This window comes from Carassius auratus, unplaced genomic scaffold (assembly GCF_003368295.1).
Source record: "Carassius auratus strain Wakin unplaced genomic scaffold, ASM336829v1 scaf_tig00007487, whole genome shotgun sequence".
Classification (NCBI taxonomy): domain Eukaryota; kingdom Metazoa; phylum Chordata; class Actinopteri; order Cypriniformes; family Cyprinidae; genus Carassius; species Carassius auratus.
Genome location: NW_020523854.1, coordinates 728848 through 836847, shown reverse-complemented (window position 1 = coordinate 836847; position 108000 = coordinate 728848). Strand labels below are relative to the sequence as shown.

At 36.5% G+C, this 108000-nt stretch overlaps 4 protein-coding genes, 2 long non-coding RNA genes and 1 other non-coding gene across 10 annotated transcripts; 3 read left to right on the top strand and 4 right to left on the bottom strand.

Moving 5' to 3' along the window:
* Positions 1-16241: 16241 nt before the first annotated feature.
* LOC113071533 (axin-1-like) lies at positions 16242-35826 on the bottom strand. 4 transcript variants are annotated; one of them, XM_026244888.1, is made up of 3 exons: positions 35650-35826; positions 28948-29919; positions 16242-17434 (listed from the first exon to the last, which is right to left on the bottom strand). In XM_026244888.1, the coding sequence occupies exons 2-3, from the start codon at positions 29823-29825 to the stop codon at positions 17068-17070; spliced, it is 1245 nt and encodes a 414-aa protein (XP_026100673.1). In that variant the 5' UTR covers positions 29826-29919; positions 35650-35826; the 3' UTR covers positions 16242-17067. The 4 variants fall into 4 exon arrangements, with proteins under 4 accessions (XP_026100673.1, XP_026100671.1, XP_026100670.1 ...); XM_026244886.1 differs by lacking the exon at positions 35650-35826 and adding an exon at positions 31863-32582; XM_026244885.1 differs by lacking the exon at positions 35650-35826 and adding an exon at positions 31849-32581.
* An 11378-nt stretch (positions 35827-47204) lies between these two features.
* On the bottom strand, positions 47205-49025 carry LOC113071534 (uncharacterized). Its single transcript, XR_003280115.1, has 3 exons — positions 48831-49025; positions 48490-48533; positions 47205-47524 (listed from the first exon to the last, which is right to left on the bottom strand). It is a non-coding gene; the product is annotated as an uncharacterized LOC113071534 (long non-coding RNA).
* Positions 49026-54034: 5009 nt separating this feature from the next.
* Positions 54035-54106, top strand: trnat-cgu (transfer RNA threonine (anticodon CGU)). The gene has a single exon. It is a non-coding gene; the product is annotated as a tRNA-Thr (tRNA).
* Positions 54107-70301: 16195 nt separating this feature from the next.
* Positions 70302-72424, top strand: LOC113071532 (uncharacterized). The gene is made up of 5 exons (XR_003280114.1): positions 70302-70713; positions 71461-71493; positions 71576-71645; positions 71784-71882; positions 72304-72424. It is a non-coding gene; the product is annotated as an uncharacterized LOC113071532 (long non-coding RNA).
* A 6240-nt stretch (positions 72425-78664) lies between these two features.
* On the bottom strand, positions 78665-82659 carry pla2g10 (phospholipase A2 group X). The gene is made up of 4 exons (XM_026244884.1): positions 81349-82659; positions 80228-80396; positions 79592-79698; positions 78665-79163 (listed from the first exon to the last, which is right to left on the bottom strand). Exons 1-4 carry the CDS (start codon positions 81383-81385, stop codon positions 79015-79017), a joined length of 462 nt encoding a protein of 153 aa, XP_026100669.1. The 5' UTR covers positions 81386-82659; the 3' UTR covers positions 78665-79014.
* Positions 82660-85292: 2633 nt separating this feature from the next.
* Positions 85293-100608, top strand: LOC113071530 (zinc finger CCCH domain-containing protein 7A-like). Its single transcript, XM_026244882.1, has 23 exons — positions 85293-85492; positions 85974-86079; positions 86390-86429; positions 86516-86713; positions 87238-87396; positions 87474-87554; positions 87713-87766; positions 87847-87886; positions 89705-90012; positions 90095-90338; positions 93267-93298; positions 93385-93556; positions 93672-93830; positions 93912-94117; positions 94416-94516; positions 94988-95169; positions 95255-95325; positions 95408-95544; positions 95746-95851; positions 95964-96072; positions 98540-98676; positions 99679-99842; positions 99917-100608. Exons 2-23 carry the CDS (start codon positions 86012-86014, stop codon positions 100104-100106), a joined length of 2958 nt encoding a protein of 985 aa, XP_026100667.1. The 5' UTR covers positions 85293-85492; positions 85974-86011; the 3' UTR covers positions 100107-100608.
* A 2035-nt stretch (positions 100609-102643) lies between these two features.
* snn (stannin) lies at positions 102644-106102 on the bottom strand. The gene is made up of 2 exons (XM_026244881.1): positions 105758-106102; positions 102644-104482 (listed from the first exon to the last, which is right to left on the bottom strand). The coding sequence occupies exon 2, from the start codon at positions 104410-104412 to the stop codon at positions 104149-104151; it is 264 nt and encodes an 87-aa protein (XP_026100666.1). The 5' UTR covers positions 104413-104482; positions 105758-106102; the 3' UTR covers positions 102644-104148.
* Between the last annotated feature and the right edge of the window lie 1898 nt (positions 106103-108000).

The following is a 108000-nucleotide window of genomic DNA, read 5'->3' as shown; positions in this document are numbered from 1 at the left end:
CAACGCCATATCAGATATCAATACCCACAACAGATTTACATCGGCCGTGTTTGTCATATTCTGATGAAGTTTTAAGTAAATCGAGTAAAAATAAGATGCTGAATTCAAAACATTTTGAAAATACTCACTTCCTGCTGCCAGTTGGTGCGCTATAACGTTGACTCTTAATAGTCACATATATACGATCGGTATCATAACAACGAACAAACCAATGAAGTTTTGATAAAATTCAGGAAATGTATTGGATGTTATTAGACATTTCCTGTTTCTCATTTCTCGCCATAATTCCACGCCTCGCTACGGGCAACCGTTCAAGATATCAAAATCCCCTCGCAATTTTTCATCCCCAATGTCTTGAGATCATGTTCACCGAGTTTCGTGGCGAACGGTTGAAAACCTCAGAGGAGTATTTCAAATTCCAGAGCATGCTTTTTTTAAAACAGCCCTGAATAGCTGACTTCCTGTTGGGCGGAGCCTATGACATAAAGTGTGAAAGTTGTTCGGCTCAATGAGATCTATAAGTGTACCGAGTTTCATATAAATACATGCAAGTGTGTGTGAGCTATGGTTCAAGATTTCTGGTGTTCCAGGGGGCGCTGTAGAGCCCCTGTGCCACGCCCGGGTCCCAGCCTCTGCGGCGTCCTGATGGCCGCAGATTCCAATGTGTGTGCCAATTTTCAAGAGTTTTTGAGCATGTTAAGGCCCCCAAAACACCCCGGAAGGTTTAATAAAAAATAAAAAATAATTAAAGCTGCAAGCAGCGATGATCGGGCCCTCGCACCCGGGCTCACCGCCAGCAAGCGGCTTTAGTAAAAAAAGCGAACGGCGAGAAATATGCATTTAAAGTCGTAAATATAAGTGGAATATGTCAAAGTCATTTATATGTGCCAATCTTCTTTTTGCCAGCAGGTGGCGCTATCATTATAATGGAATATTTTCCTTCAGATGTGTTCAGGCCAAGACTCTTATCAAACATTTGAAGTTTGGGGAAGATCGAATATTTTATGCCTGAGTTACAACAACTTCTCTTCCTATGGCGAGACATCAATTTTGTCATGGCGCCATGGACACGACCTTTAACAAAAACTCAAGATAGACTGACCACGAAAAAAGACATTAATGTCAAAAAATTTCTAGGAGTAGTTTGTCGCAGTGTAAAATATGACACTTCCTGTTGCCAATAGGGGGCACTATATATCTTTGTTGTTCTGTCCTTTCATCTGCTCACTGCATTTGTTAACTGTGTCTTACAAGTGGTTTTTAAAAGTAAAAATTACTTCAATTTCAGTCTCTTTCAATATAAGTGTTTATATAAATGTTAATTAAAGCTTAATTAAAATATTTTAATACATTATTAATAATATTTTTTTATTACATTTTTATTTTAAAATTAGTTTATGTACTGTGAAAAACATAAATAATAATATTTTTAATGATAGGAATAACTAACATAAAAAAGATTAATAAATTACCTGAAAAATAGATTGTTCATTGTTAGTTCATGTTAGTTAATGCATTAACTAATGTAAACCAAAGAGAGCTTATTCGCACTTTTCATGATCTATAACCATTTTTAAAAATACTTTTATTGATCTATAAACATTTCTGAAATTATTATATAAAACTATATTACCAGTAAAATTCATTAGCTTTTTAAAATACATATTGTTTTACTTTGAAAGATTTTTATAAATGATTTAAATGCTTTATAGACGTTTCTAAAACAATTATTTAAAAGTAATCCTATAGCTCCATCTGGTGGTGGCCATGATAGGTATTACACACTGCACGTTTGGTGTTGCTATCTGAACCAGTCCGAATGAAGCGTTCCTAAATGGAGCAGGAGAACAGGACAGACTGTGCATATGCCTATGCAAGGCCAGGTTCACAAGCTCTATCTGTAATGCATATTTTTTTCAGAGCCCATGTTAATGGATCAGAGCATTCACACTGCACATGGTAAAAGATGTGAACAGAAAAGGTTAGAAGTAGAAAGGTGTGAAAAGAATGAATATCTAGCGCATGAGCATAGAGAGAGTTGTGAGTGCACAGGACACAGTTTGAGCAGAGGAAACGAGTTTTAAGTGCGCGCACGCTCTCCGAGCAAAAGCAGCATGTATCAGAGCGTTTTTTGTCAAAGTAAAGGAAATGTGCACGCAAGCGGAGAGATTCATGCTCGCACATTATTTTAATGTGTTTTTGCGTAACAATAACATGCTCTCGCTACTGCGTCTGCACCACATACACATACTGTATACACTCTGCAAACAGTGAACCTGTATAATCTATAACAAATCTATTTCAACACCTGAAGCATCGCTACAATGAGCTCAATGACCAATGCATGACAAGAAGACATGCCTAAAAATTCAGCACTCCTGAATATGAGTATTTCACTTCCAGCCATCGAGGACAATTATATATATCACTCATAAATCATGAAATACCAGATCTATAGTATTTATTAAGATTGATGTGATTTGAAATTGGTAAAATGTACTTGGAAAAAAATGTCATCAGAATATCAACGTGCCTTATTATTATGTACTTTGTGAAAAAGCATTTTTAACAATTTTATTGATCTATAAGCATTTGTAAAATATGTTTGCCTGCATTACAGCTTAGTCTTTATCTGTGAGCTGAACTGTTTTACTGTTAAATCAGCAAGATTGTGTAAATTCAGGTCATGTCATGTCATGTCACAGAATGGCTGTCATATGTCAGTATCAAATAAGTTTAAAATTATTATCAGAATAAAAAAATATATACAAGTCATCGTGTATGTATTTTTAAAATCTTTTTTTATTTTTCAATTTACATAATTCTTAACCTAATTATATAAAATCATTTTGTCTGAGCCCTACAAATTGTACTAGGTTTTTTTCGTCCCTAAAAATGATAGAAAATGATAGAGAGATTTCTTAAGCTGTAATGATGAAAAAAATCAACAACACACAATTACAGTTTTTTTTCTGGTGATTAAAGAGATGTTAACTCTCTCTCTCTCTCCCTATCTCTCTCTCTCTCTGTCAGGCAGGTCCTCAAGCACCCCCCCCCCCCCTTTCCCTCACACAGAGACAATGCCAGAGAGTGAGATCAGATGTCTGACAGTTTTATAATTTTATTTTAATCTTACAGTGTTGTAAAGTCGTGAAACTATGCATATTTCCTCAGAATCGCATGTTCTCTAAATGAAAAATGGTTTTGAAATGTTTGGAAGCTGCAATTTAAAAATACCAGACAATTAATGTTTCCCTTTTTACTGTTATTTCAAAAAATCACCACGGCAAAACCGTTCAAGCTATCCAAAATCCATTCGCAATTTAAGTTCCTCAATGTTTTTTCAACATGTAGACAAAGTTTGGTGTGTATAGTGCACTTCCCCTGTGAGGAGTATGCATTAATTCGCAGCCGAATTTGCCAAAAATACATATTCAAATCAAAATAGCTGACTTCCTGTTGGTCGTAGCTTATGACTGTGAATTAGAAAATTGTCCGTCTTGATAAGAACAATTTATGTACCAAGTTTGGTGTCTGTAGCTAAAACTAACCCCCCCACTTTTGACAAAAGGTGGCGCTATAGAGTGCCTCCATCACATCCTTTTAAAAGCTTATGCCATTGTCTAGATATCATTAATACGGATATGTGTTCTGAGTTTAATGTAAATCTGAGCTTGTTGTCTGCTTCAAAATCACCATAACAGAATATTCAAGTTTGACACGTTGCCATGGCAACACTATATTAGATATCAGTATACCCACAACAGATTTACATCAGCTGTATTTTGTCATTATTCTGATGAAGTTTGAAGCAAATCGAGTAAAAATAAGACGCTGAATTAAAAGAATTTTGAAAATGACACACTTCCTGCTGCCAGTTGGTGGCGCTGTAACTTTGACACCTTATAGTTACATATATGCGAGTAACATATTACAATGAACAAACCGATGAAGTTTGATGAAACTCAGGAAATGTATGCGGATGTTATTAGGCACTTCCTGTTTCAAATTTTGTGCCCTAATTTCAACGCCTCACCACGGGCGAACCGTTCAAGATATCAAAAATCCCCTCGCAATTTTTCATCCTCAATGTCTTGAGATCATGTTCACCAAGTTTTGTGGCAAACGGGTGGAAAACCTCAGAGGAGTATTTCAAATTCCAGAGCATGCTTTTTTTAAACAGCCCTGAATAGCTGACTTCCTGTTGGGCGGAGCCTATGACATAGAGCGTGAAAGTTGTTCGGCTCAATGAGATCTATAAGTGTACTGAGTTTCATATAAATACATGCAAGTATGTGTGAGCTATGGTTCAGGATTTTCTGACGGTGTTCCAGGGGGCGCTGTAGAGCTCCTATGCCACGCCCGGGTTCCAGTCTCTGCGGCGACCTGATGGCCGCAGGTTCCAATGTGTATGCCAATTTTCAAGAGTTTTTGAGTATGTTAAGGCCCCCAAAAACCCCCGGAAGGTTAAAAAAAAAATAAAAATAATAAGAATAATCCTTAGGGGAACAATAGGGCCCTGCGCCCATTGGCTCGGGCCCTAATAATAATAACAAGAATAATCCTTAGAAGAACAATAGGGCTCTTCGCCCCTTCGGGCTTGAGCCCTAAATATAGCTGCAAGCAGCGATGGCGGGCTCAAGCCACCAATGCCATCGCCACCCCCGGTGGCATCAGGTAAACTGTGCCCAGCGGGCACATGCATTCACAATATCCCTCTGGCAGTGAGGTTTTAAAGGATATGACAGTTAAAGGGTTAATCCGAATCATCTAGACTTTAAAATCACATTCACAGAACAATATATATATATATATATATATATATATATATATTTTTAGTAACACTTTACAATAAGATTTCATTTATAAACATTATGTTAACATGAACAATATTTATATAGCATTCATTCATGTCAGTTAATATTCCAAACTTAAACATTAAAACATTGTTTTGTGATTTTTTTCCAAGCACATTTTACCAATTCCAAACCATATCAATCTTAATAACTACCATTATTTTTATTTAATCATTTATGAGTGTTATACAATAGTCCAGGAAAGCTGGAAGAGAAAAACTCCTTATTTTCATGTGCAGAATTATTAGGCATGTTTTCTTTTACAGATGAAATGCACTAAAAAAGAGATTTAACTCAAACTATTTTAACTCAAAGTCGAAAATTATGAAATACCCATGAGAAATATCAAACACAAATGCAATACAGAAATGGATAAGTTAAGACTTGACCATTGTACAAAAATGCTGACTGGGTCATGAGGTCAGAAAAGAAGAAGAAAAAAAAACAGGTCAAGAAGAACTGACAAAAAGAATTGCAAAATAATTAGGAATTAATGTGAAGATTAATTTTTAGTCAATTCTGCAAGACAGACTTTCAGGAAAGGAGGTGGAATAAAAATGAGCTCCTAAATCTTAATCCCGGATTCTGGAAGATATATTCCTCAAACCATCGGACAAGAGGAGGTGGTGCTGGTCCTTCACGAGTCACTCTAATCTGTTCATAAAGCATATATATAAAGTCTTAATATATAGTATTTCACAATACTTCATGGTATTCTAATTAAATATTTTTTGGAATCTTAGATCTCTCAGAACCTGACACATTGTAATTCTGAGACTCCAGGAAAGTGGCAGTTCTGTAAAATGTTGGCGCTGGAGACTAAATGCTCCCTGATAGTTTCACACCTAATTCACTTAACACACACACACACACACACATTACCCACAGTGACAGAGGGACAGAGTGACATCAGATGTATGATAGTTTTTTTAATTTTCTATCATCCATATAATGTTGTATAGTCATGAAACTATGCATATTTCCTCAGAATGACTTGTCTTCTATGTGTACAATTTTTTTAAGTGTTTAGAAGCTGCACTTTAAAACAATAAAACACATTTACTGGTTACTTTTTTACTGTTATTTCAAAAAATCACCACGACAAAACCATTCAAGCCATTCAAAATTCATCCGCACCTGTACTGTAAGATACATTCTTTAAACAGTGGTAAAAGAGGATGTGGTGCTGATCCTTCAAGAGTCACTCAAAACATATCTGTCCCTAAGCCTATAAAGAATTATTCTTAATATACAGTTCACAATACTTCAGCTTGTTATTCTAATTAAGTGAGGGTCATTTTATCAGTAAAATACATAAAATTCATATTATTTTTCTTTGAAAGATTTCTATAAATGATTTAAATCATACTTGTTTCTACAATAATTATTTAAAAGTAATCCTATAGCTCCATCTGGTGGCCATTATTGGTACTAAGAATTGCAAGCTTGATTTATATGTTATGATAGTTTTAATTTTATGCTGGCTCTTGAAAATGATAAAGCTATGAAACTTACTGTGCTTCCTTCAAATGATGACTTCTACGTATATAAAAAATTATGAAGAGTTGGAATTAAAAATGTTAAAGATATAGTAAAATAACTATTGTATTTTTTTATGTTACTTTAATAAATCGCTATGGCCACACCATTTAAGGTATCCTAAACCCTTTCGAAATTTAACATCTTCAGTATATGGCTTCATGTTAAAACAGTTTGGTGTGAACTACTTATGTCTTCTTAGAGGAGAATGAATTCATTTACAGGCTGATTTTATCATAAATCCACAGTAACATTTCTGAGTTCTGTATCAATCTGTGTTGTTGTTTGTTTATTTTTATTTTTCATAGGAAGATAACTGACCCTTTACTCTCCTTTTTAATAAATGTGCTTATAAACCAAGAACAAGCTATTTATAGCTGTATTTATAAACTGCTTACTACTGACTATTAATATTGGGACAAGGCTTTATGAAGCATGAACTGACTATTTACTAATGAGTGCAGTTATTATAAAGTGTTATCAATGCATTTGCTAATGTTAACAAAATTAGACATTATTTTACAGTGTTATTAAATCCTTTCAATGATTTGTAAGTGTTTTGTAATGATTTTATTGACCTACAAGTATTTGTGAAAGTTCTGCTTGCATTACAGCTTAGTCTTGATCTGTGAGCTGAACAGATTTACTGTTACATCCATGAGATTATGTAAATTCAAATAAATATCATGTCACAGGATGTCAGAGGTCAGTATCAAATTAGTTTGAAATTATTATTTGCAGCACAAATAAGGTTTTTTAGGATTTTTAAAAATCCCTAAAACTGTCAGAAAAGGATAAGGCCTAAGATTTCTATGTGAGTGGCTAAATTTATTTGTTTTTATAACTATAATGCATAAACTATGAAATTATACAAAATGTATAAAAATGTACAACAGTTATTCTTTTCCAATGTTTTTTATTTATTTTTATTTATTTTTTTATTTACATTTAAAAAAATTAGCCTACGCAATCATTCTAAACAGCTTGAATAAAACCTGTTAATATTTATTATAGACCACTATAACTGTGTATAATCTAACAAACAAGTTTATTATGAAAATATAAGTGTGTACACCAGATAAATTGGACGATAAAGAAATTGCTAACAATAATATAATAGAGCATGTTTTAGGTTTTTAGGCGTTTAGATGCAGAAATGGACAAATCAAATGTAAAATAAAATGTAATTGATTTAATTAAATATAGATTAAGTCTTGTTAGAGCAAAATAATAAATAAATACCTACACACATTAAAAAAGCAGCCAAGATTAATGAGTTTAATTTTTTATATAGATTAAAATTGAAGACAGAAGCAGCTGGTATATGCGGTCACTTAATATTAAAATCCAGTAGATCCACTTCAGATTTATTTCTCAACAGTTTATGTTCACGTGGCTGTTTTCGTTTATATTAGCCAAGCTATTATGTATTTTGAAATAATCTTGTCCGTGATGTGTTCGTTCTTACGACGAAAGGCAGAATCCTGCAGCTCGAGAGATATATGTTATTCTGCCAGTCGCGCTTTCAAATAGTCTTGCACACTTAAACGGGTCACAAACACCTGCATTTAGCTCGTGTTGTGTTATAATGGATGTATTGTGTGCATTTATGGCAATAAGTTATTTAAAAAAGCTCTTAAACAAGAATAAATTCGTTAGTTTTGAACTTGTGACACTGTGCGCGCTGATCGGAGGCAGTGATTTCAGACAGGCAGCCGCGAATATTTCATTTTCACACAAACAGTTCAAAAACATCTGAATTTAGCTCTTGGTGTGTTCTAATTGGTGAATTGTGTGATATCGCTGCAATACTTTATTTTTAATAGCTATAAAACAAGAATAAACTCGTTTTTTCTGAGCTCATCATTCCACACGCTCCTGCTCAGAGCGTGATTCATCTCTGGTGTTTCTCACGTATCACTGACCACACATCAATTATTAAGCCCTGACCTAATAATAATCATATATGTTGGTTTAGCTTGTCAGTGTGAATTAAATCCAAGTATTTATTTGTATTTTAACCGATTTAAAAGTGAAACCAAAAGACAGTCTCCTCCCTTTTTAAGTCCGGTAACTGCACCTGTAGGGGCGCTATTTCTCTCAGACAATGGAAGTCTAAGCACACACACTCAAACAGATGGACAGAGTGATATGAGATGTCTGACAGTTTTTTAATTTTCTGTTATCCATACAGTGTTGTAAAGTCATGAAACTATGCATATTTACTCAGAATAACTTTTTTTTCTGTATGAAAAAAGGTTTTGAAGTGTTTGGAATTTAAAAATGCAGGAAAATTAATAATTCCATCTTTACTGTCATTTAAAAAAATCACCACGACAAAACCATCCAAGCTATCCAAAATCCATTCACAATTTAAGTTCCTCAATGTTTTTTCAACATGTAGACAAAGTTTGGTGTGTATAGTGTTACTCTCCTCTGAGCAGTATGCATTAATTCACAGCTAAATGTAAAAAACAATCCACATTCAAATCAAAATAGCCGACTTCCTGTTGGTCGTAGCTGATGACTGTGAATTAGAAAGTTGTCCGTCTTGATAAGAACAATTTTTGTACTGAGTTTGGTGTCTGTAGCTAAAACTAACCCCCCCACTTTTGACAAAAGGTGGCGCTATAGAGTGCCTCTTCCACGCCCTCTTATGAACTTTTGCCAGTGTCTAGTTATCATAAATACTGATATGTGTTCTGAGTTTGATGAAATTCTAAGCATGTTATTTGCCTCAAAATCACCTGAGAAGTATTCCAGTTTGACATGTTGCCACGGCAACAATATTTTTAGATATCCAATTTCCCCCAGCAGATTCATATCGGCTGTGTTTTAACATTATTCTGATGAAGTTTGAAGCAAATCGAATAAAAATAAGATGCTGAATTCAAAGCATTTTGAAAATGACACACTTCCTGCTGCCAGTTGGTGGCGCTATAACTCTGACTCCTAATAGTCACATATATGTGATCGACATCATACAATGAATAATCTGATGAAGTTTGATTGAAATCAGGAAATGTATGTGGATGGTATTAGACACTTCCTGTTTCTCAATTCTCGCCATAATTTCAACGCCTCGCCACGAGCAAACCGTTCGAGATATCAAAAATCCCCTGGCAATTTTTCATCCCCAATGTCTTGAGATCATGTTGACCGAGTTTGGTGGTAAACGAGTAAAAAACCTATGACAAGTATATCAAATTCCAGAGCATGCGCTTTTTACATAACTCTAAATAGCTGACTTCCTGTTGGGCGGAGCCTATGACATGCAATACGAAAATTGTTCGGCACAATGAGATCTATATGTGTACTGAGTTTCATATGAATATGTGCAAGTATGTGTGAGCTATACATCAACATTTATGACTGTGTTCCAGGGGGCGCCGTAGAGCCCCTGTGCCACGCCCGGGTCCCAGCCTCTGCAGGCTCCTAAAGGGCACAGATTCCAAAGTGTGTGCAAATTTTCAAGAGTTTTTGAGTATGTTAGGGACCCCAAAAGCCCCCACAACTTTGACCAAAAATATGAATAATAAACCCTAAATAGCCAACTTCCTGTTGGGCGGAGCCTATGACATGCAGTACGAAAGTTGTTTGGTTTAATGAGATCTACATGTGTACCGAGTTTCATGTGTCTACGTGCAAGTATGTATGATATATGGCCCTCAGTATTCCAGGGGGCGCTGTAGAGCCCCTGTGCCACGCCCGTGTATCAGTCTCTGCCCGACCCTAATGGCCGCAGGTTCCAATCTGTGTGCCAATTTTCAAGAGTTTTCGAGCATGTTAAGGACCCCAAAAGCCCCCGTAACGTTAGAAAAAAAATAATAATAATAATAATAAATATAGCTGCAAGCAGCGATGGCGGGCTCAAGCCACCAATGCCATCGCCACCCCGGTGGCATCAGGTAAACTGTGCCCAGCGGGCACATGCATTCACAATATCCCTCTGGCAGTGAGGTTTTAAAGGGTATGGCGGTTAAAGGGTTAATCCGAATCATCTAGACTTTAAAATCACATTCACAGAACAATATATATATATATATATATATATATATATATATATATATATATATATATATATATATATTTAGTAACACTTTACAATAAGATTTCATTTATAAACATTATGTTAACATGAACAATATTTATATAGCATTCATTCATGTCATTTAATATTCCAAACTTAAACATTAAAACATTGTTTTATTGTGATTTTTTTTCCAAGCACATTTTACCAATTCCAAGCCATATCAATCTTAATAACTACCATTATTTTTTATTTAATCATTTATGAGTGCTATACAATATTCCAGGAAAGCTGGAAGAGAAAAACTCCTTATATTCATGTGCAGAATCATTAGGCATGTTTTCTTTTACAGATGAAATGCGCTAAAAAAGAGTTTTAACTCAAACGTTTTTAACTCAAAGTCGAAAATTATGAAATACCCATGAGAAATATCAAACACAAATGCAATACAGAAATGGATAAGTTAAGATTTGACCATTGTACAAAAATGCTGACTGGGTCATGAGGTCAGAAAAGAAGAAGAAAAAAAAAAAACAGGTCAAGAAGAACTGACAAAAATAATTGCAAAATAATTAGGAATTAATGTGAAGATTAATTTTTAGTAAATTCTGCAAGACAGACTTTCAGGAAAGGAGGTGGAATAAAAATGAGCTCCTAAATCTTAACCCCGGATTCAGGAAAATATATTCCTCAAACCATCGGACAAGAGGAGGTGGTGCTGGTCCTTCACGAGTCACTCTAATCTGTTCATAAAGCCTATATATAAAGTCTTAATATGTAGTATTTCACAATACTTCATGGTATTCTAATTAAATCATTTTTTGGAATCTTTGATTTCTCAGAACCTGACACATTGTAATTCTGAGACTCCAGGAAAGTGGCAGTTCTGTAAAATGTTGGCACTGGAGACTAAATGCTCCCTGATAGTTTCACAACTAATTCACTTAACACACACACACACACACACACACACACACACACACACACATTACCCACAGTGACAGAGGGACAGAGTGACATCAGATGTATGATAGTTTTTTAATTTTCTATCATCCATATAGTGTTGTATAGTCATGAAACTATGCATATTTCCTCAGAATGACTTGTCTTCTATGTGTAAATTTTTTTTAAGTGTTTAGAAGCTGCACTTAAAAAAATAAAAGACATTTACTGGTTACTTTTTTACTAATATTTTAAAAAATCACCACGACAAAACCATTCAAGCCATTCAAAATTCATCCGCACCTGTACTGTAAGATACATTCTTTAAACTGGTAAAAGAGGATGTGGTGCTGATCCTTCAAGTCACTCAAAACGTATCTGTCCATAAAGCCTATAAAGAATTATTCTTAATATACAGTTCACAATACTTCAGCTTGTTATTCTAATTAAGTGAATGTCATTTTATCAGTAAAATACATAAAATTCATATTATTTTTCTTTGAAAGATTTCTATAAATGATTTAAATCATACTTGTTTCTACAATAATTATTTAAAAGTAATCCTATAGCTCCATCTGGTGGCCATTATTGGTACTAAGAATTGCAAGCTTGATTTATATGTTATGATAGTTTTAAATTTATGCTGGCTCTTGAAAATGATAAAGCTATGAAACTTACTGTGCTTCCTTCAAATGATGACTTCTACGTATATAAAAAATTATGAAGAGTTGGAATTAAAAATTTTAAAGATATAGTAAAATTACTATTGTATTTTTTTTATGTTACTTTAATAAATCGCTATGGCCACACCATTTAAGGTATCCTAAACCCATTCGCAATTTAACATCTTCAGTATATGGCTTCATGTTAAAACAGTTTGGTGTGAACTACTTGTGTCTTCTTGGAGGAGAATGAATTCATTTACAGGCTGAGTTTATCATAAATCCACAATAACATTTATGAGTTCTGTATCAATCAGTGTTGTTGTTTGTTTATTTTTTATTTATTTTTTTCATAGGAAGATAACTGACCCTTTACTCTCCTTTTTAATAAATGTGCTTATAAACCAAGAACAAGCTATTTATAGCTGTATTTATAAACTGCTTACTACTGACTATTAATATTGGGACAAGGCTTTATGAAGCATGAACTGACTATTTACTAATGAGTGCAGTTATTATAAAGTGTTATCAATGCATTTGCTAATCTTAACAAATTAGACATTATTTTACAGTGTTATCAAATCCCTTAAATGATTTGTAAGTGTTTTGTAATGATTTTATTGACCTAAAAGCATTTGTGAAAGTTCTGCTTGCATTAGAGCTTAGTCTTGATCTGTGAGCTGAACAGATTTACTGTTACATCCATGAGATTATGTAAATTCAAATAAATATCATGTCACAGGATGTCAGAGGTCAGTATCAAATTAGTTTGAAATTATTATTTGCAGCACAAATAAGGTTTTTTAGGATTTTTAAAAATCCCTAAAACTGTCAGAAAAGGATAAGGCCTAAGATTTCTATGTGAGTGGCTAAATTTGTTTGTTTTTATAACTATAATGCATAAACTATGAAACTATACAAAATGTATAAAAAAGTACAAGTTATTCTTTTCCAATGTTTTTAATTTATTTAATTTTTTTTTTTTTTTTTTTTTTTTTTTTTTTTTTGGATTTACATTTTAAAAAATTAGCCTACGGCGATCATTCTAAACATCTTGAATAAAACCTGTCAATATTTATTATAGACCACTATAACTGTGTATAATCTAACAAACGAGTTTATTATGAAAATAAAAGGTGTACACCAGATAAATTGGACGATAAAGAAATTGCTAACAATAGTATAATAGAGCATGTTTTAGGTTTTTAGGCGTTTAGATGCAGAAATGGACAAATCAAATGTAAAATAAAATGTAATTGATTTAATTAAATATAGATTAAGTCTTGTTAGAGCAAAATAATAAATAAATACGTACACACATTAAAAAAGCAGCCAAGATGAATGAGTTTAATTTTTTTATATAGATTAAAATTGAAGACAGAAGCAGCTGGTATATGCGGTCACTTAATATTAAAATCCAGTAGATCCACTTCAGATTTAATTCTCAACAGTTTATGTTCACGTGGCTGTTTTCGTTTATATTAGCCAAGCTATTATGTATTTTGAAATAATCTTGTCCGTGATGTGTTCGTTCTTACGACGAAAGGCCAGAATCCTGCAGCTCGAGAGATATATGTTATTCTGCCAGTCGCGCTTTCAAATAGTCTTGCACACTTAAACGGGTCACAAACACCTGCATTTAGCTCGTGTTGTGTTATAATGGATGTATTGTGTGCATTTATGGCAATAATTTATTTTAAAAAGCTCTTAAACAAGAATAAATTCGTTTGTTTTGAGCTCTGAGACACTGTGCGCGCTGATCGGAGGCAGTGATTTCAGATAGGCAGCCGCAAATATTTCATTTTCACACAAACAGTTCAAAAACATCTTAATTTAGCTCTTGGTGTGCTCTAATTGGTGAATTGTGTGATATCGCTGCAATACTTTATTTTTAATAGCTATAAAACAAGAATAAACTCGTTTTTTCTGAGCTCATCATTCCACACGCTCCTGCTCAGAGCGGTGATTCATCTCTCGTGTTTCTCACGTATCACTGACCACACATCAATTATTAATGAGCCCTGACCTGATAATAATCATATATGTTGGTTTAGCTTGTCACTGTGAATTAAATCCAAGTATTTATTTGTATTTTAACCGATTTAAAATCGAAACCAAAAGACAGTCTCCTCCCTTTTTTAGTCCGGTAACTGAACCTGTAGGGGCGCTATTTCTCTCAGACAATGGAAGTCTAAGCACACACACTCAAACAGATGGACAGAGTGAGATGAGATGTCTGACAGTTTTTTAATTTTCTGTTATCCATACAGTGTTGTAAAGTCATGAAACTATGCATATTTACTCAGAATAACTTTTTTTTCTGTATGAAAAAAGGTTTTGAAGTGTTTGGAATTTAAAAATGCAGGAAAATTAATAATTCCATCTTTATTGTCATTTAAAAAAATCACCATGACAAAACCATCCAAGCTATCCAAAACCCATTCACAATTTAAGTTCCTCAATGTTTTTTCAACATGTAGACCAAGTTTGGTGTGTATAGTGTTACTCTCCTCTGAGCAGTATGCATTAATTCACGGCTAAATGTAAAAAATAATCCACATTCAAATCAAAATAGCCGACTTCCTGTTGGTCGTAGCTGATGACTGTGAATTAGAAAGTTGTCCGTCTTGATAAGAACAATTTTTGTACTGAGTTTGGTGTCTGTAGCTAAAACTAACCCCCCCACTTTTGACAAAAGGTGGCGCTATAGAGTGCCTATTCCACGCCCTCTTATGAACTTTTGCCAGTGTCTAGCTGTCACTAATACTGATATGTGTTCTGAGGTTGATGAAATTCTAAGCATGTTATATGCCTCAAAATCACCTGAGAAGTATTCCAGTTTGACATGTTGCCACGGCAACAATTTTTTAGATATCAATATCCCCCTTGCAGATTTATATCAGCTGTGTTTTAACATTATTCTGATGAAGTTTGAAGCAAATCGAGTAATAATAAGATGCTGAATTCAAATCATTTTGAAAATGACACACTTCCTTCTGCCAGTTGGTGGCGCTATAACTTTGACTCCTAATAGTCACATATATGCGATCGACATCATACAACGAATAATCTGATGAAGTTTGATTAAAATCAGGAAATGTATGTGGATGGTATTAGACACTTCCTGTTTCTAATTTCTCGCCATAATTTCAACGCCTCGCCACGAGCAAACCGTTCGAGATATCAAAAATCCCCTGGCAATTTTTCATCCCCAGTGTCTTGAGATCATGTTGACCGAGTTTGGCGGCAATCGAGAAAAAAACCTATGACAAGTATTTCAAATTCCAGAGCATGCGCTTTTTACATAACTCTAAATAGCTGACTTCCTGTTGGGTGGAGCCTATGACATGCAATACGAAAGTTGTTCGGCACGATGAGATCTATATGTGTACTGAGTTTCATATGAATATGTGCAAGTATGTGTGAGCTATACATCAACATTTCTGACTGTGTTCCAGGGGGCGCCGTAGAGCCCCTGTGCCACGCCCGGGTCCCAGCCTCTGCAGGCTCCTAAAGGCCACAGATTCCAAAGTGTGCGCAAATTTTCAAGAGTTTTTGAGTATGTTAAGGACCCCCAAAGCCCCCACAACTTTGACGAAAAATTTGAATACTAAACCCTAAATAGCCAACTTCCTGTTGGGCGGAGCCTATGATATGCAATACAAAAGTTGTTTGGATTGATGAGATTTATATGTGTACCGAGTTTCATACGTCTACGAGCAAGAATGTATGATATATGGCCCTCCATATTCCAGGGGGCGCTGTAGAGCCCCTGTGCCACGCCCGTGTATCAGTCTCTGCCCGGCCCTAATGGCCGCAGGTTCCAATCTGTGTGCCAATTTTCAAGACTTTTTAAGCACGTTAAGGGCCCCAAAAGCCCCCGAGACGTTGGAAAAAAATAATAATAATAATAATAATAATAAAAAATAATCCTAAGGAAAACAATAGGCCTCTCGCCCTTTGGGCTTGAGCCCTAATAAAAAATAATCCTAAGGAAAACAATAGGGCTCTCGCCCTCCAGGCTTGAGCCCTAATAATAATAAACGGAGCAATTCCAAGAGGGTCCTCACACCATCGGTGCTCGGGCCCTAATAAAAAATCTAAAAAAGGAAACTTAGTTGTTCATTTTAAGAGACCCAGGAGTCTCATTTTCTCTTGCATAATTAATATTGCACTTTAATTAAGCAAAAACAAATTTTATCCGATTACTCGATTAATTGATGGAATTTTTGGTAGAATACTCGATTACTAAAATATTCGATGGCTACAGCCCTACTCCCAATACATATTTTGCAACAAGTTCAAGTGGGTTACACACATTCGCAGAACTGGCCAATGGAAATCTGCTTGGTTTGACAGTGACTTGTGTGAGCTGTGCTTCATTCACCAATACACTATTGACAAAGGACCTTTTTTTGCCCATGAAATTTCACTAATGTGACCGCACCTTGACTGAGCGCTGACTGCATTAGCGGTTTTAAAAATACCCATTTTTAAAAGCTTTAAATTTAAAACCACTTCCACATAAATGGATGGAAAATCATTTTAATATCACAATGCATTATCCAGCCGACCAAGTCCTCGTGTCAACCATTTAAAATAACTGCATGAGGCCGAAATATTTTGGAAGCCATGAAATGAGTGGACAAATCTGATTACACCCAAGGCCAAAACACTATTTATTCTCTGTTTGTTTTCTATATTCCATTTCCTGTTTTCTGTAACCTGCTTGTGTACATTACCAACGTGAAGGCCATTTCCTTTGTTTTCAGGGAAAGTTAATTTGAAGGGAAACAAGTCAATGCCTTCAAATTACAGCCTGCAGCGCCTCATACCTCCCAATTTGAAGCTCTATAATTAGCATAAGTAATGACATTTAGAAGCTTTCATTGGTGTGGATAATGAGCAGATGGTCCTCCTCAGAGGAGAGCAGATTTGTTTCTGTTCCCAGAGCAGAGCTGGGCGAAAATGGCACTAATTCTGTGTGCACGAGACACTGCTCTGAGACCAGCCTCCGCTAACTGCTGCCAGCCTCAGCTTAAGACACGCCAATGACAAGTAATATCGAGCTTTGTCTGCGCATCTTCCGGTTGATTCCTGAAATATCTGGGCTTCTGCAGAACTGGCTGCAAGTTTCTTGGAGGAGGAAAATCCTGCCAAATTGACTCAGGACGCTGTGGTGAAATTGAATCGCTCTAAGCTCTCGGATGGAATGTTCCGCCAGCTTGTGGTGTGTGTTTGTGTGTCTGTCGATGTGTACGTACACACTGCTGTCGGTCAGGGAGAGAGTGTCTGCGTCGCTGGACATGCTCTGCTGCTCGCTGTCGTTGGCACTGGTGGCGGGCGCCAGCGCGTAGCCAGTGTTCACGTAGTATGGGTTGATGGGCTCCCTCCATGACGCGTGTCTGTTGATGAGAAATGGGACAGAGGAGATTCCTGTTAGACACGTGATTAGGAAGACAATACAGGTCCTCTCAGTGAAACGATGCATTATATTCACACATTTCTAAGTAATAATGAGAGATGCTCAGCTGATTGCAATCAGTGAATAAACACTTTCTATTACTCGAATGTCCGTCAACTTTTCTAGATCACATATGTGATCCTGGGCAAAAAACCAGTCACAAGTAGCACAGGTATATTTGTACCAATAGCCAACATTACACTGTATGTGTAAAATAATCGATTTTTCTTTTATGCCAAAAACAATTGGGAAATGAAGTAAAGATCATGTTCCATGAAGATATTTTGTAAATTTCCCAACATAAATAGAGCAAAACTTAATATTTCATTAGAATTATGCATTGCTAAGAACTTAATTTAAACAAATTTAAAGATGATTTTCCTCAATATTAAAATTGTTGTATCTCAGCCAAATATTGTCCTAACAAGCCATTCATCAATGCAAAGCTTATTTATGTATAAATCTCTTATTACTGGTTTTGTGGTCCAGGGTCACATTTCAGTAATGCAATAGACACCAGTTTGCTTTCAGACTTCAGCATCACTTTAAAAATGTAGAGAAACAAACAACAGAGAACTAATATTACTAACATCAATAAAACAAAAAGGCATGTAATTATACATAATTCAAACACTATTTAGAAATCAGATAAAAATTGTTAAATATTTCAATAAAAGGAAAGAACGATTAAAAAAAGAATGTGGAATACACAACTGTCAATCATGAAGAGATTAATAAATGACTGAATAAAAACATGAATATAGAAAGCTCTCATATTAAGTTTCATTACACCAATGAGTTAAATGCTTTTAAAACTGAAACAATCAGCACATTTTTTCACTTGTTCTTAAAATCCCAAATACATTGTAACATGTAATACTTTTATAATTGACTAAATAGTTATTTATAAAAAAAATGTATATTTCCAGTGAAATTCAGTAACTAAGTTAATTCTATAAAATTAGTTATACTTCTAATATACTTCAATATTACAATATAATGCTATAATAGCACATTATTGATGATATTGATCTCAAGCTTGACTTTGCAAATTTAAAATCGCAAATCAAATCACAATAAATCAACAAAAAAATACAAATAAATCGCAATTAGATATTTTCCCCATATCGCATAGCCCTACTGTGAGAGATTACAAATAACCAGTTATGTCAAAGATCCTGATTAAAACAAAAGAATTGGCATCTGACTATTGAGATAACAAGACAAAAATGTATCACTGTTAAAAATCAGATCATCACTAAATAATATAATTATAATTACACACAAAAATGTAACAAGTCAAAGATAATGCTACGCCCTATCTGCCTTATTGAAGATAAAAACATTATCGAAAAGGACTTGCCTTCTATTAATGACAGCACATAACTAATCAAGAGCTTCATCACATAATTAACCTTAAACATTTTCAAAATGGTCTTTCGGCTGGGTGGAGGCAACGCAGACAAATCGAAATCTCAGAAAAACAAATTATCTTGCAATTAATTAATGCCTACAAAGAACAAAAACATACCACACACACTTGAGGACAACATCCTGTCATGCAAAATCTAAAACAAGAATAAGTGTTTCACTGCTTAAGTGCTCTTAAAATATAATTGGGTTAATGCCTGTTCTCCGAGCTACCATTCCACTGGAAACAAGGACTATAGAAATACAAAGATGATTTAAATAACTGAAATGTAATAAATAAATAAATTTAATAAATAAATGAAACTACTGCTGAATCTTTCAGAAATGAAGCAAGCATCTTACTTCATGAACTGATGGAAATCCATCTTAGATTCTGAGCCAAATTACAGGGGGTTAAAAATGACTCCAGAAATATGTCAGCATCATTGTTACTTTTACACAGAGTTTGGTAGGTCTATTAGTTAAAAAACAAAATAAATAAAATAAAAAAACCTTGAAAAGTGCTCTTTTCTCATTTTTGAATGGTCACCATTGGAACAATGCAACAGATTGCTAAAATCAACAGATTTTACTAACTTTTGACTCCACTCTAAAAAAAAAATAGAGGTTTACTCCATAAATATTCATCCATGACATTTAACATTTTGGCTTTCACTATACATCTTTCTTCAGAAAACATCTCAGCAAATTAAAACATTTGAGCCGGGGACGGGAATGACACGGATGACCCAGTATTTTGTCTTGTCCTGCTGCTCACGTGCAGTGCAAACACAGTGAAATCCATGCAGATGCATGTGAACTCTAAATTCAGATTACTTCCACATCTAATAATGACGCATACATGCAAAAATTATGTCAAAATGCAGATCTCTGTAAGTATCCTTGTAAACACAGCTGCTCATGGTTACAGATATGCCACTATCAATTTTTCATGTTGCAATTAATTGCTAAAGCTTTTATCACGCTATACAGTATTATCACGATTTTTTCATAATACAGTACAGGTTTAACTTTTTTCTTTTAATAAAAATAACTGAACATTTAAATACGATTAAGCAAAATACACAAAACAGATTTTACACAGATTAAATTGCTAAAAAATTATTACAATGACCAATAGGAATCACTTTTTAATAAGATCTCTTTAGTTAACCTTAGATAATGCATCAACATTCACATGAGCAATAGCTACATTTGCTACAGAGGTTATTGATCTTTGTTAAAAAATCTGTTCATGTAAACTCATTAAATAACAGTCGCAACTTTTGATTTTAACAATGTGTTAACAAATATAGAAATTACCTACGATTAATGACTGTTCAGAAGAATTTTTTATTGGCAGTTTATGTTACCTAAAAAATTTGTTAATGAAGCCTTATTGCAAAGTGTGACCAAACAAAGAATCAGAACACTTTCAAACAATATCTAGGTCATGTAGAACAGATTCAATTGTAAAAATAAATAAATAAATGGCCTATTAAGTCTAAATATTTACATATTTGGCAATGTGAGGAACACCATAGTGAATACACAAATCTGAATGGCTGTTTAAATCATTTAAACGTTTTTAGAAACAGAAAGAAGTGCAGCTGCTTTGCTTATGGGATTTTCACTTTAACGACTACATTTCTGCTGTTCAGCGCCATCTGCTGTCAGAGAGTGCATGTGGTTTCATCCAGAGCAGTGATGCGTGGGTTGATCCAAAATGAGCGGGTGCCTGCGGTCAAGAGTCATCAAAAAACATTTTTTTATGATATTCCGGTCAGGTCGTTTGAAATAAAGATGCCAATTAAACCTTTGTAATGTATATAGTACTAGACAATTTTGAAATAAATAGGCCTACACTTTATTGGCTGAATAACTGGGGCGAAGATGACGAATGAGCTCAGTCTGCAGGTATAAAAGGAGGCATCAAAAGAAAAGGTGAAGACTGGGGAGCAACGGCACTCTTTTTGGTAAAACATGATTTTGACAACTTTAAGTTTTGTTTTATAGAAAACTATTTTTGAAAGATTTTTGTTTTGTATAAATTGTATCTTAATTTTGATAAATGTTTTATCAGTCAATTGCCTGTATTTAATAAATAAGCACATATATAGCAGATTTTCTATCAAAGAAGCCTGAAAAAAAAATCTACTCATCTGTTTTCAACATAATAATAATGTTTTTTGAACAGCAAATCAGAATATTAGAATAATTTCTGAAGATAATGTGACACTGAAGACTGGAGTAATGATGCAGAAAATTCAACTTTGCATCACAGAAATAAATTACTAATTTAAAATACATTCAAGTAGGGCTGGGCGATATATTAAAAAAAAACATGATATCTCGATATTGTCAACATTTTTATGATATTCGATATATATCTCGATGTTTATGATTTTCTTTTGCCCATAAAACAAAAAAAATATTTAGATTAAACGGTTTAAGCAGTTAAAAAAAAACTAGACCAAGAGATCACTTACTGCTTTTTATTAAATGAATACATGTAGGCCTATATGTAACTGAAGCAGTGCAAATTAAGTACAGAAAGTGCATTCTGTCAATTTTTTAGTGAATGCAATTCACAATTTATACTATGCAACTGGGATAAGTATTTTATTTAATTTTTTTTAACAAGTTTTTAAGCTAAGAACACAAGTCTGTCAACTGTCTGCGGTTTTAAGAGAAGCTCTGTGGGATGAAACTATGTTCCTACTAACATTAAAAACCCTCTTAGATGGGGAGCTAGTTGCTGAAGCACATAGCTATTTCTTATATATAAATATATATAAATGAATACCAAAGACTTTTGCATTCTCTCTGTCTATAGTATGGAAACTGGTAAACATATCAGTGAAATTCCCCAATAGTAATTCAAATTGGCCCTAGCCTATGTTTCTCTATTCAAACATCACCGGTCGAGTAAGTGCATTTATTTGGCGATCACAAATGCAAACAATACAGTTGAGATCTCAAGACAGAACACAGACCGGCTGAACGACGCTTTCATTAGATCGCTCAATTCCAGTTTGTTAGTGTTTTCAGACTGTCAGCGGCGGCTCTTCCGCAATGAGGAGTGAGCACATGCGCATGGTTGCCAGATTGCTTCAAATAAGCAAACGCCGGGCAGAAAATGTATCCTTGTAACAGTGGAGCTCTGATTAGTAGTAGAGGGGCGTAGAGCAGTCAGCAGTTACAGGTTCCTTTTTTGGATATTCGGCGCGTTCTTTTGGGAAAGTATGCTTGAATTTGAAATATTCGATATTCCCGATATATTCAAATTTTACATCGTCGTCAAAATTATTCTGATACTTTCGCTAATATTCGATATATCGCCCAGCCCTACATTCAAGTAAAAAGCAGTTATTTTAAACTGTAAAAATTTTAAGAGACTTTAAAAAACATTACACATCTTATGGTTCAAAAACTTTTGACTGGTAGTGTATATTATATATTTAAAACCCCAGTTTTTTTATATTAGAATGAAGAAGTTGTTTAAATCACTGATTCAATGACTCCCTCATAAACCTACTAAACTTGTTTCATTACTGAATGAATCAGTGTTTTTGAACTATTCTCTTGAATGAAAAATTCATTCATTGACAAATACATTTTTAAGTCACTTGTCGCCACCTAGTAGTGAAACAATGCAATCGACACAAACGTTACTTGATGCACAGTACTTTCAAAAGGGGATTTGCTCTATTTTGATCACTGCCATATAGACATCAATGTTTATATCTGAACTATAAACTATTCCAGTATTTCTGTGATAATATAAATGACTGTAATACTGTGTAGTTGAAAAGACTGTTTGTGAAGATGTTTCTTCACCAAACATGCTAACCGCTCTCTCTGTGTTAGCGGCAGTGTGAACATGGATTTCAATGATAAAGGTTTAATAGACTCGGGGGAATCGTTGTCATTTAGAAATGAGATCGAGAGGTTGTCTGAATCAAGATCGCGATCTTTTAATGATTAATCGTGCAGCTCTAAACTTTAATGTTTTATTACTGATCTTTTATGAATATTTACTCTAACAATATTTACGTAATTGAGAAATACTTACAATTTCACATGACACTGTTTCAGTTTCATTTGTTATTATCTATATTATCAGTTTTTTGGCTTTTTCAAAGAAGTGTCCAAAAGCACAGTACTTTTTCAGAACCACAGCAAAATGACATTAAGAATACGAATTTCTACGTCCCCTACCCTTATTTTAATATAAATGTAAGCATTCGCTGCTTCCCTCAGACTGAATTTACCCAGCTAATACACATCATGCCAACTGAGGCATGTAACTGAATCCAGGATGGCTAATATGAGCATGACACACAGATGATGAAAACAAGAGTAACACACACACAAAAAAATAAAAATCTGTCAACCTTGCGATGCGGATTCCTTCCTGGAAGAACAGGTATGACACAAATTGAAATTCATTACTGCACGCGTGTAATTTTTGAGCGACTACAAAAAGGAGCAGGAAGTGTTTTGAAATATGGTATTTTCTCTTGGTTTATACAAGGCTTGTTTATTGTGTGCCACTTGGGAACAGCTAGGCTCTGCTTGAACCTCTCACAAACCGAGACAGAAACATCTCTTTATGACCAGCCTAAGCAGAGGGACAGAAAGAAACAGACAGCGGCAGATAGAACAAGAAAAATAGAGAATATGATAGAGGAGGGGGGAGGAAAGAGAGAGAGTGTGAGAGAGAGAGACCCAGGATCTCTGCAGTCTCCAGTGATTATTCCTCGCTCTCAACCCATCCACGGTCTTCTAATGATACAAGCAGCAGCCATGTCAATATTCACCGTATAAGAGAATACCCAGAAACCTTCAGAGACGATCCTGAGCCTTCAGCAGCTCTCTCCACAGGCCCAGCATTCACCATTCCATTTGATTCTTCACAAAACAAAGGCTCTAAAACAGGCAGGGGGCAACTGGAATCTCTGAATCATTACTGCGATTCAAAACGAATCGATCTGCTGCTCTTCCCCCCAATAACATACACATGCCAACATCCAACTGAGCTAACACATTAATTACTGTGACATCTCCTGTGAAAAAAACAAAAGCAAGCCCTCGCTAGAGTAAGAAATAAAAAGCACAGGCACGTTAGGATTTAACTGGCAGCCCATTACCACTTAAAAATCCTTGCATCCAAAGTAACTCCACTGGGACAAAAGCACGATGCACATTTGAAAGGAGCCATTACCTAGATACAGGTAACATTGGTGTGCCCGAGATTTGTGCACCTCCCCACATTCAGAATAATTATGAGCTCTCTGTCATCCAATTTTACATGTGATCACAGCTGACTCCAGACTCCTACAGATTAAACCCTCAAAGGCAGCTCTGCGCTCCAGAGCACAGGGAAAAGAGATTCACATTACACTCTACCTCAAAGAGAAAATCACTGACTGGCTACTGAACGACTATTATATCATGCCTTATTATTTACTACGGTCTTAAAATATAATAAGTTGCTATTTCTCTCTCAACATACAAAGAAATCCATACTTCATGCTCACATATGACATCAACAGATTTTGTCCTTACACTTTACCATTCTAGACCGAGTAAAATCATCCTCAACACATAAATGAACAAGAACTTTAGCCATGACGGCCCTATTAATCCTAGTAATTTAGACAGTTAGATTTACCATTAGGAGTGCACCAATACTACATTTTTGAACAACATGAACAAGCCAGTAATCATTTTCTTATGCAGTTCAAAAGATTTGAGTTGACAAAAAAAAAAAAAATCTCTAAGAAATTAATACTTTTATTCAGCAAGAATGTGTTAAATTTATCAAAAGTGACAGTCAAGACAAGATGTTATAAAAGACTTGTATTTAAAATAAATGCTGTTCTTTTGACCTTTCTATTCATTACGGAATCCTGAAAATTCCAGTTTCTGCTAGAATGTTACGGTGTTTTTAACATTACAAGTAGGGATGCACGATAATATCGGCACAACATCGGTATCAGCCGATAAAAGCCTAAAATGACCATCATCGGTATCGGCCGATATGAATATTTCTGCCGATGAGCCAAACCGATATTCTCCAAGTGAAATAATTGACCTTTTTTTCAGATGTGAATGTCTGTCTACATTTGTAAAATAATACATTTATGGTAGAATCAGTACAGAAGAGATACATGGATTTCTCTTCAGTAAAATTAAAGTTTAAATATATCAGTATATATTTGTATATATATCGATATCGGCCAAAATTATTTTGAAAATATCGGCATATCGAATATCGGCCAAAATCCAATATCGTGCATTCCCTAATTACAAGAACTTTTTCTTGTGCACTATATGAGCATATTAAAAAGATTTTTGAAGGATCATGACAATGAAGACTGTAGTAGGCCTAGTAGGACTCCAGTAGTAACTTATTTCTTATTCATTCTTAAAATAAAGCTTTGCCATTACAGTAATAAATTGTTACAATATATTAACAGAAAACAGTTGTAATAATTTGAAAATATTATTTTTACTGTATTACTGTATTATTAAAAAAAATGTAATCCTTTATGAGCATAAGAAAAAAAAAACATCTTACTGACCCCAAGCTATCGAATTAGAGTAAGACTGTAAGCAAAAGATAGGGGACATTACAATTCTACATTAGTTTGAAAAGCTCCAGGTGATTTAACATTATACAGTATAAACAACTTCGATCTGAGCATTGGATTTCCTTATGAGTATTAGAGTTTAACTGTTTTTGTTAAATATAACAGTCAACGCAAAGATAATCTACATGTAAAACCAGGAAATTAACAAGTATCCTACAATTAAATACTAACTAAATGCCAATATATATTTCAGGTTAATATCACCAAAACTTGCACAGAAAATTGTAATATCAGCCAATAACGAACAAGGCACACTAATATATATGTAATATATGCATTCCTACTTCAGTGTAAGAGATCAAAACATTTGCACAGAGGGGTAAAAAACTATTCACATCCTTATTCCTGCTGGAATAAATTTCTCTTCTAGCATTAGATTTATATTTTGACCACCACTCTTGGTAAAGCCTAGGATTTATTTTTAGACTTAACAATACACATTATAGGCAGTCACTGTGGCTTTATTACCAAACTAACTTTCAGTACATTCCCACACGGAGAAACTTCTGAATTCCCTCACTTCCTTCTTTTCTGCAAGCAAATCAAAGACATATGACTCCTGCAAAATTTACATGCATGAAACCCCAAAGCATTTACCTGCAAGGCTATTTAAAAAATAAACGTGATGTCTTTCAGTAATTCCAGCCAAAGACTTCATGTAGGCCTAATGAAAAAATAATTTGAAAACAAATGCCTCACAATGGCATTGCTCCCGCTAATTAAAAACACATCAGGTCCAGAGGCAATGGAACATACATTGAGCTGGGTGGAGAGTTTAGGGTGTTTCTGCGGTTTAACAATATCAATCTGTCATCGAGTCTCTCCTTTTGTCATGTTAAAGCTTGTTAAAAGAGGTACCTTTTAACAACGTTCAAAAATTAAAATGCTACGCAAAGCCCTCCGCACGCTAAACATAAACTGTCGGGAGAAGACGCGAGTCAAAGGAGGAGAGGAAGAAGATGCAGCAAAACAATCTCAAAGAGAGGCGCATTTCCTTTCAGAGCCCTCCTGGGGATGTTTCTCATCTTTATACCTCACCTGAACATCTAAAGCGCTGAGGTTTTGGACAGAACAGGGTTACTGCACCATCAACAGATGTCAAGGTTTGTCTCAGACAGTTGAGAGAAAACTGGGTCAACTTCTAGGGGTAGATTTCCGCAATTTTCAATCTCTTTGCGGGAGGAGTGCCAGCAGTGAGCACAGTGCAGTTGAGCACATCAGAGCACAATGTATGCTTGAGCATTTTACAGAGGCTAAATCAGGCTGTGTAAATCCTCCTCCCGCTCCTCCATGCCCGCTTCGAATTTAAGCTTTAGCACCGAGAGAGGAAAAACATGCACTAATTCAGAAATTCACGTTAAGAAAATGATACTTCAGATTCTGACTGGACGACCTGCATTAAAAGTTGCTGTTAAGATGCCTTTTGAAATTAATATACACCACAGTTGTGAATGGTCAACGGACTAATTGTTTATTCCGATTCGTGATTATTGACAAACTAGTGATATTGCCATTTGACTATCTTTTAGCCAAAGTTTTATAAAAGTTCAAAGTAAATACATTTGCGCCAGTGCTTCTGGTGGCCTCAACAAATATCTTAGAGGGGCTGCAGATTACTTACAATTTAAAATAGCAAATAAACAACCATTAACTAACCAAAACATCTCAAAATCAATATTTCTTATTTAATTCACTTTGAGATTATAATAAGGAACAAAATGGTCCTAAAAAAAGGTGATTTTTGAACATTGGAAAGTAATGTTAACAAAAATCTTAATGGATCTTTTTTAGGAAATGTATGTGCAATTTCATAGTAATGCCAAGCTCTAAAATATTTGTAGCTGGTAGAAATGTAGAAAAAAAAGTAGTAATTCTTAGTAAATTAGAAATAACTGGGGGGGGGGGGGAATTATCAAATCACAGGACCTTTGAATATTGTTGTGAATGATGAGGGCCCTGAAGACAAAAAGGTTGAGGGCCACAAATTTAAAAAGTAAAAGTTCTCACTAAAAATCACACCAATCCAGTTTTTCTAAGGCACGGTTCAGTCATTATTTACTCACCCTGACATCATTTCAAAACCTGCGTCACTTCTACAGATCACAAAAGATTTTTGTTTAACTCAAAATATCTTCTTTTGAGTTCCCCAGAAGAAAGTAATGATAAGAGGGTGATTAAATGATTTAGAGGTTAGACTAACAAAGACAGAACATTTGACAGATGTGGCAACATGCATTTAACCCTACACATATTCGATTATACACACCACGTAATGCATATATGTGAGACAAATAAAGCTTGCAGCTTTAATGCACAAAAAGCTGCTGTCACTTGAATATAACGGTGCATGTAAAAGTAAAACGTGACCTTACTACAGTAATAGCTTATGAACGCCTCATACCTGGAGTGGCTTATTGCTTTTGATATGTCATTGTGAAAGCACCTGTCGATATTTGCTTTTAAATCTAGGATGAAAAGCTTTGTAATCTTCAGCAGAGTCTGTTCAAAGGCCCACATGCACCGCTTTCTATTCCAGCAGGACAAGGATTAAAGTATTTAGCAGTCACATCTCTAAATCCCATTTTGCTCATATGGAGGGACTCGAGGCTCTGATGCATCAAGTGATTTGCTGTAATTTTCACAGCATGGCTTAAAAGCCATGTCTCACCAAATGAAATGATGTCAGTGCGATGCACAATACGAATGAGAAAGGACACGTGTGCTAAAAGAGCACAACAGGCCATCACAACCGGTGGCGAGGAATGCCTCGGGAATGTCGGAGCACAAAAAAATTCATTACAAAACACAATACCTGAAGCATACATTCCAGTGCGCTCGCTCGGCGAGCAAACCATGGGTGGCACGAAAGATAGAGATCTGAAAACATTCAGATACAAACCAAATCTATACACAGCTGTGGGCTTCAAAGTGCATTAGATCAGATACACAAAACGTCCCTGAACGCATCAGCTCAATCTATGCCACAAAACTTTGTTGGAGCGTGCGCATTCTTTCTTTCTCACAAAATATTCAATGCCGTTTCCTCCTTTGTGCACATTCTAAAGAGAATCCATGTTGTGGTTCTCGTGAAGAAACCTTTATTCTGCTGCAAAGCCTGCCATTCAAGAGACACCTGCATGGAGAACACAAAGAGGACCCACTTGCACCAACTCGCAGTAGGCAAAGACAACGCTGCGACCCACTATCTGTCTTGCTAACTCAGTCGCAGCTACTTAGAGGTTTCTGCCTATACTGCATTCCTCTCATCTCCAGTGGAAGGCTGTGCTTAACTCCGATTCCCTTTTTATCTTTTTCTTCTGCACCGCGAGGGGGGAAGGGGGATGGAAGAAGAGAGAGAGAAGCATTTCAAAGCTGCAGGATTTACCTGTACTCACGGTTGTCCTGATATCTCTTACTGCTGGCCACCCGCTGAGGCACAGTTTCCATGAGCAGCTTCTGGGTCAGCCTGTTGCTGGGAGTGGGGTCGCTTTCGTGGTTCTGCCCCTGTTCCTGGTCGCACCGCCATTCCTCGTCTTCGTTCAGAGTTGGCAGGTAGCCCGGCAGGGCTTTGCCGTTGCCTGACACCGAGCTCTGGTCGCTGAACAGTTTGGGACTCTCTCCGCCCGTCCTGGTGTATTCCAAGTATATGTCGGACTTTAAAAACAAAGGGTAGGTATTTTCTTCCATCATAGTCTGAATTTCGGTTTGCGCCTGGTCGAACATGGCGGCATCGATGTGAAGCTTCATCACACAGTCCTTGATGAAGCTCTTGGTGGCCGGCTTGATCTGCCGGGACACGATGCCGTTGTTATCCAAGATGTACTTTTTGTAAATGGCTTTGGCGAGCTTCAGCATCTTCTCGTTGCCTTCGTTGGCCTCCTGCTTGCGGAAGCCGCTGCAGGCGAACCAGAAGTCCAGCAAGTCGGCGCACTCCTCCTGTTTGAGGAAAGTCCTGAACAAGTGGATGCCATCTTGGTCGTCTAAGAGCGAGTGCAAGGACTCCGCCCACTTCAGGTAGGGTGGCGTTGGGGAAGCACTACCCTCGGGCTCGTAGCCCAGGTCCAGGTCGGGTCTTCTGGGCGTAGCTATGGAGGTCTCGTTCTTGAGGCTCTCACTCTTAGAGGAGTAAAAGCTGTGGCCGTATTGCCGTCCATCGCTGGACACCAGATCGCCCTCCTCCCCGGGGACCGGGGGTCTGGGGGCATCCTCAGTGAAGCTGCTGCCCACATCTGGCGGATAACAGGCCATTTCGTTTACACTCATGCTGACAGTGTCCCTGCACCCTGTCCCAGTACAGCCCACAAGGCAGAAAGTTTATATCCAGACTTCTATCAATGCCACTGCGAAAGAATTCCTCCTATAAGAGAAGAGAGAGAGAAAGAGGCATGGGAAAAAGCATTCAAAAATACTCAACACAATCTGCTTAAAAACAATGTGTAAAATAGTGCTGCTGATATGTTCACGAACCAAATAACTGATGCAGACTTCTACCTTAATGTGGGTCTAACATTTCATACAACAACAAAAAAAAATCCATAAGACAATAGCATTTTAAAGAGGACAACAGAGTGTGACCAGTAACTCAAACTGATTTTAAATCATATTTCACATTGACATACTATAGCAGATGTATCAAGCAAAACAATCATTTTTGTACCAACACTTGTAACAAGAAGCAAAATAAGCATATTCCCAACTTAAAACCTGTGCACTGCATAAAGCATATAAAAATTGGATAAGGAGGTTATTTTATTTGGTTACACTTTATTTGAGGTGTCCTTGTTACAGTGAAGGCTAATTATACATTAGTAATATTCATGAACTGCATTTACTTATATGGTTAGGGCTTGGCTTGGGGTTACTTGCATGTAATTATGCATAGCTAATTGTTATTATAATAGTAAGCAAATGTAACGTAACAAAAGAAACTTAAAACGAAGTGTTACCTTTTATTTGAAGGTGTTCTTGTTACAACAGACAAATATTAATAAACAACGTATTCATTAAGTTAGATGCTTGCAACTTTGCATAATTTACTGTTGGTAAATGTAAAGTGTGACAAGGACACTGTTAAATAAGTAACGTTACTAAACATTTTCAATTAATGTTACATCCCAATAATGGCTCAGTAAACCTTTTGGGCCATCTGTACAATCCAGGTTTAAATTAAACACTGCAGTGCTCTACAATCCCATCAATCTTCCAGTGGCCTCAGGCATCTATCTTAAAGAGAGCAAAAAAAGGGCAGCCATCATGGCACAAACACTCTTGAACTCACCTGTGACACGGTTTACGACACCAACCATAAACCCAACACTTTCAAGTTCCGACCTTAGAACCTGTGACTGACCGCCTGCCAACTAGACTTCGTCTGATGTTCTTGATAAGCGAGCTAAGGCAGAAAGAAACCTTGAGCTCTCCCAGTCAATAACTTGAACTTCAATGGCGATGAGCTAGCAGGCTAATCCAGCACAAGACGCCAATTCACAAATATTTCACGCGCACTGACGCTGTTACTTAAAAACAAAACACCACAGGGGGGTTAACCCGAGGAGGCTACTAACTAGCTACAAAACAAAACGCCGCGATAAGTTAGAAACATAAATAGAGCGAACATCAACCGCATCAAAGAACGCGACGCGCGAGGAGAGGAAGTACGTGCGGCGCGAGACCTTCCCAAACAAGTGAGCACAGACGGCCAGAAACACTTTCACCATCTTTGAGTGCCCTAGCCGATGTTTGCACCGAGCTTGTCCTGCGGATCCGAGTCAACTAGTGTGAGAACACGTTGTCACAGCCATCTTTAACCACTACAAACGCCAATATATCAAATCATCCCACTTACGCACGGGAAAAAGAAAAAAAGCGGCCATCTAAAAACGGCTCGCGCTCGCTGCGTTTTTCCTTCGCTGACGACATTACAACACCCCTTTCGCTGCCCTCGCGCTTTCTGCTTTGAAGTGAGCCCCACATTCATCGCATTCATGTCTCGGCCTCAGCAGCAGCAGCAGGAGCGGATGGGGGAGGGGGAAGTAAGAAACAAACTCCATACACACACAGCCAGGCCCTTCCGCAGCCCAGGGACTAGTGTGCAACTTTGCAACACTGATTTTCGCACTCCACCACGCCGATAACACGCTTCACAAACGCGCACTCGACCTCGCAGAGGATTGGGACGCGAGCGGCGAGAAAGCGACGGTGCATTTCATCTCTCCGCTACCGCAAACCCCCATTACACCCGAAGCCAGGAGGAGGAAAAGAAAAGTGTACCGTACTGTAACGTTACCTGTGAGAACCTACTTTCCGTTTCCGAGCGCATCGGGAAGAGCGTTGTATGCGGAGGGATACGAATCGTGTCATCGATGCGGAGCTCGGAGTTTAAAAATAACAAAGAAAACAGTCGCTTCTCCACCTCTCCATTGCTGTCTCTCACACTCCTGAGCCCGTGTGCGAGTGAGAGTGTGTGTGTGTGTGTGTGAGAGAGAGAGAGAGATGTGCAGCGCCGCGCATGGACAGAAATCACACTGCCGCCTGGAGAAGAAGAAAAAGATGAAGGCGAGGAAACCCTGGAGTGTGAGGAGCGCCTTCGCGAAGTCATTCACACTCACTACGCGGTGAAGGTGCGCTCAGAAACACGTTTAGACCATTAAGAGGCGATCACCGCATCGAGGAGAATGATTAAAATGACATATTCATGAGGAGATCAGCAAAAAGTCTTCTGGAAAATGATGTTTTACTTTACATTGAGCAGGTCGCCCCCTCATGGACGCCGCCATGTTGACGTCACATGACCAGGCGTGTCAAACAGCTCACCTGCTACTAGTTCTGCTTATAATATTGTTTTAATTTCACTTTATGATCTAAACCTAACAAGCAGACTCTAAATAATATAAAAACAAACCGTTAGAAGATTCACTGGCTCTGTCAGGGGTGTTTTTTAGCCTTTTATCAGTGAAATTAAAAGTGTGGCCATATTTTGATGCTCTTTTTTTTAAATAGTGTTTTGGGTATAAATGGATATTAATCACTTTTCCCCAGCTCTTCACAAGTTGTAGTTGTAATAAAGAACTGCTTTGTTGTTGACAAATGATAGAAGACGTTTTCAAGTTTTGTTTCCTATCGACCTCATCCAGTGCTCTATCTGTTTTATTTTTCTCCTGTAAAACATCCCGTTATTTCTTGCGATGTTAGAAACCGCTGCAAGCGATTCAGTGAATGAGTAAACTGTCCTAATGAATCAAACTGAATCGCAAACCATTTTTAGAGCCTGTTTGACCTATTAGATCAAAACAGTGATTCATTCACTCGTTCTGACTCTAAACTTCCTTGGGAAAACACTGACTGCTGAAATATTATCAGGAAAAAAAAAGGAATCACATGTCGGTGTATGGTAATTATTATATAAGCATTTATCAATAATGTTTTTGGGGCACAGTGGTATTTTAAAAAGGCCAGGACAATTTTCCAGACATTTTATTTAATCCTAAAGCAAAACACAATGTGTAATTCAAAATACGGTTAAAACTCCTGCATACTTCATATTTACACAGCAAACAGACCTTTAAGAATTACACTGAAGCTGTGAGGCATAGAATTACACTGGATTGGACTGTTATTAGCAACATTTCTTTTTTTACTTGTGAGTTTTAAATGCACCCCCTTTTTATCCAGATAAAATTCAATATGGCATCTATAAGTTAGGTCCTATTTTTAATTTTTTTCTTAAAAGTCTCAATATTAGAATGAAGCCTGAGTCAACAGCGTAGTCTTAAGTGATCAGCATGTGTGAAATCCACTAATTATATATATATATATATATATATATATATATATATATATATATATATATTAAAAAAAAAATCCAAACAAGCAATCATTCCCTGCTATAGTGATGAAACATAAGCAATGACCTCCAGCTTCAGTATATACAGACCAAGGATAAACAGCAGGACATCAAGCACAGAGTGCAAATTCACAACAGTCACAGCTGCCACACTGCAAAACGCCTCCAGAACCACCAACAACATGCAAAAAAAATCTTAAGACTGAATGCAAGAATGTGCACAGTGCAAGACAAAAAAACACAGATGAAACAGAACAAAACAAAAAAGAACTAAACAGCAATGTGAAGAGGCTTATCTAAACCGATAGGTCAAACCAAAACCACACTAAATGGTAACAAAACATACTGAGTGCACCTCTATTCATTTTTTAAGCGTTCTGCAGACGTGTCAGTCTGTTTGATTTAGCCTCAGTAGTGTGCACACAGTCACTGTGGACTATAACCTTGAGGAAATTATCTCAGTTTTCCATCTGCAGTGTCATTGACACACATTTCATGGCTCTGCCGTGACAGCTTGGACATGCTATCTGTTTTTAATTCCTTCCAGCTATCAAGGTGCTGTAATCTAACCAAGTTTTTGAGAAGTTTTCCAAGTGTAAGTTAATCCCTTCCTTGTATGGTAGGTTCCTTTTGTGTGCAATGCACAAATATTATTTGCACATAAAGTTTTTGTTTAAATTTCAATGTAACATACCGAAAAATATCTTAAATAAACCAAATCCTCAGCCTGAGCTTAGAACAGTAAAACATGAGGAACCTGAGACCGAAAAAAGCCTCTGCATCTCTCACAGAGAGAAAAGAGATTAGAATCAAGGTACATTTCCGAATGTATATCTCTCCATCTGACAAAAGATGAAAGCAACGTGGTAAAAGAAAGAATGCATGAGATTTAAACACTGTTCTTTTCTTTCAGTCATGCAGCAGGAGGTATGTCTCTTTATAATCCTGCTCAAGAATGGTTTTAAAGTCTTATAAACCGTACAGACATTACTGGAAATACAAATAACCTCTGTCCCATTTTTAACCTATTGAAGGCTTAAAGCAGGAAATGTGTCATCAGACTGGACACAGACAGTTGAACATTGCACATCAGAGAGTCAAAACCTCTATGCAGAATGATATGCAGAAGATAATTCTGGATTTATGAGTTACTTCAGTGAAGGAATTCATGTCTTATGACTTAAAGCACCTGCCGTTGGAAAAATGAGCAGGCCTTAAAGATGAATTTTACTTTGTATGCGCTGAACCTCTGAAGTTATGACTCAACACCTGGATATAATCTGGCATGTAATCTCACGGGTTCATTGCAAAAAGATCAAAGGCCCTTGGAAGGTGAAGTCCTGTTCCTCCTTTTTATGACTTTATTTCATTAGCTCATCTGAAAATGAAAGAGTGGGTTATGAAGAACCATGACTTTAATGACATATTACAAATTGCTCGTGGGAAATCAGGACTGGGTGTAGTTAGGCATTCGTCTCGGAATTTGACACACCTTAACTTTCACAAAAGAACATTAAACTAATGTTTGTCATGGTCTGCCAAGCCAAGGTCACCAAACATTTGCTAAGAAGTTTTCATGACCATGCCAGATGAAACCTTAATTTGCTTTTTGAGTTGTGTACAATATTCAGTATAGTTAGATTTGTTTCATGCTCACTAAGTCTGCATTTATAGTTAAAACCATAATATGGAACCGTAATAATAAATGTAATTTATTCTTGATGTCGTATGATTCTTCAGAAATCATTCTGATATGCTTATTTACTGTTCACGAAACATTTCTCTGTCATTAACAATGTTTAAAACAGTGTGCTGCTTAATATTTTTGTGGAAACTGTGATACATTCTTTTCAGAATATATATATATATTTTTATAAAGTTTTGTAGCTCTTTAAATGCCACTATTTGATTTATAAAGTTTTATAACTTTAGAAATATCATTTCTGTCACTTTTAACAAATTTAACATGTCCTTGCTGAAAAAAAAAACTATTACAAAATATAAATTTTATATATATATATCTTCATATGTATATGTGTGTGTGTGTATATACATATATATATATATATATATATATATATATATATATATATATATATATATATATATACATACATATGTATGTATATATATATATATACATATGTATGTATGTGTACATATAGCCATTCATAACTATATATCTGCACTTAGTAAGTTTTGTTCCCATATGTCAGTTAGTTATTATGAATGAAAATGCATTACCTGAGGAAACCGTACGTTTCTGTCTTGTGTTTTCTGTCTTCCCCCAGCTCTCCCTCCACTGACAGAAGATTCCATTTCAGTACCATTGAATGTATCAAGTTCCAGTAAAAACGGCATCCTCCTCTTTTTCAGAGAAACCAAGGTGATTGTCCACAAAAAATCGGTCCATTCCAGGTTATCAACTGTGTCCATTCGAATCTGAAACACAGGTATGAAAAAAACTTTAATATCAAATCTTTTTCAACAGAAATTTCTAACAATGTACTTCTTTAATTTTCTATTTTGGTTTATTCAGACACACACACACACACACACACACACACACACACACACACACACACACACACACACAGTATATAAACATTCCCCCTCTAACACTCTATAACACTAGCATTTTCTATCATTTTTCTACTCTATCTACTTGTTTTGTATATATATATATATATATATATATATATATATATATATATATATATGTAATGTGGAGGATTTCTATGTTTTCCAGTCAACATAATATGCATGGACTAGTGAATACTGGGCCAGTGCTCAAATCAGATGGCATCAGCAGCTGCAAACTCAGATCTATCCTTGCCCTTCCTGAGGCCTGGCTTTGATTACTGGGCCCCCCACCACGAGCCAACACATGGCCATGAGCGCATACCAACTCAGTGCACAACCTCTGAGCAACCACTTGGAAACAATCAAGAGGTAAATAGCATGAAATAGAGGTGTTTGGAAACGGTTTGGAGAGATCGTGCAGATTAGGAGAGTATTTAGTAATTGTTCAAAGCCAGATTATTCTTGCCTTTGGAACTTTCACAAAGGGCGTTACAGTCGGAGGCGAGCAGGAATCGTTGCCACAGAAAGTCATTTGGGAAACTGTAACCAGAGGTCGGAGTCACTTGGGTGAATGTCAGATTTGTTTTATCGTCGTTCTTCTACATATAGTGAAAGTCACAGTCCTGGAGGAAACTGTTGGAATCAGTTGACAGCTGTGTTTGGGAGCTTCTTGCATGAGTTTTGATGGAGGTTGTGACTTCTGCTACTCTGCTACCTGTTGAGTGGCCCTGGACTCAAAGACAAATGACATGACAGGTGCACTTCCAGCTTAAGTACCTGCTCCACTACAAAGCAGCTGCGGTGATTGCTGGTAGGTTGCACAAGACAAAGAAAACAACAGCAAGTCTGCTCTGAATTACACTATGTTTACTCATATTTTCCAGTTCTGCTCTCACCAGTGCAAAGCACAGTTTGTCCGAGGCTATCAAATAAACCCATTATCTTTTGAAGAACACTCAAATAAACACACACTCAGGAAACTGTTACAGCTGCAAGGTCAGAATGAAGCACTTAAGGCATACATTTGGGATGTTTCTCAAGATGGATTGAGATGAATTAGATGCAGGCATGTGAAGAAAAAGAAACAGGCATAAATAGAATCATAAATCAGTGCAACACCAATTTGTTAATTCACAATGCACTCTTTGTAACCTTATCAGTAAATTTATGTTTTAACTATTTAGGTTTTTGTTAATATTTTCAATTCCACTTTAATTTTATATTTTAGATTATTTTAGATTAGATTTTACTACTTAGATTATATCTATAGTTTATTAACGTTATTAACACACACGCAGACACATATTTATATATAAACACACACATATATTAAAATTTTGCCTTTGGCAGCTGGCTTAAATAGAAGTAGTGTACACTTAAAGCAAAATCAGTTAATGCTTTTATTTTACATATTTATGAATTTAGTTTTAGTTTACATTTTAGTTAACAATAATAATCCGGATGCAAATATAATTAATTTTCCACTATCTACCATCATAATGCATAGTTAACTAAGGTGAATAAAATTGTGAAGTGAATTTAAATGCCTTAATTTAGTATAAAATTATTTGTATCTCTTCCTTAATAGTTAGATATGTTTTTTTCTATTTTTTTTTTTTACTTGATTTGGTAACAAAATTATAATAAAATAAGTATTGCAATACTAAGGCTAGCATGTGGGTTCAGTCAATGTTAGGCAGAAATTGGCACGTAACCTTGTGTAACCCTGAAAAAAATAAAAAATAAAAATATATACACAAGTTGTGTGTCTTATGTATGATCAAAATAGGTATTTTCCACATGGCTGCCCCAATTTTATAATATGACTATGAATTTAAAATTAACCTATGACTGATAAGACATGACTGAGATATTTAAGGCAACATTTGGGCAAAAGCTAAAAAGTGCTATCTTTTTCCCCCTTTTTTCACTATCGTTGAAATCAGTATTCACTATCACTATCAGTATTATTAAACATTACATTGCATTTTTTGAAAGTAAGTTTGTTTAATTTGCAAAAACCAACTGGCATTACAAAAAGTAGTTTGATGGGCCTCCAGTTGAACACTGTAGATTCCAAAGGTTTTCAGGTCTGACTTTGTCTCTTGTCTATATCAGCAAGAGTAATTCTCAGCTTCAAGGACGCCCCGCACCATAAACGCAACTCGGAAACTTTGTGGTACGTGACACACAGCATGATAGCAGGCCCATAAAAGTAATTACCTATGATTTCTAGCATTGCCAATGACATCACAAACATTCTTCAAATGTCCCTTACATCAACATGTGACTTCCTCTAATCTCATGAATCTCATTTCTCTCTGCAGGAAGTAATATTCAGTAAATAAATACATAAAGCAGGTTTATGCTTACATCTTTGTTGTTTAACATCTGAGAGGTTGTATAGTAAATTGGTTCAGCGTTGTCCAGAAATATACAATAAATAAAAATCAGCTATAGTGCTGGGTAGATTACTTACAAACTGTAGTCCTTTACTGATTACAGATCGCATGATGAAAACTGCAGTTATCAGTAGCACTTTATTTTACAGTCCTGTTCCTCATGTACATACTATGTACTTATTATAGTAATTACAATAACTATGTAATAACTAGGTACTAACCCTGAACCTACCCCTAAACCTAACCTTACCCCATGTAGTTACCTTGTGTTACCAGAACTTTCTTAGATAAATACACTGTAAGTAAACTATAACTACATGTTAGTACACGTACTGTAAAATAAAGTGCAACCATAACATCATCTAAATTACTCAGTTTAGGTAATGTATTTGCACTATTTTATTATTATTTTTTAATTACTTTTTACCCTAACTTGTTTAAACCTACCGTTACTTTTCCCACAAAAAAATGTAAAATTAAAAATAATCATAAGCATGGAACACAAAATAATTTTCATTGGCATTCTGTATTCTGAATATTGTCACAGCTAAATGTAATGGCCCACAGCAGTATTTTTGGAAAGGAAAAAGAAGAAGAATTAGAGAGAATCAATAAATTATGAATAATTTACTGCTTTTAAAAGAATACGTAATCATGTAATCCATAAAAAGTAACTGTAACCTGATTATGAGCATTTTAAAATATAATATAATCCAGATATGAGTACTCGTAATCTTTTTGATTATGTAATCCAGATTACAAGCAATCAATTACTACCCAGCATGGGCTTTACCATACCATAAAATCATATGTGTACACCGAGGGCTAAATATGATATAGATATGTGAGATAAAATATTACTGCATTGTGTTCATTCTAAGAGTTGCACAAGTTGCTAAAACCTTTTTTTTTTCTTTGCATGTTTTAACAGAAAACATATGACCACGCAGAGCTTTCCAACAACATTTGGAAATGGTCAACGACACAAGGTAAAACCTCTCCTTTGACTGTCTATAAACAAAGATTAGATTGCAAAAGCACAACACTTCCAGAACAGCATAAAATATACATACATTTACAGTCTTGTTAAAATCCTCATTATGTGAGCAGGTATACCGAATAGGAAAATGAAGCATGACAGTAAATGTGGCAGGAAACAGATAAGTTCTTGGCCTGCGGTCATTCATGTTCATTTTTAAATCACCTCCGACTAAAACATGTGGTGGCTCCCATCCCATTGCGGCATCTTACATCTGGTGGGCTAAGCAGGATAAGCCAAGTCAAGCCCACGGCGCTCTTCCATGAACCTATTGTTTGTGACCGTCCCATCTGCTCAGATTCGGCAGTATCAAGCGCAGCAGCAGATGAGTGGGCATCCGCAGGGACCCCCGCTGTAAACATCACAGAAGGAACTCTTCATTTGAACCAAAAATGAATTGCACCTCAGAAAATGGAGATTTAATTTGCTCTTGATAAGAAAAAAAAAAGTGCTTGCCAAATGACTTCTTCTTTCTTCTATCTATTGAGAAACCCGTATTTAAAGTAAAATTTACAGTCAGATGCTTGATGTATGATGGGAATCCCCGTACATACTGCAGAACCAATTGTTTTTAAGCTACTAAAACATTTTTAGAGTCAGTAAACTTGTTTAAATAGATTCGTATCATTTCCCATTAGTATTTACCTTTAAAAAAAAAAAAAAGAAAAGAAGTGAATACAGTATTCATTTGCATAGATTTTATGGCATCTGATCTTCATGGCCGGTGACACTGATGACTGTAACACAATAACTATTAGCCTATAAACTACACAATAGACATTCCAGTCTCTCAGCTGCATGTCACCAGGCCTCGGCGTAACCATTTCAGTGGCTGTGACGGACTAATATGTGGCTCAAGCCTTCAATAAAAAGGCGATGACAGCCATGTTAGGTGTATGAGGATTTGAAGAAAAAAGGAGTTCAGCAGGTGTTCCTTCAGCTATGAATCAATTTGAGACTCTATCTTGAGTTACTATTTCTGATTCTAGCAAACTGTTCACAAAAAATGACTGTGCCTTTTCTGTTTAGTGCACTGTAAAAAACATTTTTTGCAAGTTTCTGAAGTAGGTTTTGAAGAAGATACTATTTCAGTCTTTCTCCCTTGTATGTGTTGTTTGTCTCTCTCTCTCTCTTTATTATTTGTGAAATTTACTAGTAATTTCTTAATGAAAACTGTTTCAAAGTAAATCCTTTTTAGTTGAGTTTTTAGTTTTAACGTGATGAAAGAATTTACCCAATGAAATCAAAGGTAAAACCAGTAAGTCTAACCACAGTAGGAACTTTTAATGACTCAGAAGCAAGTGAAATGTCATTAGTCAGAACTAATAGATACGACAAAGTGTTCCCTTTTTAGAAACCAGACAGATGTTCGATTTGTGTAAATTACAACTTTTAAGTGGGTAATTTGCAGTGAAAACATGGTGAAACAAAGAAGAAACATTATGATTGAAAAATGAATGATCATTCTGTTGTCATGAAACAAGTCCTCTTGACAGGAGAAAGAAACCCAGCATTCCTCTGTGTTGGTTTTTGTTACAGCTGCCAGTGCAAATTTACCCCTCCTCGTAGGCTGTGCTTGAAATAGGCTTATCTTTTGAGGGGCCTGATCAGTTGACAATAGCCCATTTAGATGTTAAAGCTGAGTGCTGCTCTTCTCATTTCTACAAAAGATAATTATTCCTTCAAATAAGTTACTTCAAGGCTCCTTTTAGCACTTCTGTAAAAAGTGGAATAATAAGGCTTTGAATTATGGGGGGAAAAACTGAGATTTTAGAGATACAACTGACAATAGACAAAGAAGCACATGCCTGAAATGGTTGGGCTGGGAGCACTACGAAACAAAGACGGCGAGGGTCCGGTCGAGAAAAGCTGATTTATATTTGAATGATTGGGACATCAAAAAGGGAAAATGTCTTTGGTGTATTGATAAGCTGCTCTTTTTAGCGCTCCCAAGTCTTGGGAGAAAGGTGGTATCTAAAGACTGTCAGAATGCACTCTGGAGTCCTGCTGATATCTTTTGTCATAGCTGAATAAATCGTGACTAACAAGGCCAAGGGTGGATTAGCCACAGAGGATTAAACAGGTTGTTGCTTGCGGTTTGTCTAACACCAAACTACTGATTACTGTTTCCATACGAAAACATGCACGAAATACTACATTTGGGTGCTTTAGCCTGTTTCACCAGCAAACAATGTGCCGCTGATGACGCGCATCAAATGGGCGAAAGATTCAGATCGCTAACAAATGCACAGTCAGAGAAGCTTAAAAGCTTGTTACTATCGCAAATGCTACGAGCTAGATATGCACAGCAAGCGGTCGCAACAATTGAAGTGTAGTCTTTGAAAGCGAGAGGGCCATGAGAGACGCAAGCCTACGAGACGTAAATAATAAAGACAATGACAATAACCGCTATGTGGAGGAAGAAGAAACCGTCGCTATTATCAACGGCACAACATCGATGCACATGCCATCTTCACGATTACCTCAGTGTGCGCAATAATTTTTTTTTAGCCATTCTTCAGCGTAGACTTTCCTCAACGGATCGGGTCTCGCACTACGCAGTCTGCGGCATCGCCGGCCGCCATCTTTAAGCACAACTGGGTTTAGTTGGCGATGGTTCTCCCCTCCATCTTTCTTTATCTTCTAGCTTTCCACCCAGCCCCCTCTTGGTTTGTTATGAGGGCTCTTCTTTTGACAACAGATCGTGGTATCGACAGGTTCACGGACAGCTCGGTCGGGAATCAGCGAGAACATGGAGCCCTTGCTGCTGCGCTTCACCCAATGTGGATTATCTGACCAAGCTTGATTATCTTTAAACATATCCGCCGAGGACAAATATTCATCCCAGAACTGAGGCCTTTGATCTGATGAAGGCCCGATTTGAAAGCCCCCTCCAAAGAGCCCTTTAGAGACAGCGTTCTCTCAGATGTTCCAAGTAATGAGATTTAGAGTGCTATGATTAATCTAGGCCAATTTCATACACACACAGACACACACAGACGAAAACAAAAAACAAAGACATGGACATATGCATACTCGGACTGATCGAATGAAGTTTGCGCGACGATTCCTCCCATCTGCAAAATATGTACGAAAAGCGAACAACAGCCCAGCTGGAGATCTTTAATCGCGCTTTGGGAAAAAAATGTATTTGAAGAGGCTTCAACAATCATATTGAAAACTACGGCCGCGTCGTTTCTTCTCGCTTTCATTTGGCCAACGTTTACCGTCCAGACTATTATTCCAGGACGAGGAGCGTTTATTTGTGCTGGTAATGCTAATCTCGTTGACTACCATCTCTGACACATTTCACGGAGTCTACTCCAAGAACAATAATGTGAGTTAAGTCTCAAAATGGTTGATGCTCTCACCTGCCTCTCCTGCTGGGTGTCTCCTCCGCTGTGATTTCTGCGGTCCGCCATGACTGGGCGCAGTCGCCTACTTGCCACCACGGAGTACTTTCTTATACTCATGAATCTCTTTCTGTTTTTTACTACTGTGTTGCTGAAAGATGTGCATCTTTACTTTATGTTGCAGCTTCAGCTCTGCAAGCTGATTGGTGGACGCATGGACCAGATGATAGACCTCGGAACCCTATTGTAACTATGGCAACAGACCCCACAGGCATGAGTGATTTGCTCCTAATTGCAAAGTAAACATTAGAAACGCAACTGGATATTATCGCAAAGTGTGACAAACCTTGGGGTGGCGATTACAGAAATGCAATAAGCTTTGAAAGGAAAACAAAGCGGAGTGCTGTCCGATATGCTGCCCATTCTGAGCAGGATGAAAAGGGAAGCACAAAGACCACAGAGTAGCGGTTCTTTTCAAACAGCTATGCACAGTTTTCAGCGCTTCACGCCAATGCTATTTGATGTTTGGGAGCGTTTCATTCATCGTCAGACAACAACAACAACAGACCGGCAATGGGAAAAATGCACAAATATTCATAGCAAGGCGAGATGAACAAAATCGGTGTAGGCAGATGAGAGTGCTGGAAAGGAAAACGTGGAGAGCACGAAAGATGATATTGCCTTTGTTGGGTAATGTTATCAGCTGCTTACCTTTCATATGGATTTCACACTTGCTTGTCTAGTAGCGGCCAGGGTCAGACCCAGCAAACCCTTCCCACAATGACCGATTTTCCATTCAAACCATCCTGGCGAGGATCCTTGGTATTGCCTGCCACTTGCATTTGCATTGGCGCCGCCACTCTTAAACAAATTTACCACACACACTTTGTCTTGTTTTCAGGACTTCACATCATGCTGTCTTTGGGCTCGCATCAGCTAGCGGTGGACTCTTATTGAAAAGACAGTTTTGATTCTGCACGCCACACGTTCAAGAACAGCGAGGTGACTAGTGAGAAAAGAAAGTCACCACAAAATAGCAGCTGGCCATTAGTCTCAGTGGCCCCTTAGCACCCTGCACAGGCTCATATGTTTGTGTGTGTGTGTGGGGGGGGACTCAGGTGGGGGTTTTCTTGACTGAGGGAGACCGCAGATATATTTAATGAGTCATTCTCATTGTTTATAATTTAAAAAAAAAACTACTGGAGAAACTATTCATTTAAAAACTTACTTTAACTTATTATTTTACATATTTAAAGGAAAGAGAACAAATATAGATAATTAGAAAAGGTATTGAAATAATAAATGCATTTAATCAACTTTGGATAAATAAATCAATAAATATAGTATCCTTCAAAAGTTAGGGGTCAGTAAGATGTTTTTGAAAGAAATTAATACTTTTATTCAGCAAGGATTCATTAAACTGATTTTATATTTTATAAAATTAATAATGAAGCAAAATATTTTAATTTTAAATAAACATTCTTTTTAATGTTTTTGTTCATCACAAAGTCCTGAATTTTTTTTATCTTTGTTTCCACAAAAAAATTAAGCAGTAACTGTTTTTAACATGGATAATATTAATATATCAGCATAATAGAATATGCTAGAATAGAATAAAATATGAAGGATCATGTGACACTGAAGACTAAAGACATTGCTGTTGAAAATTCAGCTTTGCCATCACAGAAATAAATAACATTTTAAAATATTTTAAAATATAAACCAGCTCTTTTAAGTGTTAATAATATTTAAAAATATTACTGTCTTAGTGTATCTTTGATAATAATAAATGTAGCTTATCCCAAACTTTTGAATGCCTGTACTTTTGAATTCACCTTTTGATTTTTGACCACACTTTTCAGCAGGCTTCTAAAAAGAAAACTGCAACATGTTATTATAATACTGCTATAAAAATTACAATTACTTTGATAATATCAGGTATACAACACACCAAAAAAAAAACAGATAACATCTGTTTTGTCAGCATTATCAATGTCTTCAAAGAATGTCTATAGTTATTTTAATCTAGTAAATTTAGCCCAGCAGCAACAGCGTTGCTAGAATAGCTTGTTTTTCATTTTACAACATAAGTTAAATTGATTTCCAAAATAAATAACAGAAAAAAAGTAAAACTAATAAGTAAATAACAAACCAACCAACCAGGGAAAATATAAGTGGAAGTATTAAGTAAATAGATGAGATATTCTAATCAAAGTACTGGCTGCTGCTGCAGAGGGACGTATCTTTTGCTGATGAAAGACAGTCAATTCGCTTTTCCCCTTCAGCAGTGAAAGGGCACATAATAAACAAATACTGCACACCACATACTGAGCATAACAACAAAATAGTTTTGTTTGGCTCATAACAAACAATATAGCCATATTATAGCTGAGGTGGATGTATAGGTCATTATAGATTAGATTAATGCATTATTCAGAAGAGAATTCTCTTCTGAATAATACAAGAGATTCAACCCTTTTTACCGCCATTATAGTTGACACAAAAATGATTGTGATAAACAAAATGTTAAATGTAGACGAACTGTTGTTGTGAGTGCACATTTTAGCCCAAAATGACTGATTAAACAGATAAGACGACAGAAAAGTGTCAAATAATAGTAAGGTATCCATTTCAAGGACTGAAACAGACTGGAAATGTCAGGAGGAGTGGCTTAGAAGTGTCAGCAAAAACAGAGTGAAATAACCTGAGGCTTTGAAGGTGTGTCAAAAGCGTATCCAGTTTCTTGCTGGTAAAATAAGGGCAGCTAACAGTTCATATCGCTTTAATGTTACACCCCTCAAATAGAGCTAACATTAGCATAGCCACTGGCACTACATTTTAAAATCAAACGTACACTGACTGAACTGCTCCAGCGAAGAAAAAAAGGATATTAAATTCCAATAAAATATGATAACAGCCAAAGATAAATCAACAGAATCATCGGTTCTAGATCTCTGTTATCCTCCTGGAGGACTGCACGTCACATGCTGAAATCTATTTTCTTTGTAAGGCAGACAGTCTGTCATTTTATCCTCGGGATCCTCTATCAGAATTGTCTTGCAAGAGCTAGCGAGAAAGGCTTTTCTCACCTCAAACAGTGAACTGCTTCACCTAACATAATTCACAGCTGGAAGACATTCTCAGAATTCCCTGTTCTCACCAAGACGGTATGAACAGATTTTTTTAGTCGACTGCAGCATGAATAAAAAAAAGCCTCATTAAGGGATATTGAGACTCAGGGATGGTTATACGATTGCAGTGCTGCATTGATTTGAAGATCAATGGAGAGCAAAGGTGTTCAGAGGACTGAATCAATTCTGCATAACAATAAAATCCAACACCTCAAAGATCGCTCCATCCCCCAGTGGCACACACTCACTGCTGGTGTAAGATAAGATGAGACATAGCGTGCTGATTTTGATATTTGATTAACACAAATCAAATCCCACCTCATAAATGACAAAGCGATAGTTCCAGCCATGTTGCAAAATGTCTTACTATAGTATGAGCACACAAAATAAATGTGACAAATCAATTCTGAAATTAGTTAACCAAACAACCAAATTCAATTACAGCATAGCCTTCTCATTATCTCCAAAAATCATTCATATTATTTCTATATTGTCTTAACTATATTAACTAAATTCATGAAAGGTACTTGAAATTCTCTGTCAGTTCATTTTCTATTCATAATTTCAGTTAATTAAAAAGAAAATGAAGAGAAGCATAATATTAAAAAATGTTGATTGCTCCACGTATTTTTTTTTAGAAAGAAAAGCATGCAAATAAAGCATACAAAAATAAATAAATACATTTTACAAAAGTATGTTTTGGCACATCAATATATAAAATAAAATGATGCTGATAATACCACTAAACCAAAAATGATTAACGTTGCGATGTTTATTTATTCTATTGTCCTTTTGTCAAAAATTAACACTGTGAATGTTTTGCTTTATGTGCTAATTATTAACTTTTTCTTATATATATATATATATATATATATATATATATATATATATATATATATATATATATATAACAGGAAGCTCTTTCTAAGATCTGCTTCCTTTCAAATACTGTATACCCGGAAGCTCTGGTACAATTTTTTATGTTTTAAAAATATAATAATAATAATATTTACTATTATAATGTAATGTATTTTATTATTTATGTTGATAAACATTACATATTTGCTCAGCTATAGCAATTACTGTGTGTGTTTGTATATATATATATATATATATATATATATATACACACACACACACTCTCACACACACACACACACACATATATATATGATCAGATGCCTTTCTTTACATTTGTGTAAAAGGGTATCATATCTCTTTCTGACATCATGCATATTAAATTATATTCAGTGTGAAATATGAACTATGAATATCTTTATATGTGCACCTTTTTCATCTTTGTCTACACTCATGTACATCAAAAGCAGCACAAACCCTAACCATATGGGCAGATATCACGCAGCGCTTTGAAAATATATCACTTACAGAGCATTATTCAAAATATGGCCCTTGCCTGTACAGTGCCTTTCCTATTCGCTCTGAAATCTCAGTCAAGGGCTCAGCACGCTCAGGTTTCAGCAACAAAAATGAGCTCTTCTTGCATTCTTCCCACCCCCATCTCTGTACAGCTCTCCCCCTCCCACCTCTGGCTGTCTCTCCCGGAGACTCTTGTTTATTCCTCCCCTCAGGCTGTAAGATTGGAGCCCGGGCCTGCCATGAAAGAGCGCACACCAAACAAGAGAAGATTAAAGGACAGGGAGATATAAGGAGTGCATCTGACCAAACCATCTGTGCTACTCAAAGCCATTTTTTTAACCTACACTTACATGCAGAGGTGTAAGAACTGCAGTGCAAGCAACCACATATAGGAAGCAGCAACATAAATATAAACCATGAGGGTTTATTTATGGATTCAGACATAGAGGCTGTAAAGTATACAATGAGTTCAGCGAGAACAAACTAGACGTACGATTGACCCGCACAGAACCTTCTGAGAAATACCACAAAACCAACATAAAATCCAGTGTAGCTCTTCCCCCAGTTTACACGAGATCTACTGCAATGGACGAATGACAAATACTGCAGATTTATGCAGTTGTATTTAGGCATACAAATTTATGAGCTTCACTGTGCTGAACGGATGCAAATAACATCCTTCTGGAAGGACAGAATCTAGAATATTCTTCAAAATCTGTTGAACTTGTTTTTTGTCTTTTGTCTTATTCAAAGACAAACTTTTTTTGTAACCACTACAAAAGTGTCACGTTTTTTTATCCTTTGGTGTGACACCCTAAAATTATGGGTTTTTTTTCTTAAAGGTGCCATAGAATGCATTGATAAAATATTTCCAATTGTTCTCTGATCTCCACAGAGTGTGTATTTTATCTTAAAATACCTCACAGATATTTTTTATAGCTTCTTAAAATTGCCACTTTTAGGGTATGCGTCACACTCTGTTTATGTGTATGTCCCCTTTAAATGAAAATAATTCATTTCAAAGTGCATAATTTATTTACTTGTATCCAGGATACAGTACAAAGGCTGTTTAATACAAGAATGAACACTTCAAACAAGATAAAGTTTTTAAAATCTTACGTAATTGTTGATGTAGTGACAATGTATTTGTATTTGCAGTACTATAACTAACCACTAGGTGTCAGTAGTGTTATACTTACCAGTAGAGTATGTAGATTTCGAATCAGAAAATGGGGTTCCCGTCCTGAAATAGGGAAAATTAGAGAAAAATAATAATAATAAGTTAGAAAATCGTTTCTTTATTGGATCAAGAAAATTACAGTTACGTGTTTTAGTGAACAATTTTAATACCCAAGTTAAAATGGACCAACATAATTTTACCTCAGACTATAACTTGGATCATCTCAAATTAACCAACAGGGATATGTAAGTTACAATTACAAAAAGAGGAATTAGCAAATATATAATCTTTCTAATCCAAATAAATTGAAATTCAACATTAGATTGATAAAACAACGAATATAAGCGCATTTATGCTTACTTTTGATTTAGGTGACCGTTACTTTTTGAATTTCAAAGCAACATTAAGCCAGCTCCGTCCTGTTGTGAAGGTTGTTCGTTGGACAGGTATCTCTATAGGTTTTATAAAGTGTCCTCAAAGTATAAATAAATAAATTAAAGGATGGCGGTAGTTATATCTTCAGTCTTTTGTAATAAACAGAATTATTCATCCGTCTTCGCGGTTGCTTTTTTTTTTTTGCCATCACGTTCACGTCACTCACATAACATCACGTTAACGCCCCTTGTGGACAGCGCACGTTTAAATACACTGTTTTACATTCAGTTTAAATTTATGTGTTAAATATTTATTATTGAATATGATATATTATTATTATTATTATTATTATTATTATACAAATAATAATAATATAATAAATATTATATATATTTATATTTGTTAAATATATTTACATTACATTTACATAAGTAGTATTACATTTAAATCGAATTATCTACTTAAATATAGTAAACTTTAATATATTTTAATCTATTTCATTTTATTTAATTAACTAGCCTATATTTAATTTACAGATCTAATGCAGATGTAAACTGCTGTTTCTGTCAATTCTTCAGTGAAAAATACCACTCAAATAAATAAATAATTCCATGTAAGATTTTATATGGTCACATTATGGTACTTTAATTGGGCCTATGTTTTTAATAATTTAAATACTGCATTATTTTAACAACTACATTTTTCAGAAGAGTGGGCTACATGTGATATATATATACAGAAATCAAAGGATTGCTTTGTCATGTTTATGTGTATTAAAAAAAAAGTTATGTCGATTTCATGAACCTGTTCTGCCATAGATGTCCGAGAAAATCCTTAGCCCGACGGTCAAATTTCAAACCTTATAATTACCTCCAATGGACGTCGTAGTTCGATGTCCAGATACAAACTGGATTTTAAGTTTATTCACAAATACCACTACCAGCAAAAATACAGCGGGGGTACAGAATAGTGAAATGGGTCACCCAAAGAACCTAAGAAAGCTTATAGGTGGGGGCCCATAGTTTATATAAAAAATAAAAAATAAAGATTTTTTTTTTTAGTAGACATCCATATATGGTCCAGACTGAACAACGCAATTTAGACTTGATCTGCATGTCGGATAGACGTCTCATGTTTGTTGGGTCCTTTACAGTGTTGCCAAGACTGCGGTTTTCCCAATGAATTGTGCTTCTTTAACACTGTCGTCGTGGGTACCGTACACTTTTCATGTCCGCAGGAGGGTTTTGTTGCGAAAACCTGGCAACACTGCTCTCTTCTCTGAGTGATGCTTTGTCTGGAGTCTGGATGTTCGCGCATGAAGTGTTGGTATCATATCTCTTTCAGAAGCAACTCCAGCGCTGAACTGACCCTCGTTTGTGAGGCAATCTGAGTAAAATGTTAGCGCATACCTATTTAAGAATAGGAATTTTCCGGGTTTTTCTGGGACATTTCCTTCAAAAATGAAAGTTAACCATGCGTCCTCAGTGGTCTATGTTCATTGGTGCAACCCAACACAGACATTGTTCATGGCTCTTTGATGCTGACATTGTATCTCCAATAACTACAGCAAGAGAACAATAATGACGGACCACAGCTTCTCACTCAGGACTGTGTATATGCTAATAGCACAGAGAGCGTCACAAATGGCCGGGACTTTCACCGACTATGTCGTCATTGTTTGGAACTGCTTGTGTAGAGAGACTATTTTTTATTTTTTTATTACTTATTTATTATAATTAAGGGAAGTCGTGGCCTAATGGTTAGAGAGTCGGACTCTCTAGGTTGTGAGTTCGAGTCCCAGGCCGGCAGGAATTGTGGGTGGGGGGAGCGCATGTTCTCTCTCCACCTTCAATACCATGACTTAGGTGCCCTTGAGCAAGGCATCGAACCCCCAACTGCTCCCCGGGTGCTGCAGCATAAATGGCTGCCCACTGCTCTGTGTGTGTGTGTGTGTGTGTGTGTGTGTGTGTGCGTGCAAATTCCTCTAATCATCCGTCATAAGGTGTAAAAAGGAATATGGTGAAAGATTATTTAGCTTCACAATTACAAAGTGGTTGTAAGCTTAAGCATTGAAAATTCTCATTTCCACCATCAAGCCAATAGAGACGTGTTATGAATCTACACTTGACACGGAAGAGGATGTCTACTGTCTTAATGCATTAAGGAGGATAGTGGCAAAAGGCCTGAAGGATCGCACCTAGAGAACTGCAGAAATTAGTTGAGTCTTGGGGTCAGAATGCCTAAAAAAAAAAAAAAAAAAGTATATACAGGTCCTTCTCAAAAAATTTGCATATTGTGATAAAAGTTCATATTTTCCATAATGTAATGATAAAAATTAAACTTTCATATATTTTAGATTCATTGCACACCAACTGAAATATTTCAGGTCTTTTATTGTTTTAATACTGATGATTTTGGCATACAGCTCATGAAAACCCAAAATTACTATCTCAAAAAGTTTGCATATTTCATCCGACCAATAAAAGAAAAGTGTTTTTAATACAAAAAAATTCAACCTTTAAATAATTATGTTCAGTTATGCACTCAATACATGGTCATGAATCCTTTTGCAGAAATGACTGCTTCAATGCGGCGTGGCATGGAGGCAATCAGCCTGTGGCACTGCTGAGGTGTTATGGAGGCCCAGGATGCTTCGATAGCAGCCTTAAGCTCATCCAGAGTATTGGGTCTTGCGTCTCTCAACTTTTTCTTCACAATATCCCACAGATTCTCTATGGGGTTCAGGTCAGGAGAGTTGGCAGGCCAATTGAGCACAGTAATACCATGGTCAGTAAACCATTTACCAGTGGTTTTGGCACTGTGAGCAGGTGCCAGGTCGTGCTGAAAAACGAAATCTTCATCTACATAAAGCTTTTCAGCAGATGGAAGCATGAAGTGCTCCAAAATCTCCTGATAGCTAACTGCATTGACCCTGCCCTTGATAAAACACAGTGGACCAACACCAGCAGCTGACATGGCACCCCAGACCATCACTGACTGTGGGTACTTGACACTGGACTTCAGGCATTTTGGCATTTCCTTATATATATATATATATATATATATATATATATATATATATATATATATATATATATATATATATATATATATTTTTTTTTTTTTTTTTTTTTTTTTTTTTTTTTTTGTATGTTTGAATGACAGGTTCAATTTTTTTTTTTAGAAAGATCGAAAGGATTAGCAAATCAGATTTATTTTCACAGCAGAGTCAGGTTGGGGTTCCAGTTATGCATATTTTTATAATTTTGAGTGAGCTTCATATAAAACCAGCCACATACTTTCTGTCAATAGAATAAAGCAATGAGGAATAGATTTCTGATTAAGATGATCATGCAAAACTCATTATTTTGAACACATGGACTGTTTACTCTGAAAGTAAAAACAAATCCTAGTGTAAAAGCAATTCAGTCCAAAGCCAGGGTTATATTCAGTGCAGATATGTTAGCCAAGGTACACATCACTGCATTAAGAATCCTTCCATTACTTTTCACATAAATTATCAGATCTAGATAGAAGCTCAGTTTATATTATGGGCATGGAAATCATGACAGTGCACCAACAAACTCTAAAGCCACGATTCAACAGCCTCCCCTGGTGGATGTAATGATTCACAAGCAACGAGAATAATCTAGATGCGCTTTGAGCCTTTAAAAGTCCAAAGCATTGGTCTCAAACTCAATGCATGCCTGGAGGACCACAGCTCCAGGGCCGCGGGAAGTAATTTTGAACAGGGGGTGCTGTGAATTTTTTTTTTTTTTTTTTTTGACAAAAAAACTATGAGCCTATAGGCCTATTTAAAATACACTTTATAAATAAATACATTTAGATTTACTACTTTATTGTCATATACACTTCAGTGCACAGCCAGCCAGGGTCTGAAACACACAGACATCAGTTCTCAGATATGCGCAATGCGCTATTAATCTGAAGCAGAAGCAGAATCAGAAATAAAAGTTTAATAATCGAAAGAAAACGAAATAATTACTTTCATTACAATTTCAGATAGCCTATCCGTACATGCAACTTATTTAGATACAACAAATAATATTACAACAAAATATAATATTAATCAAACTTCACAATAACGCTAAAACAATGCAATCGGTTTGGTCAGCTGGCTTGAGTCACTGCACGTTTATGTCACACGCAACTCTATTAACTCCAAAATCTTTTTACGCACACCACAAGGAAATAATCTCTGACTATTTAAGCAATTTGTTTATTGAACAGTTCTCCACATCCATTACGCAAAGAACACACGCACAGTATAAAGCTTTCTGTCTCCATCTCCAACCTTTTTACACAAACCACAAGGAAATAATCTCCGACTATTTAAACGTTATTTAACAGTTCTCCAAAACCATTACGCAAAGAACACACGAACGAAATAATACTCTCCATCTCCATCCCCACCACCTTACAAAAATACTATAGTGTACTTCTTACAATTTCTTGGCTAGTCAAAGCTGATCCCACACTTGTTGCCAAAAAAATAAATGTTACAAGCGCGGCAGCACCATACTCTTACCTGAGCTACATGCAGGCGGGGTGCCCTGGTTACAGGTGTACAAATGACGAGGTGCGCTGTATTATATAAAGATGGATGTATTCTGCAAGGAACGAGTGGGAAACCTCGTTACTCGCGACCAAACCTGCCTGCCTGACGTTGACAACATAACTTCCGAACCCGTGTTGATTAGGCCTCAAAATATGAAATTAAAATCCAAAATATACGTAATAGCCTACGTGTGTCAAAATCATTTTCTAAAATATTCATAAGGAATTTATAAATTGTGCAAAATATTTTAATAGGCCTACATTTTTTTTAATCTCCCTCTCGTCACTAGGGGGTGCTGCAGCACCCCCAGCACCCCCACTTCCCGCGGCCATGCACAGCTCTGCACAGTTTTGCTCTGCACAGTTTTTGTATTCATGGTATTTATTGTATCTAATCAAGACATGTTCTACATCTTCCTTGATTTGACATCTTGTGCGCAAGCAAATACTCTTCCCTACTATCAGTCCAGTATGGCCCAATCTCATCCTCCTTTAAGTATAAAACTTCTTCTCGTCTTTTTTTGAATCTTCTTTTGTTTTATCTTCTATACAAAGACAGATAGTCCACCGGTGAATCTTTATAATAAAGGAAACTGTGCTCTAAGAGCGCAGGCGCGGTGGCCAAGTGGTAAGGCGTCGGTCTCGTAAACCGAAGATCGCGGGTTCGAACCCCGCCCGTGCCTTTTAAATCCATGACATTCCAACACGCACTCATGATGCATGGACTTGGTAAACTACTAAACGAATAGCAAAATGTTGCACGGCTCCGTGGCGTGTTGGTTTATCATTAGACATTACACCGAGAAACTCTCGGAATGGGCATAATACGATTAGTCTCTACCGGAGTCATCAGAACATCTGCTGGAGACATAACGCTTGCTCCAGCCCTCATCAAACACACCTGATCGCTTTAAAATATCAGCCAGTTGTGGTGGAGCAGACTGGACACCACCAGAAGCGCAAATAACATGAAAGATTTCATTAATAGTCAGTAAACGTTATATGGCTGATTGGGTGTAAAATTGATATTAATTAGAACGATTAATAAGCAGGGCATTACGATGGCATACATATGTATGATCGTCTTTTATTTTACCTGCATTTACTTAATGATAATAATAATAATAATAATAAAAAACAAATCTAACTCTAAAAGATAGAAAAGGAGAGCAGTTATTAGATGTTATTTCACCTCGTAATGTGGTGAAATGTGTATTAAAAATAAAAAAATCTTGCAGAACACGATGAATAAGTTAATTTTATTTGATTTTTTTTTACTTTTATATGCCATTATTTCATAGAAATGTTGCGTTATTCAACAACCTACAACACATCTGTCGAATTCAAATTCTTTATTAATATAAAATAAATCTATATTATAAAAGGGCAAGTATGAGTAATAAACATAGACTGTATAATAAATCACTGATATGTAGCACATAAATCGAGAAATTAATAAATGTTAAATAAATAAATGTTTTTGAAACCGGAAGCGCGGTTGTCTGCTGTGTGACGTCACTGTAATTTCCTCTTTAGCAAAAGGCAACGTCACAATCTCAGCAACAGAGGGCGATAGAGAGCAACACAACAGTGCAGCAATCCTACAGGTTTGATTGCAGATTCATAAATCGCATGTTTTAATGTATTTAAAAGCCCCACATCGATCACACTTGTGACGTTCAGCGCAAAAAAAGAGGAGATACAGAACAATCTACAACTGCATCATTAATACACTTCCTCAGGTCCTCAGTTCAACTAACATGACATCCCAGTCAAAAAAAAAAAAAAACTAAATGGATGGATGCTATGATGAAAAGGCCATTTAGCCGACAAAACAGTGAAAAGAAGTAAACTCGGCCATAACGACTCCGGGGTTTCTAAGAACTTCCCTTCCTAGTGTCTATATTTGGAAATGACTTCTAGGAAAATAGAAACTGCCAGCTCCGTATCCAGTTCCACGTGTTTAACTTCGCTCCCTTTTAAAGCAAAAGACAAGCATCGGGAAGCAGCGCCCTCGCACGTGAGCAATTTTTCATTCTGCCACCCATTGATGATCATTAATAGACTTGAGAATGTGAGCGAGGAATCTAGCGCACAATTGACGCGTGTTGCTGGGAATGGCATCTCCCCCTGCACGGCCCCTGCTCAGTGCTTTACCTAGTAGCGTGACCATGAAGCAATGCACGAGCAGTGAGATCTTAACATGCACAGACTCAGTCTGCTGCCCATCTCACCAGCGGGAGCACGTACAGCGTGCACTTAAACAAAAAATATCTGATTCACATCAGCCACATGTTTCTTTCAACCCCACAGCACATCTTTATTCATTCGAGGTAAGTTTCCAGCGATATCGCATCGATGCGCGTGCTTTCAAACGCAGGTGTGATCGGAATCAGAACACTTATTGATTCCACTGATGATGATGGTGATGTCATAATAGGTTTTCTGCGAAACGTTACAATGGGAATATGCGGTAGAATTTAACACGGACATGTAGAGATCGTCAATGGGATGCGTCTTTTAAAGCATCGGCATAAAATTTTAGGTGCATCTTGCTGCTTTTCGCAGATGTTGCTTCCCGACAGAGGCAGACAGATTGTGTCTGAGAGAGTACCTGAACTCTCTGGGGAGTCGAACACACTGTCTGGGACTCAATTGACGCCCAGTTGTCTCCTTACAAACAACCCTTAATAATTCGGACAGCGTTTTAATAAAGCCTTGCTCAAATCATACGCTTGAAAAGTTCATGTGATCGCTTTTGTGGCCACTGTGATATGTTATTGCATGTGTTTTTTCATTGAAGACATGGCTAAAGAAGGTCACTTGCTGTGATAGAAAACATCAAATTAATGAACGTGCAGTGCATATGGCTATTCAGTTAAATTCAAGTTTATTTGTATTTATAGCACTTTTAATAATAGGCTACCTATTGTTTTGAATTTGAACAGAAAATGCATGTTTCAGTGTTATAATCAGGAAGCATTCTTTAATCATTAGTCAAAGTAATGTCTAATGGCAGTAATACACAGCTATAAGAAGATGCGGTTAATTTTTGGTTAGTAGGCCTATTAGTCATATTTAGGCTATATCAAATTACAGTGGAATTCTTTAGCCGTAATTGGGGTAAATGTATTTGGTCATAATTGCTTCTTATTATCTGTCTGTGTTTGAATATGCACCGTGATTTCAGTGACGGGACTTTGGGGGCAAGATGAGTATTGATCTCAATCCAACTGGCCCGTAAAGTCCCGCTTCTGGGACTCACTCTAACAGCGTGACAAGTGTACATATAGTTAAACTTAAAGTTGTTATTTCTCAATAAACTTGATCATTAACAGGTACTTAATTTAATATGATCTTGTTGACGTTTGTGCCGGATGATTGTGAGGCAAATGGTTTTTATTGCATAAATGTTGTGCAATAAACTTCAATCATACACTGTTTTTACAGCAATTGCATAAAAAAAAAATCTGGTTCCCCAAAGAACCTTTCAGTAAACACAAAAGAGCTGTTATTTTATTAGGGGAACGAATGGAATGGTTCCATGGATGATAAAGGTTCTTTGTGAAATCATGAATGCCAATACATATTAAAAAAATCTTGGCACAGCTTCAGTCCATTTTCTTTTGCAACCCGAGTGTTGATTTTGAGACAACACTGCGTTGCAAAAGAATATGATTAGAAACTGTGCTAAAGTTTCTGAATGTAATTCCGCAGGGAGAATGAGGGGCTTTTGGGGGCACTTGTGTTTCAGTTTCACCATCATAATGCCCCTAAAAATCCTTATTGCTCTTGCACTGATCACCATTTATGTTTTAGCTATTCACATGCATATGTTATGAATGCATAGTCGGCTTTTATTGCAGATGAATTTTGCTTTTGGCATAGAAAGGAGTTATGCATTCCAAGGACTGACCGCCACAGTCTGCCTACACTTACAATAAAATGACATTGCTAATACCACCAGTTCCATTCATTTGGGAATATCACACATTATGCTTGGTGCTCAATTATGTTGTGCTGCACCAAAGGCAGCTCACTAAATGCCTTAAGCATCTGCTGGATCCACTCAAGCAAGCATTCTGTCTTCCAGCTGATGGTGGCAACAATCCGCGTTCATTCTCAGTCTCCATTTTACATCATGCACAGTTTGATCTTGCTGAAACATATAGAACAGGCCCATCCCCCGAGGGCCACTCAAACAGCCAGACAAAATAGACAAGCAAGCACTAAAGGAATTTCTACAGTCCGAGTACATTCACACACAGCTCTATTGAAATCGTTTGTCTGTCATTGTGAAGTATGCTGGTCATAAAAGGTTCTATAGGAGTTTGACACTCTACATGGGCCATTCACGCCAGTCATAGTTTAATTATAACATGCTGCTCAAAGCTATTGCTGACAAATATGAATGAAGATTGGAGTAATATAGACTGCTATGTGCTTTATGTAAACAATATAGGTATTTTCCTGATACAGATAAATCTAAGGAATGATCAGCAGGAAAAAAGCCATAGAAACTTTCGCTAGTGTGTTTTGGTGATCTTTTAGTGCACTCTAAAACATGTCATGCCATGTTATTATAAGAACAAGGGGTCTATTGCTAGTTGAGGGAACGGGATGTGATTCCAAGAATGTGAAGAGCCTAATGCCACATGTTAGCAGGGGATAGTTTTGTTACGACTTGCCAAAGTGCAATACTTTAGATTATTGTGTAGTAAACTCTCACATGTCTATTTTTTGCCTTACGGTTCATAATCGCTACAGTAACATTACATTTACAGGCCTTTTGGATTCTGGCTTGTACCTCTTTAAAATGGGCACTGGGCACAAGTCCTGCTGGAATTAGCTGTGGTGCTTTCTCTTTTCTAGGAGAAAGGGAGAGTTTCAGATGGGAAAGTAATTATTGACACCCCACACAGCCAACAGTTCATCCTTCCTTCCTGAACCCACGTCACTTCGCATGAGTTGTGGTGCCTGCATGTACTGGAATAGACTCTAGTGACACACATTTGTGTATGTTAATATTTATTGATATAAATTGGAATTCAGACGGTGTGAGCAAAAGCCACACTAAACAACAAAAACCCTACTTTAAAAATAAGATAACTTCCACTCCACAAATTTGACACTTTAAAGCATAGTTTTGTGTTTCCTGCAAAGACAATGAATACAAAGTTCTTGCTTATTGTTGCTTTTGACGTCATTAATGCCTCTGAATCAGTTTTAAAGAATGCACTGGAGAATCATTTGTGCTGAGTTGGCAGTTCACATTAACAGTTTTACATGAAATGGTTTGGGTTGTCAAAAACCCCATGTAGAATCTTGCCCTGACAAAAAGAGTCCTCACCCTCCTTAGAGGAATAGTTCACCCAAAAATGAACATATGGTGAAAATGTTCTCTCTCTATTCAGGATGAGATTGTATCTTCATTGAAATTGAAGATGAGATTCAATTAACTTGAATGTAGCATTAGATTACATGCTCAACATCCGCTGTGAATGGATGCCGTCAGAATGCCAAGTCCAAACAGCTGATTAAAATATCACAATAATCCAGAAGTAATGTCAAATATGAGTCCTCTATACATAATATTGCTTTCTACAGTAAAAAAAAAAAAGTTGTTTCGCCTGAATTAGGCGAAATTAAGATTAAGCACTGTTTACAGGCCAAAACAGTTTAAAACAAATATGTCAGTGGATTTTTGATATTTGATATGAGACCACAGCAGAGGATGCCTAAAAGTGACTGATTAAAGTTAACGATGTATTAAAAAAATTCAATTTTCACTGTTTGGAGTCATGTGGATTACTTGTGGATTATTGTGATGTTTTTATCATTAGACGGCCCCCATTCACTGCAGAGGATCTACTGGTGATGTAATGCTAAATTTCTTCAAATCCTTTCTGATGTTTGTTCATGTTTTATTTATTGTACACATAATAGAAGTTAGCAGTACAGTCAGTGGAGCTGTCATCACTGTCAGTGTAAATTATTTGATAACACAAGAAAAGCCAATTATATCTAAAACTAAACTGTTAGATTAGCTTCATTTTAAAAGACCAAAAACTGATTAAACGATCTTATCATTTGCTCAAACAAGCGAACCTAGAAGAGATGGGTTGGAGCATAATGTAAGAGAACTCACAGCTTGTGCCTCCTGAGTGTCACTCCATGATTTTCTATTATGCTTATCTTGCATGTCACGGTCGCAGACAGACAGATCAAACCAAAACCTTACTTTGGAAGCAGGCAGCAAAAAGTGTTTCTCTCTTCGGGTAAACATCTTCACCCCTTCCTCGGGGTAAAGCCGCAGGCTTATACCACAAAAAAAAATGTTTTGTAAACATCACATGCCTATAATTTCAGTGCTTTCAAGGTATTTAATGGATTAATAATTGATAACTATTGCAGGCTATAGAATATAGACTTAATGAAAAGAATACATTTTTTTCAAATTTACATAAGAATGATGTAAATTTTCATTATAGTTTGTCAATCTAAATCAGTAAAGGTTTTTTTGTTTGTTTGTTAACAAAATATAAGGCACTGTAAGGTTTAGACAAATTGAACTGTATCCATTGGGAAATAAACTTGATGAGCTGAGAATGCAATCATTACAGTTTAAGAACTAATGTAAACAACCAAATCATCAGTATGGCTCACAATAGGCCAGTAAAACACATTTTTATTCAGTTCATACAGTGCATTGCATAGGCCCTTATTCAGAGAAGCAATTCATGCACACCGCTTTCTTAAAAAAAGACCGTTCATAAACAAGAAGAAACACTTAATTTGCAAGGTAGGAAATAACACGCAGTTAAATTTGACCATTGCGGTGCTTGTAAATGCCGATAGGTATCTCTTAAATGTCAAGACGTACCCATGCAATAATTCTTCTGCTATAAACACCATCCCGTGCAATGATTCTCACGGGTCTCGGCAGGGTAAGATACGAGAAAATTACACGTGACAAGTCCCCCTTGCGCAACGCAAGAGGAATATGTTTACCGTTTCTTACCCTACGGTTATATTTAGAAATCAAGAGAAAGTTTGAACTGAAGACAGAGTGCATGTCATTAGAGAGCATCAAACGTCACCTTGCTGCTTCTGCCATGAGAGTATATCTTTATCTGACACAGATAAATCCACAGCTTAAGCCTTTCAACTTCACTTTAATGTCATTTCACAGATTTTCTCAAATCTAGCTAATTCATAGATATCTTTAAACAAAAGTTTGGTTTTAACATTAAAAAAAGTGTTGTGTGTTTGTGTGTGTGTATAATATTTCCTACATTTTCTTTACCTTACAGATACTGTGATTGCAGCATCATGTGAAAGCAGTAGTTTTTGTTTACTGATGCCATTGAGGAGTTCATTCGCTGTAGTCATGATTTATTAGTGTCCACTGTCTAGTACTGGGGGGGGGGATTTCTACCAAGATAAATCATGTAGTGTTCGGCTAGTCATATGATCTCAATCATGCCCTAATGAGACAGTCTTCTCCGTGTAAAATAAAATTGCTTTTATTTGGCTGCTGATATGGCTGTAGTCGTCATGAGTGGACATCATTTAAAACATACTTTTCAAAAGTAGATAGGCAGACAGACAGATATTGATCCTTTGTAAGAAACGGTAGTGCATTAGCTACAAACAACACAGTCAAACCGCATAGACAAAGAGAAGAGTCCACATCTTAAAGGGGTCATGTGACGTTGCTAAAAAGAACATTATTTTGTGTATTTGGCGTAATGAAATGTGTTTATGCGGTTTAAGGTTAAAAAAACACAGTATTTTCCATGTAATCTACATTATTGTTTCTCCTCTATGTCCTGCCTTCTGAAAACGTTGATTTCTTACAAAGCTCATCATTCTGAAAAAGCGAGGTGTGCTCTGATTGGCCAGTTATCCAGTGTCGTGATTGGCTGAATACCTCAAGTGTGTGATGGAAATGTTCAGAAATTTAGCATCAGAGGGAGTGTCAGGCATGTTTATAAACCAAATAATTTAAGTAATTTGTGGATTAGTGCTTACTGGAGATACAAATTGCTTCAAATGATTCAGTTCGATTTGAACTAGTTCGACCGGTTCACTAAGAAGATCCGGTTAAATAGAACAATTCTTTCGTGATCCAGACAACACTATATGAGATAAAACCCATTACAAACTAGGCATTTGTTGCATCCAGTGGGGCCATAATTACTGATTATAATGACTTAAACTGTCTTATTACGCGTTGTTTATTGCACCACATAAACATAAAACCATGTCTGCATTTGTGATCGGCGAAACAACAAACAACAAGCGCTCAGTGGCAAATCCTTTAAATATGAAAACAAACTTACAGACTGTGTGTCAGAAGCACAAGACTGTCCTTGCAATGTTGTAACTGTCCAACTTTATGGAAACATCTAGTGCTGCAACGACGCGTCGATGTCAGTGATTACGTCGATGTGCGTGAAATGCGTCGATGCGTCCCACTGTTTGTTTACATCTCGCGTAATGGCATACTGGGAATGGAGAAAGTTGTATTCTATCACAAAAACAGAGACCACTTTTATCAAAAGTATGGGAATGCTTTAAGCAGAGGACAAATAAAATGGCCCTTTTTTTTCCTTTGCAAAACCGATATGGTGTACCATGGCAGCACACCTGCGATGCGCGAGCACCTCAGAGAAAAACATCTTGGCGCTCTCCGGTGTTATAGTTTAACTGGTTACCGTGTGATCTGGTGACCAACTTCCTGGTTCAGGTCTGATATTCTTGCGCTTGCGGCATTCTGAAAAGTTGAGATGTTTTTAACTCGATGCGGTGCGGATGCGCCTGGAAAAAACGACTGCGTCGCTTCCATTATGAGGGCGCTTATCGCGCACATACATTGGAAATAACGAACTTGAGCGCACGAAAGACATGATATGTGAAAAGGCAGCGCGCCGCGAAAAACAGTCACAAACCACCGAGCTACCCCGAATCAGCTCCAGATCTCTGGAAACCATGCTAAACCATAGCAGAACTCTGACTACATTTTATGGTTTGTGGTGCTAAAGAACATTTCATGACGTCTCAGACAACTGTAAATTCATGGCTACTGTGGTTTAATTATAAACGATATCATAAGCTCATATTTACCATAGTAAAATAATTTTCTTTGCCTCTTTTTAAATTTTAATCTAAAATTTTCAAACATTACCTTCAAATTGTCAGACTGACTTCCTGGAAATTACCACTGTTCACTTAATCAATGTCTTTCTTTTGCATCCTTATAACACCATTAATCACTAAAATATGGGTAAACTGTGTGATGTCAATTATCAGAAATGACCTTTAAACACTGTGTCATTGTCTTCATCTGCATGGCTGATGAGAAGTGCTGTCCAATATGGTATCTGTCCAATTAGACAAACATTGTGATAGCCATTAGAGGCCTATTCCTAGTTTTTACCATTAAAAACGGCACAATAGTATCCGACTGCAGATCTCCAGCGCTTATGAATAAAAAAAAAAATCTGGGATCTGTTTTTGAAAAGCGTGAAAAGAATGATGGTAAAAATATGCCAGTCTACCACGTTTGCGGACAATAACAGTCTGTTTATTATAAGTGTGAGCTGTCATTTTCTCAACTGCTGCTTTGAGGAGAGTTTACCCCAAAATGAAAACGTTATCATTTACTCACCCTCATGTCATTCAAAACCTGTACGAGTTTCTTTCTTCCTCTGAAAACAAAAGAAGACATTTTTAAGATTGTTGGTTACAGCTGGCTTCCATAGACATGAGTATATGGTAACAGAGTTTTCATTTTTGGGTGAACTATAACTTTAAATGCATGAACTCTTTAAATTCTGATTGGCTTGCAATGTATTTATTGTATATCAGCTGGAGGAGAAATACTTTAAAGAGTATCCCAACCATATCACTCCTCTGTATCATTATAGTTGTAGTGTGGTCTTTGCTATTCTTATAGAATTATGATTATTGAAACCGTATATTCAATAATATAGCAGTCATGCTTGCTGTGAACGGGTCTTTACTGTAAACAGCGCAGTGAGGATGAGTGACCCACCCAGATGATTCAGTTGTGTATGAACACTTGAACTACTCTGATCTATTCAAACTCAAACTGATAACTTAAGTTATTCAGACCTATTGAAAAAAAATTCTTAAAGGTTGTTTGTTCCTGAATAAGACTTCATTAGTTCTGACTGTAAACAGCACAATCAGCGAATATTTAAGTTTATACATGCATCTTTATTGCTGAAATGTTGATGTTTTAGTGGTTTACAATGCTACATGCTAGCTTTGCTACTGTAAAGCTTTGTAACTTTGAAAACAGTGACACTCCCATCTATTTACTGAGAAACATAGCTTTGCCATTGTTAACAACAGTTCTGCATAGTGGTACTACTTCTGTGTTTTTATGTTGTCAGCAAGCCCAGAAGTAGAGAGTTTGCCACCACAGCAGAGATATCATGACGGTTAACAGTACAAAACTTGAAAGACCTGGGATTACAAAATAATTATCTCCCAGCAAACATGCTATGCAAGATGTGTTGCCATCTGGTGCTCATTTAAAAGAGATTGCAGACCTGACAATGCTGGTTTTGTTGTTTTGATTTGCCAGTGGGCTCAGTAATGGATCATGCTCTTGGACTTTCTACACTGTCTTTGTGGTTATCACGAGCACATCACACACTGCCTACATGCTCCTGTGAGACGGTACAGTGCCTCCTGACTGCTGTCGCAAACATCTTATTTCTCAAAACTCTAAAAAATGAAGCTTCCAAAAGGGGATTTGGCAGCGATTGCATAAAGAAATTTTTTATGGATTCCAAAAGAACCTTTTAGTAAACAATTTTAAAAGTGTGTGAAGTGGGTTTTTAATAATCTTAAGTATTTTTTTACTATGTTGTCCATTGTAATACATACCTACATACAGTATTTCCAAGGGAAATGTTCCATGGATGTTAATGTGTACGGTAACTTTTATTCACAGTGGATCATGGATGCAATATCGATATTAAAGGAGTGTAGGACAATCTACAGTGTTCATGACATGTTGATTTACCATTTTTGTTTAAAAAAATAAGTTACACTGAAGATGAAGACTTGGAAGATGTAAAAATTGTTTATATTGAACTAGGATACACTGATATAAATTATTTTGTAGTAAATACTACATGAAAGCAATTGTAATTTCTATGTTATATAATTTAAGGCAAGAATAAAAAAAAAATAAAAGTAAATTCCATGTTGGTACTTAATTTAAGCTTAGTATATTTACTTGGAAGTGTTTGTTGTTATAAGGATTATTCAAGTAAATATCAAAGTTCTGATCCCATATTTCCCATAATGCACTTAGCCATGAATAATTTAAAATGTTTAATTTTTCACTTTTTCAAGTTGTATTTACACTGTTTTTTGTTTGCTTTTGATGGTAAGTTTAGTAACCTCGGTGTTCATTTGGGTATTAATTATATTGAATGGACATCTATTAAAAGGATAACAATCTGTCTATTTGCTTGCGTACGTATTTGATTTAATTCAGTACTTAAGATTAACATATATATATATATATATATATATATATATATATACAATCATTGCAAAAGAAAGAAAAATGAAGTGAATCTTACTTTTTTTTTTCTTCAGTGCATTAAATTACTGTTATTTAACAGCAGACGTTTTTTACAGTGAGAAGCACTATTTCAGTAAAATTTATAAACAATCAGTCAATCAAATTTACCGGAAACTCCCGAGTAAACTTAACTTAAACATTTCTGTTTAAAGCTAATAATAATTATGTTTAGCCATTTCTGTTTAAAGCTAATAATAATTATGTTTATTTTTAAAATTAACTAGCCTTTTCTGAGTGAGAATTGTTCAAGCTTTTTTCAAGTAAATCCTACTCCACATTTTTTTTCAGTGTAGTCCACCAAAAAAACTAAAAATAAACATTCGGTCATCATTCACTCATCCATATTTAGTTCAAAAACTGCATGACTGACTTTTCTCTGTGGAACATGAAAGAACACATTTTGAGAAATATCGCATTGTTGGTTTTTTTGCCCAATGTGGAGTGGAGGTCAATGAGGACTAAAACAGTTTGGTTCCCAACATTCTTCAAAATATCTTCTATGTCCTACAGAAGATAGAAAGTAATGTGTTTATCAAAAAGACATGAGGCTGAGTAAATGATAACTTTCCTTTAACTTGAGCTATTCTTTTAAAGACATTTCATAATGCGGCGGTGGACCGAGCTCCTCACCTTCCAGTGTTACATAAAGAAGCACATGTCAACAGTGCAAGTTATCTATTGAGAGGCGTTTTTGTTCTCTTGATCTATTAAAGAGATCAGAGGGGGTGAGGAAAATGCTGACTGGCTCTATTGTCAGTGAATGCCTTGAAAGGCTTAAGTTTTATGATCCATGCATCCTCTTCCTGCAGGGGTATTACAGCGTGGCAAACCATTAGTCTGCATTCTTTGTATCTGTAATGCTCCTGTTGTGTGGGAGAGGAGTGTAGCCATGCTGTCATGAGTCATGGGGTCAGGGAGAAGCAACACACACACACACACACATACATTAGACGAAGCTCCCTAGCAGCTCAGCTCTTAACTGAAACCACATGCCACCCCCTCACAGCCAAACCTATTGAATGAATGTCTTATTTTCAATAAAAGCTGAGCCCAGCTTCATGCATTAAGGTGACTGGCAGTCATCTGATATTCATTTGCTAGCATGTTTGTCTCATCGCTGCCATTTTTCTTGTCTGCGTTCGCAGTGAAGAGCTGTTTTTGGGTTTTGGGGGAAACTCGCTGCGATGATTCCCTAGTGCAAGTCCTTGAAGATTTACTTCCTGTGTGCTCTTGTGGCTGCTGTGTCTTGGGCCTTTTTCAAGGGGAAATGAGAAAGGAAAGCCAGTGCACATGGCTTTTATTTCTGAGTTACATCCTCAGTGTCTCTGCCCACCGAATGGATTTATAGGTTCTGATTGAAGGACAAGATGCACATAAATTACATGACAGTATGTGCAACATCTGTAAAGACAGAGGGCAGTTATGGATCAGTGGCAGAGCTTCCCTATCTTTCATTTACATGTTTATATATGACAAGGCCAGGGAAGAGTTTTTAGACTGAAACAGATGAGACGGGTTACGACTTGAGTCACTGCTCCCAGAGAAACTGCCAGTTGATTCAGAAGAAAGATTCACTGTATGCTACAAGTCCAGACATTTCTCTCATCGGTCAAATCAAACGAAAGTATCAATTACAGATACATGTCATTTTCTATCTGTCTGTCTGTCTAAATAGCTAGCTGTCTGACAATCTCATTTGTACACATTGATTATCGAATACTACTGGAATCAGTTTATTTACTATAATTATGAAATGCAACTAAATCATAAAAAATAGCTAATAAGAAACTACAGTAGAGTAAAACTTCAACTACAGCGCTGCTTCAGCTTCTTAACTGGCTTAATGTAGAAGGCTAAATAAAGGATTGATAACCTTAAACATCTGAAAACATGGTTTGGAAAATAGGTACAAGGGACCATAAACTGTCTGAAAAAGAAAGAAGGCATTATAAAGTAGTTGTTTCAAATGATCATTTGTTAGATCATTGCAATAAAATGAATAACAGTTTTCTTAGATGTGTAAATTGCATTTTGAAACGGTAATACTTGGATGTTGTGTTGTCAAGGGTGTAAGGTGATTTTGGTTCAATAAACAAATGATCTCTGGTTTATGTGCATATTAGAAAAAAATGACCTCGTGATATCAGTGCCAAGGTTATTGTGTAATAGATAACTGAAATAGATACATGTAATAGATATAGGGACATTATTATTTAAAAATGCTTTTATACAAAATAATAAAATGGTATTAGTCCATTGCAAATCTTTATAAAACCTTAGTAGAGACCAATTCTCTCTATCATTATTAGTAGTAGTAGTAGTGGTACTTATAAAGCAAATATTCTGTCAGAGCATATTCTACATCCCTAAAACTTAACAGCTACCTTACTAACTATGAATAAGCAGCAAATTAGGAGTTTGAGGCAAATGGCTTATTAAGATGAAAAATTGGACCTTAAAATAAAGTGTGTCCAAAATCTCATAAATAAAAAACAGTAACAATTCACTATTCCTTTTGTGACAGATTTTTTTGTTGTTGTTGTTGAGTAAAATCAAGCAGTTCTGAATGCCCTCCTCAGGCTTTCTAGTGTGTTTTTTTGATGAAGAACTTGTTTCCAAAGGCTACAGCGAAGTCATTTGTGGAAAAGGAGCAACATTTAATTGAATAAACGCGCATTTAGTAAATGAACTGGAATCTCTAAACTGGCAGTAGCTTGTTGGATCAGTAGCACACCAAAACAAACACTCATTCATACAGGCCATCCAAACAGTCTTGATGTTTGAACAAAATGGATGGAAAAACTCATAAAAAAAAATTACAATCATTCTTGACATGTTGATTTAACTGGCAAATATTCGCAGAAAACAAGAAATGCTAATGCTAAATGTCATGAGACTGCAGGTCAGCTTATACAACACCATCTACACTCATAGCTATGTTACTTGAATTCAAAGGTTCTGGGACGAAAAAAAAAGAAAAACAGATTATTTTCTTGTGCCAGTCGCCAGGTAAAAGACAGTGAGAGGAGCTCCATATGCTAGCGGTGATCTCCAGGGACTTCAATTAGATCCATCTCTCAGGGTGTTAAAGCCACAGCAATATGCTATCTGGTTACACCAATTAAGCCACGGTCAGCCTTATCATCTGATCATAATGCTTTCTACACAGCCAAAAGTGGAGTTTAAAGCCCTTGTCTGGAAAGACATGAGGAATGTTTTTTTTTTTTTTTTTTTTTTTGCATGAGTAGCTATAATGCCAAGCTCTAAATAAACCTGCTTATACAACTTGTAGAGCTGTTCGACTGCAGGTCATTAAACCTTGAAAGTAATTATATGGCTTGCTATCATGAAGGTGATCATCTAGGCTGGATTACACATGGGAACAAAATTATACAGTACTTTACTTTCTGAAGAGAAGCAATTACACCCCTGGTGAAACGTTAGTTATGTTACTATGTTTTATTAACCGTCTTCAAGGGAAAGAAGTTGGTCACCACTCATGTACTGCATGGATGTTTCTAAATGTTCCATTTATTTTCTGTGTTTGATGACATTATTACTAACAAAACCTTTGTTTATTGTAATCACTAGATTCCTTTAAATGTTCAGAAGAAGCCTCTGGAGACCTTCCTGTTCCCTTTTCCCAGCAGCTACTTGTTAAATGTGTTTAAAGGTGCCGATTGTAATATTTCTTCCTAGTTTTCCACTTAATAGTCAATTGAGTCCAGCTGTTCGTTACAATTGTACGTCTTTCTTTCCCTTGAGTTGTTCTGGGAACTTGTAGACAAGCCCTTAAAAAATGCATTAGGACACTTGAGAAAGTCATTTTAGAATTAACTTTTTTGCATTGCATAAGAAAACATACAATCGTTTGGCTTAAAATAGATGGCTCAAACATATGTACAATTCGAGCAAAAGATTATAATTCTTGCTGGGTTTCAAAATGAAACCTACTAATTCTGTTTTGACACTTTTAAAAGTGCAACATTATGTCGGTAATGTTCATGTAGTTATTTATTTTGTGTGAACTTGATAGGAAATGACTTCATTCACGACTTCATGTGACTACAGTTGTTGTTGTCTTTTTTTTAATGATTACATTTATTTAGCAAGGATGCATTAATTGATCAAAAGTAGCAGTAAAGACATTTATAATGTTACAAAAGATTTTAAATGCACGCTGTTCTTTTGAACTTTAATTTTTTCTAATTATCAAGTTACCACAAAAATATAAAGCAGTGAAATGGATTTCAACATAATAAGAAATGTTTCCTGAGCATCAAATTGGCATATTAGAATGATTTCTGAAGTCATGTTACACTGAGGATTAGAGTAAAGATGCTGAAAATTGAGAGAAAAGCTTTTTTTTTTTTTTTAGCATAAGTTGTTTGCAAATGAAACTCTGCTTGATATTCCTATTATCTAATAAATTGATATTAAAAACATTTAAAAAAATAAAAACATTTGCCTTAAAATGCCCTAAAACACTGTCTTAAATTGTTTTGGACTGCTAAAGTCCTTAGACTGATTGACAAATGAAGGTATCATGTTTTCTGAGATTAAGCATGTTATATTCCTTTTCAACATTAATTTATGTTCACCCTGGACCTATATACAACCCTGAAGGATTGAAGTTACAGTTGTTTTGTATTACAGCTTCCAGCAACCAGCTGCGCTTCATGGCTAAAGATAAAGAAAACACCATGCGCAAGGAGTTAATAAGTCAAACAAGTAAGAGCATTGTCTACAAATTCAAGATGCTCTCGGAGGAAGTAAACAAGCAGACGTGAAATTAAGAGCCCTCTTCTTTCCCCCTTCCATGTGACTGCAGAGGCATATGACTTCCATAACTTCATCTCTCATTAACCGCTGATGGTAGGACACAATTGAGCGAGTGTTTGTGGAACTTGCCCTAGATATCCAGATCTCAGTCCTTGGCTCTGGCTGTTGGGCAGATCTTCTCCTGTTTCAGATATCTTCACCCTGCCTGACAACAGACCATGAGGAGCTTCACATGCACTGTAAAAAATTTCTGTAAATTTACAGCATATTAACAGCGTAAATATACAGTACTGAACTGTTTTCTAAAATTACGGTGTCTTACCGTAAATGCACACGTGATCGGTGGGAGAGGGGGAACCAAAGGCTAGCTGACGCATGGAGGAGCATGGTTTCAGTCAAAGTTTTATGGATTTCATCTCAAGTTGAGGCTCATTTACAGGTAAGCAGATCAAAGTCTGAATACATTTTTATCTTAAACTGCAGCGTTTTTTTTAATGTGGGCAAAATATTTGAATTTACCTTTGAAAAATCTTGCCAAGACGGTGAACTAGCATGTATGCAATTTTTACAAATTTCTCCTGAAAGTTAAGTGTGTATGAGTGTGTTTGTGAAGGACTTGCATCGTTTTTTTTTTCCTGGTGTAAAATCCTGTAAATGTTAAACTTGTAAATAGTTAAATATAAAATACTTGCGTTCGCTGATTATTTAATTGGATATGAATTGAACATATTTGGCAACTTTAGAAGATGAGCACGTGATCGGTGGGGGAGGGGAGCAACGGTTAGCGTCTGATACCAGAGAAAAGTCTCTGTGAATAAAACGGATATTATCTCAAATATAATCTCGATTACAGATTGCAGATAACGAGGATATGAAGTAAGTGTGTTTTCCTGATTTTCTGAAACACTTATTTGCACAATTATATTTACATTTTGCATTGGCGCCAACCCAGTGTAGTTTAAAATGGAGGATTTGTTTTAATGTTGCTAAGTTAGGTGCGTATAAAGTTGGTAACTTATATATTATCCTTATATGTTGGGAAATCGAAAATAGGCCTGTAAACTTAATTTTACTTAGGAAGCATAAACTCATCGCCTTTTGCATGAGCACTTGACTGGATAGATGGAAAGAGTAGCGTTAACGTTATGGTGAGAAACGTTTGTTTTTTTCGGAGTGACACATTAACTTAGTCTTTCAATATAAGTCGTATCTAAAACTAGTTAGAGTGTAATCTAAATATATTCGAACTTATTATTAATAAAGTGGGCTTTGTATGTGAGCACATTTTAATTTTAATTTTGCACTGGATTTATTGGCACAAATCTCTATATCACAGAGGAAACGTTACTTCATTCACTTACATTCTAACTTGTTCCTCAGCCTCAAATACAGTTTTGTGTGTGTGTGTGAGAGAGAGAGAGAGAGAGTGTGTGTGTGTGAGAGAGAGTGTGTGAGTGTGTGTGTGTGAGAGAGAGAGAGAGTTAGAGAAAGAGGAAGAGGAGAGAGCAGTAGACAGAATATTTTTAAGTGTTTTTAATGAAAAGTTGGAGGATGTCCCAGGATGAGAACAAAGATATGGTACACCTGCTTGTCAAGATTCTAACGTTAATGTCCCACCTCCAGGAACATGAAGATGGACTGGTTTCACATGCAGATGTAAGTATTTAATTTTCTTCTTTCCACTTCACCACATTATATTATGTAATATTATTATTTGTGTATTGTGTGTTCTCTACAGGTTGCAGCATCTGCATCTGAGGTTGAGAAGACACTCAATCTACCTGCCAATCCTCATCTGATTTTGCTGGGTTAGTGTGTCATTGCACATGATGAAGAAGAAACATTTACTGATGGCTGAGATCTAAAATTGTTAACATTGCTGTTGTGCACAATTGTTAAAATTGCTTCTTTTTTTTTTTTCTTTTTTTTTCTTTGTGAGTGTCCAGTCAACATTTTTGACTGCAGTTGCAAGTGTTTGCTGTGCACTACATCTTCAACCTGCAGTATCAAGAGGCGGCTTGTTGCACGTTAGAGTTTTTTCAAAGGTAAGTGTTTTCCTTTTTGCGTATGTTTTAATCACTCTCTTAGAATCTGTGGTAACACTTTATAATAAGTATACAGTAGTAAAGTAATAAATTATTTGCAAACTAGTTACCTCAACCTTTCTCCTGTGTTCTACTTGTGTTCTTCCATTTCAGTTTTTTCAGTTCATCATCTGAAACACTGTCAAATGTGGTTTTATTCGCATGCCAGACACGGAGAAAATAGGAGAAAGGCATGTAGATCCACATTAAATCCAAACGAGTCAGAATATATATATAGATCATTTGCAAATGATTTATAAGTGCTTTATACTTATTATAAAGTTTTACAAAATGAATCTAAATTCTAAACCAAATTAATTAATCAGAATTTTGAAAAATGGTTATTATACACTTCGGTAATGTGTAATGCAACTTTCCTTAGATGATTCTATGGAATAAACCCAGAAAGAGGCTCAAAGACCTGCCGAGGCAAGGTAGTCTCCAAGAAGACGGGGAAGGTGGTGAATAAGAAGTCCACTACAGTCAGTCCAAAGGTTGCCACTCTACAAAAAAATCGAATGGACTTCAAATGGGACTTCATCTAGGCAAGTGAAGTTACACATACATTTTCATTAAATACAGTTCTTAATACAACTGATTTCACAGTTTACACACACAGAATATTTATCACATTTAAACTTGTTTAACAAAAAAAAAAAAATCAACATTTAAAAGTAGTCAGTTGAAAAAGACTGGTGTGACTCATTTTGGTTACTAACGTTGCGTCCCTGTAGTTTGCATTACATAAAATAAAATAATTTACAGCAAAGAAACGGTTTTATAAATAAAATCCACAAACCTATATTTGACCCAAAAAAAAGTCGTCAGTGGCACTGAGAACTACCCTGAAGAGGATACAGTCCGCACTCATTACAACCCCTATGTTGTTGCGACTGTTCAGTCCCAGGTTACACAAAAACTATCCAAACACACAAAAAAAATTCGAGGTTGAAATAATATAATGATTTTATTAAAACCATGAATTTTTTTTTTTTTTTTTTTCTTTTTTGAGTACATGCACACTATTAATCAGTTTAGTTGGTCCACTAATGTTGCTCAAAGTCTGCTTAATATTTAACTTAACACTCATGAAGAAATTAAGTAAATATGTTTTATGATTTTTTTTTGTTTTGTTTTAACTTTTTCAAATTACATCTTAATGGTTAAAATACATTTTAGAAATACGTTTTATTCTCAAATTCCATTTTTATTCCTGTTACAATTAAAACATGGAATAACAATTGTGTAATTATTCCTTAAACATCATTTTTAATGATTATTTTTATTTTTATTACTATAATTCTTATTTGTATTATTATATTACTTTGAAAATGACATATTCTACTGTACAAAAGTGATATATTTCCGTCACAATCACATCACATTAGACCGAACCTTTATTTTGAAGGATTGATGTGAAGACACTTGATTTTTTTTTTTTTTTTGTGTATGTGGGATAGAGCTGCAACTATTGATTATCTTTTCTGTAAACTAATGTGACGTGTGGGTGGAGCTAAAGAATCACTAGCGCCAGTAGGCTTTTGCATTGAGAGCGTTTGGAAGTTGTGACATTAGCGTGAGGAATAAAAAACATCATCCAAAACAAACCATGGTTAACAGTCAGATTCAGCCGTTTATTTATGATCCAGAATCAGATCCTGAGGCTGAAACTGAACAAGATCAGCAGCAGCAACGACTCGCTCCGAGCGGGGCTCGAACCCGGGTCTCGGCATGGGAGGCGGACACACTAACAAGGAGGCAGAGATATTTTAAGCAGTTTTACTCACCGCCTGCGGTTCCAACACACGATCGTGACCCTTTTTCGTTGGGACTGCATCATCCTTAAGAAATAAACGATACGCAAATCCGTCGTCAAACTGGGCCTTGTTTGTAAAACAAGCATCTTCGAAATGCAGGGAACAAACAAAAACACTTGCACAACTCCGTTGATGCTCTGTAAAAATAAACTCCATCCACTGGTCCCTTAATGCTGTTTTTTTTTTGGTAATCTGTGCAGGGTTGTCTTGCCCTGGCAACCAAAAAGACACTTCTTTTGTGACATTTTGCGACGCTCTCGCTCTGATCAGGGAATGTCTGTGCTCAGCCTCGCTATACGTGAGCACGCGCTCTTCCGGCAGAAATGCCCTTAGGACCCATATAAGGAAATTCTGCTCCATCTAACGTCACACAGAGCCATACTCGAAAAAAACTTCCCGAAACTTGTGACAAACCGGAATGTTTGTACTTCAAACGTACAAACGTTCAAACGTACAACTTAATTTTTGAAACTTTGTCGATGTTTAGCATGGGAATCCAACTCTTTAACAGTGTAAAAAAACTTCAGTATGCATGAAATAGCATTTCAACCCCCCCCCCCCCCCCTTAATCTAGTGTTCCCTTTTTTGATTAGCTAATTAATCCTTTGGATAACTTTACAAAAAATTATAAGTACAACTTCTAACATAATATTGCAACTTTTATTAATTAATACACTAATCCACATCACGATTTCAGTTAGTGTACAACACTATTTTATTGTATTCATCACAAATGTGACAAATTCTGTGACAATCCACATTAATTCTGTTTTCATGATTTGATTCCGTGATTGCCTCCATGTTTTTCACATCGTGGAAATCGTAGGGTCCTAAGTTTCTGAAATGTTTTATATTATTATACAGTATACATGTTTTTTGTTACGTTCTATTAAAATTCTGCTGATGTTATTTTAACTTAAAAAGGATTTTTCTCAATTTTTATGTTTCAGACTACACCCCTCCCTGGCTACACTTGCATCAGAGTTGGTGACAGTTTTATGCTTCTGAAACGTTCTTGGACCGTTCTACAAATCCTTGCCAGGTTTTGACTTATTACACCAAAATAAGATTCTTGTTCAGAAGTTGTTTGCCATTTCTTAAAGGCTGTTTTTAGGGGAACGTACACTCCAAGCCCATGCCCATGCATTGTCATACTCATAGCACAAAGCTAGACCTAAAATGGCTGCTTGTTTTGTGTTTTATATGGTCAACTTAAATTTGTTTAAATATGTCCACAGACTTCTGCAGGGTTCATTTTGCACATTGTCTGTTTTGTAAATTGGTTAATTTTCTTCTCTCTTCATCTCATCTTTCTCTAACACATACAAAGACTGACTCTTCCATTTTGATTGCTTATTTTTTTTGGAGAAAGCATTTGAATTATTGGTTGGGCACTTAAATAAATAGTGTTCTATAAGAAATACCCCCTTGGTCTTCTCTTTTCTGTCTATTTGCTGCCACTTTTTAGTATAAATGAAATGCCAGTTTGTGAATTTGTTAAAATACAGATATTTTTAATAAAAGTTAATGATTGGCAAAATTGCCAGTTCTACGGTTTAGAAAAAAAAAAAAAACTAGAATACAGTAATGATCCTGAAAAATTACGGTACACCGCTGGAAACCTTGCTGCCAGTATATTACTGTTAATTTACAAAAAAAGCTGTAATTCAGAAAACTGTAAAATAACGGTACACAGCTGGAAACCCTGCTGCCAGTATATTACCGTTAATTTACAGAAAAGCTGTAATTCTGGAAACTGTAAAATAACGGTACACAGCTGGAAACCCTGCTGCCAGTATATTACTGTTAATTTACAAAAAAGCCGTAATTCAGAAAACGGTAATAAAACTGTAAAATTACGGTACACTGCTGGAAACCCTGCTGCCAGTATACTACCGTTAATTTACAGGACAATTTTTTACAGTGTGAGAGTCCCGTGTAAGGAGTTAACTATGGGATAGAAAGGCCAGTTATGTCCATTTAAATCCCTTAACAAGCACCACAGCAAACAAAAGACAGTGACGGTATTATTAAATTACCTCATCTACACATGAGCCAACAATTGAGTTACTTTTATAGATGTGTGCAGAAAGTAGCTATATATAAGCACTGTGTATTCTTTTTTCATTAATGATTTTGTACACCACATTTTGTAAGGTCCTGAATAGAGTTAGCACTGGTTAGACAAAAAAAAAAAAAAAGAAGCATATTCAGAAGTATTTTTCATATTCCCTATTAGCATTAAAGTTACGCATGCTAGATACTGTCTTGACTTGACGTTATCTCGTTTAAAAAGCAATGTATTTATAAAATATATAATTAAAATTTTGATTATGTTGTGTATTTTAAAATAACGCTGATAACTCTCAAACAATAAAGTAAAAACTATCAAAATTCTATTGTTGTCTGTGGTTCGTGTATAAATAAAAACTGATGGTATGTTGCCACCTAGTGGTGTATTTCTTGCAACCAGCAGACCGATGTCTAGTTTCATTCAGCTCATACATTCATAGAAAAGACAACAAGCTCTAGTAATGATCCTGATGTCATTTCTGTGTAATGCTGGGAATGAAAGCGAGGACAACCATTAGATCTAGAGAAAAGACGAACACCATTTATGAGGAGACTTTTAAGGACACGAGGTGGGTGGGAGCTAGACTTCCTCTTTGGCCTAGAAAAGACAACACAATCTTTGCCAGCTTCAGAATTCCCATCATTCCCTGGATATTAACACATTCATTTTAGGTAAAGGAAATTGCACACCAGACCAGCTATGGTCATATTCAAAGCTCCGAATTATCCATTTATCATGTTCTGTGTGCATGTTAATTTAAACCGGTGTAGTAGGCTACAGCTTTAATGTTGCTTAGAAATTCTTCTAGGCATAAACTGTGTATTAAAACTTTTGGGACTTAAAAAGTAATAAGAGTTTGAAAGTAATCAGATTAGGCGTATGAAGGTATAAATCAATCATCTAAATCATTGTGTACACCAATGTTCAAAAGTCAACCGACTGTTTCTGTTGTTTGTGTTCTACTGAGTAAGAAGGGTTTTATATATATATATATATATATATATATATATATATATATATATATATATATATATATATATATATATATATATATATTCTTGATTGTTCTAAGCATAGACAGTAAAAGAAAGGTTCTAAGTCATTTTATGCCATAAAGCAACTGTTTGTAGTTTTTGCGATGCTGGAGCCCCCTACAGTTAAGTAAGTAGAAATTCCTGTCGTAAATACAGCACTGTCGTAATTCGAGTGGATTGCTTACAGCATTTGTTCCATCAAAAAAATTATTTAAACCTTTTTGTGTCTCAGTTCACCAAACTTATACTCTGAACAGAAGTTTGGGGCAGGGGAAGGATCAGAAGCCATTCGCCTTATTATAAGTTTATCATCAGAATTATCTTGAAACTAGCCTAGTTCAAATACATGTCCTACTGGGCCTAACTTAAGTTAAAGTGCCCAATAAATATGAAATCTGTGATATTTATTCATTCAGTCAATCATTCATTCATTTGTAGCAGGGCCACAGTTTGATGTTTGATAAAACTGAGATTTTACAATAAATGTATTATTAATATTACAGGGAAAAATGAAACAATAACTTTGTTTGAAGTATATCAGGGGCTTTACTATGTCTGTTTTTGAACCAATTTTGAAAGAAATAGTATAGCACCTTAAATCGTAAACCTACTGTCTTGACACACTTCCCACATCCTTTTTTTCAAAAGTGTGCTTAACTGTTTAGAAGCAGCTCTCTTGGAAGTGGTGAACACCTCACTTATTTCTGGGACTTTTCTAAAATCCCTGAAAACTGCAGTTTTTAAGCCCTTTCTGAAAAAAAGTGATCTTGATATCACCATATGGAGCAACTATAGACCAATATCATATCTTACTTTTATAGGCAAGATTATTGAAAAGATAGATTTTAATCAGCTGAACAACTACTTAAACTCAAATTGATACCTGGACAATTTTCAGTCTGGTTTCTAATAGCATCACAGCAGAGACAGCTCTCATTAAGATAATAAATAATATTCACATTAATTCTGATTCTGGCAAAATATCAGTACTGGTATTACTAGATATTAGTGCTGCATTGAAACTTGCTCATAACATACTTCTATAGAGAGTCTGTAAAACTGGGTCAAGCTTTCTGGAATGGCCTCTTGGTACGGGTCATACTTGTAAGGGAGAGGTTATTATGTGAGTGTATGAAAGCATAAGTCTAAGTGGACGTCCATGTCATGCGGTGTCCCACAAGGCTAAATTCTTTCACCGCTTTTGTTTAGCCTGTATATGCTCCCACCAAGTCAATGAAAAATAACCAAATTGCCTATCACAACTATGTTGGTGATGATACGTAGATTTACCTAGCCTTATAGCCAATGACAACAGCCCCATTGACTCCCTCTGCCAATGCATTGATGAAATTAGCAGTTGGATGTGCCAACATTTTCTTCAGTTAAACAAGGAGAAGTCATTGCATTTGGAAACAAAGTTGAAGTTCTCAAGGTGAATGCATACCTTGACTTTAGGTGTCTAATAACTAAAAATCAAGTCAAGATTCTGTGTTTGTTTCTGTAGTAATATCAGAAAAGTAACTGCATACAATCTGCATACCATCATCTCAAAAACTTTGCAAGAATTAGATGTTTTGTTTCCAGCCAAGACTTGGAAAAACTTGTTCATGCCTTTATCACCAGCAGGGTGGACTATTGTAATGGTCTCCTCATCGACCTTCCCAAAAAGACCATTAGAACGCTTCAGCTCATCCAGAACGCTGCTGCCAGGATTCTGACCAGAAAATCTGAGCATAGAACACCAGTCCTCAGGTCCTTACACTGGCTTCCAGTTATATTTAAGATTGATTTTAAGTATTTTTTTTATAAATCACTCAGTGGCCATAGTATGCCTGTACCTATTGTTTGTGACATATTTGTCTAAACTGACATATCTGTCTAAATAAATCTTGATAAATTCTTAGCGTGACAAGTAGCCCCTCTCTCTACTGACCAAAGAGGTGGAGTGCTATTCACAAAAAAACTGTGCCATATCAAAAAAAAATGAGCAATACTGTGATTATTTTGCGCATATTTTAATCCATTCACTTTTGAAAGTCAACTATGTAAATATAAACGACAATTTTAAGTAGAAAATGGAAATGATTTGAACAATATAAAGTCTATAATAAGCATCAAACATACAATACAAGCTCAAAAAGATTTGTTGACCAAATTTTATACTGGCATTAGTAAATGTTGCAGGTAGGATGAACACATCCACAGAGGAAATCTGGCCACAGAGCATATTTCTGGTTGTATGGTGCCTTTCGGAGGCATCTGGCTGCTTCCCTGTCACATCGGCAGAGGATTTTCGCACATCTGTCATTAAGTGTATCTGTGTTGAAGACATAAACATAAACTGTTATCTGTGTAAAATGAGTAGTTTGCATACAGAGCAAAGGAAACCATACTTTAACCATGCATTATGCCTCTTCAGCAATATACTGAGTGTTTTCTATAGCACGTTATGGTGTTTACTGCAGAAACAAGATCTAAAAATATTGTGTGGTTTGGTTAAAAACACAGCCTCTTTTTAGCCTGAAGTCTCCCATCTGTTATAATACACACCCAGTATTATTACTACTTCCTGAAGCTAGCATAAAAGACCAAGCAAAACATTCATAGTCATATTTTTTCCACAAGTTTACGTTCCCTTTTACTGGATTTTTCCGTTTCTTATTTGACCCCAGGCTGTTTTAATGTAAAAAGTGATTCTAAAAGAATATAGATATGCCAGTTTAATATCTAAAAACCACATCATACCGCAGTCAACCTCCTCTTCTTCACACGTCCACTGATACCTGTCCATTTTTGTCTGACACCCAGCAAATTCTGCATCCCCATAACAGCAGTCATGTTTGTGGCAACACCTAAAGAAGAACAAATGCCCTTGAGATTATCTGTAATGAAACGCCTCGGAGAACCTAGCCCAGTTCTGTCTGGTTTTGAATTGTTTTGTCATTATGTAACATATAATTCAAGTACACTTGCAGAAATACAGTGTGATCTCATACATGGAGGGCCGCTGAGAATGTCAGCCAGATAAACTGCTGACTTTGTAAGATTAGTCTGAGCGATCCCTCTGTGGCATGTGGTGTAATAATATCAGCAGGTTTGTTTATTCGTTTTCATCCCGTTGTCTTCTTCCGACGAGCTCTTTCACTGGGAACGGCGATATTGGTCTCTGCATCCTAAACTGAGGTTAAGGGGAAGTCTAATTTTGTGTGTGGGAGAGCTGGGAGTAAGCCTCTTCCAGATGTCTGAGGGAATGCCACAGAAAGGGACACACTTTGACCAATATGCATGAAGTAAATGTAACAAGAAAAAGCGAACTGAAAAACAATATTTGTTGCTTCTGTTTTACAGAACTTTATATATTTGTAGGTAATGTGGTCTTACCAGTCCGCTCTGTCTTTGGGCCACCCTTGACCCCCGAGACCACAGTAACATCCATACATCGCATAAGTCAAAGCTGATCGTCCCGTGCTGCACTTGATCACGCCGGCTAGTTCCAGCAAACCCCTTTTGCCCCGCAAAGACCTCTGTGGCTGCAGGGAAGCCATACTGACTGAAAAGAGTCAAATGCTGAATTTAGTCAAGGCTTTTCATTGACATTTAATATTTAGTTCCTTACTAGATATTTAACATTACGCTGTTCTCTGTTTAAAAATAGTTTGCCACTTATAATGCTGTGTTATTATACAATATTCCATTTGCATTTCTGTAAGTTATTGTAACGCTTACATTTACATACATTATTATATCTAAGTCTCACAATACAACCTCAAATTTATCGTCCAGAGTTTCCCAAGGAAAGAATAGGGCCATTTTTCACCAATGCAGTGTCAGATTCCACTGATGAAGTGTTAGATGCCAGTTGTGTGGGGTCTAAATGATGACAGTTTCGCTCTTAGTCATAAGTATATATATTTTAATGATTTGCTTGAATTGCTCTGGTAATTTATCTCTTCTGTAAATGTTCATTTTGTAAAATTTTCATTTGAGTATGTTTTACATGCAAATATTATTTCAGTCTTTCTACTTCAAAATATAATTTTTAAATATTGTATTACGTGTCATTTCTTTGTAATTATTTATTAAATTTCCTAGCAAATTTTAAGTGATTTTTTTTTTCCCCAAGTAACTTGTCAGTCTACTTTTGTCCATTCTGCCCTACATGCATAAAATAATATTAAATAAATAAATAAAGCAAGCTTAGGTTTAAACTTTAAAATAAACATTCACAACTGTGCAAGTTCGAAAAGTTTTAATATATTATAATTAACTGTTACAAGCTATGAGTGAATGCATGCATTCTAAAAATTCTAAATGCATTACTCAAAGTAGCTTTTAACAATTTTTTTTTTTTAATAAATGAATGAGCTATATATAGCCTAGTATTCACACAAACACTACATGTCTAGTAGGGCACTAATCGTATTTAATTTAATAAAAATGCCGATGTGATATCAGAAAGCAGTGTGAGAGTGAATAGTTAAATGAGAAGTGAGCAGCCTCACCTGTAAATAGCAGGAATGTGTGATACAGCGCAGTCATTGTGCTCACAGGTAACAGTCCAGTCTCTGCTCGGTCTCGGATAAACAGACTTCCTCAGTGCTGGGCTTTATTTAGATACTGAGTAATCTCAGGACATCACTCCTACTGTAATCCTCACACTCTCTCACTCCTGGAGGCTGCTGTTTCCTCAGGGTTAAAATTACGTGAAAAGTTAAGGTCTGGGAGTGTTGGATAATGTAGCCCCTCTGATGACTGGTTTGGTGTTCAGCTTGGGACCGCCCTATGAGGGCTGGTTAGCTTTTCCATACAAACAGCTTGAGCTGGATCAGCTGCCAACTGGGAGGTCATGATCGAACACGCCAGCACACTGTGCTCTCTGGCATTTTTGTCAAAACTGAGTTATACACATATTCTTATTCTGTGACAACTTATTCATTATTTGATGAGTTCTGCACATTCTGGGACTTTTTTTTTAAACATAAAGGTTCTATCTTACAAAGTCGAACTCTAAATTGGTCCTGTCTGGTTCTATCTGTGAGCCAATCTATCTCTAGCCAATCAGCACTTCAGATGCACACAAGAGGACCAATCAGGTTCATCTTTCTTTGTCATGCTGGACTGCTCATTGACAGCATGAAAAATGTCCGTTTTCTGATTTTTTATTTTTTGTAAAAAGTTTGCAGGGTGCAAGCGACAGGAGGTAGGACTATGTAACAATGCAAGTATATTTTTTTCTGTGCAACAATAATTAAAGGGGTCATATGACATTGCTAAAAAGAACATTTTTTGTGTGTATCTGGTTTAATTAAATGTGTTTATGCGGTTTAAGGTTTAATTACTGTACTTTACTGTTGCTCCTCTATGCCCGGCCTTTCCAAAACCCGTCGGTTTTTACAAAGCTAATCTTTCTGCTATTGAGTGCATTGTGATTGGCCGAATACCTCAAGAGTGTAACCTGAAATGTTACGCCCCTCATCATACTGTGGTGCAGTCTCCCAGCACGATGAGACAAAACCAATAAAACCCATTACAAACTAGGCATTTGTTGCATCCTGTGGACACATAATTACTGATTATAATGACTTATACTGTCTTTTTACGCATTGCATATTGCATAAACATAAAACTATGTCTATTTTTGTGATCAGAGGAACGACAAGCAACCCTGCTCAAAACTCACGTTTGAATTACTGACTGTGAGTCAGGAGCGCCGGACTCTCCTTGCAAAGTTGTTACTGTCCCACTTTATAGAAACAGCCTTTGAGCACAGAAGCATTGCAGGCTACTGGTTCTGGAAACAGTCCTCCATAAACTGCGCAGCACACATCTGAATATTTGGGTTGAACTGTTCTGGAACAGTGTTGTAAATACAACTTAACCAATGACTTCTTGTTTTGTCCTCTTTTGGAAGACCAAACAAAGTATTTTTGCTTTCACAATGAAACATACAGCATCTCAACAACATGGCGACAGCGGCAGCAACTATATTACAGTGAAAATAAAAGTTACACTTTCTTTCTTTGCGTGAACATTTGGGCGGTGTTAAGCAAATCTTCCCACATCATGACGTAGACGTGGGGGCATGTTTAACCAAGCCATTTTTAGGAGGGCGTGGACGAATAAAGAATATCTCTTTGGATTTGTGACTTTAATCTTTGCAACTTTACAGATCTTCTTTATGCACCAAGAACTTTTAACACTCCAAAGAGAAAGAAAATTTTTAAATCACGTCATATGACCCCTTTAAGTATCTGATGACTCAATAAATACAATTCACCTTTATTTCTCAGAGTGTCACTGTTTCATAGACAATGGTCACGCTATGTGGTGTTTCACTCATTTTTACCACAGATCTGCGAAAAATGTAACTGACTTGAATGGCTTTAAGTGCCACAGTCATTTGATGGTGGATGTGAATAGCGATCAAAATGTTGTTTCTGAAGACACTGAATACGACAGTTTTGAGAATATGCCCCTAACATTCCCATTAGGTCCCCATTTGGTTACTTTTTGGGAACCAAAGAATGTTCTATGAACGTTCCCTGCAGGTTATTTTTAGGTTCAATTTTATAACCTAAAGAGAATCTTCCCAGAATGTTCCCTGCAGTTTATTTTTTGTTGTCATAATGTAAACTTATTAAAACTTTGCTGATGTTTCTGATTGTTCTAATGCTGAAATGGGTATTTTTAAAATCATGAGCAAACTATTTTTTGCTGAGTTTCAAGAACTGAAATAAGCTTTTAATAAAGTGTAGTCAATCGCATTATAATGAATATAAATTCCAACTTCATAGCTGAAAATAGGCCAAAGTTAAGCGTAGTCTGAAAAAGCGTATCATAAACACTGGGTTTATTTGTATCTTTCTTTACTGCACGCCTCTGATCTGCACGCGCTTCTCCAACGTGCACTTTTCTCCTGTCTTCCAAATAAAGTCTCACAAAACAATCATTTTATGTTTTAAAACAAGTAAGTACATTTTCCTTTACAATTTTTGCTTCAGTTAAAGTTTTGCAAGATAGAACCTTAATAAAAATTCCAAGCGGAAAATGACTTTTTAGAATCAGAAGGTTCTATCTGCATTTGACCTGTACCAAAAATCCCCTTTTAAAGATTTGAAACGATTTTGATTTTGCACATTTAGAATACATTAAGGGTCTCTGCCATTTTCCTGTATGAAATAGATGTGTTCCTCATATCACTTTTGCTGTATGGAATGCAAAATCTTTGAAGGTCAATATCTAAAAACTCAGAATGCAGATAGAACCTAAGTCAGCAGGTCCACTATTTGCTCTCTACTGCATAAACAATTCATAAACTCATTTATGAAACTGAAAATACTTACAGCAGCATGTGTCATGACTGTCATTAACCTGATGGGACCAAACTTTCCCTGTAAGTGGTTTTAAAACATAAGACAGTACCTAGATTTGAAGACTACAATAAGATTTCACTTCTACTGTTAATTATTATTATTATTTTGTAGGCTGCTATGAGACGGAAGGACTAAATGTTATTTAATTCAAATGGGCACATTTTACCAGTATTTACCATACTTTCAAAACAAAAACAAAAAAAATTTATAGAAAAAATATGCAATATGAAAATAATTTAGGGGAAAAAAGTGTTTTACAAAGAGAGGGAGGAGAGAGAGAAATAATTTTTGGTTTCCAAATAGTCTTTTTCCAAGCTTATTTATTCAGGCGATGTATAAATCTTTCAGGTGATGTATACATCTCTATTTCAATTGTTTTTTGCTCCAGGGTCACAGTTGTGCAGGTGTTTCTCTTCACTTTCTACAAAATAATTGAAATCCCCCGTATTTTTTTAAAACTCAGTTAAAATTACTGTTCAATCTTGTGCACTTATTCATTTGGTAAGTAGACAAAAAAATAAGTGTTATTTAAATGAAACTGAATCAACAAATAAGCTTTAAAGGCAGTTGAATTTTTGCTTTTTTCTTCATGTAGTATCCATTTTATGTATTAATCTTCAATGGCTATTTTTACACATTAGATTTGACTCTATTTGTTTTAATAGCATATTTGTTAACATTTTGTTAGTATTGAGTAGCCTAATCTGTGCAAAGACAGATTCAATATCCATTTTATTTTTCAAGTTGGAAGTAGTTTAAAAGTCAGTAAAAATAGTCCACTGACTGTATTATAAAGAAGGGATTTTTAGGATTTTGTTTTCTTTTGCAGGTGTTTGGCCTAGAATTTTGCACTACTTTAATGTACATAGCAATAACAAAGCAATTTTATGTGCTGCCATTTCATGTAAAATAAGATGCATTAATTAACCAATGTTCAAACACTGCTCACAATTATAATTTCCTATAGTAATTTGATTGCAAATTAAATAAATGTTCGAAAACCATAGAAAAAATATACATAGCCTACATACAATTGTATGTTTTATATTATCTAGTCAGCATGCCACGCGTGTGGAAATGAACGCAGCTGTTTTTGAGTGTGTCTCAAGGGGGCGCTGTAACCTTCTTCAGCCGCTGAGCGAAAAAAGTGAGCAAGACACGTCACGAAGATCACGTTGCCCAAAGAAGAGACAGGATTGACGAACAGAGCATATGAAAACATTTGTGATTGTATGGGGCGCTCTCTTTCCCGCTGAAAATTGATCTATTTAAGGTGAGTCATTTTTTCAGGTTGGTGTCTTCTGTATTTTTTCTCGTTCGTAATCCTCGTCTAGCCCCTGTGTGTCTGTGTGAGTGGGCAGTGGTGCGCGGTAAAAATGCTATAATGCTAGTTTACCTAGCGACTGTTCAAACTAGAGTTTGCATGACCAAACATTTGGCTTGCACACAAGACCTGTGTGTGTGTGTGTTCCTGGTTTCCTCTGTTTTTTTTTTTTTTTCCTCCATCGAAAATTGATTAAACCGAATCAATTCTTTGAACCGAACTGTTCTGAAGAATCACTTTGCATGAATAAAAGTCGAGCATCATATCACTGTTGAGAAAACGTTGCTTTTTTTTTCTTTTCTTTTTTTTTTTACAGGAATACTTTTACTATTTCACTATAAGACATGTCAATACGTGATACTTAGGGGAAATCTGTGTTAATTACATGTATCTTTTTGATGTCCGTGTATGTTTATTGTTTAAATCCTAGGTGTTGACCACGGTCAAGTCGCGCACGCGCATGGGAAGATGTCAGCCACGGGCCAGGACCGAAGCAGCCGCTGGCAGGACATCCAGAAGGGCTTGCAGTTCATTCAGTAAGTGTTCAGAGTGAAAACCTGTGAGCCTCGACAAGTTTCGATCATGAAGAGACGACTACAGTGACTTCAGAGGGGGAAAAAGAGAGAAATAGCTTCAAGCTGACTTCACCCACTGATGTTTTTTTTCTGTCCTATCAAAGGAATTTGGTTGCGGTTCAAACACTTTCTGGAATGCAAATTACACACGGCTTTTAACCTCACTAATTCACGACATGTTGTTTATCGGCAAATCTGTCATTGCACATGTTCTTTGCATCTGTGTTATAATGGTTTCAGATTGTTTTCTCAATCTTCTGCTCGATCTTAGGTCTACCCTGCCTTTTCCTGGCACTCAAGAGCAGTACGAGGTTTGTGGTTTCCACTCCCAATCAATCCAGCGCTGATCGCAGGTGTGCATTAGATGTTTATATTGTGCGCTGTTTCGTTCCTCTAGGTGTTCATCCAGAGTTTGGTGAGGAATCTTTTTGGCGAGGGAAACGATGTGTTCCTTGAAGGCGATTGGGCACGATCTGTTGAGTTGTACACAGAGGCCTTAAACATAGCAGAGTACGCGGGATCAGAGGACATCCTCATCTCGCAAAACCTGAGAGAGAAGCTTCATGCGAACCGTGCCGCATCCTACTTGAACATTGTAAGAATACGCATCCATGTGGACATGCAACTTTTATTCAGCAAGGATGTGTTAAACTGATCAAAAATGACAGCAAAGGCATTTATAGTCTTACAAAAATATTATTTCAAATTGAAGAATCCTAAAAAGTGTCACATCTTTTTGATATCAATAAAATAATTGCCTAAATAAATCGATATTGGAATGCAATAAAAATTTGGCATATTAGTATGATTTCTGAAGGATCATGTGACACTGAAGACTGGAGTGATGCTGAAAATTCAGCTTTACTATCACAGGAATAAATTACACTTTCATATACAATATAATAGAAAACTGATTGTTTTTAAAGTGCACCGTATTTACTGATCAAAAAACTACAGCCTTGCTAAGCTTAATAGAATTCTTCTCAAAATATGAAAACCTAAAACTGTTGAATGGAAGTGTACAAGCAAGCAGTGTTTTTCCATGCAATGTTTGAAGACCGCTTATGCTGCAAAGTTAATTGTCCCTGTTGGTTTATTTAATTCACCGTAATGATGCAGGGACTGCATGATCAAGCCCTTGAGGACTCTGAAAAAGCTCTTCAACTCAATGAAAGCAACTACAGAGCTCTTTACCGGAAAGCCAAATGTCTGAAAGAAATAGGAAGACATCAAGAGGCTTACGAGGTGGTTGCTAAATGCTCCATGGCAGTGCCTCAGGTCAGAGCACTTTACTCTTGGGTTTTAATTAAGCCTTTTTACAGTGCTTGGTTCGTCATGTTTCATTTGCCTTGTAGGATACTCATGTGATTGAAATGACCCAGGAGCTTGCCAAAATGTTGGGACTGAAAATCCGTAAGGCTTATGTCCGAAGCAAGGTAAAAAACAAAAACAAATCAAATTAGGGGTGTGTCTATTTTATAGCTAGTTGGGGAAAAATATTTAGTTGGAATAATTGTGGCAGGGAAAATAAAGCTCATAATCCATATTTATTTGTCTCTGATCAGACTTTTTTTCTTTTTTTTTCTGAGATCAGCCTGCTTTAAATGTTTTGCCCGGTTCAAGTCTATCAGGAGCGGTTAATGATAAGGTAGGATGGTGTGTGTGTGTGTGTGTGTTTGTTTAAAATTAATTTCAGCAACCCTACTGAGATGCTTTATTTCCCAACAGCATTCTCACAGCTCTTCCTCTGTGGAGGATATTGAAATGGGTAAGTCAGTGTATACCTGTCATCACTAATGTTTACTACTGGTCAAAATTTGAGGTCAGTAAGATGTTTTTTTTTCTTTAAGCAAGTTAATACTTTTAGACAGCAGGGATACACTACAATTGATTAAAAGTGATAGTAAAAACATTTATACTGTTACAATGTTTTTTTTTTTTTTTTTAATAAACTGCTTTTTACTTTTTCTGTTTATTAAAAATATGAAGAAAATTAAAAATATGAAAAGAGTTTTATAAATATTATAATATAAACATAGTAAGCGGCACAACTGTTCACAACTGATTTCTGAAGGATGGCACTGAAGTGGAGTAATGGCTGCTAGGGTTGTGCCTAAAGACGATAGTATCGTGCTTCAACGATAGTCAGAAATATCGACGTAAGCAGATTTCTCTGTCGATAGTCAAGTAGATATTATGCTCTTTCTCTTATTAATTTATAATAATGATAACTATTATTTGTATTTTTATTAGGCTGCCTATTATAATTTGGCTATCAACCTACTTCACTTCAGCACAGCATTTCTCTATCTCTCGCTCTCTTTCTCTCACACACACACACACACACTGTGCGTAGGCTAGGGCTGTGCAAAAAATCGAATGCGATTTTCATGCACATCTCATCAGTAAAGACGCTCCCTTAATTAGAAGTATTGGCATCTACACAAAATCGATTTTAAAATCGGTGGCGATTCTTTGTAGTAACTGCCGGCTCTGTGTAGTAGCTGCCGCTCCACCTGAACCAGTTGTTGCCAAGTCTGCGGTTGTTTTTCATGTCCGTGGTTTGGAGCAACCCCAATAACAATAACGTGATATTTAGTCTCTAAAATGCAAATTTTACCAAGAAAACAATGGCAAAAAACAAAACGTATATTTTAACCCCGGGAAGCATTTTTTTTTATTTTATCTGGGAACCTCCTGGAATCGCGATTTAGTTTTGGACTAGTTTTGAGAAGCAACAGGGCAGGATTTGTTGTGAAAACCTGGCAACCCTGATCTGAGCACACGTGTTGAAGATAATACTTCCAATTAAAGGAGCGTTTTTACTGATGAGATGTGCATGAAAATTGCATTCGATTTTTTGCACAGCCCTAGCGTAGGCACACAGTAGAGGATTAGAGCCTGTAACGTTAGTCACTGAAGTTGTAACGCTTTGACTCGGATAACTCGTTAAATCCATTAAATAAAAGAGATAGAAAATGAGTTGGTGTCCCACACATTTAATGGTTTATACACGGCAACGCGCTCTTCTCATACATGAGAGATTAACTCTTTCTTGGCATTACAAATAAAGAAAAGACAAAATCATAACATCCATATGTTCTCACGTAGTCCTTCTCTTAAGGATTGATCACTTAACTTATAACAAACACTATAAGGTGTTGATGTAGAAGGACTACGTGAGAACCACTACGGATAAGTTCGCTCTGCCTTCTTGTTATTATTTTCATGCACACCGCACTATAATGGGATGCATGCACATACATAGTTATGTTAGAACACATCTCATTCTTGTTCCGGCGCACGGTCCGCATGGAGGATGTTTGACTGATGCATAAGTTCAATTAAACTTCACTCCAAATATATCACTTACCCATTTTGAATACTTTATATTTAACATGTTTTTTTTTATGTCCAATATTAGTGTTAAACTGCTGGACCTTAAATGAAATCTACTATTGATTTTCACCATTGACTGAAAAACAATAATAACAACAAAACCTTACAAACCCTGAAATATTGAACAGTAGAGTGTGTATAATACATAAAAATAAAAAAGCTTAGCACTGCCTCCTTGTCTCTATAGAAGTGGACCATTCTATGCAGGGCATGGGCGGCCCGGTACAAGTCAGCATGCCATTGTGTTCGACAGTGAGTGAGAAGGAAGAAGTAGAGTCCAAGCCTCTTGTTGGTGTGATCTCACCTCCGGTCGTCCCGGTTGAGTCCCATAATCCAGAGCCTGTTCCCATGCACGTACATATGCCTCTGGCCAATGGAACCAGGCCCAGTGACTCTTACACGGTACCAGACACCCGCATGGACTATGATACAGATATTATTGGGGATGAACTGGATGAGCTGTTGGACAGAGCAAGTCCTCCAGAGTCATCTTTGGTAAGTCTGAGAAGGGCCACATATCTGCTTTTGTTTTGAGTGTGTACAAGACATGTTAATGTTTTTTTTATTTTTCACACAGGATATTCCCACAGTGGATGGACCTATTCCTTTACCGACCAGTATTGCTGTCAGTAGTTCGATACAAAGTTCTTTGCTCATGCCTTCACACCTGGGCCATCCGTTTTTGAGTATGGCTCCGCCGTGCACAGTAAATTTGCCCGCACTGTATCACAAGCCAATTTCATCCTATTCTCTTGGTCTGGACACATATTCATCTCCTCTGGATTCATTGGATAGTTTGTCAATTTCAGACCCTCCTACAGGTGCGTTGCTCATCATGGCTTCTTAGTAAGTAGGATCTTAATCCCAAAGTATGTTTTGGTTGTTATATGTACACTAGGTTATGCATACAGTGCATGTGACTGGAGGTGTGCCATTTGATACAGTCCACGACAATAAAGTAGTCCACGCTGTACATTTTTACATGATAAAGAAAAGTGTCTCATCACAACATCAATGATACAGCGACATATGGTGGATATGTTCCCTAGCACGCACGACAACTCCACCACAAACCTGATAAGTGTGTTTGACATGAAGCAGCACTGCGCAGACTGATCAGTGTATGATGACAAAGTATCGTGAGACGGGGTCTAGAGTACATTTGAGCACACACTCTTATCTTCAGAAATAGGCGAGAAGCATATCTTTATTAAAGCGGCGTGGAGAAAGGGTCTGTGACTTCAACCAACTGCCTGAGGCCAGTGTAAAAAGACGACATGCGCGTCTTCGTGAAAGCTTATCAATTGCACATGTTTTAAGCCTTGCCAATTGAAACATTCAAAACAGTTTAAAGCATTCAGAAGACACAGGAAGAACTCAACTGAGACCAAACCGAGCTCTTCTTCACTTCCTCCCGTGCCTGAATGAACTAATACACCTCACCAGTTTAAACTTACAGCCGCTACTGAGGAAACCTCTCTTGTGCTCTACAAGCGCCTCCTGCTGGAAGAGAATGAATTTGCATAGATATGGCGACACAAATAGAGTGCAAGGCTGTGGAAAACACCCTTCTGTTATGAAAACTATTAAATATTTTAATTTGAATGTCGGGTTTAAATGAACGCTGTTATTGGAGTAGTTAATCGTTACCATAAGCACGGCTAACACTAATACAATGAGCATTCGAATTAAGTTTCTTTATTAACTAATTAATGCTCCTATAACTTATATTAGGTTACAAAAAAAAACAGGAGGAAATTATGATATTTACTAATTTACATGCTAGATGCTTTTAAATGAATTATGAATCTTAAATATGAGTGTTCGAGAATGTAAAAGCAGGTTTGGACACTTGAGGCAGCTGCTGCCACCTTATGACAATAGATTTACACTTTATTTTAGGTAGTATGTGTCATCGATGACACTAATAAATGCTGCTGCCTGCCGGCTGCAATTTTTTATATATACATAGTCATTAACATCATTATTGCAAATACTCTTGAAATTTCGTGATATAATTTTGAGGCTACATCGCCCACCGCTACGTGTGACGCAATAGTAGCATGGTACATAATGCACCCACATTTTTTTCATTATTGTGGCGACACTGGCCCTTCTGTTTCGCAATTGAAAAAAGAAATAACAATCTACTGGAGATGCAACAACATCAGACACCAGTGTTGAAATCGAGTATAAAATACAACATACTTTTTTTTGTTGCTTAACTTCTAGAGAGAAAAAGTGCAGACATTAGAGAAAAATTAAACTTTTTAGTGTACCTCTCCACATGTTATCAAATGGCTTAAATGTTAAAAAGACATAGACTACAATTGTTGCATCAATACAGAAGTATTCTTTGGGCTTCGGTCATCTGAACACAATTGTTACCAGGATCCAAAAGTAGTTATTTGCCTCACTTAAAAATTTATTTAGATCATTTGCCAACCATAAATATTTGTTACCCACCAGTGTTACTGTATTGAGCATGTTTCCTGGTGTATTTGTGGTGAATGGCATGGGACACTGGTTCTCATTCACTAATAATTGCATGGATTACTCTGTATTTGTACGCATGAGTATCTCATGAAAAATACATTTGTACATGCATTAATTTGTTCTCAAAGGGGTCATGCACTGAGAAACTGAAATTCCCTTGATCTTTTGACCTATGAAAGGTCAGTGCACTATAAAACATCCTGTGAGTTTCAAAACCCAATTTCATAAAAGATTGAAACTAAAAGATGATGCTGTGTCAACTATATTGGATCCAAAAGTAATGTCGCTTACAGATTATTACAGATTATTAATATACAGTTATTACAGATCATTTTATATGAACTGAGTATTGATATGTTTTTGAACTTAACCACAGCAGCTTGTAATCTAAAACACGACTCTCGGCAAACTTGCCGCTGTTTGCAGATGCGCTCTCGTCTATGGAAGTTTGTTTCCATCACAGAAAAAAAAAAAATTGTGACTTTATCTCACAATTGTTGCGAGATGATTGCAGTTCTATTAAGATGTTTTATTCTGAGGTGGAAACGAGCTTCCACACTCGCCCAATCCTCGTGCAATGCCAGGTGTGTCATTCTCACCAGTGCTCCAATAAGCACCTCATACATGCTCATACATACAGAAACCTCACAGATGTACATATAATGCAGCTTTTCTCTCTCTCTCACTGTATATGATGGAATGTATTGAAAAATTTTATGAAATCGTATTATTTAATAATTATATTATTATAGAATTTATTTATGGATAGTATAATAATAGATAGTATAAATTTATGCAACATACAGTACAGACCAAAAGTTTGGAAACATTACTAATTGTAATAGTATATAAATAATATCACAATATTATTATACATTATATATTATATAATATATATATTAGTAAACAAACTTATTTTGGATGCATTTAATCGCAATTAATCATTTTATGGCACTAGAAATTTTCGATTTGTTCTTATAATCATTCGCACGCACATTTCACACAAACATTTGTGTACACAAGCTTAGTGAATGAGACCCATAGTGTCATTAACTTAAATTTTAATGTATTAGCCTATATCATTGAGCCCATGTAGTGTTATGTGAATGCTTTTTTTTTTTTTTTTTTTTTTTTGTCAAAAAAAATTGTTTACTACCATTTAACTCTTAACAGGTTAATTTTGGACCCTGCTGCCACTGTTTCCTTTGCTCATTTCTGTTTTCCCTTTTGTTCTTTAATTCCTTATGGACCAGATAAACCTTTTAGCCAGCATCATTTCATGCAGGTAAGAGTTCATCTACATCAGTGTGATAAACCTTTTCCTGAACATTCAGCTGTGCTCTTTGGTTAATCTGTTATTTGCTCTTTCAGCTGAGCAATAGCGACATGTCGGTGCCAACCATTCCACCCATCGGCATGGGTTTCAGCACATCCGATAGGACATTTATGCAGGATTATCCACCGCAGTTAGACCTTGCCAAGAACCCACTCGCTGATACCCATGAATTTAAACAGGCCTGTTCCTCATGCTACATTAAAACTGGTAAGCGGCAGTCATGCAGGAGTGTTGCTAGGCAGCGTTTCCAGTGTATGACCTTTTAAAGATGCAAACACAGAGGTTTTGCATTCGGTTCTTAATCACCTGATTGTGTTTACAGGACCAGGAGTGTTGGATTACTCTTACCTTCCAGAGGACCACAAATGCAAAAAAGATTTCCTTTTGGGAAGAACCAAACATTCTGAACTTCCAACATGGAAGCTTATTCGGCCGAGACCCACTAAAAACCAGTACATGGGGCCTTACTATATTTGCAAAGGTAATTACAGTGATCTCCTTTGAAGCTTTATGTTACAGTTTCAGACTATTTACTAAGATGATCAAAACTTCTGCTTTATAGATGTGGCGATTGGACAAGAATGCCGGTATCTTGGCCACTGTACCTTTGCTTATTGCCAAGAGGAAATAGACGTGTGGACGCTAGAACGCAAAGGCTTCATCTGCAGGGAAAATCTGTCTGATCCTTATGGATCTAAACCGAAGATCAATTTGACTGTGCCCAAAATCTTACAGGAGCACCATGGGATATTCATGTTCCTCTGTGAGGTAAAACGCGCCATTGTTTCAATGGCTTGCTTATTTATAGCTATGACTAACTGGAGGTCACCTGACCAAAATAAATCAAGTTTATGATAAGCCCCTTTTCCTGTTGGAGATTTGTTTTTTAAGCAGCTGACTGTGTATTTAACACACCTTCTCATTTCATCATTGAACTGGAATGACCTGTTTTCGGAGGAATGGATTTTTAGTTTCTCTGTTTGTATTTCGTCATTGCTGAAATTTGCATTGGTTTAAAGTTTAAAGAAGCTGTACAAATATCTAACGTGTGTGACTTGGTCTGTAGGTGTGCTTTGATCACAAACCCCGAATAATCAGCAAAACCAATAAGGACAACCCCAGTCTGTGCTCTCACCCGGTGACAAAGCATACATTTGAGGAAAAGAAGTAAGCGTTTTTTCTTGTGCAGATATGTCCAAACACCAAATGTGCAGATTCATGCTTTGCAGTGAATGCCGATGGTCTGAATTAATGACTTATTAATTTATGGCAATATATTCAGTGTGTCTTTTTGTTAGACCATTAAATTTCCTAAACCATGTCAGTAGGTCCACTTCTCACCCACACCTTGTCATGACTTGTTTGAAAGTTGGTTGCATTTAATTTTAAGGTCCTTAAACAGTGTAATTATACATTTAACTACCGAGTGATATTAATTAACTACATGTACTTCCTTTAAAGTTAGGCTTTGGGTTACTTTCATGTAAGAATGCATAATTATAATATAAAGCCTTCTACGGAGCCCGGGAAGTGATGAAATGTTTTTTCTTTTCTTTTTTATAGTCTGTATGGCCTTTTTGAAAGTGATGTTGCATTAACACTTTTTTTCTTGTTTGTTTTGTTTTTATTCTCTTTCAGGTGCCTTGTACACTTTTTAAGGGACAAAACCATCAGGTACTCCAAAATCCGTCCATACATCCCTCATTGCCAGATGGATCTGTGTAGGCATGAGGTACGGTACGGCTGCCAGCGGGAGGATTTCTGCTTTTACGCCCACAGCCTCATCGAGCTCAAAGTATGGATGATGCAGAGTGAACAAAGTGAGCTGCCGCTCGGGATCGTGCATTATCCCACATGAAGGCTGACGGGAAACGCTAACTGTTGTGTTGTGTTGGTTTATTTCAGGTATCACACATGAAGGTATCGTCCAGGAGTCACAGAAATATTGGAATATGGATGCTGCGCTTCATGCTCAGGTAGAATATTTACATGCACACTAATAGATAGTGTATATACCTGCAAGAGATGACTTGTGTTATTTTTATACCAATCCCATAGGAGCTCCCACCGGCCCTGCGCAGATTTGGACCAGTTAACCTGAAGATGCAGTTTGTGTGTGCTCAGTGTTGGAGGAATGGCCAAGTCAGCGAGCCAGACAAAAACAAGAAGTACTGCAGTGCAAAGGCCCGGCATCCGTGAGTCCAGCTCATATGATCCGAAAATGGAAATTCTGTCATTTACTCTTAATTTTGTCAAACCCCACATAAGTTTCCTTTGTTTCATGGAAGAAATAAAGTCATACAGTTCAAGTAAACTTCCTTTAATTCGCAAAATATCACAATTTTGAGTTCAGTATTCTGATAGCATGTCATCATGTGTCCCTTTCTGTGGGCCAGTTGGTCAAAAGAGAGACGGGTGGTTCTGGTTAGCTCTATTGAACGAAAAAAGTGGACTACAGTTCGATCGCTCCCAACCAAAAAGCCCATTCCTGCTCAGTTTGAGGTAGGTTTAATATTTCTCTTCAACGCTAAAAACATGAACCCTTGTTTTTAATACGAACTGAAAATTATGTTTTATTTTCTCTTGTATAATTGTTATTGCTGCATGTTTGCAGATTTGTTTGCATGTGGCAGCTGGCAAAAAGTGTCAGTACGTTGGAAACTGCTCCTTTGCTCACAGCACAGAGGAAAGAGATCTGTGGACCTTCATGAAAGATAACAATAGTAAGTTCACTGCACATTTAAATGCATTACGGCCATATATATACATTCTATTTAATTTGATTGCAGAATAGTTGTTCAGTGTTTTAAGTTTTACTTTAGCTTAGCTTTAATGGTCGAACGTTTCAGATGATGTCAAACAATAGAGTGAGCAGTGTTATGTCGTCTTTTTGTTTGTTTAAAGTAATGTTTAATTAAAATATCCCAGCTTGCACTTCCTCATAAACAGCTTTCCTGTTCTGTTGATAGACAGCAGAACAATAGCTGTAAGCTGATTCATACACTACTGTTCAAATCTGGGGTCAGTAAGATTAAAGAAAATTCTAAGCTTCCTATCACTGTTTATAAGTCCTGTACATTAGTTTTAAATCCAATCCAAGGTTAAAAAACATTGTCATTTTGTCAAAATATCATTTTAAAATTACCTCAATTGTCAGAGATCCCCAAACGGTTCGCACGAAGCTGTTCAAAAGATTCAGTTTCCTTAAACCCCACCTTTCGGTAGCATACTGTGCTCTGATTGGTCAACTAACATAGTCAGTTTTGATTGGTTGTTCCGCACACACCTCCACGGTAAACAACGCGTTAGCATCTGTTTGGGGTGAATTATGTCTTATTCCTCTCACCGCGAAGCAAAAAGTAAAATAAAACACTTGAACAGTCTCGCTGCTTTTTCTTCTGTGTGGATGTATTCAAGCCGCGTGCTTCTGTTTGAATCTGAATAGCACGTTCAGCGCGGGGGCGTGGTCACATTAGATATAACGAAGGGAGACGTGAAAAACAGACATTGCGTTGTTTTCGTATGGATTACTTTATCACAGAATATCTGTTTTCGGCAGCACTTGTTTAGTTTTAAACAAACAGACATGTCAAGCTTTCTATAGATATCTCTCTCATGTCTCTTCGTTGAGTATTCACGGAGTTACACTTCATTTTAATTACGTGTTTGTACATGACGATCAGCGCAGACAGCACACATACTGATAAGACGCTCGGGAGAAAACAGACACATAACTTCTTAATCATACTTTGCGTTGTGATTCGGAGATGCTCGTTGGTCTAAATAAAGTTGGTAATTTACAATTAAAAACACACTGTCTCCTCTACATGATCCTATCACACCAACCAGAGCGTCTGTGTGGGGGGTGGGGCAGGTCAGAGTTCCGTTTCTCCCAAAACGGTAGGCGGAGATTATTATGCAAAGTGTTCCTAGTGACGTACATAGAGATGGGCAAAAGATTTGAAATCTATAACGACTTGTTTCAGCGATTCAGAGTCGACTCCTTACTTTAGAAGCCAATAACTTTATAAATCGTGTACTTTTTGGTTTAATTACTTTGCACATTGTTTACACTGATGGACAGCTACATCATAAACTCTAATACAGGTCATTTTTGATTTTCCATCTGCGTGGCTCTTTAAAAAAGTTTATTAAAAAAAAATCTCTCATGGACACTAAGGCTGCATTTATTTGATCAACACTACAGTAAAACTGTGGAGTATTATTCCTGTAGGGGAATTTACAATTAAACCCAAGGACCAGGTAATATGAATGAAGACCAGGGGTCAACTGAAGTAAAATAGTTTGAAGTTTCATCAGCAGAAGTCAGATTCAGTACTTCTGAGGAGTTTGTAGGCTGCTCTGCATACACTCTCAATACAGCAGTAGTTTTACTCTAACAGAGGTGCCTAGCTAAGTTAAGACTTGGGTAAAAATAATTCTGATTGGTTAAATCATAGGAAAACGGATACATAAAGTTCAAATCCTGGGAACAGTTTCCGATTCTTCCTGGAGACCAGTCCAACACAGACAGATACTAACACACACACCCACACACACACACACAAAGAATACACAACTTCTTCAAGGCTGGGTTGTTCAAACCCAAGCTCTTATCAGGAACTGCTCCCACACATCCTGATATGAAGTACTTTTTCTCAGCTAGGGGTTTCAGAAAATATTCTTCATTATTTTCTTCTGTTTAAAGATGAAAAATAAACAAAATACTTTAATTGTAAATCGATCCTGTAGACGAGAGAGGCCATAATGACCCCTGTGACCTAAGCTGTCTTAGTAAGTTAGAAGAATATATTTGTTTTATTGTGTTTGGTGCTTTCCTTAAACCAAGGAGATTCAAGCACATTCCAGTGAGAAGACATGTAGTTCTACACTACTCGAGCTTCACATAGGGAAAGAGTTTCAAATCATTTTATATTTTGAAGAATGATACTAATCACCAACTTAATAAACCACAAAAGGATATATATATATATATGGACGCAGCAATGGATTCCAGAGTCCACCACTTCATTACAATTTTCAATTTGGATTTTATTTTAAACTTTATTACTGTTATGCAAAGATTTCCAAATCCAGATTATTCTGATCCATCTTTTCTGAACACCTGGCCCTGTCAGATACTGATGCTGTGACTGATTAATCCTGTATCCCTTGTGTTTGTGGATGTAGTTGCAGACATGGAACAGCTGTATGAAATGTGGCTGCAGTCTCAGAAGCCGGGCTGGAGCGAGGAGAGCAGCAGCAGCAGCGCTACGAGAGAGAACGGCAAACAGATCCACATGCCCACCGACTACGCTGAGGAAGTGGTATGGAAACTTGAGCAGCATTCATATTTCCACACATCATTATCACGCTCTTCTTACTCTGACACAACCTTGGTCTATCTGAGAGTGTCCGGTACACACAGGCAAGGAAATTACAAAATGCTGATTGTCAAGAACAACACACACACTCAAGGCTCTGTTTTATCTCATGTTTGCATGCTTCTGTCTGCTCTGATGCGTCTCTCTATTTTCACTTGGACTAAAGTGCTCAAATTTGATTCACTTAAAAATGCATCTCGATCTCTGCAGTGTGTCCCAGTGCGTTGTGCTTCCTCTAGCTGTTTAAACACTAAACACGTCCTGTATGTAAAATTAGTAAGGTAGAGTATAGTGAGTGAACATTAATTGCGAAATACAGATACTGCTTGGTAACCTTAGTGGGAGCATTGTGTCGTAACTTAATAAATATTCATGAATACCATTAGTTGGCTAACTGATAGCGCACACTCTTGAACTCAACATCTGTATTTCAGGCAGTGAGTTTGACCTTCTGGGCCAAGTGTCAGATAATGCAATTAATATTCATGAGCAAATCCTTCACCCAAATAGGACTGTACAAATAAATTACAGCATACTTACTATGAAAAATCACGAGGTGGTCAATGGTAAGCTTATCATTTGTATTAATATATTTAAAACATAAGGTATATTATGCAGTACATAGCCATTTTAAATGATTTGAATGTTCATTTACTAATAATCCTATTTTTTATAAATATACACTATCATTCAAAAATTGGGGATTGCAAGATGTTATGAATTTTTTTTTATGTGGCAAAGACAAATAATTTAGTTTCCACTAAAATATTGAGCAGCAAATCAGCATATTAATATGATTTCTGAAGGATCATGTGACACTGATGACTGGAGTAATGGTGCTGAAAATTCAGCTTTGCAACTTGTGAATTAACTGCATATACAACACATTTTCTTTTCTAAAAGTGACTGAATACATTCCTCAATCTCTAAATGCTGTTTCATCAGGCTGGCAACCATTGCTGGTTGTGTGGGAAGAACTGCAACAGTGATAAACAGTGGCAGCAGCATATCACCTCCGAGAAGCACAAAGAACGAGTGTTCAACTCCGAGGACGATCAGAACTGCTGGCAGTATCGCTTCCCCACAGGAACCTTCAGAGTTTGTGAACGGTCAGTCTAACACCACTCATATCACATGAACCCTTAACAGCCGTCGCTGACAGATCGCTTTCTACTCGCTCCAGGTTCCTCTTGGGCACCTGCACGGAGGAGGAGCTTTGTAAGCTGGCACATGGAGATGAGGAGCTGAAGGAATGGAAGGACCGAAGAGAATTCCTTTTGATGAAACTTGCCAAGGCCAGAAAAGATCACTTGATAGCACCAAACGATAATGACTTTGGCAAATATAGTTTTCTGCTTAAAGATATTAAGTAATGTTTTAATTAATCTTAATCCGTTAAAGCAGTGTGTTCTGGAACTATGATGTCTTGAGTTCAGTATTGAATCGGGCGAGCGTGGTGTGGCTCTCCAGAGAAGGAGGACATCCTCCTCCTGGGTTTTCACAGAAAGCACAGAGCTGGCCTTGTGTTCACAGTAATCACGGCTTTGTTGCTTTTATCAGCAGTTAAAAATAAACGCACCATCGCCTTTTATGTTTCTTTTATTAAATGGCACACATCGGATCGCTTTTCAGGAACTGGATGTTCTCTTGAAACCCAACGCAGAAGGCAAGAACTGGCGCATCTGAGATTCCGATGTCAAATTTCCCGCCATTTTTTTTTTCTTACCCGCGGTTTGTTTTGGAATGTTGGGTCCTGAATCTGTTATTCTACATCCGCACCGAATTACTTTACTATGTTGTGTGTTTGCTGTGTTAATGCCTATTGGTATTATATATGGACCAACATAAACACAATAAAGTCGTATTCTTATCAGTGTCTGTAGTTCCTGAAAGTAAAATGGCGAGGGAAGTAATACCGTAAGTGTATTAAAGGGTTAGTTCACCCAAAAATGAAAATTAGTCATCCTATGAGAAATTACTTTCTTCTTTCAGACGAATCCTGTCGGAGTTATATTAATTGTGTTTGATCATCAAGCTGTTTCACGCCACACAGCGGATGTTGCACTGCATCATTCCAAAAGAAGTTGTTTAAAAGTTTAATAAAAAGCGCCCATCCATAAAGAAAAAGTGTCTTGCATGGCTCCGAGCGGTGAACAAAGTCATCCTGTAGTGAATTGATGTGTTTTTGTAAGAAAAATATCCATAACGTAATAACCACTGTAATGTAGCTTGCGCTCACATTTGTAAACTGAAGCAGTTCTTGGTGGATAACATATGGAGGTCAGTGCTGTGCATGCACCGCTCAGAAGTGATGCACACGGAAACGCGGTGGAGAGATCAAATCAGAACAACAGTCACTAATTAGAAGCACAAAATGAGGATTTGTAAAGAAAGTTAGAGGATTTTGGTATAAGCTAAGAGGAGACTAAAGTACGGAAACTTTGCTTCTGTTAACAAAACGTTGGATTTCACGAGACTCACTGGTGCATGTGCAACACCGGACACATACACGTCATCAGCCTGGAGATGCTTCTGTGAACAACTGTTGGCACAAGCTACATTAAACTGATTTTGTTGCAAAAAATGCATCGATTCACTAAAGGAAGCCTTTGTTCACCCCCTGGAGCCATGCGAGACACTATTTCTTTTATGGATGGGTGCTTTTTATAAACTTCTTTTGGACTGATGCAGTGCAACACCCACTGAGTGGCATCAAACGACTTGAAAGATCAAAGACAATTTTTAATATAAATCCAACTGAATTCGTCTAAAAGAAGAAAGTCCTATACGCCAAGGATGACTTGAGGGTGTGTAATTTATGCGTTCATTTTCATTTTGGGGTGAACTAACCCTTTAATGAAAATTTAAGACCGGAATTGTCATGCTGTAGGCGAATTATGTCAAGACTTGTTTTATCCACCAGAAGGATACAGAAGAAGCGATAACCTTCCAGCTGCACTTCTGTATCTTAATAAAAACATTATAGGTTGGATCTGCTGTACATTCCCTTAATATTTCATTTTAATTCTTTATTTATAGTTATTTTATACTTGTTTGATCTAATTAAACTGGTGTATACTAGTATCTTTTTTATTATTATATTCAGCAAGCATGTGTTCAGTTCATTAAAGTGGTAAAATGACAGTGAAGATGCTTATGTTATCATAGATTTCTATTTTAAATAAATACTGTTCTTGAGCAGCAAATCAGAATATTAGAATTATTTCAGAAGGCTCTTGTGACCCTGGAGACTGGACTAATGATGCTGAAAATTCAGCTTTGTCATCCCAGAAATAAAATGAATTTTAGAATTTTCAAATAATAAAAAAAATTATTAAAAAAAGTCTTGTTTTTAAATTAATGCTGTCTTGGTGAGTGCTTTTATTTATTATTTTTTAATCTTACCAAGTTAATTTAATATTTTGATGAACAATTTTAATTTCATTTCCAAATAAGACTTGTTGACACCCAAGTTGCAAAAACTATTTTGACAAACTAACTTTCAAGCAATATCGATGAGTAGAGTTTACACTGTGCACACGCTTAATAATGTGTGGCATTTTCTTCACAGTTCTGCATTGCACATTATGTGGTTTGCCTTCATCTGAGCTTGTTATATGCATCAAATTTGTCCCCATCTGCCTTGTGCTGTTGTACATTAGCAACAAGTGATTACAGAGCTCTATATTAAGAACTTTGCATTAGGTGTTTTTGGACCAAAAACAGGAAGTGTTTCCAACACAAACACAAACCTTTATGACTAATACATGCCATAATCTGAAGCTAGGGAAATTTACTGGGCTAACTTATGTTGTGTAAGAAACCTGACCATCGCTTATGCATAATATTTAAAAAGTTAACCGAAGAGTTAGGACTTGAATTTAAAAGTTGCGAATGCACATAAAACTTACAAGCAAGCATTTGTCTAGTAACAGGTTTTATTGTTCAGTACAGTCAAACACTGGACAGACACACTGGCTGGAGTGACATAAGCTATATACTGAGCGCTTTACTCACCAGAAGTTGCTTTTCTCAAATATGCAGATTAAATTAACATGCATGTACTGTCCTTGTTCATTTCTGTATATTGAACAGCACATAATACACACACAAAAAAATCAGCCGACTTTAAATGACAGAACCCAAAACATCAATCAAATCATTTTAGCTGCATTTTCAGGCTTCACCGTCTACCTTCCTACATGCCTGACTGATGATTTAGTCCCTATAGACAACATTTGCATGAATACTGTATAAAAATAAATCATTTCTCTCACTTTCATCTTGCACGTACAAACAGCAAACACTGCAATATCACAAATACATTCGGAATTATTGAAACTAAAAATAATACTATGAAGGAACATGTTAAAAACACGAGACAAATGACTTTTCAGTATCCAGGTACGCATTAAGCCATCTATAAAAATAATATCTACACTTTCAAATGACTTCTTCCGATGTAGAAATGTGCTCAACCACGAAAAACGAACGCCTCTGGGGTCACAATAATATAAGAGAAAGACCTCAGTCACTGGCTTTCATTCTTATAGTGGTTTCCTAGCAGGTTTAAATCGGAATCGGCAAATGCAGTTTACAAAATCACTTGAATGTCACATTAAAGATGAAAAGTGCTAATGAAACCATGATTCTAAACATGTCTACATAAAATGTAAGAGCTTTAAAAAGCCAGTTTACATAATTTGGCAAGTTCTGGAATCCTGAAGTGCTTATTTGTAATGAAAAACATGTTTCTTTTGTATTGCAATTCAACATTTAAAAATAAAGGGAGTTTTCACAGCGATGCCATAGAAGAGCCATTTTTGTTTACCAAAAAAACATACAAGTGAACAATTCTTAAAATAAAATTTTTCTTCTACTACTTTTTTTTGCTATAAAGAACCTTTTGTAAAATGGAAAAATTCCATGGATGTTAGAGGCTCTTCAATGGAACCATAGAGAAGCATAACGAACCTGTATTTTTAAAAGAAAATGGAATGAACTGGATGAAAGTCTCAAAATTATCTAAAACTTTGACGTGGTTTTGAAATCAGTCCATTAAAACTCATTTTGAATTTCTTAATCCCAGAGCCAGCTCTGGATGAAAAAATAAATAAATCAAGTAAAAACACCACTAAAGAACTCAGAATCATTTTGATTTCGCTTCAGAACGCAGATACGGCTTTACAAATAGCATTGCACAAAACGCTGACAGTTGTCGATTTCACATTATAACAGGGCTCTACCAACACAAAAAGGAAAAAAAATCAAGTCAAAGCAACTAGACAACTGCATGCACTAGCTTCGTCTCTGTTCATTTCAGTGTTGATTGACACTGTATGTTTTCAAATTCTTAAAGACTGACGGAGTCTACAAACACGGCACAGTATGCATTGTGAAGGGAGCTGAGAGGACTTAGGTGTGGCTCTCGGTGCCGTTAGGGGTGAGCTTGGTCTTGTGCTCCACCCGCGGGCCTTTGGCCGAATACTGGACCATCAAGAAGGGCTCCTTGGTTTCACCTTCCCCAACAATGCTTTCCTCGTCTTCAGACTGACTGAGGCGCTGCAGCCGCAAGTAGCACCAACAACCGAGAATTAAAGCCCCCAGAGCGGCAATGGCAATGAGTATTACAATAATTGTGACGACCCCGGTGGTGGGACTATGGTCCGTGATAGACATCCTCAGTCAGGTTATCTTCAAACGTCCACGAGAGGCAGTTCTGCAGAGTTTGTGTAGGTCAGGGCTACATCTGAAAGACATTAGAACCAGGATTATTCCTCAATAAGCACACATTCTGAGAAGCTTCCTGAACATTTTCTCACTGGAGATCATAAATGGTTTCAAAACATTGCTTTATGAAGCGTCGAAAACTTTGCCAATCATTTCTTTCAAAGCACTTCTCAAACCGCCAATGTCATGTCATTTAAGCCATCTGAAAACGTCTGTGGGGGAAGTCGTGGTCTAGTGGTTAGAGAGTTTGACTCCTAACCCTAAGATTATGTGTTCGAGTCTCTCAGGCTGGCAATACCATGACTTAGGTGTCCTTGAGCAAGGCACGGAACCCCCAACTGCTCCCCGGGCGCCGCAGCATAAATGGCTGCCCACTGCTTTGAGTGTGTGTGTGTGTGTGTGTTCACTTAGGATGGGTTAAATGCACAGCACAAATTGTGAGTATGGGTCACCATCCTTGGCTGTATGTCACTTTCTAAGCTTTGTTACATCATAAAAGTTCAGAAATGTATATATTGTTTCACCTAAATTTGTGGACATTTTAATGATGCATTTTTGTATAATAAAAAGCAAGTGTGACAGTTCATTCAAACTTATTGGTCTGATTAACCAAACCAATTTTGTCAATCAGACAAAACAAACACTATAGTTTAATAATAACACATATGAATGGTATTGCATCATATGTTAATAGTATTTATCAGATTAAACCCAATAAAACATTTGCAGTTGGTTCGTAAATGCTGTTTTTAAGCATGTTGGCCTGAGTTCTGTTTCGTTCAAGCAGTGAATCATTTTGCTCAGTATTTGTTTCAATTGATTCGAAGTTTCGAAAAGCTTCGTTTCTCCCATCGCTGTCGCACTCGTTCTTTGAACATTTGAGAAACAATTACATACAGCTTTACCAGCCATCACTGCTCAGGTCACGGTTCCCCTTCGAGAAGCCACAGGTTATGCAACGAAGACTTTCCATCTTGCCCACGCGCCAGTGTTAAAAGCGCTCGTGCTTGATTTTCTTTTTCGAGAGGCGCGAGGCCCTTCCACTGTCACTAACGCAAAGCTCGCTAAACGCTGTACGACATTAATGCAACACACAGATAACGATCTACTCCAGCAAATATCCTTGCAGTCATTTATATATTAATTATTTTTCCCAAACGGAAAGACAGCATTAATTTTCTCCCAAAGAGTAGCGATATGCGATCTACGCGAGACCTGAATGGAACAGACCGTCTTTTCCAAAACAATTACTGATATAAAACGAAGAAAAAGGATAATTTGAAGTGAAGCTTACCAAAACCAGGCCGCTTTTTATCAGAGAATAACGCTTATGTACGTTTTGCAAACCATCCCGTGCAATGGCGCGCGCTGACAGCTGCACAAACACTCCGTCTGTATGGTCTCCAGTCATCCAGCTCTTATGTTACATACACAAATATCTAAAGACAGCCACTTACATTTCCAGCCCGAGCAGATACATTAATAAATAAATATAGCTTGTCACTGTACAGGAAATGAGATCACGCCTGAAAAAAGGGAAATATCCAATCAAATAGCCTAAAAGCAATGCTGTTTTGACCAGTAGAGGAGCTCTGGCAGGCGGATGCGTGGCATTTGTTCTGCATTCACAGACAAATGGAAAGTGAGTCATTTGTGTATTTGTTTGTGAATATGAAACATTGCAAATTGCTAAATCTTCCCACCTACAGACACGTATGTGTTGCACTGATCGATAATTAATCGATCAAAGTCATTTTCACAGAATAATATGTGCACAAGTCCCTATTTTAATACAAATAATTTAAATAAATAAGTTGTATTCAAATAACAACATACTAAATGTTTAACTTTTTACTTCAAAGGGAGGACGTGTAAATGCACCTTTTTAAACTTTTTTTCCATGCACTTGAAAATAAAGTTTTATGTTTATCTACAACAAATAATAATAATAATAATAATAATAAATTACGAATACCAAGCCAAGCCAAAAAAAAATATGAATCATATAAAAGGCGTTTAATATAAATTGTTAACCAATAACAGGATACACGATGAACACAAAAACAAGCAGTTGCTAGAGTTAAACTACGTGAAAATACCAGTTTTTATCATAGACTATTTTACACATACGGTCAAGCCAGCCGCACTTAGTGTTTTTGCGTGTCTAATCGCGAATTTACGGTATGGGTGCTGGGAGCGGCCAAAATGCATGAAAAGTTTCCTTTATCAGACATCCCAAGTCTCCCGGAAGTTCCGGGAGTCTCCCGCATATTGATAGCGGCTCCCTGAGACCCGCAAATGAGTTAAATTCTCCCGGAATCTAGACCGAGCGAGCAAAAGCGCGCACGCGAAACAGATACTGTGTTTCAAACCGTGTAGCGCGCGCACGGCAGAGAGCGAGAGGGAGCGGGAGACCTTGCGTGTGTGTGCTAATGTGCGTGTGTGCGAAGCTCATGTCAGACAGAGAGCATCCTGATTGGCCTGTTTCTGCAAATCAACCAATCAATTGTCAGTGTGGGCGGGCTTTTATCTCTTCTCCCGTACAAAATTAATCAGTTGTCTATCTAGAAACAATGAACTTTTGCTGTTCCAAAACTGTCTCATAAAGGTTGAGAATGCCCAGGCTAAAAAAAACTGTATAAACATTTAATAACACTTCAGATATGCGGAGTCCCTTTTATTTGGTTTGTTTTATTTTATTTATTTTGTTTTAGCTTATTTTTATTGTTTTTTCTTTTTCAAACTAATTTTTTTCTCCCTTGTCATGTGAACAGTATAGAAAATGTCTTCTCAGATGATTTGCTGGAGGTGTGACTCTTAGTTTATGATACAATAAGATTCATATTGTACATTTTGAGGATGTAATATTTTTTAAATTATTTTTTGTCAGATGTTTTCATTGTTTATTGTGATAAGAAAAAAAAAGTCTATCTAGAAACAGGAGCACCATGGCAGAGGCAAAGTGCCACAAAACAAAAAAAAGTATAATTATAAAAAGTATATTCGGGATACCTCCCTTAAATGACTTTTTGCAGGTTGGGATGTCTGCTTTATACTTGTGTTGATGTTTTTTTTTTAAATAGTCTGCTGTTCACAATGAGACACAATATCACTGCATAAAATGTAATTTAACCCTAAAAAGACCATAAAGCGATATCAGAATATAATTTTTTTGCTGCTTTTACATCAGTACATAATAAAAGTTTACAAGTAAAAAAAATGACTTGAACATTATTGATTTTAATGTTAGTTATTACATGTTTTTGTACATTGACATGTATATTATACATTTATGTATGCATAAATTATTTGCATAATTTATACATACATGTATTAGGACCGGTAAGCGATTGAATTAAGCAAACAGACATAACAAACAGACATTACAAAAAGTAGCTTCAGCAAGAAATATTCTGTTTGATACAATTTCTTTTCGCGGCCTAATGGTTAGAGAGTTGGACTCGCAATCGAAAGGTTGTGAGCTCGAGTCACGGCTGGCAGGAATTGTGGGTGGGGGGAGTGAATGTACAGTGCCCT

Excerpts from the sequence above, each read along its gene's own strand:
- snn (XM_026244881.1), bottom strand. The coding sequence starts at position 104,412 with ATGTCTATCACGGACCATAGTCCCACCACCGGGGTCGTCACAATTATT.
- LOC113071530 (XM_026244882.1), top strand. The coding sequence starts at position 86,012 with ATGTCAGCCACGGGCCAGGACCGAAGCAGCCGCTGGCAGGACATCCAG. Across the intron at positions 86,714-87,237 it reads CCGCATCCTACTTGAACATT|GGACTGCATGATCAAGCCCT; the intron begins GTAAGAATACGC and ends GTAATGATGCAG. Across the intron at positions 87,887-89,704 it reads TGTGGAGGATATTGAAATGG|AAGTGGACCATTCTATGCAG; the intron begins GTAAGTCAGTGT and ends TTGTCTCTATAG.
- LOC113071533 (XM_026244888.1), bottom strand. The coding sequence starts at position 29,825 with ATGAGTGTAAACGAAATGGCCTGTTATCCGCCAGATGTGGGCAGCAGC. Across the intron at positions 17,435-28,947 it reads CAGGACAACCGTGAGTACAG|ACACGCGTCATGGAGGGAGC; the intron begins GTAAATCCTGCA and ends TCTCATCAACAG.
- pla2g10 (XM_026244884.1), bottom strand. The coding sequence starts at position 81,385 with ATGACTGCGCTGTATCACACATTCCTGCTATTTACAG. Across the intron at positions 80,397-81,348 it reads CACATTCCTGCTATTTACAG|TCAGTATGGCTTCCCTGCAG; the intron begins GTGAGGCTGCTC and ends GACTCTTTTCAG. Across the intron at positions 79,164-79,591 it reads AGAAGAGGAGGTTGACTGCG|ATACACTTAATGACAGATGT; the intron begins GTATGATGTGGT and ends TCTTCAACACAG.